Source organism: Scomber scombrus, chromosome 20 (genome assembly GCF_963691925.1).
Source record: "Scomber scombrus chromosome 20, fScoSco1.1, whole genome shotgun sequence".
Taxonomy (NCBI): domain Eukaryota; kingdom Metazoa; phylum Chordata; class Actinopteri; order Scombriformes; family Scombridae; genus Scomber; species Scomber scombrus.
Window position 1 is genome coordinate 9780158 of NC_084989.1, and position 144179 is coordinate 9924336.

The 144179-nt window shown below is 39.1% G+C and overlaps 8 protein-coding genes across 9 annotated transcripts; 6 read left to right on the plus strand and 2 right to left on the minus strand.

Moving 5' to 3' along the window:
• Positions 1-3021: 3021 nt before the first annotated feature.
• tmem14ca (transmembrane protein 14Ca) lies at positions 3022-4773 on the plus strand. Its single transcript, XM_062441257.1, has 5 exons — positions 3022-3097; positions 3559-3643; positions 4096-4197; positions 4325-4412; positions 4537-4773. Exons 2-5 carry the CDS (start codon positions 3568-3570, stop codon positions 4592-4594), a joined length of 324 nt encoding a protein of 107 aa, XP_062297241.1. The 5' UTR covers positions 3022-3097; positions 3559-3567; the 3' UTR covers positions 4595-4773.
• A 649-nt stretch (positions 4774-5422) lies between these two features.
• mak (male germ cell-associated kinase) lies at positions 5423-18165 on the minus strand. The gene is made up of 16 exons (XM_062441258.1): positions 18135-18165; positions 15131-15514; positions 14169-14223; positions 13727-13848; positions 12875-12957; positions 12537-12669; positions 12191-12362; positions 11185-11352; positions 10004-10288; positions 9642-9850; positions 9401-9540; positions 8769-8915; positions 7616-7702; positions 6329-6448; positions 5851-5946; positions 5423-5583 (listed from the first exon to the last, which is right to left on the minus strand). Exons 2-16 carry the CDS (start codon positions 15232-15234, stop codon positions 5423-5425), a joined length of 2082 nt encoding a protein of 693 aa, XP_062297242.1. The 5' UTR covers positions 15235-15514; positions 18135-18165.
• A 459-nt stretch (positions 18166-18624) lies between these two features.
• Positions 18625-24119, plus strand: plcxd2 (phosphatidylinositol-specific phospholipase C, X domain containing 2). The gene is made up of 8 exons (XM_062441755.1): positions 18625-18913; positions 19242-19378; positions 19557-19676; positions 20203-20256; positions 20348-20503; positions 22084-22194; positions 22580-22710; positions 23960-24119. Exons 1-8 carry the CDS (start codon positions 18811-18813, stop codon positions 24117-24119), a joined length of 972 nt encoding a protein of 323 aa, XP_062297739.1. The 5' UTR covers positions 18625-18810.
• A 6097-nt stretch (positions 24120-30216) lies between these two features.
• On the plus strand, positions 30217-71051 carry phldb2b (pleckstrin homology-like domain, family B, member 2b). Its single transcript, XM_062441643.1, has 26 exons — positions 30217-30303; positions 37887-37943; positions 38063-38186; positions 39839-39937; positions 40497-40580; positions 48570-48689; positions 50822-51006; positions 51426-52670; positions 56033-56410; positions 57333-57494; positions 57860-57997; positions 59395-59523; positions 60552-60707; positions 60987-61097; positions 61246-61320; positions 61417-61557; positions 62069-62203; positions 62352-62552; positions 62975-63118; positions 63382-63481; positions 64797-64947; positions 67561-67651; positions 67801-67947; positions 68332-68551; positions 68813-68898; positions 69040-71051. The coding sequence occupies exons 1-26, from the start codon at positions 30271-30273 to the stop codon at positions 69178-69180; spliced, it is 4653 nt and encodes a 1550-aa protein (XP_062297627.1). The 5' UTR covers positions 30217-30270; the 3' UTR covers positions 69181-71051.
• A 3312-nt stretch (positions 71052-74363) lies between these two features.
• Positions 74364-91478, plus strand: LOC134002111 (TLC domain-containing protein 4-B-like). Its single transcript, XM_062441392.1, has 7 exons — positions 74364-74747; positions 80686-80855; positions 82691-82780; positions 83176-83234; positions 83369-83463; positions 89263-89336; positions 89661-91478. Exons 2-7 carry the CDS (start codon positions 80701-80703, stop codon positions 89977-89979), a joined length of 792 nt encoding a protein of 263 aa, XP_062297376.1. The 5' UTR covers positions 74364-74747; positions 80686-80700; the 3' UTR covers positions 89980-91478.
• A 7198-nt stretch (positions 91479-98676) lies between these two features.
• bco1 (beta-carotene oxygenase 1) lies at positions 98677-104877 on the plus strand. Of its 2 annotated transcripts, none has more exons than XM_062441697.1 (11): positions 98677-98740; positions 98843-98971; positions 99810-99939; positions 100315-100462; positions 100553-100703; positions 101429-101649; positions 101785-102042; positions 102121-102226; positions 102331-102425; positions 104386-104497; positions 104646-104877. In XM_062441697.1, exons 1-11 carry the CDS (start codon positions 98677-98679, stop codon positions 104798-104800), a joined length of 1569 nt encoding a protein of 522 aa, XP_062297681.1. In that variant the 3' UTR covers positions 104801-104877. The 2 variants fall into 2 exon arrangements, with proteins under 2 accessions (XP_062297681.1, XP_062297682.1); XM_062441698.1 differs by having other exon boundaries at positions 101435-101649.
• Positions 104878-109046: 4169 nt separating this feature from the next.
• Positions 109047-110304, minus strand: pkia (cAMP-dependent protein kinase inhibitor alpha). The gene is made up of 2 exons (XM_062441952.1): positions 110154-110304; positions 109047-109123 (listed from the first exon to the last, which is right to left on the minus strand). Exons 1-2 carry the CDS (start codon positions 110302-110304, stop codon positions 109047-109049), a joined length of 228 nt encoding a protein of 75 aa, XP_062297936.1.
• An 8377-nt stretch (positions 110305-118681) lies between these two features.
• Positions 118682-125014, plus strand: zc2hc1a (zinc finger, C2HC-type containing 1A). The gene is made up of 7 exons (XM_062441754.1): positions 118682-118780; positions 120186-120327; positions 120558-120724; positions 122216-122321; positions 122453-122528; positions 123678-123782; positions 124353-125014. Exons 1-7 carry the CDS (start codon positions 118718-118720, stop codon positions 124486-124488), a joined length of 795 nt encoding a protein of 264 aa, XP_062297738.1. The 5' UTR covers positions 118682-118717; the 3' UTR covers positions 124489-125014.
• The last annotated feature ends 19165 nt before the right edge of the window (positions 125015-144179 follow it).

The following is a 144179-nucleotide window of genomic DNA, read 5'->3' on the forward strand; positions in this document are numbered from 1 at the left end:
TAATGAAAATTAAATAAGATAATAAAAAATTATTTAAAACAAATCTTTGCTTAATTTAATTATTTAAGGAAACTGTTACCCAATCGCAGTCACTGCTACAAAGATATTATTTATTTATAGTTGCAAGAAAGTGTCAATTGAAGACGTTTAACATAAAATCCACATTTGTAGTCATGATTTTTCTGCATGAGGAGAATTTACATATAAGATTTCTCTCATTTATGAAAACCGACCAAAGTGTACTGTGCACTTGCAAAGGCAGGTAAGCTGGCATGTGGGTTGAGCCATCTTTTCATTCCTGGTGTAAAAAAAAAAAGAAAGACAGATAATAATGAGTTATTAGAAATATGCCATAACTCATAAAATGAAGGAAAACGGAGCAAGACAAAAAAATACTGTAAATTATATATGTTACATGTCTGTTTTCAAGTGACATAAAAGTAAAAGGGGCACTTTTGTTACTCCTATGAACAAATTAACCTTTCCGCTCTTTTTTTCCCCTCACAGGTTTGTGTTGGTAAAAAACACGAATTCTCACTGCAAATGAAACTGTGTCAAGTTAAAGAAAACTTGAAGGTTAACTGCCAACATCATTACTTCTACACAGAAAGCTACCCTGCTATTGTCAGGGTCATTATTTATTTATCCACTGTTTATTTCTAATACATACTTATGTAGACCCCCCGGGCCAAGAGCGAATGAGCGCACACACGTACATGCACACAGAGAAGAGAGCAACACTTGCGCTCACATAGGTGATAATGGTCAAAGCTGTAGTCCAAAACACATTTTCTCCTTTTTTGAAGTTCCTGACCGAGCACACACATATGCAGGCTGACTGCAAACGGGACGCGCAGAGTTGCGGTGCACGTCGCTCATCCAGAAAGCAAAAAACCTCTGCATGGATGCCTCACACACTTAGATTCAACATAGTAATGTATGCACTGACAATACTGGACAAAGTTTTTACAGGTAAATATAAAATTGAGCATTTTCCCCCAATAAATCCTTTCTAGTTGTGTTTTTTTGCAATTGCATAATTCCACACAGAATCTATAGATTTTTGTGGTGTTAATATTTAAAACAAGCCTTCATGTTTGACTTCAAAGGCGAACACATTTTAACTGCACACACAATACCTGCAGCTATATAGACCTTACCAGACCTGGACAAAGAAGAGGGGGGTAAGAAGGGGGATCCGAAATATTGTTTGGGGCTCTGCGCACTAAGGGAGGAGTAAGTTTTAAAGCAGAGCTGTCTGAGAGTGGGTTACTCTCAGACAAGAGCGGGGTCCCTTTTGAATATCCAGCCTGTTTGTCTAGGGCTTGGTTTCAACCACTTCCACCATAGCACCGGGCCTCCGGCAACTTCCAGCATCCTAAAACTGCGAGCTGTGTTTAATAGGCGTCGGCAACGGCTGCACCTCAGGCACTTTGTATTAAGACACAAAACCTGTTTTCATTATTATTATTATTATTATTATTATTATTATTATTATTATTATTATTATTATTATTATTATTATTATTTACAGTTGCATTAGTTTTAGGTGGTAATGGTGAGTTTATCTCTGTGTGTGTTGGTTTGTCCGTGTCCTTGTTTACAAAAATCACTGAGTCACAAACCGATCTTCATGCGTAATTAACGCGTCCTCCTCAATGCCAAAACTATTATGAAACGTTATTTCCCCCCCCTCATTGTCTCTCCTCCTTCCCTCTTTGTTTTTGAAATACTGCTCGGCGTTGGGAGTCATTCCTAAACCTCAAGTTGTTTTGAAGTTGGAAAATCATCTTAGAAAAGATGCTATTTGGCCAGAGACACGCTCCAGCTGGACGTGCCTGAATGGTGAAGACAGTAAATATCCCGTCACCAGCACGCAGGGTACAAAAGCCTCAAGTACCTTCATGAAATTCATGAAATTGGTGTCTGTTGAGTGAGATGGTTTCAGGCCCATTGTGTAAAACACTGCTGCCCCAAGTAGATAAATTGTATTCTAGCGCCACCTTGCTACGGGAGAAGGGAAAGGACACGCCGTCACTCGATTTAAGACAATATTGCAGGTAATTGAAACCAAATGAGAATGTGTGCGCAGTGAGCATTCCAGTGGGCCTAAGTGTGACTGCCAAACCGATGCCAGTCAAAAAAGCAGATGGTCATAAGGATCATGTGCTAAATAAGTGAATTATAAAATAGCATATCAAAATTCGGGTCAAAATTTGGTCAAATGTGAGATTTGTTTAAAACTTGACCAAAACTTCAATAGACGCCGGTCTTAACGCTTGGTTAAAGCCCTCTTGTTGACCCAGATCCACCTGTCCTTCTTCATGAACTTTAGTCACACTTCTCGGACTAAACCTACTCACTTTCAAGGAAAACGTCCAATAAATACTGAAAAACACACATTCCGAGACGATGCACTGAGATGTGATATTTTGTGTGGCTTCTTCTTTTCTGAATGTAAATCAGAATAAATTTGAAATAGCGTTGAGAAAATAATTCAAGTCCTGTTTAAGCTTAAGGGATGTTGAGCTAGGTCATAATAACAACTTTAACTTATCCTTTGGTGCCATCTTGTGGTTGTAAAACATACAGCTGTCTGAAGACAATCAACTCGCCTTAAAGTGATGCAAGTAGGTGAATTTAACTGTTACTGTTATGTATGTCATAGCATTGGAGTTAACATACTGCCATGTAGCCTACTGTTTTAATTTGCTCATGATTGTTTGGGGGCTTTTTTATTTTTTTTTATTTTGAGCTAATACGTTTAAAAACAAGCACACATGTTTTGGTAAACCTACTGGATGATGATGCAAAGTTTTGAATAGATCCATCACAAAAATGAGTATTGGAAATATGAGTTACCTCTGAAATAAATCACACTGGACTGAAGCTGCCACCATGCTTGTGAAGTTTTGTAATAACGATTGCATTTTATCTCTTCAAATCCTGCCTGTTGTGAACGCAACACCTCGTTCCTATGAACTACATTTCCCATCTGGCACCTCGCGGCGTGTTATGTGTACCAATAAATTGTGGTCGGTGGAGAACGGGCTGCTGCTGTTTAGGCTACTGACAGAGGACAAACCGAAGAAGCAAGGTTGTACATATTTATGAGTTGCCCGTTTTTATATGAGACATTGGGGCCTAATGCTACTTTTAATTTCCACATGTTTCACTAGATTTAACATGAACCCTTTCTTTTAATACCCTGCATGTGTTATAAGCTCTCTGATGCTAGTCTATGCTTGTGGTGCCTCATGCTGGGCTCAGTGGAGCAGTTGGTCTTATCTGTAGAGCCAGACTCATAGATAGATAGAACTCTGTGGGGCCAAAATGCGACATTTAGTGTCAAAATCAGATGAGCGCTGCAGTGAAACTGCGAGAGAATGTTTCCATATCTTGTGTTGGCTCAGCTAGTTTGTTGCAACAGCTCTGTGTTGCAGCCTTCAGACAGCCCTTTTGGTTTTCTTGATGTAAGTCAACAGTGAGGTGTTTGAATTGAATAGAAACTGCACATTTAGTGTGTTACCTGACTGACCGTGCTGTGGCCCCTGACAGGTGTTCAACATGTCTGTGGACTGGGTAGGATATGGATACGCAGCCCTCGTCGCATCCGGGGGAGTGATGGGTTACGTGAAAGCAGGTAGGCCTATGTGTTGTATTAAACATCAATCAGCTCTACATGCCCCCTTAAAGTCCCTAAAACGATATCGATACAATATTGATATCCGTTTGCTTGTTTGACGCACTTACATCATTGTATCTGTGGTGGTTACAGCTGCACTTACCTCCATTACAAATCTTATATATATATTAGCAGCATTTCATTAGTATCTTATAATTTTTTTTAAATAAAAGTTGAGTTTACAATAAAGTTTATTGTTTAAATGTTAAATATTCTGTCTCCATTATATATATATTTTCACAAGTGTTTGATCACATTTGAGGACTTTTATTTATATAAAAGAATATTGACTGATGTATCAATATTTAATTTATATGTGTGTATATATATATTCAAAATCAAAAATCCAGTATCAGTTGGGCTTAAGTCCCAAATTCATGTATTGAACTGCTGTGTGTGGTTTCTTTCAGGCAGCGTCCCCTCCCTGGCTGCTGGTCTTCTCTTCGGGGGCCTCGCAGGTTTTGGTGCCTACCAGGTCTCCAATGACCCCAATAATATTTGGGTGTCCCTTGGTTAGTAAACTAAAATGTTTTTGGTGTGTACTGGGTAAGGAGTTTCTAAATTATAAAAGCATTTTGTATCTGTGGTTATAATACAACCATCATTTGCTAATATTTTATACTACATGGTATCTTCCAGGAACATCAGGCAGTCTGGCTGCCGTCATGGGAAAAAGATTCTATGGATCCAGGAAGTTTATGCCAGCTGGCTTGGTGGCTGGAGCAAGGTATCCATATAACAATTAGTAGATTTTCTTTCTGTCATTAAGAGTCTAGAAAACATCATTTCCAGCAGGGTAAGGATTCATTTTATACTCTGTGAATAAAGTCTAATGTATCCTTTTGTTTCAGTCTCCTGATGATTGGGAAGCTTAGTATGGCGTTGCTCCAGAAACCCCAGGAGTCATAATGAAGATATCAACACATGAAAAAATTGCAGTTTGCCTATTCTCTCATGTAGATTTCATCCTCTTTTTCAGGAGTGTCCTGTCAGGCATTTGTCCATTACTGCTGAACATCATTTTGTAAAAAAAGAAATAAAAAATGAAGTGTATATCTGAGGACGAAATATAGTTTACATAATACAAATGGTTGTCTTGTGTTTTTATGTAAACTTTTATATCTTTATTTGTATAAAATGTTTACAAAACACTCAGTTTATTCGTTGCATAATACAAAGGGGTATGCACTTATAGACAAGTAAGTAGTAACCACTCTGGCTGCTGTTACAGTGAAGATTTGTTTTGATGTAGCATGGTGAGTAAAAGTAGAGGGAATACAGTATTGCAAGAAATGTTAATGATTTCTCATGAGGATTAAAACAATACTTGACAATAAAATGGAGAGTCAAAAATAAAAACCTATCCTACATGTAAATCCTAGTCAGAATATCCCAGCACTAACATAATTGGCTCACACTGGGTCCTTCAGGAATACAGTGGAATTGTCTTGCAAGTTCAGCATCATGGCAACCATCATCTCCGATAGAGAAAAGTTTATCCTACATCTACTACGCTCATTGGAAATAATGATGCCAGTGTGGCATGGCCTTAATGAAAAAATATGGAATGTGTCATTATTTTACATCCTCTACCAGCTACCTCTATATTTGACTTTTGAAGATGATTTGATCTTCATTTCTTGGAGTAATTTGTGGTTTTGTTAAATTTGAGTATGGATTTAAAGATGTGTACCACCAAGCACAACAGGCAGTAGAGGCTGTGGCACCTTCGCTGAACTATCGATTCCCACCATACTTGGATGTCCAATCCACTCTGCCGTGGACAGGCTGAACGGCTGGAGCTCTGGTCAGGACATTTCCAGAGTTTTTCCCCAGAGCTGAGAAGCTGCCCCCTTTCATCTGAGTCCTATCTGTCCTCCTCCTCCAGCCCTCATAATCTGGAAGAATAACACAGTCAGTCAGTTTGTCTATCTCCAATATACACATTAGCTATATTAACAGCCTATGCATATGTAATGCAAGACACTTTCATGCTATTAACATGAATATGATAATTTTTAAGGAGCATCAAAAGTAAAGGTAAATCAGGTGTTGTAAGACTCAACAAAAACAATATTTTTTATCCTCTAAAAATTTTAACGAAATTCTTCAAGCAATACAATGACCAAAACGAAATGCTAATAGCTATTACAAAATGACAATACCTTCATTAGTTTCACTCAGAGATGAGTTGGATAAGGACTTGGGCTTTGCAGATTTTGGTTTGTCTTTTTTATAATCAGGAGAAGAAGAAGGATTGACTGAAAGCATGAAGGAAGAGGAAAAACATAGTCACAGTGAGTGAAAGTTTGGGTGTAAATAGTAAGAAGCAAGAAACTAGGAAGTCAAGAGAGAAGGAGTAGAACATGAGAATATCAGCTAGGAATGATCGGACAACAGAGCTTGTATGCACAAAGGCTTCGGTATTTATTTAATATTAGGATTTGGGATTTTTTATAAGGGGCAATGCTATGTTTTTAGCCACAGAACAACTGCATTGCAAGCAGTAAATCTTGACATTTGTACATTGTTTATCCTCTGAAAGTAGCAATTAATATTTTAAGTTTCAAGTAACACCTGACCACTGAATATACAATCCAATTGTCAGTTTGTTGGCTTTATATAAATGAAATAAGTCCTCACTTGTGTGCTGGCCAGCCAAAGGGGCAAGCTGGATTCTCTGTCCCACTGAGCCCACCTCTTTCTTTTGGAATGAAGGCATGTAGCCGCCAGAGAGGTTGTACTTTGCACTCACAAAGTTCCCTGAAAAGAAGGGGGAAAAACACATTAGCTAATCATCACTGTATTTCATTTTACTATACTGTCATATTATAAATTGGTTGAAATTGATTTAAAGTAATATTCATGGAAGATTTGAAGAAGTAACACAATGGTGAGGAAAGCCCTTGCATTTGCAGCATTATGAACTTGTTATTGGTGGCAACATTCCCGGAAAAAACTACACGACAAACCCGCTTGTTTAAGTTAATGCATAAGGAGTAAGATGGCTGGGTTTAGGTTAAGAACATCAGGGCAGATGTGTCATGTAGTGAAGTGAGTCGTCGAACTATGTAAAACTGCAAAATCACAAGCAACGCACAGATAGTGACACGTTTTCCACCACCTAGCAGCAGTTACAGTTAGGCCTACAGAGGGTATGTGGAACTAATGCAACATACTCATACTCATATTTTTCAACTGCCAACTGACTGAGGTCACACATTGGACACTGTTTGGATCTCTGGGAATTCATGTCCAAAAACACACCTGCAATTATTGCTTATCGCCACAGGTGCCTCCAAAGAAAACAAAACACAGATCTTTGAATTTGAATGTGAAATATACTAAATAACTCTCTAATAATTGTTCTCATACATGGTTTACTGATACGACTTATTTGTGTTAATGTGTGTGAAGTAGCTACTGCATATGTAACAGCTGCTGAGGATCCAAACAAACGACTACGGCCGGGTGATTGAAGTCATTCAAGTGACACCATGGATCTGCTTCACCAGCAGTCACAGATTCTTATCAGTGTAATTAGGCAAATGCCTCATTGTTCCCTTGTAAAGATGTTGTGGTTGTAGTGCAATTTACCATCTATTTAGCAACTGGAGTTCTTAGTTCTCAGTTACAACTGTGTATTTGTACCCTTGTCTCCTGCAGAGCTTTTACCAGCTCGTTTCTTTCACATGTTAAGTCACTGGCTGAATACCTGAAGCTCGCTGCATCAGCTGACATGCTATTTGTTAGTTTATCTCATTTTACCCTCAAGCTATTCTACTTACTAAAGCAATGTTTGAACACAGAAGAGTTTTTACATGTCAAATAACTCACAATAGAGAAGTTACAGATATTTAAGATGGCACCATTGCTTCAAACTGTAAAAATCTAGCAGACAGTTTGCATGTTGCCATCTCAATTAAGTACCTTTGGAGAGATCAATTTTCTCCAGTATTCTTTCTTTAACAACAGTTTTCTCTGGTGGGCTATCCACAGATTTAGGGGAATTCTCTTCTATCTCAGCAAAAAAGTAGAGTTGGAGAAGATACGCATGCAATCAGAGAGAAGGGAAAAGAAAATGGATAAGTAAACTGAGAGAGAAGAACAGATATACAGAGCACCAATGTTTATGTTGTGTGTCCATGTTAGCACTGATGAAGTTGCTCATTTCATCTCAGTTAAGAGAAACACAGAAAAGCAGGATCTTGATTTTAATGAAAAAATATATCCATGAGTAATCAGTGAGTAGAATTAAACAGACATTTGTGCATGTGTGTGTGTGTGAGTGTGTGAGTGGTCGGGGTGGGACAAATGAGCAGGGGTTGCAGTTGAGGACCATTTAAGGCACACATGATCTTACACCGACTGTCTTAATCTCATGAATAAGCAATTGATAGGGAGAGACAAGGTGAGCAGAAGAAGAGAGGGAAGAAGGGTGCACAGCAGGGACCCATATTGTGTGTCTGTCTACATGACAAATGAATTATAGAGATCTCCCATCTCTAAAGCCGCAGACACTTGGGCTCACTCGTAACACTGCTTTGTCAATGGCGGCATAACTACTGATCAGGAGGCATTAGCTGCATCATTAGCATTTAGGGCCTTTTTTGTCACAAAGAGGACGGTGTCAAGTTATGTAACAGTAGGTGACACTGACAGAAGCCAGGTTTCCACTGCCAGGCAAAATGAGGCAGCTTAGTCATTATTTATATCTCTGATTTGATACTTTTATCTTGTTTTGTTGCTAGATACAAGGTGTTAGCGGAGTCACAGATTCACATAAAGGTGAGATAAAACAAACTTTAAAGGAGTTATTGAAGAATCAGGACACAAAAATGTGTGAATGAGCAGAAAAAGACATTCATTTTTCTTGATTTTTGTGACTTCATCATCATTATATATTCTTTATGGGAGCTCTACAATACGTTCCATGCAATTTGTGTTCAGTGTTCACAAAAATATTTTGTTGGAAAATAATGGTCTTTAACATGTTAGTGAAATCTGGAAAAAAGAGCCCCCTCTGTTGCACACTCCACCAAACCTCTTAACAACCTCTTCATTAGACATCAGCAGTCCTTACCTGCGTTGGCTCTGGTGACAGATAATCCTGCTCCAATAGGAGCAAGTGGTTTATTTACAGTGTTTGAGGAGTTCTCCCACAAGTCCCGCAGCGTCATACCACTCAACTCCTTATCACCAGAGGAAGTCTGATTCTTGCCGATCAAGCCTTAAAGAGACAGAAATTACGTGATGAACAAGGACAGCGTGTATTCTACAACTGTTTCTTTCTTTTTCATGACACTGACTAGGTGCTTCTTTTATGTTAGATTGATTAGTTACTGTGTTGCTTGCATTACAAAGCACAATGCCTGTGATCTAATTCTGTATATTTTACTACTAAATAGTATTTAGTATAGATTTAAACCTTCAGTTTAGTTGATTTTTGTTTCTACAACCATTATTTATTAAGATTTGCAAACAAACTAATATCAGGAAATTTTCTACCTGGCTGTTTTTTTTAGACAATACGATCTACCAGTAGTTTAGCTTGACTACAAACCACAAGGCAAGACAAAACAAATACATTTCAGTGGTACTTAAAAGGGGGAAATGATCCAAAATAAAGAATGACATGCTGTATTACATAGCGTTACAGTGACCCTTTCACAAATACAAAGATGTCCTAACCAGCTGTTAGTCATGCAGTCTTACCAGGCAGGTATCGTGACTGGCTGAGATAATGCTGCCGTGCAGCAGATCCTGGGAGATTAGAGTCCATTTGGCCAATCTTAACATTGTTGGGTAACTTGGTGACTGTGCTGAAGGAATACAGAGGTTTCTGCTCCTTGGGCCTGAAAAACAGAAACCAGACACAAAAAAGTGCTGTATGTGTAGATCATACAATTGATGTCACAGTGACAATCCACTCCTGTTAAGACACTGTAGCACTTACTGTGGGTGGTGCTCTTTTGGGCTCCTCTCTTCTTCTTCAGTCCCCAAGCTGGGTTTCTTAGAGTTCGAGGCAGTGGTTTCTGACGGGTCAGAATCCTCCCAGCTGTCTGAGGTCTTGGCCACTGTTTGGCCCCAGCGACGTCTGCCGCTCTTCAGCACACCCATCCCACCACCAGTAACGTTGTTCTGACTGCCCATCAACGTTGCCTTCTGCACATTTGGATTTATATAATATGTCTTAATAATCCAACCCCCACTGTTTTTCTGCTTCTCTGCATTTCAATAATCTTGTTATCCACCAAAATGTTTTAAAAAACTAAACAAAACAATAAATACAACTCTGATTTGCACAGATATACTCACTGCATGGCTGGAGCCTTCTGATTTACTCTCAGCTTGGGGTAGGGGAATCTGCTGAAGAGGCTGATGGTGATGCGGCTGATGGTGGTGGTGATGGTGGTGGTGGTGATGAGGGTTTCTGGAGGATGATGTGGAGGCTTTGGACTCAGAGGAAGACTGGTGGGGATCAGTCTTGGATTCTGAGATCTGTTTCTGGGCCATCTGTCTGGCCTGGACCTTCTTGACTTCCTGACTCTGAGGACGAGGCCCTAAAATCTGACCAATCTGGAAGTATGGGTAACGTAGGGACTAGCCAGGGAGAGAAAGGAATACAGGTATTCTGTTATTCTAAATATTCTCCAAACATTGTCTTCTGGCACAATAAAGATGTATTCGACTATGTGTGAGGTGTGCTTTTAAACATAAGACATTCTGATAAACTACAACAAAGCTAAACAAATACAATAACTTGACAAAAAAAAGCAGGAGAATGTTGAAGGTTATGATGGATATGTAGTGTCGACTTTATTCCACACAAATAATGACTTGTTTGCTGACTAGGTTTAGCATGAATCATAATGGTTTTCTCATAATAAGCTAAAGTTAGACGTGATGCATCCGAACACAACCAAAACACCTGGGAGCCTTGTAAGCAGAGAATGGAAAAGCTTTGTCACTCCCTCTGGAAAGGTGTTACCTACTCAAGGTTGACGGAGTCATTTAACTGCCTCACTGGAGTGTAAATTATGTCCAACCACGTAATGACTACGTGTTGGAGATAATACACATAGATGACATGAATCAGCAGAGGTGGAACATTTTACATGGGCAGAGGGGATGAAGTATGGCTTTAGCACTACTTAAATTGACTGGGATTAGGATGCTAATGCAATGACAGTATTGGAACTACAGATAATCTGCATGTGGTGAGTGCTGCACTGTAATCACATTTCATTATCAGAGGACAGAGGTGGCTTTTTTGTCTCATCTAAAAGTTTGTTTAGAGTCCAGGCTATACTTAGTTTTAGAAAAATGACAATCAAAAGCACACCTTGAATAATTATCACTCCAGATGTTATATGTTAAAATACTTATAATATTTAATACTTTCACTCCCAATAATTGGGACTTGTGTTTGACAAACATGGAAACGAAAGCTTTGAAGTTTTATATCCAGACTTATAACCAAACATTAGTCCACCTACCTGTATAGCCGTAGGTCTTTTTTTGGGGTCCCACTGCAGAAAGTCTTTCATCAGGGCGATAGCCTCGTTGCTGGCATTTGGGATCAGGGTCTTAAGGTGGGTCGGCACACATTGGGGGAAACGGAAGTTCATAGCCGAAGCCAGTTGGAAGCCCTCTGGCCAATCAGACTAATGGAGAGGACAGTCAGATGATTACACATTATTGTATTTATTGATGAAGCGTTTAGAGGTTGAAGTAAGATGATTTTCTTTTGCTAGTATTTACATTTTAATCGCTCACATTTGGAAACATTTTAAACTTTTTAGAATCCATGGCATTGTGCTCCATTAGGTTTTCAAAAGGCACATGTATCATGTGAATGGTTACATGCAGGAAATATATGGGAGAAGCAAATAATTGAGTCTGGATTATTTATGCCTAGTAAGTTACAAGAAAATTGAATTTGAAAGATCATATTGTAGGTCTGCTTTAGATACCTGTGTGTCATTTTGCACTGTGAGTACATGACATGATGCAGATGAAATCCAGCACCAACTGAACACATCTGGTCAGTGCTAACAAGTGATTTAATGAAAGAGCCTCCAGTACAATTACACAATACATCATACAAAACATCCAGCCCTACACTAGACCCGTCTTGTGCGCTAATAAACCTTTTCAATCAGTGCACCCATCAACCCATGTGAAGCATACATGAGTGGCACTGAATGCCTGCCTTTGTTATGGAGGGTACAGACTCAATATCTGCTTAGCAATCAGTTAACATTAATGGATTTGTGGGAAAGCCTTTGAAATGAAGTGGCGTCCTGATCAGCATGGAGCACTCGTAACCTGCTTCACACTCGAGAGAGAAACACACTCATCCTAGCCTACTCAGCATTTATTTTTTTATATGGTAAACCTTTTTTTTTTTTTTCAATTACAGCATCTGATAAAAAAATATATTATTAAAACCCTGAATTACAGTGAAGCATTGTCACCTTTCTCAATTAAGTTTTGTCTAACCTTCTTGACAGTGCCTAGCACTTGGCAGATCTTAAAGATCTCGTCCACTTCACTGTTCCCTGGGAAAAGAGGTCTGAGAGTGTAGAGTTCAGCCATGATGCAGCCGACGGCCCACAGGTCAATGGGAGAGCTGTAGGTAGATGACCTGAGCAGAACCTCTGGAGCTCGGTACCTACAAAGAGAACATACTCAAATCAACAAGCGAATGACACAGACTGTATGGTAAATTTTATAAAGAGGAAGCTGTCTTTTGCTTTATTTACAAGTGCTCTACCACACTGTTCTCGATGTAATGGCTGCTTTTTTTTAATGCCCACTGATGACTAGAGAAGACAAGTGCTCTCACCATCTGGTTGATACGTAGTCAGTGTAAGGAGGTTTAGAGCGGATCTCTCTGGCCAGTCCAAAATCTGCTATTTTGACCAGTTCTGGACCCATGCACAACAGATTCTCTGGCTTCATGTCTCGGTGGAAGAAACCTGTCGAAGTTTTAATATCAATATTTTAGCCACCTTTTAAACCATACTTTGCATATAGAGTACTTAGCTTGTGGTTTTTAAAGGGTCAACCTAAATGACACAACTTTTTTACAACATCAAACACACCCAAACTAACAACAATATCAAACACACTCAGTCCACACTACTTTTTTGTAAAAGGCAGAGTGAAAGTAAAGCTTCTTACCATGCTTATGCACAAAAGCCAACCCAGATATCACCTGAAACATGATGTTCCTAATTTCATTCTCTGAGAACATCTTATTCTCTCTAACAGCAGACCAAGGAGACAGAGAAAGGGAGGAAAGAGGGGTAAAATATAAATGAAAGAAAAGCAGTTAAAAGAAAGAGAAAGCCAGAAAAGTACATGCAGTATTGGATGCGTGGATGCATGGCTGGTAGTGACTGTATGTGGCTGTTTGCATTTACACAACTTTGTATGACTCAGGATAAGTTTTCTACATGCATATGATGCATCCACACATCCATTCATATAGAACTCAGAGTTCAATAAGAATGTTAAGACGGTTATGGAGGGTTCACATGCTACATGATTTTCATTAATTAATCACAAATTTGACCATTGAACACTTGAAATAGTCCATATTTCATAACTTTATAGTTATGTCACTACTTTGATGGAGCGAATCTTGCAGTATGAAACCACTCTCATGCAATCGCAAGGTGTGAGGGGAACACGATACACCTACCATGTTTGTGAATAAATGACAGGCCTTGTAAAATCTGAAAGCTTATGTTTCTTATCACTGATTCGGGGAATAATTTTCTTCTGTAAACATAAAAGAATTCTCATAAACCTGCTGCTGTCAGAATCATCATAAACAGCAGTTTGATTGCTTTTGTACACACAAAATAATAAGTAAAAAATATGCTGAAAAGCAGAGCATACAGTATTATGCATTAAACAGACTAGGTGTAAAACATCTGTGGCTTCCTTGACTAGACCACTGTGATTTTACACCTTGTCCAAACACTTGCACTGAAAAATGGGGTAGATCCTTTTCTTGTTTTTAATTACCTGTCCTTCATAAGCTGGTAGAGGTTCTCCTTCATGTACTCAAAGACAAAGTAGAGGTGATCATTCTCTCTGATTACCTCCTTCAGCTTCACCACATTGGCGTGGTTCAGCTTCTTCAAAGACTGGTGTGACACATGAGAAGACAAGAAGAGTACTGATAATGTAATATGCATCTCATGACAGATTGACCTAATTTAATAACATGTTTATTACCAAAACGATATTTAACTTTTCAACATCATGACGAAACATTTTTGTAGTTACTATGACTTACGGTTACAGTATGAGGTATCTTTAATTTAGTTGCAGTCATTCATAACTGTATACTATTTGTTGAGTTATATTTAGATTTATAGTAATATTATATATCATCCTGGATCAACAATAAGTGAACTGAAGTATCATAACATTCTTAATCTTGACCACTCTTGACCATCCTTACCTTCACTTCTCTTAGGTTCATACATTCATCCCATGAATAAAACTTCCTCTTCATTCTATAAAACAAGTTAAAGTCGGCCATTAATTGACAGTATACACCAGGCATGCATCAACTGAGGAGTACACCACATTAAATTTGCAGGCCATATAAAATGCATCCAACATACAGTAGTGTCATTATCTTTACAAATTTCCTCAGCAAGTCTCCATTAATAATTCAGCTCATTAGAGGTGTCTCACATTTCAGCTCTTGGCATTTAATGGGCAAAATCTGCAAAGCTGTAGAATGTAAAATGATATAAACTGATATTCTAAACGCTGCAGGTTTTACTATAAATGATCTACTTTAATTAAGTCTACAAACACATCTTGACACAATTGTTGTCAGCATGTGTTGTTACGCTGAAATCCCTCAGCCAAACACCACCTGATACACAGCACACTTTTAACTTCTTTGAGTGGCTCCCTCCATCTAGAATTATGTAAGAGTTACAGAACATGCAGATATCTCTTCTTCCTACTGGGCACCTGCCAGTTTCGGTCGTCCCCTCCCACAATGTCAGCAACCTGACACACCCCCCTCTACTTTCACTCCTTTTCTCCATCAGCACATGTATTGTCTTGCATGGTAACCAAATGATCAACCAGTGGACGCATCTCCCAGTATCTCATCTATTATTGAATCCTGCTGCCATGCTGCAGAAACAAAGGCGTGGAAGCTAGTTTGTTTGCCCTGGTGATGGCAGGAAACACAAATTAGACCTAGACCTCACCTTGAACACTCTTGCTTTGTAAAAAAAAATAAAATAAAGAAAATAAAGGAAAAATGGGCTGGGGTGTACCTGCGCCTTGAAAATTACAAATAACAACAGGAAGGAGTCAAAATCCTGTGATCACTTTATTGATATGCAGGACAGTTTTGAAATCCTCAGGTCTAATAAATATAGTGATAAACATCCTCACCTTTTAATAGCCACCAGCTCTCCAGACTCATTGCTTCTCCCCATCAGCACGCTGCCGTAGGTGCCATCACCCAGCTGCTTCAGGGTGGTGTAGCGATTCATCATCTCTCAACGACACAAGTTTTGGCAGCAGAGTGTTGATTCATTGATCAGATCTCTATCCTGTTTGCTGTCCTTTTCTGCTGTAGAAATGATGTCTTTGTTTCACTGCGCTCTTCTCCAGAAGAGTTTGATTGTTCTTTCCCAGGAAGAAGGATTTTTAGTTACCCAATATGTCACAAAAGTCACTGTTTCTTGAAGCTCAAAACTCATCTTGCGTTAATTTATCCATCATTAGAAAATCTGTCGTAGGTCAGCCAATAGTTGACACTGTGCCTCTGGAAGCCTTTAGTGACAGTAAAGAAATGAACATGGTCAGCAGCATACAAACATGGGGACTACAAATATATAAATGACAAATGACACCTACAAGTCGTCTTAACCACACCTGAAAGTATACCAAACAAATTAAGGTTGTTAAGAGATGTGAGCACAAACACCAGCCAGGACCATTTCTTGTTTTTCTCTCAGTGAGGAGGATTAGGTGTATGTCACACTAGTAGACGGCTCCAACACTACCACCCAAGGGAGATGACATAGCCAGCCCTAGGCAGATTAGGCCAACAGGGATGTAAATAGGATGTTACATCACTATCATGCTTACCGGCATTCACCACCTTTCCCATGCGAACTGCCCAGCAAGAGGATTTGATTGACTCCCTACAGGCTACAGTGATCACACTGTTATGTTGTATTTCTATCTATTCTATTATAAAAAATTACAGAGGCAAAACTAAGCAGATCTTCTCCCTGCAACAGGTTGCCGTAATGTATTCTGTTTTGTTTTAGGTTGCAAAGTCCATACCGAAATGTGTTAGCATGTTGCTAACGTTAATGCCTTGGGATTATATCTACATATGTATTCTCATATTGACCTCATGTATAATAGACTACAAGGTATAGCGAGCAGCCTACCTGAATCCTTTTAAGCCTAGTTTATCCTCTTAAATGGGGGATTCAGGTTGGGTTGTGCAGTGGATGTTGTTCAAATTGAAGACCCATGTTCAGTCTAAACTTTTTGTGGTGCCAAAAACGTCCTTCATGATGCCCCAGCAACTCAACATAAATCTATGGGCTACAACATTCATGACATGATGCCACATGCATCCAGCACATGCACAGTTTCATAGGTTATACTGATTCGACAAGTGTGAATTAGTGTAACTGTAAGACTTGACAGAGAAAACAGCATATATAGTCTGTTAAAGAAAGGTAATAAAATGTCAGAAAGTCCGGTATTTCCTGGATAAATAAATGCTTATGGGTGTAACCTTGCTTACAAAAAATAATGAACTACATGCATGTTTTAAGCAATGGCTGAACAGGCTAAGATGAGTATTTTTGGTATTTTGGCTCACAGACTTACATCTTTGAGCTAATTGCATCTATCCTTGAATACTGATTCACCGTATGTGTGTTAATAAAGGAAATACAATTGTAGGTAAGCCAAGGACAGCTAAACAAAATGAGATTAGTGTTTATTTCATTGAATGGGGCCAGGAACTCCTATCCAAAGACAATCAGCAATTGGATCTGTGACTCTTGTTAGTTATTCAATGAATTAATCCTCACTTTAATTAACAATATGTCAAAGCACTGTGTTCATATGCTTAGGATTTGTCATTCTTGCATATTGCTTGTAAATGTTTACATTTCATATTTTCCATTGAAAATGTAGAAATGCTTGATATCCAATTGTCCCTGAGACAATATGCAATAAGACAAGAAGAGAGGCCAGCCAGAGGACTGCTGGCTAGCACTCAGCTTTCACATATGGCAATCTGTTGTGGGGGGATTTAAAGGGAATTAAGATGTATCCAGGTCACATGACATTAGGAAGCTATTCAAGGACAATAACAGGCTACTGAAAACACATGTGGACACTAACCTGACAGTGGAAAAGAAACCAAATTTGCATAGATTTTATCATGACTCAAGTGTGGCTACATTATTAAAAATCTACTTTGCTCTCACCAATCCATCGACTCTCATAAACTTCAACTTAACACACAGCAGGCTTATTAAACAGACTTAGGCTTATTAGCAGGCTTATTATAAAGACTTATTCTAAAAATGACAGTTTTGATGGACTAAATAAAACATATGATGTACTCTATCAGAATGAGAAGCAGAAAAAACATTTGTTGCTGACATGTCAGCTTTGACAGCTCTCTCGATCTTGGAACAGGCTTACTCTCCACTTTCCTCTTCTGCCTCTTGTGTGCTTAAACTCACCATGTATGGGTGTTGTTCCTTTGTCAGGCCGTTGTCTGGGCTAGCTGATTGCACCAAGTTTCTTCAGATAAAATTCACGTAGTATAAACTCAGCTCTACCGATAAGATGCGCGCGCGTGTGTGTGTTTGTGTGTGACTGCTCCCCATGGAAACGTACACACAAACGACAAGTCCGTGCGGCGCGCAATGCTTTGTGGGACTTGTTGTCCTTGAAGCGACAGCGTTCATTTAGGTCTGGGTTGATGAGAATGATAAATCCATGTAGAGACTGGCTGCAGTTCTTAAAATATGTATATTATGAATAAATAAATAGTATTATTAACCTCGCATTATTCTAAGGGGGGTGGGGTGTTGGATAAACTGTCGGGAATAGTGGCAGAGTATGAGCCCTGTCTTTCACTACTTCTCTGGGGTCAGTGGCTGTGTAAGTGCTGCACCAGTAGATGGGGCTGCAGGCATATGTTTCTGCAAAAACAGCTGTGAAGGCTAAATAAACAATGTAGGCTAAGTTTATTTTTAGATTTGAACATAATGATGTGGATCAGAAGTAACAAATTGACCAGCCCGAGTCAACACTGTTTCCAACACATCCCAGAGCTATGAATAGAATACTGAATTAAATCCCCCCCTCCCCCCCCCCCCCACAAAGAGAAACACCTGAATATATATACCTCTATCACAACAGCTCAGCACTCACACAAGAGATGATTCACATGAGCCGATGAATCCTTTAAGACTATTCACCTTTACAGCCAAGCACGTCATGATTGGCTGACTCTGGACCACAACAAATTCCAACTTAGACAAGAAGACATTCCCATGATCCCATCTGTCGCTTTTCTCTTTCCCTCTCTCTCTCTCTCTCTCTCTCTCTCTCTCTCTCTCTCTCTCTCTCTCTCTCTCTCTCTCTCTCTCTCTCTCTCTCTGTGTGTGTGTGTGTGTGTGTGTGTGTGAGAGAGAGAGAGAGAGAGAGAGAGAGAGAGAGAGAGAGAGAGAGAGAGAGAGAGAGAGAGAGAGCAGGTTAACAGGTTAAGAGGCAGGTGAGGGGGGCTGGGGAGTGGCGATAACAAGTGGAATTTCGCCCTAAGAGGATTATCACGGTCGTTAGGCAGCGTTCTAGTCAAGGGATGCCCGGTTGGCCGGTTGGGGGGAAAGCGCACTGGTGGCCTAACCTGGTCGGAGTCGGAGGACGTTTTGAACAGGTGGCATGTGTAGATTGATATTTCGAGATGATCCACAGTAGCTTTAACTTGTTGGGAGCCCACGGGGACCCGACACTGGGAGTGCAACTGCACCGGAGAGTGGTTTCTTGAGGACGGGTTTGCTGACAGACAGGCCGTTTCTGCCATGAAGACGCGACCTGTGGGGATCGGCATTGCCAATGCCGACTGGATGGCTTCGCTGCCCTCCACGCTCAGTGCCATGCCCCTCAAAAACCTCGCCGTGCCAGGTGAGCTCGCCGTGCGTAAAAGTCTACGGTTGGTCCTCTGCGTATTCATGTGTCCATCAGGTGGAAACTACTGTACTCTGTCGATAAAGCTACGAGTAGTAGGAATGTGATAGTACATTGTTGAAATGAGGTAATCAAAACAGACAATGGTGAGCAGCATGGTGTGAAACTTGTTTATGTAGATAATTATACGTAATAGTCCAACCTCTTTGGCTCAAAGAGTTCCTAATAAGAAAAGCAAGAAGTGAAGGTGTTCCATTGCAGCATCTTTACTCTGCACTTTTGTGTGTGTGGCTGCACCACATTTCATCCATCCTCTCTCCTCCAGGGTCTCATGATTCTTTTACCTACTGGGTGGATGTGCATGCTCCCGTGGGCCCCGATCAGAAGGCTTATGTGAAATACCTGGCCACCATGTTTAGTGTTTTAGCCAAGAAAGTCATGGTGAAGTGGTCCATGACCCAGGTACAGCCCTCGCATTAGTGACATTCACAAAACCAGCCACCTAGGGAGTCAGGTAGATTGTAGATAATATATAAAATTATGTACATATATTCTGGACAAACTTTGAAAGTATGTGCATTTTCAGTCTGTGTGCAGGGTTTGCAGTCAGTTGTAATATTTCTATCATTCTGGCTCTCAGAACCTGACATTTAAGGAGCAGCTGGATGCAGGAATTCGCTATTTTGATCTCAGGGTCTCCTCCAAACCAGGCGAGCCTGGAAATGAGATCTACTTCATCCACGGCCTTTTTGGACACATGGTCAGTATAGGAGAAAACATTCACTGTCAATTCATACACTGAAATAATCAAAATCACAGTTGAATGCAGCCTCAAAAATTTCAGCTACTTCAGATATCCATCTTCTATTTTGTGTCTTGTAATAGCATCAACAGCTGGTCTATTCTGCTTGTTTTGTGTTGCAGTGTCCAGCTGATGTTGTTGTTAGTAGGATTAAGATGGACTTGAATAAGGATCAAAGGTTGTGTGTTTAGTTGTAAACATCCCTCTCCTAAAATGGGTCAATATGACATATGCCTTTCCTGACATATGACACAGTTTCGCTACAAGCAGTGAATCATGAGATGGACCTGTGGACCTTATTAGATACAAATAAATGATCATATCAGCAGGGACAGCAACATCATGTGCTGTAAGAGTTTGGTATTACACCCCTGGAGTTGATATTTACCTTATTTTCCAATATCCTTCATTTTATGATGCAATGTCACAGATGTTTGGTTAGAGCAACACAACCCCCAACTCTTCACTCTCCTCTTCCCCGTAGGTGAAGGATGGCTTGGTAGAAATCAACTTATTCCTAAGCAAACACAGGAAAGAGGTGAGAGGTGGTTTGAATTACATTTTTTATGGAACATGAAATAACTGATAACAATTTGGATGATTAACTGATTGACGTTTGATCAATGTAGGTGGTATTCTTAGACTTCAACCACTACTATGCAATGGGACCAGAGCACCATGTGTACCTTATCAGCATGCTCCAGGAAGTGTTTGGCAGCAAGCTTTGTAACAACTGTGCTGTGGAGAGCATCACTCTGGATTTCCTGTGGGAGAAGAAATACCAGGTGAGATCAGGATGCCTAAATCGAAGCCCTTATCAATCTTTTCAACAAACATTTTCTAAACCAACGAGATATCTCAGTAGTGGTACACCAGTGATCTGTGGCAGATGAAAGTTGATTAATCATATAAAAAGAAGCAAAAAGGGCTAATTTGTGAACATCATGTGTTCTCGTTTTAAATTGCAAAAAAATGTATAACAAAATTTTAGTATGTTGCTTCCTAAATTTGTTGCGTCTTTACTTAGGAAGGGCTCTAAAGTGTCTCTCCAATAAGTAAAAGCAACAGGATTTTAAAGGAAAAGACACAATAAAAAAGTCTGTGGATTCTTTTCTCATACATACGGATATAAACACATACAGACATGCATGCATATGTGCACATACACATCATCTTTTGGCTCATCTGCCACCATTTAGGCACTAAAGTGTGAGTAAATACATGAAAATATATGTCATGTGTGCACATGTACAAGTAAAAGCAGTATGTAAGCATATGTATGTGCATGCATGTGTATAATGTAGGACACGCTTAACCCCTGTGGTCAGGTAATCCATGCCGCTTTGACTCTACTGCACAGGAATTAGTGAGCGTCATCCCATTAACACTTCCAACATCCAGCCCACCTTTCTTTTTCGTTGTATTCATCCTCTCTTCACACTCACTCTCTCTTTTTGGCTTTCCTACAGTCCTTCAACTTCTATTTCCCAGACTTACCTGCAGCTATATCTCACTCTCTCTCTCCTTTACCTTTCTTGTCATTTTTTTCTCATCTCACACAATCTTAATTTTACCCCACCTTCTGCCCACTCTTTTTAAATATGGTATACACACATATACATATATGGTGATAAGAGCAGGTAAACATGTACACGCATACGTCTGTGTCTTCTTGTTTTAGGTGCGTGCCTGTGTCTCAATGAGATACTATCAATTGAATTCCTGTTCCTAATCTGTGACTGACTTACTTGGCAAAGGAGAAGGAAAGTGAGAAAATGTGGAGCAGACAGAAAGAAAAAAAACAGTGAAGATAAAGGAGACAAGACGAAAGAAGAGATTTAAATAATTACCAGCTGCAGGTAGCAGCTTAACTGTCTTTCTTTTTAAGGTGTCCTTTGAGGCAACAACAAAAGAGATAGAGGTGGTTGATTCTCTGCTAAAATCCCTTTACCACAGTGATTTAGCAGTGAATCAAACACCTTGTTTACTGGAAATATCTCCTTGATTACATTTTCTTTCAAGCAGCTAAAAGTGCATTTACAATACTGTTAAGGTATGTAGATATCACTGTAAATACTGGGTTGTGAATAGTTGCACAGTAAGACTAGGGCTGCAGATTTGGTCAGGTTACAGCTAGACTGTGTGTAGATGCATGAAATAGACAATTTATAATCTCTCTCAGTAAGTGTCAGTGTGGGGCTAGCCAAGTGTTACCTCATGTTATACAAGGTAACACACTAGGTGCAATCTAGGGGTAATTTATGTATTGTATTACAAAGTCAACCCACAAAAATTAAACACTGCCTGTGAAGTCTTTCAAACTCCAGGTTTCAGCTCGCTTGCTTTCATTTTCTTCTTCCCACAGGTAATTGTGTTCTACCATCATCCTTCAGCTCAGGACATCCCTGTCATGTGGCCTGGCAACAAGATCCCTGCTCCCTGGGCGAACACCACTGAACCCAACAAGCTCATACAGGTCAGATGGCAGCATTTAAACCCTAGTTATATCTGATACTCTAGTTGCAATATCTACTGTTTCTGGAACCCTCTTTATGTCTGGTTCATCATCGGGATTGACCCCTGAACAGCTCTCTACTTTTTCATCTTCCTCTTCATGGCCCTCTTCATCTTCCTCCTTAGCATTCCTCATTTTTTCTACCTCCCTACTCACCACTTTCTACTGTGCTTAACTCAAAAACACAAATCCCCCCACTCATTTACTCAACATTTTATTTAAAATAAAGTTTTCATCCTTCTAAAATCTTTGGTTACACAAGCTACATCTCCCAAAATCTTACATTAAAGCACTCCTTCGAAGAGATTTGTTGTATTTAACCTCATGTTTGACATTTTCTTTGTAGTTCCTGGAAACCACACTAAAGGATAGGGCCAAGCAGGGCTCCTTTCATGTGTCCCAGGCCATCCTCACACCCAGGGTCAACACTGTGGCCAAGGGCCTGGTCTGGGGGCTACGCAACTACCTGGTGGAGAGGTCAGTGACCTGGGCTGGTTGTGTGATTCTGGATTGTGAATATGTGCAGCATGGAGACTTGTGTGTTTGTTTTGATACATAACTTAGAGTATCTTGTAGAGCTCTATAGGAATCAAGCCCATGTTCTCCATCTCCCAAAAAGTTATCTCAACTTTATTTATTATTTTAGTCTATGGCCAGTAGAGGTCAGTACAGTAGATGCTCCTAATTTGCTGCCTGGAACAAAGAGGCCAGCTTGTTAATTGTTCCCTAGGACCTATACACACTCTCCATCTGTAAGGATGTTAAGCAGGAATGGCTTGGTTTTTATCTTCTTCATTGATCTACAATAATCTGTCACTAGTTTCTCTACTGCGATTCAGTAATAATCCTCTCTATCCATTTAAAAACTATCGAGGATCAAACAGACACACATTTCATCTCACAGAGAAGAGATCTTATTTCCTAGGCAAGGACTGAATTATTTGCACACATTTCGTGATCTGGCTTTTTAAGCCTCAGATTTAAGTGGAAATGACAGCGGAAATCCTGACTTAGAGTCAGATGCCCACCATACCCGTAAATCTAACAGGAACAGCCAACTGATACTGGGGTATAAAACTCCTGAACGGACACTCTGGCGAGACAGGAGGTGGCCTAATTTTGCACTTCCGAGGAAATAGGATTGTTTATCGCCGCTGGCTAAACATTCTGACTTCCTGGTTTTGTTCTGCTGGTGACTGAAACATTGTGGAGAATTTAAGGGTGTTAAAAGTGTTACAGTACTGAGTCATGGCATGTGTGTGTTTGAGAGTGTATGTGTGTGGATACAAAGAACAAAAATGGAAAGTGTTAGTGTTTAGCAGTGATTTTCAGACCACTCTGATGACAAACCGACATAAACATTACTCACTTTAACATGTTTTTCCCGTCATGTCCATTTTCTCACACATTGTAAGATATCTTAAAACCTTATCAACCTTTCCTAAAGTTTAATGAATAAACATTCAGCAGAGGTACAACTGATTAGACTTTGGCAATGTTATAACCATAACTGTAGCACGTACAGAGACAGAAACTTGGCATTAAGTAATTTGAGTATGTTTGCAAGGTCACATTTCAGTTTAAATTGAAATTCAAGTGACAGGATGTTGATGGTAATAGAAATTGTTTTGTCTTCGAATACAGCTTTCCCCACACTTTTAACTGACCCGATCCACTATTATTTGACCTAATCTAATCTCTGTCTTTTTGTGGCTGTGTGAACCAGAAACCTACCGACCATCATCTCCTGGGTTGAGGCACAGAGGCCGGGGGTGGACGGGGTCAACATCATCACCTCTGACTTTGTGGACCTCACTGACTTTGCCAATATTGTCATCAAACTGAACAACCTACTGTTGAGTGAACAGGACCGCAAACCAAGATGACACGTTTGCCCGACAGGACAAAGGCGATTTGACCTGAAGTATGGTGGAGGTTGGCAGTCAGATGGCAGATTTTTCCACCACTGTTGAGTCATGGTTCATCGATAGTGCTGCAGTCCTGGGAACTTCTTATTAAAACAGTCTATAAAAAACAAGGACAAACTGATCTCGGTGACATTACTAGTTTTTATATTCATTACCTTTTTTGGGTCAGCTACAAAATAGCCCTTCATCTAGCTTAAATTGTTTAATTTTCTCTCTCAAAGGCATTTTAGCAGTAAGATACTTGCCCACACTATGAGAAGCAGGCCCTTCTTCCATAAAGAAAGTCTTAAAACCTTCCCAGAGCTCTTTAACACGTATTTGGTATTTTGAACGTCACAGTTTTGGTTGCATGAACTCCAAAAGAGGGAAAGATATCGTTGCCCAGATCAGAGAAAACCAGGCATGCCCAGTGGCATTTTTTTACCATCTTCATAAGGCTGACCAAATCCTGTCATACCACAGCTCTGGCTTCATTTGTGGATTCCTTTTCCTGCATTCCCTTTTGGGGGAAAACTGGAAACATATTACACTGCTACCATGAAACGAGACTGCAGCACAGGTCACCATACAGATTCACAGCTACTTGGACAATGACCATATTGACTCAGAGATTTACTTTTTATGGTTTCAACATCTTAAAGCAGCTTTAAATGTTTCTTTTTTTAAAGTCACAATTGATTAAAAATGCTGATATTGATATTAAAATAATAATGTTGTTCCTTTTTATTTTGAACTGCTCTGATAACACTACTGATCACATTACTGACTTTTTCCAATTACAGTGATAGCCAAGATAATATATTGCACATGCTTTTTGCTTTTTAAATGCTGTATTCAGACTGCAAATACACCAGAAAATGTATTTAATAAATAGAATCTATGGAAGCAAACGGAATGATGGACTTACATTATATCACAAACAGGCTAATAATTGTAAACACTTGTGTGCCTTTGAGCTAGAGCTGGCTTTTTAACTGTGCACTCTGTTTTTCCAATAATGAAATGAGCATGAGGCAAAAGTACAGGCTGCAGTTGTCCTCTGTATTTTTGTTGCAAAGACAAGTCATTCATTGTGAAAGAGCAACCCACTGTGCCAAAACCGTATCAACACAATATAGTTTGACAAGACATGCAAACAGTCTCACCTTCAGGGGAAAAAATGCAGATGGAAAGCCAAATATGTGTGGAACTTGTCCCACAAAACACATGCACCTATACATACACACACAGCTGTAAATGTTTATACTTACAGTATTTATGCTCAGTATTTTTTCCACTTCCATTGTGTAACAAGCGGTACAGAAATAGAAACAGTCTCCCGTTAAAAGTATGCTGGGGAAATGCGGAAGAGCCACTGTTTATGTATATAGCCGTTTACAGCACATGCCAAGTATACAGCAGGTTCATTATGATAGACACACACACTAATAGATGACATACTCAGGAACAATTAGCACTTTTGTGTAGAGCGTTGAGCATGTTCACTTGGGCAGAAATAGAAACGCACAAAATGTACTCTCACAGTAATCTGAAATGAAAAATCTTGGGTATCACGTGCAACTGAGTGTGTATCTGTGTCACTGTGTGTGTTGTTGTGTGTCTTGTGGGCCCAGTGATTACCATGCATCACATTGACAGTAGTGCTGTCACATTCCTGTGGTCTGAGACGGGAAAGAGAGAAAGGAGAGAGAGACAGCAGAAAAACACAAAAGTGAGTAACAAAGCTGGGACATTCAATGAGCAAGAAAAAGAGAAGGAAAGAAAGTAAGTGACTGCACAAAGGGGAGGAATTTATCAGGACAGAGCTACAGTTCAGCCTCACAGAAATTAGAGGAGGCAGAGAAGGATATCTGAGCAGCTGCTTTTTCCTTTAGCAGCCGCATCTAACAGGAAAGTAAAATGTTTTCTTTTCATATCAACTCTGCCTTTTGTTTTTCCTCTCTCCTTGACTCACTTGTGTGAAGTTGGCTGTTCTGTCCAAGCCACATTGTTGACACGGTTGTTGAGTGTGGTCACCAAGCACTGCTTGAGCACTACACACACACACACACAATCACAAGAACAGGCACTTTAATTGCGGAGTAATTACACATACCATGGCAGGCAAGTGGGAGAGCAGAGAGCAGCGGCTCTGACTGATGGAGAGCATTCCTCTGTTGTTTGGATTGGTCCCCTCTCTTTCGACTGTATCCCAGCTGGCTTCCTAGGTTTCAAAGGAGAAGACAACAAGTCAAGCATGATATTCCAGATGTTAATAAAGTAGTAAGGTAATGAAATTGCATTTGTTGCCTGTGGGCATTTTTTCGAGAGCAGAAATTATTTAGAGTCTACAAACATTTTCACAAAGCTCCTCAAAATATTTTTCCTCCTGCTGGGGGGAAAAACACCTCTGAGCACCACAGTCTCTGTTTGAGTAGATCTGCAACAAAACAACACTTCAGTTCGGTTTCTCGGAATTTAACATCCTACCACACCACATGCAAGTTTTCCCTTCCCAAATTCAACACTTGCTTACCTTCTGTCACCTTCCCATTTTCACCTCAAGCCATCGCAAACAGTCCAGTGGACAAGTTGTACCACAACTGTCAGAAGCTGACCTCACTTGGCTTCCTCAGAGCCAAACAGAGAACAGCAGTCTTTCATAATGGCAATAAAATCCTCACACTTATCCCTTGGTTGCTTAGTGTGTTTGTGTGAAATAGGTAGGTAAGGTGAGCAACTATTATAGGAAAGTGATTACTGGCAGCTCAAAATAGCTGTTGAACACCATTCTGAAAATAAACTGGTGAGTAAATTGAGTTTCAGTGCATTTAACCAACATTATCCTCTGGTGTTAAGTGATGTCAGTGACCAGAGCCAACCAGGTCAGTAACATCCATTACACACAGATTTGTTAGTGTTCTCTTTTAGACCATGATGACCATGGTATTGAAACGGCTGTCAAAATAGATGACACTGTATCTATGACTAGTAAAGAGAAAGAGTCAACAAAACATATTTAGAGGCACTACACCAGACCACTGCAAACTGATGTGCCACAGACAGTGTTAATTTCATCCAATTATATGTCATTAAGATGTTATTAAAGCATACGGATTGAAGAGTTATACCCAAACAAATCTTCAAAATCCCCTACATCAATGATAATTAAATGAGCTGTCAGCTAATCAAACCCACTTCCATTTGAAGTGGTTTCTATTTCCACAGACCTTGTCAACTGATAAATTGAAATGAGTTCAAAAGAAAAGGAATATAGGCATAACAGCCCATTAAAAACATAAGCTGGAGGATTTGTCTGAATGAAACTGCACCTCCTAACAATGGTTCAAATCCCTTCCCAAATACCCCCAGAGTTCCTGCTCAGCCCCATGGGATCACATGGGAATTGTGGAATTCACTTGGGAGTGCTGTCAAACGTTCAGCTGCCCTCTCCAAACCCCCGGGCTCTGCCTTCGTGTGGATGATGTCACTGGGAAAGTTTAGCAGCTCTCATGCTAGCAAGCAACCATGGAATCATAATGGGCTTAATAGCTTCTCGAAACACTTGACTTGAAAAGTTAAAAGGGGGTGCAAGACAATTCTCTACGGAGTATTATCCTGATAGAATGTAGCTGTTCCTTGTATAAGACTTTCAGCAAGTGTACGTCTTTTAATATTGAGTCAAAAACCTAAAATGACTGAAAAGCTGACATGACATGTTGTAAGAAGTAAAACCACAAGTAAATACTGCAGCAAATCCGGGATCTGTTGGTTGCATTGCTTGACAGTAATGACAAAAACTTGTCATGGAATAAAAGTTTCATAATGGAGAGGTTTATTTTTTCCTGGTACAGTTATTCCAATTATAGTCTGTCCAGTGACCAATATTGCATGTCAGTCGTGCCAAGTGAGTGTTTATCCTCATGATTGACAGAGTGCAGACAGTTGGGTTGGTAAACTTCACACAATTTGAAGATTCACACTTTGAGGGGTGAACTGACCCACCATTTGTGATTCTGTGGGGTTTGAAAATATATTTGGTTGTGAGTTGAAAACTTTTGCTGATTCCCTCTTGGCCAGTAAAGATATCTGCACATGCCAGGTGTCATGGAGAGCTGAGGAACAGTCCAGAAAGTGGAGCAGGACTTGCGAGCAAGAGCTGTCTTCCTGTTTACCCACGCAGAGATCCTCTCGGTGCTTGAGAGATAAGATAATCCTGCTGGTATGGATATGCCTGTGGGTGTATGTGTGTATATACAAACCCTCCTCTGCTTCAGTCTTAAAGAACCATTTTGAAAACTACATTTGTCAATTTTCCAACCACAAGAGCACATCATGCAATACACTTCAGATGTAGTTCATGTGCACAGTCTAAACAAAGCTTTGTATGACTTAGGTTGTATTGCAGTTCTCTATAATTCCTATTGCTGCTTTATGGAGCCTTTATACAACCTGTAGAGAATGCACTAACCTCTGCCAAATACAAGAATCTACGTCTGATACAGAACTGTTGGCATTTACTCACACCAGCATGATGTCTTCAGACTGATGCATGACTGAACATGTAGCTGTGATTTTTCAGATGGTGCACATAACTTATGCAAATAGCAACCTGCCAGCACCTTAGAAATATCCACAGTTCCCCATGTTCAAAATCAATCAAAATTTCAAATAAACGTAAATGCATGGTTTTTAAATAAAGTAAAGGAGGCAACACAGTTATGTTGGTAAAGACCTGGACATTTCTTTTCCTGCAAAATTTGAATGAATTTCTAAGAATCACTTATTTCTTTTCACCAAGCCAAGATTAACTGGAAAGCCAATAAACTTCACTGATCAACTGCACTCTTGGGCAGATCCGTGAGCTCTTCTCCCAGAGAAGATTCACATCTGGTCTGTCTTGCACCTGCAGCCTTGAGTTATGCTATAGGTCCCAATTATATAGCTCCTCTGGTAGCAATATAAAATGAATTAAAAGACAGATCAATTTCTTCTCCTTTAATTTTTTCCCCCAATCCCAACACAATGATATCTCTTTACAGCCTAATCTTTTTCACTCTTCTATAAGGGATTAACCTGCTCAAATCCATATTTATTTTACTGGTGTCATCATAAATTGGATCAAGACACTTTTACTGTTCCAATGTGACTTCAATTTCTGTAATAGGCCTCTATATATATACAGTATATTCTCTGAGCAGGATTATAGCCTTAAGTGGCCAGAGAAAGTTTGCACGCCAGTCTGGATCTCTTTCCATGAGAACAGAATAAATCTAAACCTACAGTATTTGAACTGTATTTTGTCCTGTGAAAGGAGACTAGTCTACATTCCTCTCGTAATATCATTAGCTAAACATGCTTCTTATCATGGTTTCTTATCATTGAGCCAAGTGAGTCTGAAAGAATGCCCTCTCTCTTTCTTTATCCCCACCTTTCTCTCTCTCTCTCTCTCTCTCTCTCTCTCTCTCTCTCTCTCTCTCTCTCTCTCTCTCTCTCTCTCTCTTTCTCTCTCTCTCTTTCTCTCTCTGCAGAGCTCCCCTGGACCCTCTCTTTCTTTGTGTCAGCCTGCAGGCTTCTCTCTTTGAACTGGTGAGAATGAGGGGTCAAGTCTAGGTGGTCTGTTAACACCTGCAAATTATGCTTTATGTGTGAGTGTCAGTCAGTGCAGTGTTTAAGTGTGTGTATGTAGAGAGAGACAGAGAGAAAGAGAGGGGGCAAGAGAGAGAGAGAGAGAGAGGTGGGAGAGAGAGAGAGAGAGATAGAGAGAGAGAGAGAGAGAGAGAGAGAGAGAGAGAGAGAGAGAGAGAGACTCCCTCCCCTTGTTCCCTCTCCAGCTCCACTTCCAGCTGTTGTTGCATTTCTCTACATGTCGCAATTGGCTGAGGCCGCCGGCTTTTTACGTTTGTGTATGTTTGGAGTGTGTGTATGCGTGTGCGTGTGACAGAGGATGAAAAGTTTTTCCTAGACATCCATAGGTTGCCCATGCTGCACAAGGAATGTATCCGCTGTCAAGAAACGGACTGTGATCACAACAAAGGGAGAACTGACACGGTACTTTTGGGATTTTTGCCCGGCAACATAAATCTGGACCGAAAGAGAGCAACCGTGTAATTGCGAACTTTTCTGCGCGATGACAGAAGTGGCCAGTCCAGTTTCATTTATGGTAAGGGAATTTATGTTTATATTATGTAATGGGAGGTAAATTGAATAGTGCCTTTTTACCATCCATTTACGTGTTTTAAATGAATTAGCTTAGAGCTTATTTTAATGTATTTCAGCAGTCATTAATGTTTAGTCCAGCCTGCAGCTCAGGGATTTACCTCATTTGTTTCTCAAGTGAGCTGTTTAACGATAAACCTAATCTCATCCGACTTTAATTTCAGATTTTGTTCTCAACAAACAAAATACAGGCTAAAAATATGTTTGTTCCTAGGCTACTTATTTAAAATCCCTGTAGCCTACTTTAGACAAAAGGAACTATTTAGTATAAAGAAACACAACTGCTGTGCTGAGTCTGGGATGACTACAATGCCTTTAAGAGGACAAATCTAGCAGTGTTTAGAATGTTCTGTATGAATGATTGTGTATGATGGTGTGTGGATAAGTTAAAGTCTCATCTAACATCTGACACAATATCTGATATTAGAGGATCAGTCCATGGGAAATTCAAATATGCTATAGTCTTGGTATTTCTATAAGTTTGGATCTCCATTTGTGGTTTCATCGCAAACATATTGTGATGAGAATGATAATTCAATGTTTAAACCAATATACCTGTCACACTGGCTCTGATCATGATGTCCAAACCAGAGGGATACCATTCTGCCATAAGTACTCAGCATACGTGCCAAAGTGAAAACATCTGGGTTGTGACATTTGTGCACACCGAAATTTAACTTTACTTGAACTTCATAGCGTTTGATTTAATTTAGCATTCTGTAAACCTATTTCAGCATTACCTCAAGACTAAGTGCTTGTTTACAAGGTATGGGTCATTTGGAAGGTAAAAGGAAATGGCTTGATTTCCACAGATGTACTAGGTCTTGAGATTGCACTGAGTTGGAGTCAAATAGCTTAAACATACAAGACAGTAATAACAAATATTTGGAGTTTAATGTGGATGTAAGACGGTGCAGAGGAGGATCACATTTTGTTTGGAGGCCAGTGGTGAAACATTTCGTTTTGCTCTACCATTAATCTCTTTCCCCTCATCTCTGGATTCTTTAGTCTAAGTTGTTTTTAAAAAAAAATCAATTTCCTTTTCTTTTGTTTCCCCAAAGTCCTCACACACATTCTTGGGTTTCTTTTGTTATCTCTAAGTCCATCTTTTTGTCTGCCTCTCTTCTATCCAGCAGTCACAGCATGTGAGCTATAATGCAAGTTGTGTCCCTCTACCAATTCACTGTCCCCTCTCGTCTCCCTGTCATATCCGGCCCCTTGGAAACCAAAACATTAGTTGATCCCCTGCATATGGCAGTTAAGGTAATCTGGGCTTTTCCATAGTTGCTACACCATCGATAGAAATTCAAATTGGATTTCCTCCTCCTTTGAGTCAGCTGCAATAACAATGAACTTTCTGTGAGGATTTTGTATTACGGTAAAAGACAGTACAAAAAAATGCTGGTGGGGAGTGTGAGAGATTTGGAGTTAGAGAACAATACTGGTGGATGTTTATTGTGTTTTAGCAGGGTTTCAAGGTCAAGTTGTGTTAATCAGCTTGCAGAGTTTTCACCAAAACACATACACACACACACACACACACACACACACACACACACACACACACACACACACACACACACACACACACACACACACACACACACACACACACACACAATACACATAATGAAGTGTTTCCTCTGCGTATCAGTGACAGAGAAGAACTTTTTTTTCTATATGCATGTGTTTGTGTGTGTGGTGTGTGTATGCATGAATGTTAACAAATATGTGAGTGATTGCAGTGAGGAGAAGGGAGGAAAATAACCCCATTTACCCCTATGAGTTGCACTATATGAGGAACACTGAGAGAGGGACTCCATATTAAACAGCATCTGTGATACAATGATGGCTTTGTCAGGTGGGAGGAGAGGGTGACACTGGAATGTAAGGGGAGGGGGGCTAGTGAGAGATAGAGGGATGGAGAAAGACAGATAAGATGGGGGAAGAGAGAGAGAAGAGTATAACTAGGAGAAGCAGAGAACCAAGGAAAACAACAATTAATGCAGCATAAGCCACTTAGATTCATATAAATGAAACTAAAGAAACAAAGTGACACTGAAAAATAGGAAATGAGATTCTTTGAAGAACAAATGACTGAATTTATACTCAACAATCATCTACCCCTAGCATCACAGAAGCTGACCTCTGAAACCAATGTTTGGAGAAACATTTCCACAACCAATTTTGAAAATCTATTTTGGTTTTCCAAACTGGCTATTTTGGTTTTCCAAAACCAATAGTTTCAGTGAAAATCAGTAAAAACAGAATCCTTAAAGCTGAAGTGTGGGACTTTTATCTCCCTCTTCTGGCAGTGAGATGGCCATAACCCATACACTGTAAGAAATATGGATGTAGTCAACGTGATATCACCTATTGGTTTGTGGACTAAAGTATTGAAGGCTTGAGTTTTGCAATTTGACCGTCGCCATCTTTGATTTTTGGAGCCAGAAGTGACCATATTTGGATGAGAGGATAGAGCCGACTATAGTGCTAGCTGATTGGTTTAGAAATGTGTATTTACAGTCTATGATTAAAAATGCTGCTGTTAATGCTGATTTTTGCTAGTGAAAAACAGGCCTAAAACTATTAAACAAAATCTATTTACCAGAAAAACTTAACTAAATATCCGACTCTTTAGAGGGTCCACAACCAAACACTTAACACTGACTTTTTTATGCAACCAAAATGTTACAATTAACTTTCATGTACTGTGAAAAAGTGGCAGCTATGGGTGAATTTGGGGGTTACACTTTGGTTATGTTACGTAATGAACGTCACTGTGGAAGCAATTTGTCAATCACAATGGATCCATGCCCTCAAGTTTACCCTACTTTATCATCTATTATACTCTAAATTGGATTATAATTTATAAAAATGAACATCATGCTGTATTGGAGTAGATTTGAAACTAGTGATTGAAGCCATAAACTCATTAGGAAACTGTTTATTGAGATAATAAGTTAAGTTGTGGCTGTAAAACGGTGGATAAATCACAAGTATCATTGTTTCTAACCTTACCCGCATCAGTGTGGTCAAGTTCATACCTCTCCTCTTGAGGGGCTGCCTGCTTTGAAACAGCCCTGTAGCCTCCAGCCAGTGTAAACTACTTCAATAAAACAGCCACATGCACTGAAGAAGCAGATGGCTTACACAGGATCTCTGCATTTAAAAAAGCATGAAACAACAATCGTACTGCATGTTGTGCTCCTGCTTTCATGCATTGTTGTTGATGTTGGTACCCTCATCTTGATAACCAAACCCAGCTTGCACCTCCAGATATTAATATCCCTGACATCTTTTCAAGCACTGCAAATGAGATGATTCTGGTGCACACATGCAGACAATAACATACTTAATGTGTTAAGGTAACCTACATTCATTTTAATCTTAAAACAGCCATATGTAAGATATGACTCAAGAGCTACTGCTAACTGTCCCAACTAGTACACTAAAAAATCTGTTCTGAATCAATGTCATCAGCAACTATTGGATTTGCCCTGAGCAGTGGTTATAAGAATGCAGACTGCAACTGAAACAGACAGAAACAATGAAGCAAAAATGTAACAGAAGCAGAGAGAAAAAGGAACAGATGGAAAGGAAATGCAAAAAGAGGAGGGAGAGAGGGATGAAAGCAGAGGATGAAGAAAATACAAGGATGGGATGAAACAGGAGATTGGTAGATATTTCCTTCTGGTTTTAAGAGTCCTCTCTCTCGCTATCTTCCAACTCTCTCTCTTTTTCCTTTACCCCATATTTCTGTCTCCCTCTCTATCTGTCTCCAGATGCAGGGCAAAGGGAGCATTTTGGGGATACTCAGCTGTTCTACAGATGGGATCAAAGGGATATTCTGTGTGCATGCACTGTCTTGTACTTGTGTCCCCGTGATTTAAAAACTACTGTGAGTTTACAAAGTAGTTTGAGCTGATCCTCGATTATTTAAAGGGCTAGTTCAGATGTACACCAGATTCTGGATTATTAATAAAAGTAGGTCAGGGCTGCCTTAAAGATATGTTCACATAAGTCAACTTTTCCATATCATTCCATTCCAAGAGTTAGTGTGGGAAGAAAGGTTGAATTTGACTCTGTTTGACGTTCTTTCTCTCAAGCGGCTTTCTATGTGACTAGTTGATTAGCCATACTTTCCAGAACATACATTTCCAGAATGCTTTGTGGCAGTACATGTGCTTTAACTTACTTACATTAGGCACTGTACGCAGTACAAGAGAGCATGACAGTTTTTCTATCTGTTTTTCCATTTGCATTACTTGTAGAAATAAATGAGTTGTGACAACATGTCAGGCTGCCAAAATGTGGCACTATCATACAATTCACATGCAAAACACAACACCAAATGCATGCAGGCCTGTGAATTTTAACTTTAAAAGGCAAACCATTTATTCTCTTGCACTAAGATGTATTGAATCAGTTTACACTTTTATCACTGCTATTATCATGTGTGCATTACGGGTCGGGGTGTGCACTATATATTATTACACAACATAACATGTTGCTTTGATGGCTTGTAGATTAGTTATCAGTTGTGGGCTTTACTACACATGCGCATTGTTCGCCATACTGCAAGTTAGCAAACTAGCGTATTGCAAGTTCATCAACTCTCTACCACTCTGTCTCAGCAACACAAAATACTTTTTATTCGCGTTATATAGCAAATGTATGTGCATTTGTTTAATTTCTGCTTAGTGTGAAAGTCTCTGCTGCATTTTGCAACATGTGCTATGACAACAGGATAGGGGATCTGTATCATTATCAGGATATGAAATGACCTATATCCAGATGTTTGATTTTGGTAATATCGCCCAGCCCTAATCATGGGCCATTGATATAAAATTGGATCTGGTTCTTCATGCTAACAGCTTGGTGTTGGCTATGCTGAGCAATCATATGCAACAATAGTATTGTTTTAAAAATAACTTAATTTAATTTACAATAAAACAAAACAACTAGTCACTTACTGTAAATATACAATCATTTAATTGTAGGTTTTTACCTTTTATACCTACAGTATGTCATACTGAAGCTCTCTACTCCAGAGGCCCTGATGGAATCAGGTTTGGTGTTTTTTGGAGATTGTGGAGAACCTCAGGATACCAGAGCTGTAATCTAGAAATCTAGAAGGGGGGTTAGGACACCTGACTGCTCGGATTTAACTAGAGCACAACAAGGCCAATGGCTTGTCTTGACCTGCCCAGATTTGGAGATCACCTGGAGAAAGAAGAAGCAGGGCTATAGAAAGAAAAGGAGCAAAGGGAGACAATGAATGCATGTATGTGAGGGAAGGGGAGAGGAGAAAGGAGATACAAGGACGGAGGAAGGGGGAGGAGAATGAAGATAGGGGGCGAAAAAATAGTACCGTCGCTGCTGAACTCCTTGAACTTTGAAATCTGACTCTGACCTCCATTTTTCATCTTCTCTGTGACAATGCATTTATCCAGCTTATGTTGCCATCATACACCATGTATTTGCTTTGTCTACAGCAGTGATGAAAAACATTGAGTGGAATGTGGAGCCCATATCTTCATGCAATAACGAAAAGAGCTGATGTGTGACACTATTTGTAGATGTTTGTGTGTATGCATAGGGGCTATGAGGGTGGAAGAATAGTGAGGAATTGCAAGTGTGCGCTTGGGTGTGTGTTTAAAAGCAGTGAGGGTGTCAAAGCAGCAAAGGAAGTGACTTCAGAAAGGAAGTCGGCGCTGAATTAGAGGAAGTGGTCTTGAGCTGACTTTGATTTGCGTTTCCTCAACTGGCGATCGCAGAAAAGAGAGGAAAAGAGAGTAGAGTGAGACTAAAATGGTAAAAAGGACAAGACATGAGGAAGAGATGACGGGAGGAAAGGGAGATAAGAGGTCAGGGGAGTTGGGAAAACAGTTTAAAGAAATAAAAGGGAGCACTTCAGTGAAAGGAAGGAAAAACAAAAAAGGTATAATCTTAAACTATGTGATGTGACTAATGTAGATTATTACAGGATAATCTGGAGGAAGGGGGGGATTCAAAGGAAAGAAAAAGAAGACAGGAAGGAAATGACAGAAGGTGGAATAGGAGATGTGGTTATGGTGGTTTCCAAATGCTGTAATCATCTCTGCTTTGGTGAGAAGCATTTCACTCATCCATCTGGGTGTGTATGTGCACCTTGGAATGTGTGTATATGCAAACACAAATAGAAACTAGTTTTGCTTTATTGGATTGTAGGGTACTGCAGGGGTTGTCCTTGGCACTGGATCTGAGTGTGTTTACACAAACATGTACAAATCTTTTAGGCAGTTTTGATTTTGTTTCCTTTCATCCCGCCCTGTTTTTATTCCTTTTTAGAGTTCATCGCTAGCTTCCTTTAATGGAAGTCTTATCCCATACAGGTATTGCAGCGTTTTCTAATTGTTTCCTACGTATTTCCACCCATAAAACATTTACACTTCATTTTTTTCTCTATCTTGAACTCCGCTGTCAGATAATGAATAAGAATAGCTACCAAAATAAAGCTCGGTCACTTCAAGCTCAAATGATTGTTAGACTCCATAATGTGCTTATGATCAGTTTGGTTGGTATGATTTTGCTATTCTTTTTGGCCTTAATTGGATGCTGAGGAAAAATGCAAACATCTGAAACATACTGTATGCGCATTTGATTTTGATATTTTGGCCATATGCTGGCACTAAAGAAAGGTCATTGAACCACCATAGTCATTAAGAATTATCCTTTGGGGACCATGATTAAGTACAGCATATCAATTTCAGCCCAATCTTGCCAGTAGCTTACAGTAGAAGTCAAGATATCTCTCTCTTGATCAAAGTGTTGGACATACAGGCCATGTAACCGATAGATATTCCTATCCTCAGGCCCTGTTGCCAGATGAGTGAGGAAGAAATAAAATCTGAAAAAATGACTCAAGGAACCAACATTTGGGACTAGTGAAAAAGATGACCTGTTTTAAAGTGACTTCAACACAATATTTAATTTAATTTAATATGAGATACTTTAATATCTTATACATTGTGGCAAAATTTAAACTAAAGAGTTTATTTAGTTTAAATTTTTGCTGTATGACATAACATGATATGTTTGTGTTGTAGGTCACACTTTACTCTCCTGTCACACACATTGTCCACATATGTATACAAACACACTCACCTCATGCACCACACACACACACTTAAAGCACCAGGCAGAGTAATGCCAGACTATAACAAACAAGTCGTGGGAACTTTGATTTAATGGAACATTTCTACCAGCTCTTCCCAATAAAAACCAGCCCGTGCGTGTTTTTTTCCTCTGAAGTGGTATTTTCCCCTTGGAATACTTTCACACCGAGTTCCTCATATGTGGAAGTTGGGCACACAAAATGCTGTTGTTTTTTTCTTTTGTGTGTGTAACTATGAGTGCTATCATCATCTGTTTAGATATGTACACTTTTTGTGTACCTGCACATTAGCATTTTCAGGATAGCGAGTTAATGTGTTTATTTATGTGGTCTGAACTGATTTGTCATTCTTTCATTCTATACTGCAGGACTCAGAGCTGATGTCCCAACCCGAGTCAGATCAGATGTCTCCAATTGAACCCAAAGTGAGCGAAAACACACATACAAACCCTTCATGAAGTTTCCTTAGTTATATGAGAATGAAATAAGAATTAACTTCATAAATAGTGAAATTGACCTTTGACATTCTGACTCATGCTTGTAGTCTCCACCCCTGGACCTGATTGATACTGGGAAGGGCCTGAAGGTCCAGACGGCCACGCCCCATCTGGTGAGCCTGGGCAGCGGGAGGCTGAGCGTGGCAATCACCGTGCTGCCACTGAAAGAAGGTAACACACAAATGTTTGATACACAACTAAGTCAAAACAAGGAGCCAGCACAACTTTCATCCACTGGAATCCTTCAGACTGGACACACATATATACATTCCAACAAACAGGCTGACACAAACCTTAACATGAGCACATTCATACACACACACACATTATGTTAAACCATCATTTGGTACAGTTGTTCATGAACCCCAAAATGTAAGTACTAACAATTTTATTATTATGTATTCACGATGAATAGAATAATCAGGGGCTCCAGGGACAAAAGTGATTTAACTTTTTTTTTTGCCTGACCAGCTATAAAATGATTAATCAAATAATTGCATGATTTCAAACCCCTCACAAATGGAAGCCTGCAAATGTTGGCACATATATTATACACAAATGTACATGCACAGAGGATGAGTAAAATCTACTGTTTGTGACATAATTTATAGTTATTTATAGTTTCCCTATCATTAGCAATCCACAAGTGCCTTGGTCTCTTTCTTTTCTAAAGTCACACACACCCGTCAGCTCAGCAAGCCACAGGTGCCATAGCTTCATTACTATTCCACTTAGCTGCCTGGCCAAACACACGACAGCAAAGAGATGAGAGCAGAGATAGAGAGATCTACGAGATAATAAACCGACAGATGCTTGTAAAACTAGCTGATTGCAATTCTATAGCCTGCAGATAGAGTGATAATACAGACTGACATTTTATCAATCATTAAGATAGCAAGCTTTAGGCCATAACAATGTTGTCTCATATGCTTCAGGAGATAACATGTCTTAAATGTATTTCAAAGCTCTCAGTCTATTCCTAATGTGGAGAGAGAATTTTTTTGTTTTGTCTTCTCTTAGCCATGAGAACAGGGCAGAGAAAATGTTTGTCGGCACTACAGTAGGGCTTACTATAAATGAATGGATTTGTTAACTTTCAAAACAAAGCTGCAATTGGTAGGACAAAATATAACCATATAAAGTCATATGTCCACACTAATGTAGATCTGCATACTGATAAGCTGGTTGCTTTCTCCACAGGGTTTAGTGTGACTTTAGCCACTTATGAGCAACACATTTAACAATAATACATTTTGGATGGTATTAAAGAAATACATACGCCTTGGGACAGATCTGTTTGTTTTTTTTTACCAACCAGTCCAAAACTGATTGTAATGGTCGAGTTGTGACATTTTAATGTCATATTACTTTTTTTAAAGCATGTATTCATTTTGCATACCTCTTGCCACATTGCCACACACTTTGCCCCAGCTTGGCGTGCCCTTCCATTTCAGTGAGGAATACCAACAATGTGAACAAGCCATTTTTGGAGAACTGAGCTTCTATTTATTTCCACAATATGTCTACTGAAGAAGGATACCCCTGATGTTCCACTTACAGTGGTTCACAGACCAACCTTATAGTTCGAAAAGGCATGTGTATTTAGGCATCACATTTACAAGGCATCACATTTACAAGTAGTAATTGTAAATATGCAGTCTTTTGTTGCTTTCTATTAGTTATGACATTGACCTTTAGAAATCCACACAATGACTAACACACTATCAAGCCTGATTATAATCCTATATTTTCTATATTTTCTACACTTTTTTTTTTTTTTTAAATACAGCTGATTATCACATGTGCATTGCTTGATGTTGCAGGGGTGACCCGCATAGGCCGAGAAGATGCCCCAATTCCTCAAGATATCACTGTTCAGGGGCCTGGCATCGAGGCAGAGCACTGTCTCATCATTAACGAAGGTTGGTATCAGTTAAGTGTATATAAAATGAATTCATAATATCTGCAGGGCTCTGAATTAACAAAGTTATACAGTTAATACAGTATACTATAGTTACACTGAGAAACACTTGACTCACAGAAATTCAGATTTAAACCCACTTTATATCTTGAATTATTAATTGTACCACAGACAATGATACCTCTCTTAATTAGCAAGGATTTTTATATAACGTACTGTAGAGTCTTAATGTATTACTTGTGAAAACACCTGTTAACAAGAGTTACAGTAAAATGTGATAATTGTTTTGGGATGGTATACTGAAACATTTGTGAAATTAAGTGATCTGGTTTAAGTAGATTCAGTAATTTAAAAAAAAATGAAGATAGTCTTATATTTTCTTTTAAAGGAGATTATAAGACAAAACTGTAACAGAAGAAAGATTGATTACATATGCAGTATTAAGTGTTGTTAAAAGAAAAAGATCTTTGAAGATACAGAACGAAGCTGAGATACTAATACATTTTTTGATGTAGAGGGCATACTAACCCGCAGTCTTCTCATCATTACCTATAATACAGGAGGGGTGGTGACGTTGGACCCCTGTGGTCACCTCTGCAGTCTGGATGGAGTACAGGTCACTGTTCCCACACCACTCACACAAGGTAATGTAGCATCTCTAGCTAGAACAATGGCCAATTCTCAGTGATGGTTCATGAAGCATATATTGCCAATTCACATAGTGTTGTATTCACGGACACATTGTAAGAGCAGAGTAGGAAAAGAAAAAATCTGTAATTTCCACACTCAGAAAAACAAAAGCCATAAACCTTTATAATAAACTGAAACAAAATCAGATAAAAAGTTTAAAAAATGTTCATAAGTTAGTGTACTAGTCTATTTGGCATACCATTAAAACATAAGAGATCAGATGTTCTTATCTCTTGAACATAGCCTTATAAAACTCATACCTTGTTTTTTCCCCCAGCTAGTTGCTAGAGATTTGCAATGAATGAACATTTTCACAACTAAACATTTGTATCGTTTTGCCCTTCCCTCCGCCAGTTCCCTCACGTCCGGTCTTTAAAAAGCAGTATCGGGAAACCTGTCCTTCAAAATAGAAGCACACACACAGATGTCAAAAATGAACAGAAAAACAGGAAATGATCAAACCTCAGATAAACAAATACTTAAAAAAAAAATAAAGTCGCAAAATAAACATTGCGACTTGACAGTCATTTTGAAGGGTCATTTAAAGGTAAGGTTTATACACTCACCTACAGTACCTTATAGTTCAGTTTCATTGTGCGTCCTACACCCTGGTCCTGTCCACTCCCTCTGCATTTGCATTCACACAGGTAGGGCACATCACAAGGGCCATTTAAAACCAGGTCGAACTCCATGGTGAAGTCCTAGTGATGAGCATCTGCTTTCAAAAAAGACCTAAATGTATCAGATGTTTCTTCTGCTCGATCACTCTAAGCACACATACATTTTGATATGTTGCCATCTACTGGACAACAATTTACAGCGCTTCAGTGTACAGAAGTTTACTTCATTGCAAGCAGTGTGCATACTTTCAGTATTTCATAACTCCTGTGGGTGTGTGTGTGTGTGTGTGTGTGTGTGTGTGTGTGTGTGTGTGTGTGTGTGTGTGTGTGTGTGTGTGTGTGTGTGTGTGTGTGTGTGTGTGTGTGTGTGTATGTGAAAGAAAGAGAGTGGTTCGTTTGTGGTTTGGTTCACTTGCATTCCTTTCAGTATGTGTATTTATGATATGGACAAAGTTAAATGGCAAAGTTCTGCTTGGAAACAACAGGGTATGCATGATAGTTGGTGTGTGTGTGTTTCTCTGCAGATAAATGTATAGCCCTATGTGTGTGTGTGTGTGTGTGTGTGTGTGTGTGTGTGTGTGTGTGTGTGTGTGTGTGTGTGTGTGTGTGTGTGTGTGTGTGTGTGTGTGTGTGTGAGAGCATTTCCATGTGTTTGTGTATGTGTTTTGAATGTGTGTGTGCGTGTGTATCTCTGGTTTGGTTTAATTCATGGTGGTTTGGAAGAGCTTGCAGCTACAATGAGTCACAGCTTCCAGCCACTGCAGAGCATACACGAGTAGACTGCCAAAATAATGGCAAAATACACAATTAAAAGAGTATTTTTTTTTGCTTATTGTCCTTTTTTTGCCCATGTGCCTGTGTTTGTGTTTTGTATCCTGATCTGTTTGTCTGTTCACTTGATATTCTCAGTTACAGAGCTCTCCGTCTTTCACTCTTTTTGCTTCCTGCAATGCACTTTCCACTCAGCTTTACTTCATTTTCTTTTTCTACTCTCATTTAAGAAAACATGCACTACCCTGACTTTCCCTACTCCTTGCACCCATCCTTTCTGTTGACACTTTTTTTCTTGTTGCTTCTCATTGAGTCCAGTGCCTGGCCATTTTCAGTTAAATATTGACAGGCCTATTTATCTTCCCGCTGTGCCTGGGTGATTCAAATATTGACATCATCTTGGTGTGTCTATACAAACGAGGCCAGGGCGTTGTAAAGTGGAAGGGGTGGAGAAAAGGATAGAAAGGGGTTAAAAAAGTCAAAAGGCCATGGTTTGGAAAATTATGGAGAGAAAGAAAGAGAGCAAACATCTTTCAGGAATATCCACTGGCCTGAGATGCTCTGGGTTGAGTTAGTGTAACCACATATACAAACACATGTGCACACACACACACACACACACACACACACACACACACACACACACACACACACACACACACACACACACACACACACACACACACACACACACACACACACACACACACACACACACACACACAAAATGCATGGCAGTCTGGAGTTGATTAGCTATGTTTAGGAAGTGATCTGTTCTGTATTTGGGACTTTGGAGCTTGACCTGGATTCACATCAGCTTTACTCCAAACTCACTTGAACAGCTGGAAGTCACTTGTAGAATATTGTCATACAGTATAATACAAGTAACCAGGACAATTAAAATCATCATGCACCAACGATGACAAACAAGCTGTAAAAATATGACTACAAATACTACTGCTACTGCTAATTTTAGCATCAGGCTACTGCAAAAACTATTAGTTAGTACATATTGTACCCATTTTTCACCTTGCAGTCATTTTTCCATTATGTTCTTTTCTTTCTGTTGAATCGAGGATTCACACCGGTTTGATTAAAATCCACCTACTGGTATAATTCTCACTCTCTCTCTCTCTCTCTCTCTCTCTCTCTCTCACACACACACAAAAACACACACACACACACACACACACACACACACACACACACACACACGCACACACACACACACACACACACACATAATCTGCACCTGATAAACGGAGACAAGAGCGTCTGTGTCAGTGGGTTCATGATATGTTTAAAATGCCTGAAGTTACTAAAGCATCTGAAACAAACAAGAATCACCTGGACTACTGTTGAATCAATTCAGGGGGCAAAGTGCTCTCTAAGAAAAAGTGAAGTGCTTTTGAACGTTATCTTTTCTTTCCAAAACTTTGCACTTTGTCTTTGGCCAGTCATTCTGTCTGACACACGCCTAGGTTTCTTTACAACCCCTTCACTGGTGTTGTTTGTCTCAGAAGTCATATTAATTTACCCTCAAATGAATTAGATCTTAAATGAATAGAATCAAAACACCACTTTTAGAAAGTTAAAGTCAGTGTCTGCAATCCTGTCGGTTTGGGTTACACTGATCCGAGGTATTTCAAAGAAAAAAGAAGAAAAATAGGTAGGTAGACAAAGAAAAGCTGAGGGGGCGTCTACCAAATACCTCACTGTCTAATAGCCTTCGAAACTACCAACTACAGATAGGGGTGGTGGCGTGTTACCCAGTTAGTTTACATATATTTTTCATCACTTTAAACGGTGTACTATTTCATGTCGTTGCCACTTTTAACACAAAACCTTCAGTAGCGATGTTGGGATTCTCAGCCGCATTTCAAATAGTTTGGTCTCGTAAACCAGCGCCTTGTTACGTCCCTTTCTATCCACAGTTGGTACAGTCCCGGGTTGAGCGTCGTAGATGGTAAATCAGTGAACTTTCTTGAGTGAAGACGGCGGAGGAGGCGTCACACCGTTGATGAGAGAGTCTAACAACAACAGACAGACCCGGCAGGAGTGTAGAAACACATTTATTTTTATATTTTACATCTCTAGAAGAAGTTCTTTTGAGTTACTGTAAGGATATTCTGATAGAGTTTAGAAAGAAGAACATTGTTTTTTCTTTTCTTTTCGTCATACGTGCTCACTGAATGGGACTCAAAAGGTAAAGAAGTATATTGTTATCGCTTTAACAAATGTAGGAAAATAGCGTTACATTTACTGAGGTACTGTTTCACACACTTGTAACCTTTTTTTTCTTACTTAATTTTATACCTTCTTACACTACTTCTGAATGAAATTGTAATTTGTACGTTGCCTATTTACAAAAGCTGTAGGCTAGTGTAACTCATTTCATTGGATTTTTTTTTTAGCATGATATCTATCTAGCAATCTATCCTCCTGTATTGATATGCTCATACTTTCTTGTTGCTTATGATGGCTTATTCATCTCCACACATGTATATTACACACTTGTGCACACTGTTTCAAACCAGTCTCACATGCTCCTTGAATAGGTTAGGGGCAATGTTCTCAGTTTGTAATTTTCAAGTTAACACCATCTGTTTTTGTTTTGTTTTGTTTTGTTACTTGAAACAGTTGTCTTTGTTGATGCTTACTTAAAATGAGCACAATAGGCTACTTCTACCAGTCAGGATAAACAGCATCTGCTCATCATCTGACATCATTGATTTTCTTTATTATTCAAAAGGCTTTCTAATTGGCTGCAATGAAAGCCACCAGAAATACCAATTACATCCCATCTGTCACTATAGGTCAATGGACTTATTAATACACTAAAATGACTGGACTGATGTGTGTCTGGTTTTTATGTTTGAACTCAGTGCTCTTTTTTTGTATTTGTTTGTTTGCTTGTGTGGCTTATATTCCTGCAGGGGTGAGGTGGTGAATCAGAGCCGCGGCTACTCAATACAATCCTGTCTACTGATAAGAAGCAGTTACATTCCTGATTTACAGCCAAATAATGGAAGTGTCCCCTCACATCTTTTTGTTTCTAAACCATTCCTTGCACCGTTTGATGAGAATAGCCTTAGTTTTCTTGTCTCTGGGTCATTCAATTTAGCTGGCAAGTTCACAGACTGGTGTGAGTGCATGTGACAAAGAGAACTAGCCCATGGCTATGTAGGCAGCGGTTGGGATACCTGACACCTGAAAACAAAGCCTGCCCTATTGTCCTGGAAGTTATTGTGTTCACAAATCATCCCCCCACCAGCCTCTAGTGCATACGGGCTCTCATCCTACTTTTGACCAGTTTGATAGGTGTGAGGTCTTTTTTTTCCTACACTGTGTCTCTGTTAATCTATAGGACCCGTGTTAGTTGGTTGTTAATACCTTATACTCAGGGTCATCCTCAGGCCAGCAACCCTTCTCTGAGTGGTTTGTGTCGATGGATGCTTTGTGGATGAGATTTGAGATAGAGAAAAGAGCAGATATCTATTCGCTCTCTTGTGAGGAGACAGATTGTGTGTGTGTGTGTGTGTGTGTGTGTGTGTGTGTGTGTGTGTGTGTGTGTGTGTGTGTGTGTGTGTGTGTGTGTGTGTGTGTGGAGAGAGAGAGAATGAATGCTGTGAATGAATGACTGACTAAATCTACAGTGACTCCCCTGAGAAAGACCAGTCTGTTTTTTTATGATGTTACCACTGGTCCTCTATTCCCCAGAGAGGGTTAATTTGTGGTTTTGAGGCCAATTTACACTCCCACTGTGACATGTGTGTATGTGTGTTCATCTTTTCATGAATGAATAAATCCAGCTTCAACTCAGTGCCATGCAGATGTTTAAGTCCATAGCAACATTTTGGAAGCAACAAGTATTTCAAGTAAGTGAATATGAGGATCATTTTTCAGACTGCACTTTTTTTCTTTCGAGTCTGATTACTTTGCACTTCAAATCTGACCAATTAGCAGGTAACTGAGTTTCCTCCAAGCACATGTCTGACATGGGATCTTTGTAATTGGTTTATTTTTCATTCGAACCTAATGGTCTCAATTTGGCCATTCATCCACTTATGTTAACTAAATAGAGAAACAGTTTTGAGTTTCTCCTCCCATAACATTGTGGTAACAGTGTAGTATGGTTCGCCCAGATCTACATGGGGACAGAAATTGGCTCCAGACGTGATACAACTCCTACATCTGGGTCCTCAAAGACTGAGGTCTGACTTTGTAGATCGCAAACTTTAAATTATCCTATAAATGTATATACAGACTAATTTCTAGTTCTGCTGTTGTTGGAGAGGGGTCTTTGCATAACTGTGGGCGTGTGTGTTGGGGGCCATATGCTTCGACATGGGAGGCAAACTCAATTTGCTTGTAAACACGTGAATGAGATTAAATGTGTTGGGGTTTGGACGGTGTGTGTGTGTGTGTGTGTGTGTAGAAGAGAGTGGGCATGTGTTTTTTAGTTAGTTATTTAGGACAGCAGACTTAAATTTAGTCTGTGTGCAAGCAGTTAAGATTGGAGTGTTTTGATTGGATGTAGGGGAAGCTGTAAGTTCCCTTGTACTTTTATTACTTTTATCACAGATGGGCATTTTAGTAGTAAGGGGTTAGGACAAGATTATATTGTTTTTTTTTCAGGAACCATAATAATAAATGAGATTGTGAGGAAACAGCAAGATACAATTAGATTTAACATCACAGAAGACAGATTCTGAATGTACTTGCCATCTGTTTCTTTCTCTCTGTCACATTCACACACGCGTATTGCTAGTATCTGTTTATCCCAAGGATGGGAAAGAGAAGAGGATTACTTATGTTTGTTTTCTAAGGAGTTGAGAGCAAATTAGGATATAAGGAAGGGTGGGGCTGTGAACAAATCAGGCAGACACACTTTTAAAGGTGGCACATGGCGAGGTTATTAAGGGTAGGAAATTAGATTTTTACAAGCGCTGACTGCTGGTAAAGTGTGTGTGTGTGTGTATGTGTGTGTGTGCATGCCTGTGTGTTAGCTGTTATGCTAAATACTGAGAGTTGCTGTGATTCATTAGGCAGACGCTGTTACAAGACTTGTTCTCACACAGATTGTCAGAGCATGCAAAAATATTTTGAAGACCTATTACTCATGTCTGGCAATGAAAAACATGTATTATTAGATCACACTAGTCACCTTGGTGTGTGAGTGTGTGTGTGTGTGTGTGTATGTGTGTAGGTGTGTGTGCTTGTGTAGGTGTGTGTGTGTGTGTGTGTGTGTTTCTTTCTTCTTTTCCTCACCAAGATATCTTTTGATCTCTCTGTCATGATGCCACTTCCTCACAGTTTGCGCCCAAACCTGAAAGATAGTGTTTACACCAGTACGTATGTGAGAAGTTCACAGGGCAGCTGTGTAGACTAAACATTTCTTGCGATGCTTTCGTGTGTGTGTGTGTGGGTGTGTGTGTGTATGTGTGTGGTGTTAGCTCCACTTCACCATGGCACTCCGGTCTCCCTCTGTGCTGAGAAATTACAGCTTTGAAGACAGAAATCTGCTCTCTAGGTACTAATGCAACGTCTAGACAGATATGACCTTTTCTAGCAGACCTACAACTTCTAAATAGTCTAATAACTGTTCAGCGGGGATGTTTGTGAATCCGGACAAAAGGTTGAGAGCGTGGGGGGGGGGGGGGGGGGGGGGGATGAGAGTTAGAGAAGGGAAAAGAAAGTAAACGGGATTTGATATTTTTCCATTCTGTCTTTTTCCATTCGCCCTCTCGCTATCCCCCTATTGCCTCAGTGGCTGCGTCTGACTTCAGGTCCAAGGAATCTGATGGGACTGTAATGGAGTTATTAAGGAGGTGCTTTTTTAGACTTTTACACACATGCTAACATTGTGGGGGTTTACTGTAATGCTTATCTGAGCCCTCTACCCTCAGGGATGGAGGACAAAAGAGAGAGCGAGAAAATGTGTTCTGTGCTGGAAAACATACTGGAGAAAGATAAACGAAACGAGAACTCTTTATTTTCTGCCCTCTTTTATCTAATCACTGTTTTATTTTCATTTCTTTTTTTCTGTCTTTTGACTTTTGTTATTTTCATTCTTCTTGCATGAGACCTCCTATGCGTGTGTGTGTCAGCAGCACTGCCGTCTCCCTCCCATCCCTTCTGAGGTATTTGGACAGCTGTGGCTGGCTGTGTGTATTACAGAGGTTGTGACCCTGACATCTTGTTTAATACCTGGCCCTTTCGGTCTAATTGATGGCCAGAGCAAACACTGTGGTCTGGAATGGGTGGCTGTGCAAGTGTGTGTCTAGCTGTGAAGAAATACTCCAGGCTCATTCAAATTTGAAGCTGTGCCACCTCTTCGTATATAGTGTGTGATGAATTTTGTAGTTTGTTTTGTGTTCTGCAAGATTCTGTTTGTGTTTTATTTGTGCCACACTATCCCAAATGCTAAGAAATAAAATACATGCTTACAATGACTTTTTCAATATTTAACTCTCTACACTCAATTCTGTCTCTGTAAATATGAGTTGTATTTTTAATTTTACCTTGTGTGTTAATTTGTTTTCTCTCCAGGTTACTCATTGTGTCTGGGTAAGAGCTATTTCTTCCGGTTCAACCATCCCGAGGAGGCAAGCAGAATGAAAAGCATGCTTCCACAAAAGAGCCCTGTGTCAGCTTTAGCCTACAATACAGGTAAACACACACACACACACACACACACACACACACACACACACACACACACACACACACACACACACACACACACACACACACACACACACACACACACACACACACGCACAGTCAACATTATACTTGACTGGCAAACCCTTTCACTGACCCCTGAACTGCACTTGATCCCTCTGCCTTTGTTCTGCCCTGTCACTTTCTCTTCTTTCACCCCCTTCCCTTTCTCAACCACTTTTCTTTTACCTATTCTCCAGTTTTAGACGTTAGTCACCTACTGTTGTTAATGCAACATCTGTATCCACAATATCCAAACTCATTGTCTCTGTCCCCTGACAGGCATGTCAGGGTACAGTTACAGGTAGAGACGACCTAGAAAGGTGTGTGAGATTGGGATGGTAATGTTGAATGTGTGTGTTAAAAATACTGAATGATAGGGTGGGGGCAGATATTTCTCTCAGCCCTCTCATATATCTTTTTTAAACACACACCTTCACTGTCACACATATGCAGAAACTTAAATTCAAAGCATATTGGAATGTTTTTGTCATCTGGTGCCCCTCCATTTCCATGGTGATACAGCTGGACTCTACTGTCTCTTCAGTGATTGATCGGGCTGTGAGCAAGGGGTGTGTGTGTGCACCTTAATCAGTGGAATCCTTGCTCTTTAAACTCCTTGACACAAGGAATGCTCTCTCCCCTGCTTCTCTGATGCTTTTTTAAAAATGACTTACAACTAACTCTCACACACACACACACGCATTCCCAGTAAAACTGTTATTATAGACAGCCAAAAGCTTTACCTTTCATCCTCCAGATTGCCAAGACTCACACTCTGACACGTGCTCAGAAAGGGAGGACTCCCACACCAAGCAAAGAGTGGCTTGGCATAGAAGAGAATAGTCACGATAGAAAAGAGTTGATGCACGCCAGACCTCCAGTATAAATCTGCCCATGTATGGACACAAACACCCCACTTGTGTGTGTGCGTGTGTGTGTTTCTAGATCTTATGATGTCTTTCATTTTCTGCCCCATTTCTCTCCACCATGTAAGGTTTGACATTTTCTCACACGGGCTTATATCCAGCCATGACGTTACCTAGCTTCTGTTGTAATAAAACCAAACTAAGCAATGGTAGTTGGATAGTCTTATTTCTGCTTAAATTCTTAAACACAAATGTACACATGGGATATACACATGTGTGTTTTTCGCTGGTGGAGCCACTGTTGTCAGTTGTAGGAAAGCTTTTTGTGGGTGTGTGTGGCAGTTAAACACTGGGTGGTCTAGAACATTGTAATAGTTCCTTTTCCACATAAAGCCACAGATGAAAAAAATGGGCAGGTTTCTCACTTTGCTTTCTATTACCTACATTTTTGATGACAGGATAATAATAATGGAGGCTTTCCTGTAACTCGCTTTTAGAATAGTGGAAATATACCTCTGCTGAGCTTGACCAAATAAGAAATAGTTTTTGGTAAAAGTGAAATTTAGCAGGAGGAAGGAAGTAAGAAAAAAAGGGCTTAGTTGAGGTTTGGAAAAAGACCCCTTCACTGCTGACACAATTTAAATAAGAGGTTTTAGGAAGGGCGGGGGGCCTCTTGAGGGTATTCCAGAATATTTTGTGGTCTCTCTTATTTCCCCAAATCCTATCCTAAGGAACCGAGTCAGAGTTAGAGTTAAACGGTTTGTCTTGTGCAGGTGTGTATGTGCATGCAGTGTGTGTATGCATGTGTGTATTCTGGGTGATTTGCTGCAAGTTGTGGGTAGTTTGGGGTGGGTTTGTTCTGCCTAGGACCCCATCTATGAATAGCTTCAGCTTCAGGTACACACACAAACTTTCTACCTCTCTTTCTCTCTTTCTGTCACTATCTATGACTCCCCCCCCCCCACCGGCCCTATTTTCCTTCTTCTCTGTAATGTTTTCCTGTTACTAATCATATCTCAACTTTCCATTAAATGAATAGGAAAACACTTGGATGAGACAGTGTGTGTTTACATATCTATATTGCATCTGTTCCCCTTCACTCTTCCTCCTCTTTACCTATATATTTCTCTTGTCCCCCAATGTTCACTTGCATTTTTGTATCTACGTCTTTCTGGTACTAAATCCATTTTTTGTCTCTCTCACTTCTAGACTACCTGAAGTTTAGCAGTGACTATAGCCATGCTGTGGTTGGTGGGACCAGCAGTGCGAGGGGCATGCGTTCAGCCTCCGAACTCCGGGATTTGATGGACACCCTGCAGCGTAAGAAGATTGCCCTGGAGAACAGCCTGAGAGCCAACGGGAATGCTAACCCCTCCTACTTCAGCATGACACAGGTCAGCCATCATTTAGCTCCACTACAGAGTTTATTATTCTGCTTTCTGCAAAATGCTGTAACAGGGCCCGTAGATTCCTTGTGGTTTGCATGGTTGTTTGTCTTGGGCTAAACAGAGTTAATGAGGGTTTACTCATTACCTACAAGTCAAGACATTGCTCACTAGGGCTTACCCATCATCCCAAGTTCTAATGCATTCTTCAAGTGATAACACAAGATTTACTTTCTATTACGAAGCTTGACCCGGCTAACAATCCTGGTTATTATCTAAAGCCTCACTATCATGTTTTCTGTATTTTTCTGTCTCTTCATTTACCTCTGCAATAGAAAAACAATTGTATATGCATTAGATATTACAATAAGAAAGCATATTTAAGCACTTCCAAAGGTTAATAATTTTTTCTCCTTTCTTTTCCTCAGTCTCCCCCCAGTACACCTATTGCATCACCTGGCACATCCTCATCAGCCTATCAAGAACAGGCAAGACGTTTCTATGGCACAGATCGTCCCCCCATGTCAATGAAATCCAATCCCCCTCTTTCCTCTTCCCGACGATCGGACCCTTCCTCTTCTATGGGCTCCCGCACGTCCATTGGTCGCAATCAGGACAACTTCGGCATCAGTGATAGCCGACGGCTGCACAACCCGGGCTCCACTCCTTTACTGTCCACATGGAATGGCGGAGGCTCCTCCACATCTGTTGCTGGTAGTGATAGCTTTCTCCTCTCTCTTCCTCCCCCATCCTCTTCATCCCGCACTCCATCAGCAGGAGGCGCAACTAGTATGCCTTCAAGCCCCCGTCTTGGACGCCGTAGCTTTGGCAATCCAGAGCCATCACCAAGCAGTCGAACCAGGAAATACTCGGCAGGCTCACTGAGTGGGATGATGTCAGGAGGACATAGCCGGTCACTGCCACGCCTCTGCCCCTCCCCATCTCCTCGTGACAACAACAATGGACTGTTGACCTTGTCAACGTTGCCACCGCGTCGGTCAGACATTTCTGGGTCTTACAAACATAGCAAAGACCATTATAACAACAACAGCCTAAATGCCAGCCCTGACATCAACCACAACTCCAGTAACTCTAGCCAGCAGTCCTCCAACAGGAATCAAATCCAGGCCACATCTCAGGGAGAAGGTGTTGTGTCTATCTCCCTCTCCTCTCCTAAGATAATGTCCTCCACCACCAACCCTATCTCCTCCACAACTGCCCCACCTGATGTGACTATCCCATCCAGGGCGGGGGGCTCCACTTCCCCTCGTGTGGCCAAAAAACTCAGCTTGACTTCCACAAGTTCAGTGGGCTCTATCAGCTCCACAAATTCCAGCCCTCCAGAACTGGAGAGGCTGGCCAGCCGTGGTTTCTCCACAGGAATGGAGCTGTCTTTTGGGGAGAGGGAGAGGCGTGAGGTAGGCCTTGAACTCACTGGTTCCTCAGGGCTTGGACTTGGAGAAAGGAGGTCTTCATTTGGGAAGGCAGGACTAGAATCTGGGATAGGCCTTGGGGAGAGAAGGCAGTCATTTGGAAAAGCTGGAGTGACCCCACCAGGGGGTTTCAGGGAAAGAAGGGGGAGTATCAGCTCGCTGAGTGGGAAGGAGGAACTGACTGACTACCACCATCGCCAAAAAGAGGAGAGACTCCGTGAGCAGGAGGTGGAGAGACTGGTGAGTTTGAGTTTGTTTGTTTATATGATCTCCCTGGTGTTGGCCAATGAATTCTTTGGAATCACAGCATTCAAATCAAATGTGTGGATAAAACTGATGCAGTTGAAGACATACACAATTGCACACAAGAAATGGAATGTGTAGGAATGCTTTTTCAAACTTGCCTCTTCCTTGTCCTTTGAAAGATACTCTCCCAGGGAGCTTAACACACACACACACACACACACACACACACACACACACACACACACACACACACACACACACACACACACACACACACACACACACACTGAGTGAGGTTCACCACCAGACAGATGCCTCTGGCCCTTAGCCCATGCTAACAGTACTATTCTTAACCCTGTGCTTGGATGTGTGCGTGCGTGCGTGCGTGCGCGTGTGTTGCATGTTTATGTCAGTCATCTGGAGGTCCGCCTGCCCAGTGTGGTTCAGACCACTGAAGAGCCAGAGAACACATCAGTCTGATGTGGGCTGGAGAAACCAAGAAGATTAGAGAGCAGAGTTATAGTGTAGCAGGTGGATAAACACACAGATGCTCAACGTATAATGACAAGTGAATTCAAAATCCCACTATGCTTCTCTCCTTAAATGGTACCTCTCTTTCACATAGCCATATTATGCTAAGTGAACTGTCCCTTTAACTGTGAGAAATAGTTTTGTGGATGCCACACAAACCAAACTGTGTTTCACAGGCTTCACAGTGGCTTTAAGCTGGTCTACAAGTCATTTTGAGTTATAGTTTTGAGGAAAATTAAATATTGTGGCGCTGCATTTCCCGCTCTGATTAGAGAGCCAATTTGCTCTAACCCAATATCAAGATGAAACATTTATTTAGATGTGTTGCATTTGATGTGGATTTTGATTTAAAACTAAGTCTTATTTTAATTTGACCCTAATGTAAAAGATAGGAGCCTCCTTTAAGGACATTAAATGATGCATTCACATTGGCCTAATCAGAGATTTATATCATTAACTGCTGCATTGTCACTCTTTTAAATATAATCATTTTGAATAGCAGGTTCTTAATATTAAATAATAACAATAGGTAACTGGTCTCAGACTTTTGGACCAAAAGTCTGAGACCAGTTTTTTTTTGGTTAGGCAATGATCTTTGTAAACAAGCCACCACCATCATCTGAGCATTGAAGGCTCAAACTCTGGGAAAAGCTTCTGTTGATTGCCTTAACTTACTCTGCCCTCTGGTGGTAGCTGAGGGAACATGCGCTCTATCCATGCAAATATTATTATTAGGTATGTTTGCATACTCCTCTATTTGAGGATGTTACCAACAACAATAAAAATGAAGAGAAACAGAAAAATCAACTCTATTGCTAGATCAACTCTTGCAAAACAAATTGTGAGGCATAAATACTTCTGTTAGGGTTTGGTTAAATTTGTATAATCCATCAACTGGCATTAAGCAAAGAAACTAAATTTAAGAAGCACTTTTCTCTGTAATGAAATGCGGCTAGGTGGTGTAAAGACAGACAGACTGATTTGGTATTGATACTAATAATAGCAGCGAAGAGTGACAATGAGGTGTAAAACAAGGCAGAGAGGGAAAAAGAAAGATTAAGAGGTAGAGTGAGATAAATGTGTACTGTGACTCAAGGGAAGGTTTCTCCATTACCATTGGAAAATACTTTATCCTTTTTTTATCACACCTGAAAAGCTCAGAGAGCTCAGCGAGTGGAATCATTTTATTGCAGTGCTCCTCTTTTAGTCCACTATGCAACCGGCAACCAAAGCACCAGCTCATATTTCCACAACATGTTTCCTCTCTTTTTCTTACCTCACACTCTCTCCCACTGTTTTCCTCCTGTCTTCAGCTTTGTCTCTGTCTTTTTGTTCTGTACTAGTCACTGCCATCCTGTCTCTCTCTCCTTCATCACATTCTTTTCTTCTGTCTTTCTTTAGTTGACAGCTGATTACTTTAAGAGCTCTACAGAGACTGTGTCTATTAGAATAGAACAAGGTGACAAACTGTCACAGGCTTGTTTTGCTGAAGCTCCTGGTTCACATTACATACTATAGATGGTTTATGTGTGTTTGTCGTTTCCTTTGTTAGTATGGTGAGCATTAAACATTTATATCGATTTGAGTTAACTACATTTTGCACACATTTTAAAGTAAGTTATATATGTATAATCTATCTAATAATGTTTCTCCTTAATATAATACCTCTTCAAAGATTTTTATAGTGCTAACTTCACCTGGATCAGATTCCTTCCTAGAGCATGATTCCCTGGAAAGTCTCTTGTTTCCTTAGAGGCAGTACACACAGTCACATTCCTGTGTTTAGAGTCACGGCTGGTTCTCGTGCACACTTCCGATTGTAGTTGACAGCTGTCCACTTTCTCATTAGCTCACTCTCACACACACACAAACATACACACACCTCTGTCCCACATTCCTTTTCTTTTAACATCCGTCTTTCCCTTTCTAATATTACTTGTGGCTTATGCTCTCCCTCTCCCAGCCCCTCATGTTGCTAAACCTACAGGGGGGTATTTTGACTCATTGCAGCCCCTGTAGCTTACACCCTGTATATGTGTGTTTGGAGCACAGAGAACTGTGGCAAGGATAGCTCATGCTCCAGGGATTCTCAGCAAGGGGAAATATACTCTCTGGAGTATGCAAATGATATACTAGACTAGATGGTATCGAGTGTGTTACCGACTAAACAACGACTTTTTTAACTAGAGGGACTGATTTCTGCAATGCTTCCACAGGTAATCAAAACATTGAAAACTTGATTTTTGATGGAAATGATGCTATTTTGCTCAGTTGTTGTGACTTGTCTTTTCTAATATGAAAAATGAATACAAAAGTTCATCTTTGTATTTTTTCGACCGGTTTAAAAATATGTTTGAAGAAATAAGAGGTCTTTAGCTGGGTGTTATAACTATGTCTGCTTTATTTAAGAACATAAGGTTACAGTTGCTCATACTGTAATGCTCAGGAAACTATTATTACATAACAATACCTACTATTGGCCATATTTCATGCAAGAAATAAAATATTGATGTTTAGGCTTGGTCACCTTTTATTTTCAAAAGTTTTAATCAAAATGTAATTTGTCATGCAACCACGTGGAGTGACAGGAGCTCAATATGCAACCAACAACCATTTATGCATCTCTTTTAGCTATCACAGTTTCTGCACTTTTAAAAAGAAAATGATCTATTTCAGCGTCTCTAATCTTTTCAATAATCCTCTTTTCTCGAATCACCTGGTAACTGAAGAAGTACCCCCTGGGTACATGTACCCCTTGTTGGGAATCACTGTTGTAACACATGCATGTGTGTGTTTCTGTATGTGTGTGTCTGTGCTCATTACAGGAACGACAGCGTCTAGAGACCATCTTGTCTTTGTGTACGGAGCTGGGCCGGACTGAGAGGGATGGAGGCGACATGACTACAAGTCCCACATCTGCTGTGGCGGACCTCCAAAAGATCAACCAGGAGCTTGAGAAACTCCAACTGAATGACGACGATGATGACACACCATCTGTCTTTTCTGACTCTTCAGTTCTTAATGGAATGACAGGAAATGGACACCTGACCTCACCTGGATCAGAGTATGGTTACTATGAAGACGATCTACAGGTACGACGGAGGCTCAGCAGCGGTACCCGAGACAACAGGGCAGAGTCACCTGCTGTCAGCCTGCGAAGCTTCGCCCCCTCACCTTCTCCACGTACACAGAGGACCAATGAGGTATAAGAAATAAGATGCTTATTGTGATGTCATTGTGCTGATACAGAATTAGTGCGCGCAGACAGTCCTTTGAATTCAATGACAATGTAAAATTGAGTTTAGAGTAGTCAGCTCATTACTTGCCTATTTCTCAGCAATAAACTTTTCAACCCTTTTCCTGATCTGTGCTCAACCTTGGTTAGATCCTGCTGCCCGCTGTTGATCAGGAATTTGAAATTTTAGTTTAATTTAATGTGATTGGCAAAATAATGAAAGAGAGCAAGAAAAATACCACACAATGCATGGGTAAATAAAAGGTAGTGAGCATGATAAGAGAAACTTAACTTTATGTATTAATGAGGTATGTGTCATTCTGTGATTTTGCAGTAGACTGGGGTTTCTGTCTCAGAGCTTATCTTAAGTGGGTAAAATATACATTCAACATAGTACACATCTCCTGTATGAAAGGAGTACAAGACAGCTAAAGTAGCACCTTTGGCTTTGCCAGCTTCTTGAAGATTAATAAGGCTTAATGTGGGAAGTGTTGATGCTCCCTCTTCTTTCTGGAAAACATGACAAGGATCACTCCTCTTAATACTTGGAAAGTATCGTCATATACATCTTTCATGCACACAGTTGGGGGGGATATTTACAGCCCATTTATTAGATTAGAGCAGGCTAAGTGTCACCGTTTAGAAGTGACAGCTGGTGTTAGTGTGTATGTGTGTGTGTTAGTGTATGCCCACATTTTTTGTTGTACAAAAACATACATTTTCATTCATTCAAAGAAGTGCTGTTTCAGCAAACCTATAAACCTGTAGTGAATAAAAACTTTATACATAAATTATGACAACATAAAAATCCCCCATATATTTTTTAGTTAATATTACAATATCTTAAGAACTGGTCAGTGAGTAACTTTGCTGTTGATTGTTGTCACTAGGCATTTGACGATGCAATTCGTCGCCACAGACAGGATGTGAGGCCTTCAGAGGAGGAAGTGAGGCGTGTGGAAGAGGACAGGATTCAGGTGCTAAACAACATGGAGGAGCTGGAGCAAAAGATTAAAGAGCTGGACAACCAAGTGGAGGAATCTGCCCGAGAGGTAGAGACAGGACTGAGGGAGAGGGAGGGAGGGAGGATGTGAAGTGAAAGATGTACTTTTTGTTAAGAAGTGAATAATTCCATGTCTTTAAAGTGAATGACATATCTTGTAAGTAAAAAATCGGATTGTGGTTGTATGTACATTGTGTTGTTCTGGTAAAAGGGAGAAAGTATAAACACCAGGGATGACAATGGATATATGTCCAGGATTCTGTCATGCTATCCCTGTCAAAGTCTGATATGTTGTCAATGAACCAAACCAAACTCAAAAGAGAGCTCTAAATCAGTTCAAGTACAAAAAACAAATAAACCTATGGCTCAGATTCACCAAAAGAGGCTAACTTACTGGTGTGTAATCTATCCAAGGTGGAGGTTGAGCGAGCTCTGGTGGATGCTGAGCAGGAGTCGGAGGTAGCTGCTCTCCAACAGGAAAAAGAAGCTCTGGAAGCACTTCACAGCAAGATAGCTGACCTAGAGACCAAGTCCAAGCAGGAAAAAGAAAAGGTATTTAATAATCTTTGCTTAATGTTAAAACTCTTGTGTAATGTGTGAGAGATACACTTCTCAGAGATGAATAATGGCCAACACACACACCTAGACCCAACAGGAGAAATGTAAAGGTACTGTAGAAGGAGTTCACACACTGTCGGATCAGTACTCAAAGATGATTGGACACTTGAGATGTGGTTCGTCTACACACTTAAGCATTTGATGGTGCATCCTCTGCAAATTCTTTGAATGTCTTCCTTGAGAGGCTAGTAAGTGATATTAGTAATCAGGCGGGGAGAGGAGAAACATACTGTAGCCAATGTCACAAGTGTTACAGGTGTGTATTCTCAAATCCTCCAAACAATATTATCTTCAAACATGTACACTAAACATGAAGCGTATGATATGAAACACATTAATTTCCCTTCCCAAGGTGTAAGTGTGCGATTGAAAATACATATGCTTCAGAGACTCTCATACATTCAGAGGTCATGTGACTAACTGGTAGGTGTTAATCCTTTTCATGCTGTCTCTGGTCCAAATATATATCTGCTAATACTGCCCAGGGTATAGCGGTCACCAAGCGATCCTATCCTAACACACACACACACACATACACACTGCTGCAGACGTGGTTGAGCTTGTATATGTGTGTCTACATTTATACAAATATATGGTATCACTGACAGAGTGGGAGGTATAAGTGGATAAATGGGTGGAATTTGTTGTGTGTCTGTACACATGTTTTAGTTTGGCATTAGGATCCTTCTCTGTAGGACTGATTCCAGGACTGATTCTGAAATTTCCATGGACTCACAGCCAGAGAGTGTTCATAATAAACTCCCATCATGATACTGAGTTGGACAAAGGGAGACAGAAGGATTAGACAGATGACTGTTGTTCTGTTGAAGAGTAGGTGAAGCTGAGTGCTTGTACAGATTTTGGGCGTCTGTGTATGTTGTAAAGAGAGGATCAACGATACGTTAGTTAACCCTCTACTGAACCATTCCATATCTCCCTCCTCTCCCTCATTCCACAAGTCTTTCCATTGCCCTCTTCAAACAAATAAAAAAGTTGGCAGGAGACTCATAATGCTTTTCATACCAACCTACCTGCCTTTCTTTTTTTTCCCAATTCAACCCCAGTTTTTTGTCCCTTGGTAGATTTTACTCATACAGCTTCTATCCTTCTTCCCCTTCATCTACGCTAATCTTGCTGACCTGATCACCGTAGTAACTAACTGTGGCTCCCCAGTCCCACTAACGCTGCCATCCTCTCTTTGTCCTGCGTGCGTGTCCATGCGTGTATGTGTGTGCGCGTGTGTGCCTCTGTGTTTCAATGTACATGTGTACAATGTGTACATGTATGTATGGGCATGTATGTGTACATACGTGTGCGTGTGTATGTGTCAGGCGTGTGAGTTGCTGCAAGCAGAAAGGGGCAGAGTAGAGAGGTTGGCTCAGATTGTGTGTGAGCAGCGCTCCCAGCTGGACAGCTGCCCTGAGGCCACCAAGGAGCCCCTGCAGGAGCAGCTAGCCAGGGTCAGTACACACACAAACACTTACACCTCACACACACATGCACAGAAAGATACTGTATGTACTTGCATGTGTAATCCCATTCATCCATACAGAGGTAAGGCAAGCATATAAGCAAGAATACTCAGCGTATGTGTGAAATGCAACAGCTGTGCATGCATGCACTCATAGAAGAAAGCCAGAACAAACAGCATAAGCATATTGACAGTCAGGACCTGCAGTACATGTGGACAGGTGTTCACATGAACAGACTTGTATAGAATGGCACACGTGATGTTTGCATACTTGAACTTGCATGTGAATATTTTCTTTCCTGAGCTATGTTGCTCTCTGCCCCACAGCCACCTTTGATCTTTACCTGGTTCATGTTCTCTCTTGTCATTGTCTAACTCTTTAGGTTTCCATGTCTACACATCACATCTCTGTATTCTATCAGAAGGGTTGAGACTGTAAGAGTGCAAAGTATCTCAAGAGTTAGGGTTGAAGATCTATTTGACTCTTATAGAAATACACCAACATTGTGTTTTGCACATGACAACACATTGTATAAAAATATTTCTTGGATAGACAGCATTTTTATATGATCAGTGTTTTTTGGGGAATGCGTATGCAACATGCTGCATGTTTGATCAGACACTGGTTATGCTTTGGTGTAGTATTCTGCATGAGTGTTGTGTTGACAAAACATCAGGGATTGTGGGTCTGGTTTGCTTTGTGTGTCTCAGTGTCTTGTGGTATGATGAAGTGATATGTACCTGCTTGCTGTTTGTCTCAATTTCATGTCAGAATTTTTACAATAAATATAAAATATGGCAAAAATAATTCTCATCACTAAAACCTTTAGGATGGCAATTTTTTAAATAGGATAAAGAGGATCAGGTCGTTTATGAACACTTGCATGAACACTTGATGTTTTCATTCTCATATGTATGTACTGTAAAAGTGTGTGTCTGTATATGTATACCGTATACATCCCTTTCTTAGTCTTGCCTGTTTATGTGCGTATTATTGTGGTATTGTTTGTTTACCAGGACTGTGAAGTACTCGAGGCAGAGACAAAGCGGTTTGAGGACTTGGAGTTCCAGCAGCTGGAGAGAGAGAGCCGGCAGGATGAAGAGAAGGAGACCCATACACAGCAGCTTCTTCGGGAGATTGCTGACTACCAGCGGAGCACTGTCACTCGCAAGGTAACAGCTGCATATGTTTGAGTCCAACTTGTGCCAAAAAACCATGTACCGTACACTATTGCATTTTTTTTTCTGTAAAAATCTGTATTTGCTAAGTGGCATTAATTCTTGATGAAACAAATCTTACTATATCTTTTGTTTTGGTTGAATCACTGTTGAAGTCGTTTAAAAGTATCCAACACATTTTGTTTTCAAGCACTGGCACAAGTGTTTGTATCATTCTCTAGCCATTATAGCTAGAGGAGCCTCTCAATATGCACATGTTGCATCTTTCTTTAGGAGCGACTGTTGACTCTGAAGAAGCAGGCAGCACAGATCACCCAGCAGGCTCATCGAGAGAAGGATAGCTTCTTGAAGGAGAGGGGCACCCTCGAAGCAATGATGCAAAGGGTAAAAGGATGTCCATGTTTGCATGTGTATCCATGTCACCATCCGTGAACTTGTGTATGAATGACAAAACCCCCCCAGCAAGAATAGAATTTTGTTTGGTTTGCTTTTTAAAAAAATGTCCTTTGTTTCCATTTCTGTCCTATTTAAGGAGAAAGAACAACTTGCCACACTGGAAAGAAAATATGCCGATCTCACTGGTGGCCGGGGCTTCACTCTAAGAGAGGTAGGTTTGATCAACTGCTGTTGAACACAAAAATGAGAACCATGCTCCTCTTTTAGCATCCTTCTAACTTGTGATGGGGTTTCCTTCTCTGCTTAGGATTCAGCCTCTCTGGCTGATGTGTGTCAGTCTTTTAGCAGTGGTTGCCGAGACACCATGTCTACCACAATTTCTCCTCCTCCAATCAACTTCTGCGCCCTTTCTTCCATCCTTTCCTCTGTTTTTCTCAAAAATGCTGAGGTACTCTGTCTTGTTTACTTATCTATTCATTTCTGTTCTCCTATTCGTCCAGATAGTTTGTTTAAATCCATATCCAGTGTTCTTCTTTTCCTTCTGGTTGCTTCTTTTCCCCTTTCTTTTGTTTCCTATTTTAACTACCAGTCACTGCAATGCAGGAAAGGAAGACGTTTCAGGGATTTGAACAGAGCCTTAATCCATTAATTATATGCACAGCGTATACTAATATAAATTAATACTGATATGATTAAGTATGAATGTCTGTTATCCTGTGTACTCCACTAATTTATTGTTAACAATACGTTGTCCAAGTGACTCGTTTCTTGTTCCTAAGACTGTTTTTTTGTTCTGTTTGTGCTTTGGAAATGCCAACAAATTCAGCATCATTTTACATTCTAAAACAACTAATTCTCATGTTTGTCTCACCAAAATAACATCTTAATATGGCTGACTCACCTCATGTTATGCCTCACCCTTTCTTTCTCCCCCATTTTGTCCACATCATACCTTCCAGGGCTATGTCACAGTCAGTGAAATCAATGAGCTTTACTCACAGCTTGGGGGAGACCCTAAACCCGCCAATGTCTCTACTGAATCCGATGCAAACCCCTCCAGGGACGACGACACCTGCAAACCAGCAGAGGATGAGGTGTGTGTAGTGGTGTGAACAGCTTCTGGCAGATCAGGCAGATCATGCAAAATGTGTTTGCTTGAGAATGCAGTCATTTCCCCCAGTTTCCCTCCTTCTTTTGCACTTTTCCAGTATTTCTGACAATTTTCATTTCTTCTTTTCAAAGCTCTGTCATTCTTCCTCACTTGCCGACTGTCACTACTCTTCCTCCACTTCTTCTTCATCCCATCTTAATTCCTGCCCCCTTCCCAAAACACCCTCTGTGCATTGGCCAGAGAACATGGTGACATATCGAGACCCTTCCCCCCTCCCTGACTCTCCCCCACCCCCCCTTCCTGTCAAAAAACACCATCACCGACACAGGCAGGTAACGTGTGTGTGTGTGTGTGTGTGTGTGTGTGTGTGTGTGTGTGTGTGTGTGTGTGTGTGTGTTTCCTTTGATTGGCTTGTCCACTGTTGATGATAACAAAAAGAAAAAGGTAATTGTCCATTTGATTTGTCATAGTGCATCATTAAAATGTGATTTTCAACAATTGTTTCTATGGTTTTCAGCAACACCAAAAATGCACACTCTTTGATAGTACCACTAGATGGCATCAAAGTGTGAAATTTTAAATTCTACACATCAGGACTTTAAGCATTACATTTTCCTTAAAGATGTGGGACAGTCTTATATGATTAAAAATGAAAATGTATCATTTTGATTTTAAACCTAAATCATGAATACTCAGTATTCAATTAACAGCGTACATCCTTTCCCTGTCTTGTGTGTCTTGTGTGTTTGATCAGCATTTCCGTTTGCTGGAGGAGAGGAGGAGGTCTGAGAAAGAAGGTGGATGCCATCTAAGTGACACTTTACCCAGGAAGAAAACCACACCCACCATGACCCCCCAGTTCACATGTGCAACACTTGGACGCAGCTTCCCTTCCAAGGTATACACACATATAAAGATGGTCATGTAAACATGTATATCATGAAACACACAATGCAAATCATGTGATGCCTATGTATTGGTTTACCTGTACCCTTTTCATCTCTGGCATTCAATTGTATTTTTATATACATATATACATACATATACACAATTGAATGCCAAACATGACGTATGTTGTACAAGTTTCAACATGGAATATTTTGAATATCAGAGTGTGGTAATAGAAATTTGACACTGTGGGATTTTTTTGGTAATTCACAGTCTCATCAGCCCTTGGTACAGAGCACAAGTTGTGGCAGCATTCTTCCCAGAATTTTCTCCTTATCCAGCAAGGAAACAGAAACTCGACGTCTGTATAAAGGTAAGAATTCATACACCCATCAGCTTACACATCCACAAACGTAGTTGCTTAGACATTGTAAATACAGATAAAGAGAGTGTGTGTAGGTGCACATGAATACACATGAAGAATATAACTTTGCTCACAAAGACTCTTTATCTGTCGTTTCTCTCTTATTTTTTGCCTCCTTCACATGTAACATGCAAATACACCTAGTATGGTAACATCAACTCTTGTTACAAGGTATTCTGTGTGTTTGTGTGCACTTTATTGTGTTTTGTTTGATTACACAATTTATTTTTTGTTATCAGTCAGTGGAGATAGTGTAAGAATGTAAGTGGAGGAGAGCAGCTCTATCAAATAAAGTGTGTGACTCTTCACTTTAGTCTTATAAACTGAAAACATTTAATTTATGGACTGGATTGAATGTTAACAACTGTTAAATCAGTTAATGAAAATGTTTCATGTGACTTCACAATGTAAAAAAACTTAAAAGTAGATCTCTTTTACATCTACTTCCTACCACAAACATGCAACAGCCATTTCCCATCATTAGGAAAAATCTGCTGTTCACTCACCACAAAGTATAATCCTTTTGCCTTCTGTTTGGAATGTTTTCTGATACATGGTTTTGAACATACATTTAGCTGAATCAGCTATCTTTCATAGGTAACTGTTGCTTCACTGCCCTTCTACAAGACACATATAACATAAGTTTAAAAAAAATATATTTATTGTGTTGAAATGGTACAGCTGTTTTTTCCGGGCTGTGGCACATGAATCTGATCCCTCAGTCCCTTTGGTCCCTTGATCTGGCTCATCAGATGGGCGGGTCTGCTGCAAGGGCCAGATGGTATCAGGTTGTGTGTTTGTGTTTTCACGTATGTGTGTGCATTCTTCTTGTATCTACACCATAATTTTGTCATCATTGCTCCTTCTACTTCTGAGAATGTCTCATTTTCTTTTCCAAACATCTTTGAGCTGCCTAAACTACTTTTAGGACTATTGTACTGCCTGTATTCATTTCTAGCTCTTTTCCGAGACACGTGTTACACACAGTATTTTTGTGAGCTCTACTATTTGGACACATTTTTACTGGACGTAGTTACACCATAAAGGTGTGGAACATTTTTGACGGGACATATTAGAGAGTGTGTCACAGTGGCGGGACACTGTGATTTAAAATTGAAGCCAGCTGGGCTAGTTGTTGTCCCAGAGGGGGTGACACAGACAGGTACAGCAACCGTGTGCATGCATACATGAGAAGCGTCAGTAATGTTTGTATTCAAGTCACACTACTGAGGCTGATGTTCTTTTCTTATGTGTCTGTGTTCAGGTCAGTCTAGCTCCCGAGCGGCTTCCCAGACCAATGTCTACCTCGATGCCTTCGGGTACCGTGACAACCAGGCCTTTGACACAATGAGTGTGGATAGTACGGACTCCATTGAAACCAGCATCTCTGCATGCTCTCCTGACAATGTTTCCAGGTAAGCGTCTGTATTGTGTTTCATTTAATTAGCCTAAATATTTCTATGTCAACCACACGCTGATGTATATAACTCTTTGCAACATTCACATATTTTAAAACAGTGCTGAGAGAAAACTTACAGATCAAGAACTGAATGACAGAAAGGTTGAAAAGTTGAAATACAACAAAAGACAGACAGAAAATTCAATTCAAAAATGCCCCTTTGTGTTCATAATATGAAACAGGTTTCCCGCCTTTCATGGTCGCTCCTTGGAGAATAGATGTGTGGAAGTGAGAGTTAAGGGGGACTCTTGATTAGTCTTACAGAGGTCAAGTTACGGAAGACGGAAAACATGAAGTCTTGCACTAGTGTGTGTGTGTGCTCACAGTCAAACCCCCAAAGGTTCAGATGAACCGAGCGAACCAGTATGAGTGTGGAGGTACAATTGGGGGTACAGCCCCCCGTCTGGACTAAAACCATGTGTGCCTGCTTTCCTTCTCTCCTTTTTCATAGTGGTTGCATCTGTCTTTTGTCTCCCCTCCTCTTATTTCTCTGAATGGTATGGTCTTGTTTCAGCAGATAGATCTTTGCAGTCCTAAAACATTTGCAGATTGACCTCCCCACATTGTAAGTTTTCCTGGAACAAGCTGCCTTTGTGATCCTCAGTATGGCTCCAGTTGGACTGCGCTGTACTTGCTTAGGTTGGATTGGAAGGAATGTGTGGTGGAACCTGGAACAGTGCAAATGAGTAGTTTGATGATACATGTGAAGAATGTGATTTGTGTCTTCATGCTAGTGATGTGTCTCGTTTTTCTGGAGATCCAAGTACTGGAGTAAGATAAATAAGGTTTTCTGAATTACTCCATTTAGTAAATAGGTTTGAACTAGGCAGCTCTACAATGACTATGAGTGCGATTCCCTCTCATCGACTGAGGTAAGAGAATGGCAATGGGATGGAATGAAAAGGGGAAGGGAGGGAGTAGAGGATGGAGAATGAGTTGGAGATAGATTTCATAAATGTTAATGTGAGTAATAACAGATAAATAGGACTTTTGTGTGCTGCATAATGAGTTTGGAGAAGTCAAAATGCAAATAGTTGCAGTTTATGAACTTACTTACTGTACTTAATGTCCATTCATTCATTAATATGTCATATTAGAATATTTAGTTTCACAGCAAAACAATAATGTTTGATTAGACAAAATTGTATAACTTAACTCTAGTGTTTAAAAAAATACAGTTTTCAGTTATGTTCTAATTTTTCAGGAGATTACTAGACTGAAATATAGCATGTACACACGCAATGACACTGTATTATTCAAGTGCCTGTCACATTGGCTAGGTTGGAAGTGAAGGATGATTAACCAGCTGGCTACCTGCAAAAGTGTATAACAGTAATAGACTGTATTCATATCCAAAATTGACTAATGTGTGTATCAGTCAGTATTCAGTTGAAACTAAGGCAGAATATAGGGTGAGGGTTGCGGGATTGATTCCACACCTGGAAACTGTTGAAACTGTCGATACCATGACGCACTTTTCTACTAAAAATAAAGGAGAACAGGAAAGTATTTCCTTTTCTTCACTTGCTCTTGTTTTTTCTGCATCTCTTCATTTCCTCCCTCCTGTCTTTCTAATTTCAGTGACTTGGGGTGCCCTACTTCCCTCCCTCTCTATCCCTTCCTGATTTGTTTAGACTAAGTTTAATGTGTACCATTCGTCTTAACAATGTTATGACATCATCAAACATCAACACTGGGTATCCATTCCCTTTGGCTCCGGATAAGAGAGAATTTTGTATTTTGTGTGTGTGTGTATGAGTGACAGATGGAGAGAGAGGGGGAGTGGGAAATTGAGCAAGAAAATGAGAGAGAGAGAAAAATATTGTTTAACATGACAAAGCCTCACACAGTCAAACATACACACATATTCCGTCCTTGTGTTGTCAGTCAAGAATGTCATGTGTAGACCATCTGCAGTTTGTAAAATCTAGAGCTTAGCTTGGTCTGCCGCTCTAAACTGAAGACAGATAATGACAGCAGAGTCAGAAAGACCTAAGGGAGATGGTCAGATTTTTAGATTGCCTTGACATCCAGGCTTCCTTTCCTGACTGATTTCCTCTTTGATCCAGGACACACACACACACACACATACATAAACACTGATTAATCAGGAGTATTCTCATGAGAGTGTGGCCTTTGGGTTGGAATGCTAAACAAAAAGCTTTAAGCCATGACTGTGTACATGTGTTATATGTGTGTTGTGTCTCAAACATGGATTATGCTTAATTTGAAAGACAAACAATACACTCCATCACAGGCTCAGTGGATAATTTAGTACAAAGTTTAGTATTGTATATCCTCAGTCGACCCAGAGATTCTCAGAAAACACACCTGAAATAACAGATAGAAAAGACTGAATGGATTTAGTTCGTCACACTTGATGCTGGTGTAGCAGGTTTAATTAATTGACTTGGCAGCTAATCAGTTTCATTCAATTTTCCATGTATTTCAAGTTCACGTACGGACGTGCACATAGGTTGATTTTGTTTTTCTCACAGCATTATGCCAAATGGTTGATTGTAAATAACTTTTTCTCCCTTTTTTTCTTTGTTGTGTTTGTGTGGTTCAGTGCCAGTACTTCCAATGCGGCCAAGCTTGAAGAGATGGAGCGTCTACTTAGAGAAGCCCAAATGGAGAAGAGTCGGCTCCTTGAAAACAAGGTGACAACCAGAATCACAATCTTAACTTAAAGACAGAGTCATTACTCATAAATCTCTTGTGTCATTTTGATAAAACACACAATTTTTCACATACAGTAGTTTCTATGAATGTATGCGTTTTGTGAAGCATTGTAACAATTACTCTTCAGGAGCAAGAGATGGAAATACGAAAGCAGGCGCTGGAGGAAGAGAAGAAAAGAAGGGAGGATCTGGAGAAAAGGCTACAAGAGGAGACCAGCAGACGCCAGAAACTCATCGACCGTGAGGTGAAACTACGAGAGAAACAGAGGGCACAGGTGAGAGAGAGATGGGACAGGAACATGGATTTGTCTTCATCTCTAAAACGTTCATTCTTGATTGTAGTAGTGTCAGTGTTTCACAATATATGTATATGCTGTGGTACAACTTAGCTTCTTTTTTTTAACCTGTAGACCCATACAGGTCTTATATTTTCCTTTTTCTGTATGGTTTCAATCATATCCATGCAAACAGTTCTCGGTACATGCTCCATCAATCATCTTTTCTTTTCTTTCATGGATAATTAACATTTGGCAGCAGAAGAAAGAATCTCACTCCTGAATTTATGTTTACACATGACATACATCTGCATGATTCATTTGAGTCGTATAAACACAAAAGCAAAATAGAAATACATCATTGTGATTACTCTTTTTTTCTAGTCCCGGCCACTTACACGATACCTACCCGTGCGCAAGGATGACTTTGACCTACGGGCTCACATTGAGTCGGCAGGCCACAGCACAGACACATGCTTCCACTTGTCCATCTCTGAAAAGACCTGCAGAGGCTACCTGATCAAGATGGGAGGCAAGATCAAAACCTGGAAGAAGCGCTGGTTCGTCTTTGACCGCAACCGACGCACACTCTCGTATTATGCAGGTACGACAGAAGAGAAGCATACAGACACAAATGGAACCAGAGAAATACATACAAAACTGAGAATGTGTGTAATCAACTGATTGACACAATGGAGTTTTACATACATGTCTATTTGTTTATTATTTTGTACTTGCTATATTTTAAACATGCAGTTAAGATATTCATCAATTAATATAAATAAGACTGAACATGCCACAGTACATTTACATGGATTTATATGTACATTTTATTTATATGATGACCGTTTTTTTATTTGTGTAGACAAGCATGAAGCCAAGCTGAAAGGAGTGATCTACTTCCAAGCTATTGAAGAAGTGTATTACGACCATTTGAAGAATGCACATAAGGTATGTGGGGAAAAGTGATGCATTCCATTAACTCCCATCTTAAAGTATTATTCAGTATCCTATTTTAATATACACACCTGTATTCATCATTCAAAATCTTCCTTATTTTCTTCCCTGCATTCTTATTTTTCTCCCCCTCAGAGCCCAAACCCCTGCCTGACCTTCAGTGTGAAGACTCACGACAGGGTCTACTACATGGTTGCTCCCTCTCCTGAGGCCATGAGGATCTGGATGGATGTAATCGTCACAGGTGCTGAGGGATACACACAGTTTATGGTGTAGTGAAAGGGTGGTGGTTGCAGGATTTGCTAGCGTGCAGCGGCTGCCAGGATAAGACTCCGATCCTGTCTTTGTGGCTTTAAAGACTGAGTTATATTGTTTTGTTTTTTGTTTTTTAATCCTTGGATTTCTGTGTCTGGATGGATAAATATACATGGTGAAGGATTAAAACATGTTCAGTTGTGGAGAGACAGCAGCCTTGAATTACTCACTGTCATTCTTAAACATTTGACCTGCTTCATTTGCAAAATGGACAGGGTTTACAATCTTATGTGCAACATTTCATGTGAAATTGATGGCAGATACAATATAATAATTTTAGCATTTTTAGGAAATTTGGTCCCAGAATAGTCTTAAGTGAGCTGTGGTCTGCTGTTGTGCCTTGAGATGAGCTCAGGTGTATTTCTAGGTTTTGCTGAAGTGTACAGGACATAAATGTTTCATAGATGCTTACCTGACTTTACTCTAAGTACTTTAGTAGTTTATTACAAGTGCAACCTGTGACTCAACAGCTCCTTTTTAGCCATGCAATGCTTTTTACAATAGATTTTTTTTATCTGAGATACCATTGAAAGATAATGTAGAGTCAACCAGTTTGAGTTCTATATTGTGTTATTGTCAACATCATCATCTAGGAAAACATAGTGAAACAGTAGTTATGTTAAGAAGTCCCATACGAGCCTTAACGACTCTAGTGTGTAATTCATGAACTTGACATCAATTTCACCATATGTTTAATCAATTTAAGACCATTTTAAAGTGTGTTTTAGTCATTTTTAGAACTTTTTACATGTACATAAATAATGCGTATTGATTTATTAAAACATAGTTAAGCACATGTATTTTAATTTCCAACTTTATTTGAATCATGATTTAATTTCATGTTCCTCAGGTCTTAACAGAGTGCATGAATGTTCATGCATGCACTATGTGTTAATTTATACACATGTGCTCAGAAGTGCCTCTTTCGTGTGTGTATTGTATGTACACCGATTACAGTGTGAGCTTGTAATGTAGCTCCAAGGTGCTATTATTAAATATTGAATGACAGTAATATTTCAAGCCACACTGTCACATAAAAGATTTAAATTGGGGTGAAATATATACTCCACATGTTTATCATCATATTGCTTGAAAGTAGTGTCACCACAGGCTCAGAAAATAAAGCTCAACCAGCTGTTTGAACTAAAGTGTCAGGCCACTTGTTCTCATGTAAAAGGATGGGCGAAAGGAATAATGACTGTTACTGAGGCACACGATTGTGATATTTGTACATTTTGTTTCAAAGTTGTAGTTAATTATAAAATACAAATTTATAGTCCATTGTCAACTTCAGAATCCTCTTTGTGCCTTTTTTATTATCATAACTGTGTGACAGTATTTTGACATGCATATTATATATATTTGTAAGAGCTATATGTATCTCTATACTCACAGCCAATCTAATGTGGAAATATGTTCCTGTGTAGTTTTGTATGAAAGACCAGTAGTGTTAAATGGTCTTTTAAGATGTCAGGTTGGCACACTATGGTACATTTACACATTTAACAGGCATTTAGACATTAAAACAGACTGATTATTGTGCTGCTGATTATTATATTTTAGTCCAATAGCTTTCATTGCATTGCTATTATTACCACAAGTGTAGTGTTTTACTATTCCACATTGATCACTAAATTATATTATATTGAATATCATACTCCATAATACATAATAATATTTCAGCCCACTGATCTTGTCTCTTGGAATTGCTTTTTGTTTTGTTGTATTGACCAAAGTACATGTACATGTGTTTCAATGTATATGTGGTTTATTTGCTTTGATTTCTTTTTGCTGAATAAAATAAGATCAAAATGATGTGTTTCTACATGACATAGGGCTTAGTTGTTCCTGTATTTTGTTTTCTATTTTTTGTTTTTGAAAACTTAATTTTTATGTTGATCCTACTCTATTTATGCCATTACCAGTGCATGTACCTTGATTTTGTATTTCCATATGAATAATAAAAATGATATATTTTACTTTTTATTGGGTTTATGTTTCAATAAATCAGGTTCTGTATAATGTTGCCAAATAAACTACAATGCTGCTATGGCTTTGACATCCAGATTACCAACATCATCATACATTTTTAAATGCTATTTCTGAGAATGACATGAGAAATGTAAAAGAATGCCAAAGTAATTTTATTTAATCCAAAACTGCAAACATCAGGTGCTTCATTGTGAGGTGGTTGTTACATTTTAACTAGTGTGTGTAACTTTAACACTAGATGACAGTCAACATCCTTGAGTAACAGACATTGAAAATAACTTAAAACTATTACAAATAGTAACAACGTTAAGCGTGTCAAACACAATATTATGGAAAACTGAACAAAGAAAGAAAGTGTATTTTCCCCTTTATGAAAATGTTGTAGTAATATTGCACCACTGTGTGGCAGAAGTCGGTACTGTCAAGAGCCCCCTCACATGCCTAATATTACATCTACTGTACATAGTGTTAAATGTCGAATGTAATAATAGACTACTATAATAAGAATTACTGCTGGTCGAGCTCATATGTTTTGCGCATTGAACTATTTATTTTGGGAGGGAGTGATGGTTATATCCACATAAACTATTCTTTAAAGCCAACTTTACTATTTGCTATTTGTCTTAGGTGTTTTTCCACGACACAATTTAAACAACCGTATACTTATTATACATACAAAAATGAATACCCGCCATACCCTCCTGTAGCCTACTACTTAACAACCGCGACATCTCGCTGCTGCCTCTGTCATAATGGGAAGCCTCCTTACCACTGCTTTAGTCATGTATTCATGCGCTTACTTTTGGTTACTTTTACCACTTACTGCTTATACTTACTTATATGTATTTACACACGGTTCTTTACTTAAACTCACATTTCTTTTTGCTCTGCGATGTTAAATTGTATGTAAGTGACGCAGGGGGGTTTCTACCCGGAAGTTATTGTAAACAAACATTGTGATTGGTTATATTCTGACATGCGCAGTTGCATGTTTACCCAGATGGCTCTGCGATTGAAAATGTTGAGATTGACTTTATAAACATTTGCAAATCAAAGTGGATTCATGTTTGGGGGAATTTTGCTACGTATGTAATAACTGTGAATCCTGTACGTAATATTAAAAAGTAGCATAAATACAAACACCCTAACTTAGCATTGTTTGTTGACAGTGATATCTATAAAGCGTGTGGTTTTGCATGTATCATTCGGTTGGTCCGATGGCAGTGCGCTTACAAATGAATGCTACAGTCAGTTGCAGATAACCTGTTTCTCCTCCCTCTCTCGCTCACTGCCGGCCTCGACTAGCCTTTTATTGTCAAATTTCTTGGACATTATTCATTACTCATGTTGTGCTTGTAACCTACCCTGTGTTTTATCCCTGAAATGTAAGGTGCAGTACCAACCAATGAGCTTTGTAAAGTGTCCATAGTGTTTTTTATGCCTGGTGCAAATCAAATCAGTTATTCTTTAAGTATCTCTACCTCCTCTTCTTAAAAAAAATGCATTAGAATTATAACTAAACCTGTGCTTTAGCTTTTTGGACATGTCAACTCAACAATTAATTTAAATGTATGTGATATTGTGACATGTCGTTTGTGCTTTTATTACAAAGTTTTGACCCAAAACCAAATGTAGAGATTGTTTACTGTGTATTTCATTTTATTATATTTTATCTTATTTTATCATTTTCACCATTATGCTGCTACTTTTCTGCCACTGTACTGCTGTGTCAATTTGAATTTCTCCCAAGGGGCCATTTTTTCTTCTTCTTAATCTCATTTAACGCCAGTGCTGCCAGTAAATTAGCCTAAATGAGGATGAGGTTATTGAGGTTTCTTTTGGGTCATTCCTCCACGCCATGAGACTACTGTATTGTCAACATATGAGAAATGTTTGTTTCTAACGTGAAGAGGCTCTTTTTCTGACATCTCTCTCAGATGGGTTGACTCATTACATTGCCTCAAGGCCTCTACCTGACAAACCTGTTGCAAACAGCCAAAACATAACTGATGATATGTTGTCAACAATATGTTTGTACAGTAAAAACATTTGTGCTGTCGTTAGCCCAGCAGATGTTTGTTGAATCTGTTAAATATGCAGTTATTAGAATATTTGTTTACTCATGCTTGCTACAACTTTTACAATTAAAGAAAAAGCTATTTGTTAATTACAATTTTTCATTTTGATAAGGGACAATTTTCTCATTTACAGTCGTGAGTGTTCAACTGATTGTGTAATGAGACCGAGACCAATAAGGGGCTGGTTGACTCATGTCATGCATATAACCAAATGACGCCTTAAACCATTAGCCCACAGTGATTTATATCAGGACCAAACCACATCCCAGTGCTGTAAATACATCAGCCTTGTTCATTCAATTTACAGGCTGTGTAATTTTTTGGACCCACTGGTCATTTAATCTGTCATCTGACCTCTGGTAATGTGTTTACACCACACTATGGCTGACATCTGAGGAAAGACAGGGGGCCATAACATCAGCGGCTCGATAAGACATTTTCTAATACTCCCTCATGTCCAGCCTATCATCTGTCCTGATTTTCTTTTTATTTCCCCTTATGGCCTCTTAAAATAATCTACTGATAGTGAGCCAGCCATATTTACATACAGCCACTGTTCCCTTTTCACTCATTTTTATTTATTTAACATACAGCAGGGATGACATACATCTTCCTCTGGGCCACTTGTGAAGCCTTGGTATTATGAATTGTTCATTGTGTTTGCTAAATAAGATGTTGCATATGGCAAAATTAGACTAATGTATAGGGATTGCTAGTCCAATTAGTGGAGCATGGCTGCACTTTGCTATACCAGCTATCTTTTCTGATTTAGCCTGGATCAGTTCAACAAGCCTTGGCTATAAATAGACACAGTGAGTGTTCATGGGCAGACCACTGTGGATGTGTGTGTGTGTGTGTGTGTGTGTGTGTGTGTGTGTGTGTGTGTGTGTGTGTGTGTGTGTGTGTGTGTGTGTGTGTGTGCCTGTGTGTCTTTAAGGATTCAGCTGTAATTTGAGCACTATAGGAGAGAAAGAGAGAGGGGGAGAGAGAGTTACCCCACTCCTCTCCGCCTCCACCACCACCACCACCACCACAACACCTCCCTCACCCCCATCATTTCTGTAATCGAGCGTCGAGCTGCATGATCTATTCTGCACCTCTGCAATTATGCACGTTTCCAGTTGGATGGGATTGTCAGCAAACACCGCAAAACTGACACAGGCACAGACCAGCTCCAGCGGCTCTGCAGCATCCCGCACAAGTTGTTAAAGCGTGCGTGCGTGCGAGAGAGAGAGAGAGAGAGAGAGAGAGAGAGAGAGAGAGAGAGAGAGAGAGAGAGAGAGAGAGAGAGAGAGAGAGAGACTGTGTGTGTGAGGAGCAGGAGGCGGGCTGTGTTGTTTATCAAAAATGAGTCGACATGGCTGTGGCTTTCTCTCCACACACGGCGTTGCGAGCGACCCTGGAAAACATAATCAGCTGAAAGAGTGAGAAGGAAATCATCTTCATGAGAGTCATCAGGTAAGTCCGTCCGGGATCTTCTATTTCAACAGTTTTTTTTCCTACACAAAAACAACAGCAGGCCAGTGTTATTTCTCAGCAACAGCAGCTGACCGAACGATGCAGCGTGAATTGGCCTTGTGTGTGTGCTCTTGTGTTGTCTTGTTTGGAAAAGAAAACACCAATAAGCGATGCTTCGTTTGTAACACGTTTGCTTCAACTCAGCATCTCCCTAAATGCGATCCGGGGATGCGCATAGCGAAGTTATTTTCGTGGGGGGGCTATCATTTCCTCGTTAAAAAAAAGGTCCACCCGTCTTACGCAAGCGCATTTTAACCCCAACGTGCCAGTCTTAATAGGTATACATTAAGAGCTTGCAAAGTGCTCAGTAGAGAGGAGAACCTGTTTCAGATCTGCATAGTTGAAAATAGACACCACTTACATTTTGGCCTATCTTTTTGGGCCCTAACATGCATTCTCCATCCAAACCAGTGGATGGGGTTTGGATAACTCATATAGGTGATGGAAGTAGTTAGGGTTAATTCCTCCAAACTCATTCTTTCCACATTGTTAACAGCTGCTTTTATGACTTAAGAACACAGTGTGTTGTAAGGGGCAAAGGGGAAATGTGTTAAATGAAATGACCTGCATGATGTCTTATATGACTCTTTATCAGAGATCATATCTTCAGCCATCTTTTATATTTATCATTATCTGTTGAAGTAAGGGTAATTAAAAGTCAATCCTCTGGCAAATAAAACAGATCTGCCAGGAAGTAGACTATTTGTCAGCAGCTTGGTTTCTTTTCCCTTCTCTTGTTGCCATAATCACAATCTCCTCTTCATTTAGACCTTTCCAGATCTCAACAACTATAGGAAATGCACTGCTGTGTGGGGTGTAAATGAATGAATGTTTACAAAAGAAACACACAAGACTGTAAAAAGCAGATTGTACAAGAGGCTGTACACTAGTAAAGCTTTGTTCACGCATGGTCGCTTTCTTTCTGTGTCTATACGTTGACCCGTAACCTATTTGTCCTTGGCAACACGATCCTTCATGGGACTCACAGGAGGAAAACATGTAGCCTGTGTGTGTGTACCTACAACAGCACATGTATAGTCCCCGCCTCCATCCTTTGTGAGCATGGCTGAAGGTAGCCATACTTAATGTAGATATCCAGTCATTTCAGTCAAAATCACCCTATGGTCCTTTAAGTGTCCATCTAATAACACAAGGTCTCTCTGCCCTGCAGCTTACAACATGAAAGTAGTGGTACTCACTGCCCACTAATGCATTACAGGCAGGCAAAAGGAGAGGACTCTGTGGAATTGGCTTTTTAGTTCCCTGGTGACTTTTTCTTGGCTTCAGTGTTTCAGAGAAGCACAGTGTTTGTCCTCAAGCATTTCTTTGGCGTAACGCAGGAACAAAGGCAGGTATAAAATCACCAAGGCCAGTGCTCCAGGGAGAGGGAGTGTGTTTCTCTTGTGTTGCTATGCTGGAACAAACCCTGATCTATCACTTGGGAAATGTAAATATATCTTTACATTTAACTGGCTTGCCAGTCTTAACCAAGACTGGCAAAGTCAAATCAGCCCATATGCAAATAGTCCAGTGCAATACTCATAAAACAGTTCAGCAGTCTGGCTGCAGTGGACCTTTGTCACTGACATACATTGACTGGCTGCAAGCCAGCGTGCATTTGGAGCTGCTAATTTTGGATCTTTGTTGTTTTATGGAGAACACTCACTCTTGATCCAAATATAGATATGAGAAATAGATTTTTGGGGTCCATCTGTGCCTTTAGAACATGCTGCAGGGTACTACTACGCATCATATTACTGCAAGGCAGAGATTTGAATGATGAATCAAATTATGTTTAAATATGAAATGGATTTTATTGAACCATCCCATGCTGATCACTCTTTACACCATGTGCCCATGTTCCACAACATCCATTCAACACAGGGCTGCCACATGTTCATTTGGGATGCTCTTAAAGCAAAGTTGCAACACTGGTTTCCCATAGTGCCCTTCAGGGGAACATGTCATGCACGCTTCCAAGTCTATATTTATATCCTGGGGCTCCACTGGAATGTCTTTGCTTAAATTAGAGTTTAAAAATCTCCTTATTTATCCTATACTGACCCTTTACCCAACCCCTTCATTCGGCCTCTGTCTGAAACAGGCCGTTTAGTTCCTGTCTCTTTATGGCCCCCCTGCTGATGAGCCCACTCTGTTCTGATTGGCTAGCTTCTGGAATTTGCATCTCAGCCAACATCAAGAAACTTCTTTTTTTTGTTCTTAGCAACCTTAGCAACAAAGGCTAAGGAATGGTATGGATGTCAAATAATATTCTAAATGACATGTTGAAATAAATACACCTATATAAGTAGTTATGTCTCTTGTTGTATTGGTTTGCCTCGTTATGGACATAACGTGCAAAAATCAATCAATCAATCAAATGGTCCCAAACTGTGTGTTTTTGTAGAAGGAATAATGGAATGTTATTTTTGGCCAGTTGTGACAGCCTTATGGAATATCTTTGGGCAAGCATGAACGAGTTGATGTCAGTTTGATGGGGAAGTGGAGGTAACATTGCAAACAAAGCAGTTAGAGCAGGTTTATCCTGCATCTTGACTTTTAGGGAACATTTCATATATGTTCACTTCAACATTTTGGACCTTCTAACCCTAACCCTAACATGTTTAACATAGGCATATAACATTATGACTGTACAGAAAATAACAAAATCACAAAAAGAATGAAGTTTTCTCTTTATAATTGAAAAAGTAACAGAGCTATTAGCCCTTAATGAAGCTGTGTGACAGTGTAATGTTGATATTTAAGATATCAGAAAGATTTCCACCTGCTCTTCATCATCATCATCAAAGTGGTCTTTGTTTGTAAATGTCCTATAAAAGCACCAGGAAGCAATCCAAACATATTGTCACATTAAATTAATATTGGTGTCATTGTATTTGGTCAAGTACAGTATGATACAGCATTTTGCATTCATCAGCCAGCCTTAACCTGTGGTATTAAATCACACGCAATCTGCACCAATATAACAGGAGTGGGCCTATTTATTTTGTTTCTGTCAAATTTCCGTCTGTACATTGCAGGATTAATGCAATCCAAATAATGGAGCGGCTTTAGTAAGGCTCTGAGTAATGATGAGTAAAATCACATTTTTCATGCAGGCCCACTATAAGCCAAGTATCTCACACAGCCTGGAGGGGTGGAGTGCACAACATGAGTTGTACATGTTTGTAAGCGATGGTAAGAGGTGTACCCGACCAGGTACTGAGACTCAAAACACAAGAGAATCCTCAAGCTTGTTAATCAGCAAAGCAAGCAGGATCTTGTCAAGGCAGACTGCTAAATACACCAGAGATTCACCATGACTCTGGCCTCATAAGCAGGTGTATGCTGTTGAAAGAGCACACACGTGAATGGCATAGTATTGCTGCTTTGGCTAAGTTACTCTTGTGATTTATAGTAGTTATTTCCGCTTACTCGCCAGTGAGAATTCCTAGTGAGAGCGCTGGAACACCTCTTGAATACTACTCATAACATGTCCAGGTGCACAGTCTGGTCAACATATGTCAGCCAGATACACTGAGTGACCTCTTTTACACACAAACTTGATCTCGAATTGGGTCAACTGGTTGGTAGATATGAGTCAACCCTTTTACGTGGGAGAGCATGCTGTTAGAGGGGGAATTTCAAAATCTCTCAATCTGTTACAGTACAAAAACTGAGAAGCTTATTTCGACATGCCAGTTGACTGTGAGCTCATCATCATCTTCATTCATGCAAAGTATCAGTGAGCTGTTATTCCAAGAGGCCACTATGTCCTTCACTTAAGGATACATGAAAATAGGTTTTTATCTCCCAGCCGTAGTGAAGTGCACATAGTTCAACACCTGTAACTGTAACTTATTTTCAGTCAGGTTCATTCAAATAATGTATCAAGTGATGTCACAATCAAAATCAGTGCATTGATACTAAATAATGTATCTAATCAGTGCATATGTGGCCATATCTGTGCTATGTGAAGTGGAAAAAAGAAAATATATTACATGTAGCTAAGTGGGAATTTGCTTGCCATGCAGCAATTTGAATACATGGTGACAACATTTAATATCCAAGTGAAACTGATACATGTCTCATACGATAATGATATCTCTACACTTTATAATGTGACCCTGATATGAGAAATCAAAAGAGCAGGATTGCATGTCTTCTGACTCACTGTTGAGACCTACATGCACTTGAGTTTTCGCCTCTAGACATGTCCTGCTTTCACTGCGTGTTGAGGTGATTATTCACAATGAGAGTCCCTGACAGTGACTCAGTGGTATTCACAGTCACAGACGCTGATAAGTGAATGAGACCACATTGAGGAGAAGAATATCAACAGCAGGGGCAAGTGGATCTTTCACAACAGTTTGCTTACGTGTTGTGTAAAAGCCATATGCGAATACAAGATAGGCTGTATTTGATGTATGTCTGTCCAGTGCATACACTATCCTTTCCCCCACATCAGCCCATCTGTGGCGCATCATCAGTGTTTTCTCATAGCCGTCACAGAATCATAAAGCAGAGAACTAATGTTTTAAAAGTTTTTTCTTGACGTTTGTACATTTGGTACTAAAATTTTCAAATGTTTCGGCTGCATACCACAGAACTCAATAGGCCTTCATTTATTGAAGGTCCAATGAATGAGCCGTAAAACACATGTTCCCTGGACAACATTACAGCAACGGAAAATATGCAGTATTCAAATGAACCTGTCTCACATTAAATCTTTTTTTAGCTCAAAATTGTAGTTATTTCTCACAGTGTAACAGTGTGTAGTCATATTTGTGGTTTATGTGCCAGATGTTCTTTAGGAGTATCTCTGAAAAAGTCACAGTAGTAACTTTGAGGTGTGCAAACTGTTAGATTTGCACTTGCCCTGCAATGCATGAAAGGGAAACCCCAGGGTTTTGTGTCACTCAGTGTGTAGTTGCAGTACAGTTGTGGTTGCACATAGCTGCAGTGCACATGTAGCTTTGGATTGTAACAGAACATTTTTTTGGAGTGTTTATTTTGAAGATAAGTCTCGTCCACGTGTTCATGTTTTTCCTTAGCAAACAAAAAAAAAGCAAATATATGCATGTTGAGTTCACTGGGTCACTGCATCTGGTAAAAGAGCGTACAGTAGAAATAGATTAAACATTTTGTACAATTTGTCGGCTGTTAGTGAAGCAGGATATCGCCTCTTAAGTTGGTTGGTAATCCATGTTAAACACATGTCCATTTTATCATACATCTGTGTGTCTGTGTGTGTGTGCATGTGGTTTTGGAGACGTGTGCAAAAACCACGTTCACTGGTTTTAGAATATCGAAAGCATCTCAGAATACGTTTTGACTCGGAAAGTAATGCATTAACTTGTCATTTAAGGTAGGCAAAACTGTTCATGTGCTTAATTTTGCAAGCTTTTAGACATATACACATTATAAGGGACTTATTGCATATATTGGGTGCCACACTTAAACTTTTAAGCTAGTTGTAATAGTGGGTAATTTGCCCACATGGTGCTCATGAGGTTTAATGAATGTTTACTGCTTAAGGCCAGTGGTAGCACTCTTGCTGGAGCTGGGTTAAAAATTGACTGGGCTCCTACTGCCATGTGTGATTTTTCTGATAGCTGTCAAAGGTCTCCAAGTACACCCGCTGTTGTGGTTTGACTGGCCAGAAAGAATCAAGTGGTAACAAAGAAAGAATTACTAATGGCCACAGATTTTTTTTTGTGGGATACATTTTTGTTTTATGAAAGTCTGAACTCTGAACATTTTTCAGACGAATCACCCTCAGTAATGTTCAGCTGATCTTTAAAAATGAAACAGCTGAGCATGGCTAACATTCTCTTCTTTCTTCATCTTTTCTCCATTTCTCTCTTTCCTCTCACAGCGGGGTTGGGTGGCCATGGACCCATTCAGCCAGCTTATCCTCACCATCTCGGTGACCAGTTTCCTCACCTTCCAGTGGCTCTTCCACAAAGTCAGCCCCTGGATGTCGATACGCATCAGCCCAGGCTTCCTCGGCCTCAGCGACAAGCAGAAGGTGGAATGGAACTCAAGGTTAGCTGACATAAACTCATGAAGTCTTAATATCCACCTGCCATGTACAGTAGAGTGTGATGCTGCTGTCAGCTCTGTTATTGACCACAGTGGTTTGTTTTTGCTGGGTCTGCTGAACCGTCAACAGTGGCTTGTTTCCTATGTCACTAGCATCTGACTCACTAGTCAGACATTTTGTGTATTTGTTAGTCTTTACTCTGTTAGCCACTGCTCCTAGGTTCCAGCAGGATGGTATAAACAAACTTTACTGTTTGTCACCGTTTCTGACTGATATACTGAATCATGATTAGTTTGCACAGATTTTACAGTGTAAACAATCCAAATTAATCAATAAAAAAGGATTCCCCTGTATTTTTTCCTTTCTTCACGGAAAGCTTATGTGCTGCTTTTACAATCCTTAATATCTTGCTCACCAACTTGAGTGTTGACATTTTAGTATTAGCATTAATACTGATACTCAACAAATCTAGAGCCCCAAGATTATCCTGTCATATTTTTATAGCAGTAGTTATTGAATGTATTTGCTTTCTGTAAAAAAGACAAAACAAGCAATAATGTGTTCGTCTCCACTGTTTGTGGTATGAAAGATTCCAATTAATATAAAAATTAGGAGGTAGGATGCATGCATACACCTTCCTGCACACGTCAAGTGCAACTATTATTTCAGTTTGAAAGGGAATTCCCAAACTGCCCAAACCACCCTCTGTAAAGGTCATTTAAAGTTTTAATAGATTATTTTATAACAAATTATAATGGCCATTCTGGTAATTCTCACTTTTGTTTTAATTTCAAAATCTGTAGTTTAGAAAATCTATTAAAACTGCAAATTGATCCCTGCTTGACAATTTGTTTAAAGCTCATCTAATGATCTAACTACTTATGCACACGCCACTAATGGACTTCCTGTGCAGTGTTGCCACATCCATCAGATGGAAACAATACTTGAATTGATTTGCTGCATATAAACCATGATCGTCCTTTAAATAGCCAGATCATTGCAGTTATATTTACCTTATGTGATTTATTTTGCAGTTGATTTGTCCAAATGACAAATAAGTACAAATGCTTCAGAGACACAGTGTCATCTGTTGTCATGCTGCTGTTTTATTGACTTTATTATAACATGCAGATATGGATAGAACATCTGTTTTGCAATGAAAAGATGGACTTTGTTTTCTGTCGTGTGTGAGCCTGACAGGCGACTGTGATCTTTAAGCATTATGAGAGCGGTTAAAACTGTGCAGTAGATTGAAGGCCAGTCGATGTCCAGCGGGAAAGAGTGTTCGGGGGGATCCGGCCTTGCATGAATCACTCATTTTCATTTTCTCTCATACTCAGTTTTATTACTCATGAGAGCACTTGTGAAATTGAAATGGTCACATGGTTTATGAGCAAATGAAAATTAATGATTCGTGGGGATGGATCCAGTCTATGGGGATCCCTGTATAGACACCATGACTTTACAGTCTTACAGTAAATGTAGCTATCACTCTGTCTTGCTGACTGATTGCTGAGAACTGTTGGGCTGTCTCACTGCTTGAATGACTGACTGGGACTGTGTGCCGCTCTGCCTGACCCTTTAGCAGTGTTTAATCTTTTAGTCTAATTGGTCTGAATCTGTGTGCAGCCCTGACAGGCAATCAGCTGATTCACTGTACTAAAAATTCAGAGCCTCAAACCCTCAGAGCAGCTCCAGAGCACTTTTCATGAGTAAAGATAAATTATGCACTGCTTCTTGTCTTCCTTATTGAACAGAGAATATCAGCTGTCAGTGTTAGCCCTCGTCAGAGAGGAGCAGATCATCATTTCTGTGTGTGTTTTGGTTTTTATTTCAGGACGGTATCAACATTTCATGCACTGTTGGTGGGAATCTTCTGTCTCTACATTTTGTTCTTTGATGATGCCGTCAATGAAGATCCAGTCTGGTGAGAGTTTGGCTGTGAATCACATTTTCTATTACCTTCGCTCTACTGTTAACCTTTACTCTCCTTACTAATGGTTAATATTTAACAGCGTGTCATTCTTTTTCCCTTTTGCTGAACCCTTCCACTGAACAGCGATTGGCCAATTAAAGTTTAGTTTGATGAGTTTAGCGATTGGTGTCTGCTTTTCATTGTCTTTCCAACACCAAAAACACAAAGCAAACGTTTAAGGAATGGATTGAGCAGTGAGTTTGTCTGCTATAACATAAGCTATAAACATTAGCATGTCCAGCTTATTAGCTGCAGTAACCTAGACCTGATTACTTCAGGTGATCAGTATATCATGGGCTAAATTTTATCGCACAAACCCAGTCAAATGGAATCTGCTTCTCCAATAGGGGAGATCCTACACTGGTGAAGACTAACGTTGCCATCACAACAGGCTACCTCATATCTGGTAAGAGAAAGTTATCCAAGGCAATGTTGTTAAAGTGAGACACTTTGGAAATCAATTATTGTGTGTTTACTTTTTTGAAAATGTTCCACTTTTAACAATGACATCTTTCTTTCCCCTGTACCTCTGTTTTCCAGATCTGCTGCTAATATTTTACTACTGGAAGGCGATAGGCGACAAGTTTTTTGTAGTTCACCATCTGGCAGCGTTGTATGCTTACTACTATGTACTGGTGAGTGCCCTATTGTCCAATAGCAGAACGTGCAGGCAAGATGGGAAGGAGACAACAAAGGGTGAACAGCTGTGTCCTGTCAAGCTGGGTGTTTAAACTGGTTTAAGAAACCATTCAGTGAGTTCACAAGTGTCCCCACAAAACCATGCAGCTCATGTAGGTTAGTCAAATATGCCCAAGGCAAAGTCAGCATAGTCAACTGTGCAAGTGATGCACAAACACATCAGAGAAGAAAAACATATGGATTATTTTGGACTTCTTTTTTGGATCTCTTATGAATATATAAAGTAATGAACTCTCACTAGTTGGTGGGACGGTGTACAGTTGTAACACCTTTGTGCATGAGAGATACAGTGCTAGCCAAAAGTTTGATGCACTTTGCCATTCCCTTGAATGAGAAAGTATGCCTAAACTTTTGACTATTACTGAGGTTTGCAGTAAGGGTCATTGTTTGCTTGCACTGTGTTACAGTACAGCCTTCCTTTTTAGGTTACCCGGAAATTACCAACAGAACCACAATGATAATGACGTACAAGGATTTGGCATTTCACTCAGGTGTAGTTACCGCCAGAGTTAGACAGTTAAAGTTGTCTTACCAAGCAACATGATGGTCAACCCCCATAATTTCCCATTATAGTTATTTAATGTCAAAGGCATATTGGGGTCATTCGGTATCATCAATGTAAATGCAAGCATGGGTTCTGACATGAGCTTGATGATATTTTCACAACTTTATTATATACTTAAGTACAAATTAGTGACTCATTTGTTATTGCGATACTGCATGTACACAGGTGGCTCTTATCTAGATGTGGAGATAGATGAGATGTACCCAGCATTTCAGGGCAGTGCTGTTCACTCTTGGTTCAATCTGAAACCCTCTAGGTCGCCAGGATCTGTCGCATAATTATTATGGAAATGAATGACTATGGTATTTTTTGCATGGAATGCTCAACAATGGTACTGGCTGATGCCCCCTCCCCTCCCCGCTCACCTTGCCCTTACAATTTCTGTGCTTTCTGTTTGTTTTACTGACTTTCTTTATTGTTGTGTGAATCTGACGTAAGCTTAACTTTTCTGAGCTTAGCGCAGCTTGAATGCTGAACTGTAACCCATGTGTGCATGCTGACAGCTCTGAAGCGCTCTACAGTGGCAGGGTTCCTTTCTTGCTACTGTGCATGCCAACCAACAGCATTTAGTGGTCTCTTTTATTTACATGCTTATGTACAGAACCTTCCGCCTGTGTGTTTTTGTGCCATAGCCTAGTCCTGCCTCCTTTTTTCTTCCTCACACTTCTCCTGAGACTCCCTTTTGAGGGAAAACTGTCAAAATAATGTCATTCACATGACAAATTATAGTAAAGTGCATTGTCCGATAGCCTGGCCCTTTTTCTAATGCCATGCTGTATGTATTCTGTCAGCTGTACTCTGAGTTTGAAACAATTACTTGTTAATGCTTTTAAAAGGGTGTTTTCCTTCCCCCCTCTCCCACCCAACAACCAATGTTCTGTATTTTCTATACAGAAAATACACACAGCGAACACACAGTGTGTATGCTCTGCCTCTGAGTCATACATAATAAACTATTCTTGGGTAAAATGATAGCTATAAAAGCTTTACACTGCTTAGTGGTACACTTTTTGGTTCACATTGCCATTGGCAAATGATTATAACATCTAAAAAGCAGTAAAACACTATTCTGTTATGTGGAACGGAGCAGGTGGACCCAAATGTAGGAGACTGCAGGCTGAAGAAACGTCTTTATTAAAGACTTGTGTAGGCAAAACAAGGCTGGCAGATCAGGGCACAGCAGAATGTAGAGCGAACAAAGATGAACAAAACTGAGCAAAGTATCCAACAAAACGGAAATGAAAACCAGGACTTAAATACAAACGGAACTAATGAAACAACAAGGAACAGGTAGCAAGAAACAAGGGCAGGCTGCTGATTGGCTGATTGGCTGGTAAAGACGCAGGGAGCAGGGCTAAAGAGACTGAATGCAGGGCAGGTGTGAAGGGAAAAAGCAGGAGGAGGAGTACATGAACACAGGAGAAAAACACAAGGCAAACAGAAAACCAAAACCCAGAAACACAATGAATACAGTCTAACTAATAGAGGCAACTTAACAGATATCATGCCAGAAGTCTTTAAACTCAAAAACAGCTTTTTTTTCAGTCAGCCCAGTCCAAATGAAAAGGGAGAAAAGGATGAGGGCCTCTGGAGGGCTGGTGGAGAATGGCACCTAGAGACACAGAGTCAGACTGCAAACAGAACCATAACATGGACTTTTGGTTTCATACCACACGTTTAGTGTAAACCCTAGTCACTGGCTGGATTTACAGGTTTGGTTTTCTTCTTTAATGTGACACACATCATATTTTCATCCATGTGTTTGTCCGTCTCCATTGCTTTATTAATGAGCAATGTTATTTTTCTCATTTCTGTGTTTAAACGATAATACCAAAATGAAAACAGTGTCACATAGTTGGAATAAAATGATTTCTTCAGAATCGTAACTGACTGTAAATCCAGTCTTTCATTTGGAGAAACAGAGCAAGCACCTGTGTCTCAAACATTTAGTTAAATAAAATGATGTAGGCCATACTGTTACTGGACAATCATGACTGTTTCCTTGGATCCCATCTGAAATTCATGTGGGATAACAGAATGAATGTTCCGCATAAGTCAGTTGTGGTAGAAAAAACCCGCATTGAGAGTTGTGTAACTGCAGTCATATTATATTTGCCATATATTTTTAAAAACTATAAAATTGGCTCACCCTTGATGTCTTTTTTATTTGATTTAGTTTTGTTACCCAGTCAAATTTGTCATATGTTGTCAAAGTTTTATTATTAGTTAATGTCTTGAATGTGTTTATGTGGACGTTTCCATGTCAAATACACAATGAATTCTACCTACTCAACGTGAACGTTAAATCCTGAATCCGAATTAAGACGTTGAGTAGGAAAAAAATGTTAAGAGACTTCAATATCAGCTTAATTTCATGAGCATGTTGATATGTTTTGATTATTAATCAGTCTGTCAGTAATGTTTTGATGAAAACAGTGTTCAAGTCATTTTATGGTTTGTTCTTTTAATAGCACTGTAATTTGTCTTTGTGTTGGTTTTAACAGTCAAGTATAGTTTAACTAAACACATGGAAACCTAATATTATTACTGCTGTGTAAATACTAGATGCATGCTTTCTTCTCAGTGTTTGTGTTGAAGTGTTGCTTCTTATTTGCTTCCAATTGTGGTGGCATCTAATTTTTAAAAATTTCCTTCTAATATATCTGTCTGTCTGTCTCTGTGTCTTCCGCTGACTTTAACATAAAAAAGCCCTTTTTCAAACCCTACATGCAAAAACTACCAATATCAAGTCGGGTTGTGTCATCCCCCGTTCATGCAAAAACTACCAAAAGGGTTGTTTGTCATTGAGAAACGCAGAGCAGGTCTTGGTCTAGATTGGGACTTCCTTTATTCCTGTCTTGTCTGCTGTTATTGCTGTTTTGTTGCACTGAGCAGATATGATGCCCAGTCACAGTATGGACTTACCAGTTCCTAGAGGTACTAGCATCTCGATTCCTCATGCTTGGTTGAAAGTTCACATCATATGACACATAAACTGAAACACAGATGTACCTTGTTTGTATCACATAGTAAGTATGTTTTAATGATCAGCTTTTGTTTCAGCACTCACGGTAAGTCTTCTTTTACATGCTACGGAAGTCGGGCCACTAGCCAAATAACCTTAATTATGTTCTTTGTTTTAAATGATATTAAATATTGTGATTTTTATTTTCATTTAGAATTTGACTTATGCTTTAAATGTGAATTCAGGGCTTAAACACAAAATTGCCGAACGTTAAAGTCAACCTACTTTAATCTAACTTGGCAGCACTTAGTTTCGCTGATGCACTTTTTTCAGTCAAAACACAAACTTATTTGACTAATGCACAACCTTAACATGGTTATTGTGATCTGTGTGCTTGATTCTTCCTGATTAAACTAGGCCAGATCAACAGTGTTTAAAACTGGTTGTCCTGAAAGCATATTGGTTTTAAGATCATCTTCCTTCAATTTGAAATGTGTGTGATTGTTCAAAGAATAATAGCTGTGTAAGCTTATGGTTTAGTTAGATCTCTAAAGGGCTTTTTAAAATCTCTGTCTTGTGCGTTTTAGAAAACCAACCAGATATTATCACAGATATTGCTAGTTTTGGGAATCAGCATTTATAACTGAGCTTTGAGCTCAGCTACAAGGTGGTTAAAACCTGCTGAAGATGATCTCCTTCCATAAGGAAATGTGGAACTCTGATCTTCTAAACAGTGACATGATTGGAAGTGAAATATATTGCTTTTTACTCTGCATGGCTATTGATTGCTCCCTCAAGTAGTGGCTGGCTGAATGTATGTATGTATGTATGGTTATAAAAGCCTGTGCTGTTAATATTTGCTCAATACCTTTTTTTTAATGTTGACTGTTAGATGTCATTCCAATGTCATTGAACTGTCTCGCTATGTGGTCTTAATGTTTTTCTGCTGTGTGGGTCAAATGACGTAAACTGTGAGCAAGAAAATGTTGGCATAAAGTGTGTCGTGAGGACGCATTAGTGTTTATTTCTTTAGTAAATACAAAAATGCTTCATTTGGGGCATTTTTGGCTTTGTTTAAGGTTGGTTAGGATTGTTAGCTGTGATGTTTAAGTACTTTATATGATTCAAAAATCTTTTTTGCCTGACTAGTCTAGTCTGTTCAGTGCTTTCGCAGCTACTGGCCAGATGTGATCCAATGATTCCCAATAACTTGGGTCATTGCCTAATCAGCACTACAATGAGTTCAGCATTTTTAGTTAACCAACACTTCTCCAACAAGTTATCTCAAATCAAAAGTTTGATTTCCATGAAGTTTTCTGTGGATATTCAGGATCTCCAGAGGATGAATCCTACAGATTTAAGTGACAGATGTGACATGTTTTTAGCTCCACTATCAAAACAAAATTTTCACTTGGACTCAAGAAATGTCATAATCTAATCAGCAAATTGCAATCAAATCCATTGAGCACATTTCTGCCCCCATTTTCTTTTTGGTCACTTGATGAGCTTTCTAGTGCCATAATCCGCAAAATTAATAACATACAAAATTAATTTGACTTTTTGAAAAATTGTGGCTTTGTCTACCATCATCAGGGCAAACCTTTTTTTAAACTTTTGACATTTGTATATTCTAATTTTCTATAAATATAATGTCTCCATTTCTTTTTGGCAAACAGAGGTAATTGTAGTGTCGGATGAGTTTTTCTTTCACAGTGTAGGATGAGTTTATTCTCACAATAAATGAGGATAATTAATCATTAGGAAGTTAAATTAGAGAGTACAGTCTAATTTTGGCCTGCAAAACTTGAAGGAATAATTTTGTGCCCTGAAGGAGAAGACTCTTTTGTTAGATCTGCCAAATGGGGGGTTATATTTGGTGAGGACATCATCTAATTTTAGACCTGAGTTCCCTATACCTTACAATTATTTCTAAAGTGTTTGAACTGCTTGATATAATCTGACATATCACAGTTATGTTCTAGTGATCCTTGGAATTAAAGACATACTTCAATTGTGATGACTTGTTCAAACCTTGATCAATGTGAACTACTGTTGTTCTTCTGTGGTTATGATATAAAGTGATGTTCATCATGTTACTCTGAGGAGCAGGCATCAGCAAAATGCCTGCTGATCCAAATGACTTGGTGTCTTGTTTTTGTCCCTTTCATGTTTCGTTGTCTTCCTGTTCTTACCTTGTTCTTCCAGGGCCAAGGAATGTTGCCTTATTTTGCTAACTTCCGTCTACTTGCTGAGTTTTCTACCCCGTGTGTGAATCAGCGGTACGTACCTGCATAGCCTACTAACGTACCTATAGTCCTATTTTTAGGATCAACATTTCTGACAGTTAATTGTTAGTAATTAAATGTAGGTAATCCAATGCTGGTACATGTTCTCTTTGTATTCAGGTGCTTGTTTGAGAGTATTTGATTTTTCCAAATCCGTTTTAAACCACTCATCTGGATACAGCTGACATCATATCAAACATGCTTTAGGCAATCCTGTAACTTTTTGTTAGGTTACTCATGATTTTCACAAACATGCATTTTCATAGTTACGTATTCTTCCTGCTAGACACTGTTTTTTAACTATGCGTTGTGTTTCAGCTGGTTCTTTGAGGTACTAGGTTATCCCAAGTCCTCCCGGCCCAACATGGCGAATGGTGTTGCCATGGCCGTAGTCTTTTTCATGGTCCGCATCGCTGTCATGCCAGTCTACTACAGTCGTATGTATGCGGTATACGGCACTGAGGCCTTCTACCTGGTGCCCTGGGGTGGCCGTGTAGCCTGGATCTGCTCAAGTATCTGTTTGGACATCATGAACGTTATGTGGATGCATAAGATTGCCCGCGGCTGCTACAGGGTGCTGCGCTCGGCACGCCGGAGTAAAGCCGTCACACCTCAGGAGAATGGGAAGTCGGATTAAGGGAACCAAGGTTTCAGTTTTGAGGAAACACTGCAACAAAGACAAAATGACCTCACTCTCAGTGCGTTGGAGAGCAGAAACTTGGACCCTTACCTGTCAGGCGGCTTTGGTAGCAGCACACCTGGGACTTGTGACATCACAGGACCGATGGAATGTAAAGAAGGAAATGGAGATTTATTGGAAAGTGGGCACAGTCACTGAGATGTGAACCGATGGACCATTTAACTGGCCATCTCTAAGCCATGAAATGACCTCTTAGCAATACTCTGTGTGCATGGCCAATTATTTTTGTCTTGAACAATTTACCCCTACACAATAGAGGTCGTCCTGACACAATGGACTTTTAGCCCAAACGTAAATTGTCAAAAAGTTTACCGTTCTTTACATACTTACTTAGTGCTCAACAAAACACTTTAAATATGTTTCATTTTGTATTAATACTGCTGCCTGAGTCCCAGAATTGAAATATTGACAGTGATTAAGCAAAGATTTGAGAAAACCTTGAAAACATTCAGGGATTCCTCATCAATGGTTAGTGCCATAAAATCCTTGAGAAAAGAAGGGTCAAATACCTTTCTTTTTTTTTCTCCGTAAATGTTTTCATTAGTAAATAGAAATTCTCTGGGGACACAATTGGATTACATCAAGTGCAATCACAGAGAAGAATAAGTATGAATAATCACTCACCCGCTATCATTCAATTTCGAGGTTAATTTACAAAACCAGCCTTTGAGAAGTTTATTGGAATAATGTGAATCATCGTTGCATTTGCATTTGAATGGTTAGCGTATATAATGTAAGTTGACCAGGCATCAATACACTCTATGTAGTCTTATTTCTTTTGTCTCGCTGGGGTCGAAGCAAATGGGTTTTTAAAGACACAAACGTAAAAGAAATGTAATGAAAAGGAAACCAATGTACAGAGTACCTTTAGAAATGGTGAAAGGGAAACTGAATGTTTGTAAACTGATATTAAGCAATGCACAAATACTAGGCAACAGTTAATATCAGATTTGAAAATCCATATGATTTAAAGTGTATACAAGCTGATATGTCACATAATGACAAAAACAAATCACACCTCATAAACAATATGTTATTGACAGTGTTGTTGGGAGTCTGCATTATATTTATTACACATTGTGCAATGCATGTTCAGGGGCGAAACTGATTTAGAGTGCTGATATGGAATCAGTGTCACAGACAAACTTGAAGAAAAATGGTTAATTTATGCTAAGAAGTTTGGTGGATGCTAGCTGGATTCAGACTCTATTTCTGTATCCATCATCCAGTGTTGACCTAAGGTTTATATAATATTCACATTCTCTATTTATGATATCTTTTGGGCTCACACTGTTACTTTTACCCCATGGGCAACATTTGCCAATAAGCTGCATGCTGCTGTGCGTGTTTTCCACAAATGAAATTCAACTCCGTACATGCATTTGAAAAGGGAATGGGAGTTTACTTTTATTTTAAGTAAAATCAAAGACAACACAGAGCAAAGTGTTTCTGATGGTAAAAGTTCTGTGTGCATCAAAAAACATTTTGTAATTTTATTTGCCAAATTGTGATATTAATAGCTTTTGCCTCATGTTAAAAAATATGTCCAATTGGCTGTTAAACATAATGCGCACTTCTGTATTTATTAAACAGATGGATACAAGAATTGCATGGTTTTATCAAGTGGAAAATACTGAGGACTTCCAGGACTTCCGTTATAATTGTTTTGATAAGCATCATTCTACTGTTTCAGCAGTTTTGTGTTAATCCTCATACAACACTGAACACAAGAACTATTATGTTCAAATGTTTTTAATAACCAAGTAACTTGTTCAAATTAAGTCACAATTCTTCTATGATTTAAGAAACATGCACTTGAATTTTCATTGTTAACGTATCTTTATATAAGCTGTAGATCAAAAGCTTCTGTCAGATGTTTTGTGAAACAGCAACAGGGATTGCTCATTTTTAGAGTACGCCTTGATATGTTCAGCATTTGATTTTGTTGCCTTTTTCAAACAACTTCTGATTGCACAGTGAATATTTTTGTTACATCCAACTCCTCACGAATACTGAAAAACGTATTGTTTTTCAGTTACTTACTTGTGTGTTTTCCGTGTCTGATGCCTGTCTTATGTGATTGTTTGGCCTTTTGTATTAGACCATTTTCCAATGTAAAACAAAGAGGGTTGTCAAGGCTGGTTGTTTTTAGTGCTTTGGTTTTTGTTATGGTTTTAGAAATTCAAAGATTTATGTATTCGTGCCAGTGCTGAAGCCATTACTACTCCACGGTGAAGACATCTTGTATGGTATGATGCTATTTCCTTTGTTTTGTTTTGTTTTTGTTTGTTTTTTTAAATCCATGAGCATTTTCATACAACAGTGCCAACTTGCAGCCATGATTCAGTGGTTCAGATGAATTCTGTTCACATGACCATCTCTGCACGCTGTGGTCAGTCATAGTATGATGAGGCTCAGTTTAGTTCAGCACGGTATAACAATGTGAAGCAGTCCACCGTTAATAATAGGCAGTGTGTTTGGAACTTAATAAACTTGACACCTTGTTATGGGTGGATGTCACTATCTCACATCTTAAAAAAAAAAAAAAAAAAAAGAGTCAGGGTATCCGTCAATATTTCCATGGAACAAAATGGAAATTCTTTGAGGAGTTTCAGGACAGCGGAGCACTTCTGGTAGAATCAGGGGTGGCTCTGTATGCAAGGTCATGCATGGTCAATATGGTCTTCTTCTTCATGCACTCTCTATAACTGCATGTGGTATTGCATGGGGATTGCACTATAAACAAAATTGCATATACATTTGAAAGACAACTTTTGTCCTTTGTTTTCTTTTTCTTTTTTTGTACATGTACATAATGTTTACTTAAATGTTATTCTTGTACTGTGCCACATAATGTAATCCACAGATGATGATGATGATGTGATGAGAACATCCCAAAGCAGATATTTAATGTAATATCCAGCACAGAAATAATCGGTAAGGGAATACTTGAATACTAATCAGTACAGTTTATAACAATTTGGGCAGTGCAAATAAACATGAATCCTATACAAATCTTGCACTTGTGTGTACCATTTTCTTTAATTTATTAATCCAAGAAAAGTGGACATAAAACAAAGCAGATACCGTGGTCACAGTGCACATACTGCCATCAGGTGGCCAAGCTGGTGTTTTTTGTTCTGAATGTTGTACAGAGGAGAGACGTGAGTAGGTGGAGTGTTTAGTGACATTCTATGAATGTATTAGAGAAGAGAAAAAATATTTGTCATTTACATTTTCATTTGTTCTTTACAATAAATACCAAATTAACTGATGTGATGTGTATCATTTGAAAAACAAGATTTTTAGAAACCTTTAGAAACAATGTTGTGTTCAATTTGCAGTGGTGTAAAGTAACTAAGTATATTTACTCAAGTAGTGTACTTAAGTACAAATTTGAGTTACTTTGCCACATAATACAGTTTAATATTCTTCATGTTGTTTAAAATTGGCTTCCCTTTTTTATTTATTTTATAAATTGTATATTGCATTATAAAAAACATATGATACATTCTACAATATGATGCACTACTATTTCTATGAATCTACCCAAAGTATCTAAAATTTGGTCCATGTGAATGAACTGTTAATGATAAAAACAAACAATAATATATAGTGTAGTAATATGAGAGGCCAGTCTGCCTAATGAGTACTTTTACATGTAATACTTTACGTACGTTTTGCTGTCCATACTTCTGTACTTTTACTTAAGTAACATTTAGTATTTGGGGCTTTGGAGGATTTTTATATAACAGTATTTGTACGTTTACTTAAATCTGAACACTTGTTCCACCACTATCAGTATGAATTTCAGTATGCTGCCAGGGTTGCTGGCTTTTTCCTGGCAGTTATTACAGTCCATAGTTGGAAACAATGTGTTATATTCCAAGGCCTCCACATCACTTTTGTATGTGATGGTTGCTGTATAAAAATGTATTTGCTTTTTTGTTTTGTTTTGTTTACTTTAGAGTGCTAGCATCTCTTATGTTAGCTCATTACAATTTATATTAATGCCCACCATTTTAACATACATTGACATTTAAGACAACAAAATAAATACCACTTTATTTGGTATTAAAGACATTTTGTTACATGTTCTCACAAATTCATTAAAAAAAGGTTGACCTGAAAAATGTTAACCCTAAAAGGTTTCTGGTATAAGAAAAGCAAGATCTTGCTTAACATTGACACGTTAATTGCAGTTAGCTCCTCTATTTAATTTGAGTAAGGCAATGCATATGTGGTTTTGGGTTCTTGGCAGCAACGTGCCAAGAAATTATTGGTTTACATCATACTCCAAAATATCTGACAGCACTGAATAACAATGATTTTATCTTCATCTTAATCAATGATATATATAATCAACAACATTTTGTTGAGAAGCTTCGTTATCTCAACAGCTACCATCTTAGGTGGGCCACTAGAGGACAGTTTTGTTCTGAATTTCACTTCTCTGTGGCTTCATTTGAGAAGTCTGTAGGCACTGACTGGGTCTATGGTGCAGATCTATGTTTTCCATCATCATCAATGAAAAGTCTAAATCGAATGATATACAATGTTTACTATAGTCTGACATTTTTGTTCTACTGCAGGTTTCCCTGACCTAGCACATGCCACACACTAACATGGTTTTACTACACAGTAGATCACATTTGATGAAGCTTGTTTAGCTTTTACCAATACTGAACACTGTTAAGGTCTTATGGTGACAATGAAGTGATACCTAAAGCTTTGAAATGCATTGCGTGTCTTCCCTCAACCCACTTATCCTCATAGATGGGACTAAATTGGGTTGGTGGGATTAACAGTTTTAGATATAATGTTAGGAAAAATAAAGTGTTTCAGAGGTAGAACTGGGAAAAGGACCTTGAACAAGTTTTATGGCTGTAGCCACTTCACCAACAACCTGGCTACCAATGAGGGACTTGCTTGAGAAACCATAACAGGTGTTGAATTAATCCAACACAATTAAAGATGCCGTGTGTCAGATTTAGTGGCATCTAGTGGTGAAGTTACAGATTGCAATCAATTTAATGCCACTCTCCTCTCCCTCTTATTCTTATTTTGATTATACATTAATTAAGACATTCTTGTTTCTACAACTTGCCACTAAATTCTACGCGCTTATTCAAATAACTTTATTTCAATAAATAGGCAAAATTAATAGATTACCTTAAGCATATACACTGGGTTACACATCTGCTCAAACACCATGTTCAAGCATAAGTGTCCCTCGGGGAGTCCTGTGGGGGGTTCTCCGGGAGTACGGGGTATCGTATCGCATAAATCAGGCTTAAGGCTGCTGCCCCCGCGACCCGACCCCAGATAAGCGGAAGAAGACAAGACGAGACAAGATTATTATTATTATTACCTTACGTTTGTCTATTTATATTCTTCTGTGTTGCATTTTTTGGGAGCAACCATCAAGACACATTCTTTGTATGCTTGCATTGCCTAATAAAATAGATGCTGGTTATGATTGAATGAGCTATTAGGCTAACATAAAAAGCCAAAACCAAGAATCATAAAGATACAAATCTCCATTGTTGTAAATAGTAGCCTATGCATGTGTCGGTATTTGACAAACTGGGAATAAAAACAGATTGGTCTTCTCAGCCCTAACCCTAATCCAGTCACTTCAGGCCTTCCTCCAAGCCTCTTTGTCCTACATTGGCAGCAATGTTGTCATCTCTGAACAAACAAACAAACAAACAAACAAACAAACAAACAAACAAACAAACAAAAAGCTTAATTTTCTATATTGGGCCTTTGAAAGTGCTCTCTGAAACTATTGCATTTTCCATTGAGAATAAAATTAATGTAAAACGCATGTCAGGATTTTTATCTCTCACGGATCCTTCATGATGTTACAATTTAATTATTAGCTCTGCAGGGTTATGCTTAGCCCTTTTCTGTTTGTCTCCTTTGTGTTTGTTTGCAGAATTACTCAAAAAAGTTGTCAGCAGACATTCCAGGCAACTTCAGATTTAGGCTGATTGTTGAGCAAGGCAGGACCAAGCAATTTTTCAATGAGCCAAATAAGGACAAGGTAATGACAATGATTTAAACAGTCTGAGATAAACTCAGCCCTGAACAAACAAGCTACTGCATGTCTCAGGTCCATATTCTTTCGATGAAAAGCTGACAAATATTGTATCTTGTTAACTGAGTTGGTGAAGGTGTTAATTCTATAAAGTGTCATCTAGTTGGTACAGTGTTTAAAGTACATTTGGAATTTGAATTACCTTTCTGAGAAAAGTGAATAATCACTGCAGCAATGTAAGAATAGAGTATAGATAAGAGGTATGACATGACCCTACCATTCTGCTAATTGCCTCTGGTCAATTCAGGTAAACTTAAGTCAAGTGCAAGCTTTTCTTGGAAAGAAATAGACAAACACCATAAAAGAATAAATATTTTATTCACCAGCAGATATGGGTTTGGACTCAAAGGTAAAGCTGTAGTATATCACCGATTTGAGTTCTGAGACAACCATCAAATACTGCAAGTTCACCCCCAAATTGCATGATGTAGTATTAATACTTTTATTATGAATACTACTTTTGTTTGTTTGTTCAGAAATGACAACACTGCTGCCAATGTAGGGCGTAACTACAGGCTTGGAGGAAGGCCTGAAATGACTGGGTTAGGGCTAGGACTGAGAATACCAATCTGTTTTCATTCCCAGTTTGGCAAATACTGACACATGCATAGGCTACTATTTACAACCCTGGGGATTTGTATCTTTATGATTCTTTTTTTCCCCATCATAATCAGCATCTGTTTTATTAGGCAATGCAAGCATGTGTCTTGATGTTTGCTCCCAAAAAATAGAATAAAAATAGACAAACGTAAGGTAGTAATAATCATAATAATAATGATATAAACAATAATATTAAAATGAAATTGGAATTTTACAGAATGACATAGTAAAAGTTTTAAAATTTGATTAAAAAAAACTTAAAATGAAATATTGACTGTACAAAGGAAATATGGACAGTGCTATGGACAAAGAAATGAAGTTTATGAAACATGTGAAAGTGAAAGAGAAAAAATTAAATGTGACGTAAAAATAAATTATACAACGATGGAGGTTGGATGCAATCCATGTCATATCAAACCAATGGTCAATAAAATCTTTATCATTATACGGTATTTGTCTATTTCTTTCCAAGAAAAAACAGCTGGTTGCCTTAACTTTAACTGTCCTGAATTGCCCAGAGGCAATTAGCAGAGGTCATGTCATGCTTTTTATCTATATCCTATTCCTACTTGGCTGCAGAGATGATCCAATTTTCTCAGAAAGGTCATTCAAACTGTATTTTAAAGTGTACTTTAAACTCTGTGCTTGTGTGTTTGTGAAAGGGATTGTCCCACTGTCCAATTTTGCATTTCCCACTGAGAATAAAAGGAAGGTCAGTCATTTAGTTTGTTTTCACTGCAATGAAAGAAACTAAGGTTGGTATTACACGTTTTGATGTGAGACTGGGGACACATTTGCTCTCCACAGATGTTTAATGGGAAGGACTGGGGCATCACTTGCACACAAAAATGCACTTTGGTGTATACACTGCAGGCAAGCTGAACGTATCAAGTAATGTTATTTGTATGCAGATTGAAGAGACAGGGTTTATGGCTATAGTTGTGGTTATATCTCCTGTCTCGATTCTATTTTTATTTATTATATTCTAATTTGTTATATTTAGTTATTGTATAAATTTTGCCTTTAATTAGCCTACATTACTTTCTTAGACCTCACTGCTTTTGTATCTTGATTTATGTCAAGGGGTTGCTGTAATTTCCCTTTTGTATAAAAAAAGTTCTCTATTTAGCTATGTATCTAGCTATATATAGGATTACAGCCCTGCAGTTGATAGGGGTTCACTAACTGGGACTGTGATTCCATGAATTAAAATTACGCAGAAAAAACACAGTATGCGATAGTGCAGGATACAAAGGCGTGGAGTAATAGTTCAAAATGCAATCCAGTGACATAAGACCATAAAGCAATATTACAACCTGTTACAAAAGCAGATAAAAGAAGTTGCTTAAGATCTGACTGAATTCCCAGTATAACTCCCTGTTGGAATATTACAGATTGTTTTATGGGCTCAGTTACACAAATCTATGTGTTTTTACATGTTAATTACAATTTGAAAATGCTCACAATCTAATTCAACAAACTAAATAAAAATATAGGTCAATGAAAATTACACATGCTCCTAGAGAATTAAAGTGGATTTCAGATAATGAAATCTAGTCAGAGACGCCAAAGTTAACGCAATACCAAACTATTGTGTAAATGCACCTTTCTTTAATCTCAAGGAAAAAGATATTCGTGATAAAGCGCCGTTTAAACCAAAAAGCATAACAATGACAATCAATAGTCAATCAGTAAATGACCCATATACGATCAAATCAGAGTCTCTTCTCTGGAGCGCGTTTCGCCGAACAGAGCTACACCTTTCTATTGAAATAACCAAAGAGCACTGTCATCAGCGCTCACACAGATAAGATAATTCATTATTTGCCAAACCCCTGGCCAAGAAAGACGAGGGAGGGGTTTGCACTGTTCTCCCGCTACAGTATTTATTCTGACACCTCCGTGCGTTCCTCACAACACTGCCAGCAGACATGTCTACAGACTTTTCCAAGAACGTGGAGGAGAGGCCCGAGCCTTTTCAGGCAGAAGTGAAAGGTAGGTGGAGTGTTTACACTGTTAGATGAACAGATGGGATGAGATGAGGTTTGAGTTCATGTATGACTGAGGTATTTCTCTTCTGTGTTTCTTCTCGTTTAGGAAGTATCCCCAGCTGGCTGCAAGGCACCCTCTTGCGCAATGGCCCAGGCATTTTTTCTGTTGGGGAGACCAGCTACGAACACTGGTTAGATGGGATGTCAATCATGCAGAGCTTCGCCTTTAAAAACGGTTAGTCTGGCAATTCTTACCTGACATAGGGGAGAACGGGGTTGGTCGTCACATTCATCAGATCTCGTTTTGGAAAGAAAGTTTCAGAATTTAGATGAGATGTTACTTCCAAGGTCTGGAGTAAACTGCTTGACATGGAGGTGAGAGGATGTTTTTCATGTGAAAATGTAAATATCCAACTCTTCAGTATTTCTTTTCAAGGCTTTTACACAATGAGTTTATAATAAAACTAAAACTATTACCATTAATAACTATGAAGAGAGAGTGATAGGTAGGTAGGTTTTTTTCTTAGCTACACCAAACCATGTGGTTGTTAGCTTTTCTGTTTATGTTCTCTTGGTGCATGAGATGTGTTAGGTTGTTGTATTTCAATGAACCTAATCATTTTAAATAATTGTTTAAGTTTTTCTACATTTTTTTTTAATTTTTCTCCATTAAAATAACACAGGGACAACCATCCCCACAGTGTGTGACAACTATCCCCATTGTGGGGTTGGTTGTCACAAGTGCACAAGACATATTTGACGGCCAATATCTTTTGAACAGAAGCAGCTGAAGGAGAGTAAGACCACTCTATCCGTACCTGACACTTTAGTATTTCATTACAAATCAAAAGGGAATTTATTCAGTTTATGGTTTATGAGGAATTCAAAGGAAAGTAAAAAGTGTGACTACCAACCCTGTTCTCCCCTACGGAAGTAATTAATGAAATACTGTAACAAAGATCCCCAAACCCTGGCTCGCTTTGAATTTATTTATCTGTGAATATCTGATACAACCATTGTATGTGAGTGTGAGGAGCAGCTGCACTTACAAAGACATTTTTTCCATCTTCCAGGTGAAGTGATCTACAGAAGCAGATACCTTAGAAGTGATTCCTACAAAGCAAACATGGCTGCAAACAGAATTGTTGTGTCTGAAATGGGAACAATGGCCTATCCAGACCCAAGCAAGAACTTCATTTTCAAGTAAGCATGTACTTTATTAAATTTTATTATATTGATTTATTTTATAGTATTTTTTATTCCAATTTAAACTTGTTCCATTGTTTACAACAGTGCAACATTAACGTTCAGTGTGAATATATACATTTCCAGACTAGGTGTGATTAATCGTTAACACCTCCAATACCTTTAGCAGGTAACAGTTTGGTAAATGGGGGTTTACGGTGCAAGGGTTTTCTAAAGGATCTGTGACATCAACATAAGTCTATTGTGTCAGTCTGTTGTGTTAGAGGAGCCTCCTGCTGCTTCTCTTTCCCTCTCCAATTCTACATGACCCCCTACCGCCTCTTTGTCATTATAAGGTGAGAGTCTCTTTAAAAATGTACCCTTACTTTTCAGAGCAATTACCTTTCTCAACCACACGGTGCCCGACTTCACTGACAACAGTGCAAGCAATTTCATTAAATATGGGAATGATTATTATGCCGCCTCTGAAACCAACTACATCCGCAAGATTGATCCTGTGACCCTGGAAACCCAGGATAAGGTAATGTCATCAACTGATCTGTTAACACACAGTACATCTGACCAAAGCTTTTGGTTCCAGGCTCATGAATTGCTAAACTGTTTCACACAGGTGGACTACATGAAGTTCCTGCCTGTAAACCTGGCTTGTTCCCATCCACACTACGACAAAGAGGGCAACGCTTACAACATTGGGACTTCAATAGCAGAGAAGGGAAAGACAAAATACATGGTGTTCAAAGTCCCTGCTGCCTCAGAGAAAAGTATATAAACCTGCTCTACTTTGTCTTTACACCTCAGTGTTATGTCTTCCTATCAGCTGTACTTTGTAGAAGGTGAAGAAAGTTAAAATACAAGACACTGTAATGCAAATACAGGATATCACAGGGGAGGTGCATGAAGAACAGTCAGGGCTAACTACTGTATGTCTCTTGACATTGGCTCCTAATATGGATTCTAATGAAGGGCAGTATGCACACTTAAACACACTGAAATAGCTGTGACCATAGCTGTAGTCTTGCAATTTGTAAATCTTTCCTTCTATTGTGCACTTGCTATACAATATTCAGTTCATTTAACACTATAGTAATACTAATGTAGTGTTGAAAGTCTGATTCCTACATTGATTGATTATCACAAGTTTATTCACACTGTATATTATTGTTTTTATTTGCAATGTGTACACATACAAGCTACATGCAATTAAAATGATTTCAAGGTCAGTGTTACCTGTTAGATAAGATAAGGTAATATGAGATAGACCTTATTGTCCTTGTGTGCAGTATAAAATCCCAGCAACAATAATATAACAATAACAATAAAAAAGGGATATATTTATCAATCATCACATGGCCATATGCAATAGAAAAAGTGTGATAAATAACAGTAATTATAAAAGAAGAAAGACAGCTATGGCATATACATTATTTCTTGCACTCTTGCCTTCTATTTTTGTTTATTTCTTCTAAAATTTCTTGTTAACTTTCAGACAAAGGCAAGAATGTCCCTGCACTGAAGAATGTGGAGGTGATCAGCACGATTCCCTGTCGCTCCCTCCTTACGCCCAGTTTCTACCACAGCTTCGGCATGACGGACAACTACTTGGTCTTCATTGAGCAGCCTTTCAAACTGGACATCATCAAGATGGCTACTGCATACATGAGGGGAGTCAACTGGGCAAGCTGCATGAAGTTCTGCCCCGAGGAAAATGTAAGTGGTCACTCTGAAACTCATGCCATGCCTTCTATTCACACCACTGGCAAGAGGGTCTGAATTAGCGTGGGTGTGCATTCTAGACGTTAAACATTACTTCACTGTTTTTCTGTCTGTTTATTCTTTCAACAGACTCTGATCCACCTGATAGACAGAAAGACCGGCAAAGAGGTAGAGACTAAGTACTACACTGGAGCAATGATCGTCTACCATCACGTCAACGCTTTCGAGGACAACGGTCATGTCATCTTCGATGTCATCGCCTACAGTGATAGCAGCCTTTATGACATGTTTTACCTCAGTAAGCTGAAGCAAAATGCCGAATTCCACGATGATTCCTACTCAAAACCAGGCTATAAGAGATTTGCGCTTCCTGTCCAGTCAGACAAGGTGGGATTAGGAAAAGCTGATTTTATTTACTAAAACATAGAGATGTTCTTTAAATAACTGAATCTGTTTGGTCTACAGGGCGCTGCGGTTGGAGAGGATCTGGTGAAACTCAAATACACAACAGCCAGTGCTGTGAAGGAAAAAGAAGGCAAACTAATGTGTCAGGCAGAGGTGCTTTGTCAAGGTGAATCAAGCTGTTGAAGTATTCTAACTATTCTGTCTGCCCGGTCTTGATGAGTTATTGATTTGTTCATACAAATACAAAAACTGTCATTTTATTTCTATCAGGTTTGGATTTACCCAGAATAAATTATGACATCAATGGCGAGAAGCACCAGTTCGTCTACGGAAACTGTGTTGAGGAATCTGCACATTCAAAACAGGTAACATTTGCTATTGTTTTTAATTTGGCTATTGCTGTCAAATGCTGGTGGGAACATCCTTGTTCGTGATTTTTTTATGGTCTCTTAAGTGTTATTTTCCAAGAGAGACCTGAAACTTGCAGACTCGTGAAGAATAGAGATTGTAAATGCAAGGCCATTGGGAAACATATTGTTCCTGACAACATTGTTTTTTTCCAGAGGTAGAAAGCAATTTGCAGAAGTAAGAGTAACCGGTTGATGTAACAGTGACAGCTGAAGTGCGAATTACCAATTCCCCCAACAAAGACCAAACTACTTAAAAACCCTTGTTGTAATACCCACACGTCCTTTCCATTGGGTGCACTTGCAAATCAAGGTACCAGTGACAATGGAAAGAAGTCAAGTCACTAAGGCTTTAAAGGTCTGAGTTACAGAGCTCTTATACTTTGGATGAGAGAGTTTCCCCTCTCTGTCACCCTGTGCCCACAGTTGAGGTCTAATGGCGGGAAAGGGAAATAAGTAAAAGGAAACATCTTCATTTACACAATTGGATCTTTTTATTGTTTTCCTCTCTTGCGGGAAGTGACGCAGTTCAGATGACATCAATATACATTTTATATTAGGAGGTGGCGGGTTGGGCGGATGGCTAGATAGATAAATGGCCAAAAGTGGATTTAGCTGCGGGACTCCATTGGAGTTTCCTGTTTCCAACTGAGAGTGTCAAGTTTCCAACCACAATTGAGGACAGTTTTCTAAAAACCCTAACTTCTATTGTCATGGTATTTACTGTTGCAATGATGATGATGGCTTGATAACTTTAAGTAAGTAACTTTAACCCACACCATGTTTCAAGTGATCATTTTAACCCAAACCATGATCCTTCCCTAACCACACCAAGTGGTTTATGTACCTAAACCTAACCAGACCCCAACCCCAGCTTTGTCACACCATGAAACTTTTTTTTGTTGTTGTTGTTACGATTACTGCAGCATATTAGAAAATGCTAATGAAGCTCGCTCTGGAATACAGGTACAATTGGCCTATGTGGTCATTTCATTAAGAGGATATGTTGTATAAGTGTCCCCCTATTTTGTCATACCTCACTTACATAATGGATCAATTTGCAGCCAGTATGGACTGGAGGCCAAATACAACAACCAAAAATGGTTTCAGTGTACATGTGGGCTACCTGAGTCTTGTTTTGAGAGAGATTTGAAAAAAATGTGAAACTATAATTTAATTTTCTCATTTCACAACTATGTTTTCAGTAATAAGCTCTATTGTCTTACTAAAAGAAACACTGTATTCTAGTGTAAAACAATAACATAGTTACAGGTCATTATTTTATTTTGCATTAATGAAACAGCTTCTTACTCTGTAGTACAGTCTTGGTACGTAACTGATGTCCATGAAACATTTCCAAATGATCTTGACAATGACGGAAGTCTACCCTGCTAATACTAGGAAAATAGTTTATGTTACTAATGTGCCTTATGCCATTACTAAACAACCTTTATAGCTCTTTTCCAGGTATATGGCTTGTAGTTGGGACAAAGTTCTGCATGGGCTTGTCAACAAGATAAGCTTTTTATACATCTCTTTATGTAAGCTAAAGAAAGACTAAGACCAGTAATCAAAAATGATTCAGCAGTTTCTTAAATGAATCGGCCTAAAAACTTAGTATGTCCAAAGGACATATCCATGCTTATTGAAAATCTGCTTGTTATGGAATTTATGTGATTCTCTTTTCAACATCGCTGCAAAAACGTATTTAACATATATTTTTATTATTAAGTGGCCATACTGTCCTCTACCATCTCTACTGTAAAATCACGCTATCAGGACCTTTCTGAGTATTATCAGTTACAACTTGAGGAAATCAGTGTTAGTTTATATTGCTTTGAGATTAACTGTATGTGCAGATTTTTGTAGAGTAAAAGTGTGTCTTTAATTTTTTTCTTAATCTATTCACTTACTGTAGATTGGAAAGTTTGACACAGAAACCAAGAAAATGGTTTACTGGGGCGAAGACAACTGCTGGCCATCAGAACCAGTATTCATCCCCAGACCAAATGGAGAATCAGAGGATGATGGTAAGAGTGCTGTGTGGTGTTGTGGTGTGCACGCACAATATATAGTTAACAGTATATATGACACCATTTTTTACTATGTAAAAAATTCCTTAAATGTTTCATATTCTGCTCTGCACTCATTCAGCAACCTCTTCCTTCCCTTTTTCAGGAGTGGTCTTAACATCAGTTATCAACACCAATCCAGGCCAGAATGGTTTCATTCTGGTTCTTGATGGCAAAACATTCAAGGAGGCAGGTCGCGCATACGTGAACAGTCCACTCCACAAGGATATGCATGGATTTTTTGTCCCAGATGGAAATTAGTACATGTATGTAAATGCCTTTGGCCAACTTCCAAAACTATATCGGTGTCAAAAAATATGGGGCACAGGAATATGTGTGAACACTACTGAATTGGCTTTTAGACAGATGTGCAATGGGGATTCATGAACGTGCTGGTCCATGGACTATCCCGTCTCTGTTTAAGTATAGAGATTGTATTAAAACTTTTTTTTTCTTTTTGTATTTTTATTAAAAATAATGCACATTAATTGATTTCATCTGGATGACAATGTTGCCTAAGCATGTATATACCACTGTTTATTATGTAATCCATTTTATTCTATTGTACTGCTGTGATTGTTATAGTACCTGAGCACATTAAAGAGCTTTCTGAGATGAATTAGCACTCTTTAGTTTGACAATATCAAAAAAATAAATCCAACAGTCTAAACAAGTAATTCTCAATCACCTAACTCCTAACCTAATTATCTGTGAGAAGTTAAGTCACAAGTAAAGTCCATTTAGTTCACTCCTGGATTTTAGGCAGAGAGCAGTAAATATTATGCCTTTAAATGTAAAAGTTGCCTTGTTGTCTTCACAGCTTAACACATTTTGTCATGAAATGTTATATGTAGGTGTATTATAGATGTATAGTGTTATAAAGGAGAAAGTTGAATTAAACAAGAAACTATATTTGCAAGCTCTTGAAGATAAAACTATTACATTGTTTTGAATATAATGAAGGCAAATAATAGAGCACAGTGTACAGTATGTCAACAAGATGTGACTGGTCTTGTAGTAGCCTATGGAACAATGAACAGAAACTAGAGAAAAATGTATTAAGGTTTTCTATCCTGCCAAAATATAAAAAAACATAAAACTATTAGCTATAAACTATTAAAATACCCTATGTAGTCTGCATCTTGCATCTTACCTGATAAGACTCCAGGAAAATCAAACACTGGGTATTGGAGAAGCGCTGACAAGTTCTGGAACACAAATCTGTTTTCAGCTTTTGGAATTTTTCTCTAATCTTTGATTTTTTGTAAAATATTGGAAGATATGAACATTTTTTGAAATTATACAATGTGAAAAGTTTAGAAGGAAAAATCACTATTTGGTGGAGCTGTGAACAACTTATAAATATCTGAAATGTGAGCCCGACTACACACTGCTATTTGTTATAAGTCAGAAGCCAAAAAGGTTGGAAACCACGTGTTTCATCTTCAACAATGTGTTGCATTTTAAAAGTTTGTTATTTATCCATTGTGTACAGTACCTGAGAAAAAATGTACACTTACTCTCTAACAATGCAGAGACCCAAAATAACATATCCCAGAAACCTATGATCTACTGAATCACATAGACCTACAGGGTATCTATCGAATGACTAGCTATCCATATTAGTGTGATATAATATGATGCATTTATCAGTATTCATTTTGAACATTAAAATAAACTTTTAAAATGTGAAAATCATACTATAAAGATAACTGCACTGAACAATTTGTAAAACTCTTTGTAAGTATTACATAAAACAAGAAATGTTTATTTACTTATCACCATAATTTGCATGTTATGGGTAAATTATTAACGGTATTATTTCCTTACACAGGTGTAGTCACTATCTAATCAAAAACACAGGCATAATCACTGTCTTTTGTATTACATAGGTTGACAGTTATAGAGCAGCAATTCAGTCACATGGGCCAACAATCACAGAATATATCCCATCACAGCGACACAAAATCACAGTATAGGGCATCGCAAAGAACTATAATAAAAGTATTTTGTAAATCATTACAAATTGAAATTGACGAGTGACATGGCTTTCCTGGGGCGAAGGTTGGCTACTAGAGGGAGACAATGACCTTGTTTAATCAATCCTCTCAACTGTTTGTAGGACATCAGCTGAATCTGTCTCAACAAAGAAATAAGAAATAAGAACAAAGATACAAACACAAAAAGCAATAAAAAGTCACTAAAATATTGTCTTTAGATAATATCCTGCTGTTTTTTTATATGTTACAGTGTGCACTGCTACATTGTTTTATTTGGAATTACTGACAGCCACACCAATATCATATGACTTGGGCATTTAATCTTTCACCAGTGAGATTAGACGTCAAAACTAACAAAGTCGACAACAAAGTCAAATATGAGTACAGTCATTGACAAGACAGTGAAATGACTCATGAATGAGATGAAGAAAATATAGAAAAAAAACAATATGGAAAATACAACATAGGGGCCATTGTACTGGTCATTAAATCACATCAATGTAGACGTTATCCTCCTAAGAAGTCATTTAATTTGAGATTTAATGTTAAAATGTTGTATGATTCCAAGATAAACATTCATGGACAGCATATCTACATATTTGATTGGTGTGACATTAACCATAACTGGGATAGGAAATGCAAAATCCACAGATAGTCTGCACAATCACTATAATAATAATTCAAACAGATACCCTTATACCCTTTATATAACTTACAGGAATATATGGACTTGAAATAACACACTAGTGTACTTGAGTGCAATCTGTATTGTACCTTTTCTAATACCCAGCAGCAAATAAATTATTTGTCTCAATATTCACTGTAAACTAAATCATATTTGAAGACACACACACCCACCCTCAGACACACACACACACACACACACACACACACACACACACACACACACACACACACACACACACACACACACACACACACACACACACGGATTATGGTGAGTGGCAGTGTGTTAATATGGTTAACCAAGTTACAGCAATATTATGGACAGTTTAATATGTAGCCGATTCAGTTTTATACAACTTGTACGTCAGAAAAGAATGCCAAACTCCAGCATCCATCACGACTGCATGCTACAAAACACAAGAGAGTATAAATATGATCAACTGCTAGAATGCATTTTTAAAGTTGAAACATGAAAGTTAATGGCTCAATGAATATAAAGTTACAAAATGTTCTCATAGCCAATCATAAAACTGGTTGCGCTTTTAAAATACAGAATACCACAAAATCATTTCCTATGTATATATAAAGATTTAGAATGAAAGTTTCAAATATATAAAAATCAGAAACTGCAGTGTAGCTAATAAATATCACCTGCTATGGCAAAAAAAAAGAAAAGAAAAAATAATAAAAAATAAAATGCTGTACTTGGGGAGATAAATATGTATTATCTAGAAGTACGAGCTGGCAGTGGACACAAGGTTTGTGAACATTTGCTCAAACTCAGCTCAGGTTATGGGTCAGTGTGAGCGAATAAAAGGGGCAGTGAAGCCACCCAGTGAAACAAAATGGATTCAGCATTTTGCTTTTATCACTATGACAGTGAAAAAGCAGATCAATATTGCTCCAAATTTGAACGCAGTCCAACATCAGTACCAAATGCTGCATGTCCCAGTGCTTTGTCCCGATTTCAAAGTGATATTTCAATGGCAGAATGCAACATTATTTACCCTAATTTCTTCAAAATTGAATCAGTAGTATTTGAGATATTACAGATGACATGGATAAACAAATCAACACAAAATAAGATACACTGCCTCTCTGTTCTGGGCTGTTCAGTTTATCTGGAGTGCAGTTGTGAGATAATGTCCAGCAAGCTCTCCAAAATTCAATAAACGGACAGAGCAATATCCGTGGTCACTCCAAATTAAACAAACAAAAAAAACGATTGCATGGAGGGGAAGAAAACAACGAGCACTGATAGAAGGAGCGCATGTGTGCAGGCATTGATGCAAGAAAAGCAGAGGAAGAGTAGGTGTCCAATCACAATCTTGGGTTCCTTGGAAATGCAGCCACATCAGTGGTGATTCAAGTCGAGGGGGAGGAGGGAAGACAACATTTTAATTCTGCAGCTACACTTGGGCTTACCCCAAACACCTTAAATGGCCTCTGTTCCCTTCACTCCTTTCCTCTCCGGACCACTGACACTTGAACAAGGCTGGATTTTGGTGGCTGACGTGATGCTGTATTCGCTGGGCATCACATCTGATCCCGGATCAGTAACCCCGAAGAAAAGGCAGCAAGGAAAGGAGGCTTTTTAAGGAATTTGGAGCTCACCCAAATGCAAAAAGGGAGACTGCGCTGTGGTTGCCATAGCGATGACTTGCTAATTGTGGGATGGTGGCAGTAGAGGATTTTGCTGTGTCTTTTCATAGTCATAAAATGCAACTGGCCAGCTCCAGTCAGGGGTCTAGCACTCAGGGATTAGGTAGACAAGAAATAGTGGCTGTTTGAGTTCACAAATGTGTGCAGCTCTTTGCCGCTCAGCTGTCCTCAGCTTGAGTCTCCTCTTCTTTAGCTGAAGAGCTCTTGTTTTTCTCAGTGTCTTCTCCCTCATCACCTGACAGACAGAGAAAGAATGATTGGGGTAGTCAGTTTCATGCATAAGTTACTACTTGTGAAGTCAGTGATGCGAATGAGGTTGGTTGAATCAGCAAGTAAGTCACAATGAAATCAGCGGGAAGAGACATCAACAAAGTAGAACCAGGACTGATCATCAGTATAGTGTGTGTCAAACTGTGTAAAACCAGATACCAGATGGTAATCAAGCAGTCTGTGATTGACAGCAACATGGTTATTAAACACGTACTTGCTGAACCCAGAAGGAGGAGGACTTTGGATAGGGGTCAATACTATTCTTGGCACATGCTGGATCTTTGATCTGATGGACTTACTCAGTGAAGCACTTCCATACTGAACTGAATAATCACTGAACTTGATTTACTCAACACTCTGTTCATCGTATCTGTGACTTAAGTCTTATACATGTGCTTTTTTTTCTTTGTAAATTGTGGACTTTGTTTGAAAAGAGGAAGAGAAGTGAATGTTTGCACGTTGGCACTGGTTGCACTTTATTGCTGGATATATTGTATTTGTATTTCCTTAATAAAGATCCTCTTAAAAGGAAAAAAAAACCTGTCTGAAAAGCCTGTGCTAAGCCACAGACTCTCTCCTCACGTGCTCAAGTTCCCAGTCAGCTGTGTTCACAGGCTGCTGCGCAAAAGCATTAAAAAAAGAAAAAAAACTCAACTCATAACAGCTCATAAAAAATGAAGACCAAAGTTCAGAGTCCTCTAACTACCAAACATCCAACATTTGAGATGATAATGTATATGTTGAGGTGTGCTCCTTATGTATATTGACAGATGGTCTGTTGATAGTAAAAGCCTAAATCAGCTGCAACCTTATGTGAAGCAGAATCTGAACAAAAGTCAAAGATCTCTGGGTACACGGTTACATACACAGGTACATTACTATTACCTAGAAACAAGCAGGTTTAATAAAGAGATAAGACTTTGTTATGTGATTTTGGTCCTTTCTAGGTCCTTAAGTATTTGTGTATTGCCATTATGACTTCTGATGTTTCTCACCTGACTTGTTGATGTTGAGCTGTGCCAGACTCTGCGACAGGTCAGCGGGTCCCTGCTCTCCAGAAGCTGCTGGGAGGTCATGGATGGCGTTCCTGCGGCCGGACCGCCGAGAGGCGATGAAGTCCTCATAGGTTGCCTCCACATCCGTCATTGCTGACACACCTCACCATAGCAGGGCCTGACACATGCGGGCGACACACACTTTACCAGAAGCGAAGGTACATGTGGACACGGTACATCGTTTGTGAAAATGATGAAGATGATTTGTGCAATTTGTCCTAAATAGCTTCAGACAATTTGAACCATCCGCAGTTTATGTTGGCAAGAAGAAGGTGACACTGGTTTCCCTATTCACTCAGTCAATGCATCGCTCCCTCCTCTTATTTTATGACCTAATCCAGATTAATCTATTTTAATCTCAGTGTAGGGTACGGGCTATACCAGTAACACAAAGGAGATAAATTCTGCACAAGAAATAGGCTACTGGACAGTGGAATGGAAACAAAAATGAGTTCATGAACTGATGCTGTACAGCAACAACAACAAAAAAACACACACACACACAAAGACGTAATAATGTCATGAGGAGGACAGCATTATATTCAAATGTCATCTCACTTAGAATAAGCATGAGGCACTACCGAAGCTGGGTTGCCACGAAGATTTAGGTTAAACCCCTCTGTTGATATTCAAACGCTCTGTATCAATCTGTCCCAGTGAGGCTGCTCTTCAGCATGGAGTAGGTTCTGGCTTCCCTGCCCCATTTTCACTAATTAAAACATGTCAGTCTGACATTTTTTTTTTTATCTTCATTGATTTTAAATATACACACTTACAAGAGAAAGACTTGCAGAAAGAGAACCAAGCTTCTCTGAGACCTTACATACATTAAGGTTTTCATCCAGTATAAATATTAGGTTTTAAAGTAAGAGGGGAATTGCAAAAATGACCTCAGCTCCCACATCCATTTGTAGCTATTTTCAGTGCCGGCCCAAGCTGTGATTGACCGTGGCTATTTTTGGATGCCTCTTCTGTCACCATCTGAGCACACTCACACTCAGCTGTCATTCTCAAAATGGTGTCAAGATGGGCAAGACCCAACAGATTTTTATCCATGTACAACTGTCAGTCTCGACATGTGAAACAAGAGACACAAGATGATTATTCTCCAAGTATCTGCTCGGACTCAAACATGATTCTGAGTCGCTTGTTGTTTTTTTTAAGATCTGAATGATGAGGTCTTTATTTTACCTTTCCATGTGTGTTTTATACAGCAGCTACTCTCTTTGTAAAATAATGAATGCTGATAATAAAATAAATGGATAATCTGCAGCTGTTAACATCTGCATTAGTCTGAAAAACAGTCAAATGAGGAACACACTTCTTGGTGTAACTCCAAATCTTTTATCTGTAGATATTTTAGACTCGAGATTCTTGGCATGTGTTTCAAATGCTCATATGCTATGAAATATTAATTGACAGTTTACATTATTTAATCACATGACATAGAATGTCAGTAGTGTAGCAATGTGTGTGTGTGTGTGTGTGTGTGTGTGTGTGTGTGTGTGTGTGTGTGTGTGTGTGTGTGTGTGTGTGTGTGTGTGTGTCGCTCATGCTCCCATGTGGGAACTTGAGCTCAGCTGTCCAGGACAACAATGTATCGAGCACAGGCACCAAACAAATGATCAAATAACTGGATAATACAACAGGCCAGTATAATCTGTCCTCTCTGTCGCTGTCTTAAAAAATGAAAAAAACAAAAACAAAACTTGGCTGCTCCTGCTCTGCAACCATTTGATTTGCTGGACTGCCAAACAGAAAATTAGCAGTGAGTGTGGTAGTGAAGAAGACAGTAAAATAAATGGAGTCTCACAAATGTATGCCAATGTTATTCTAGGTGACCTGGGAATAACTGGGACTGATACCCAACACTCTCTCCCTTTCCCTCTCATGCACACACACAAAGACACACTATACAGTCCTGCACTGCAAAGAAAAGTAAACATGTTATACCTAACTATAAAATCACACATATCTCAATACCTTTTCAATACGAGATTGCAAAGTATTTCAGTGTTATTTCTACATCCTGTTACATCTATAGATTATATGACTATGACAGGATTAGCTAAGTAATTAATCAAATGCCCTTCCCATTATTCCGTATGAGCTGTGATTAGTCCATTGAAAACATTTGACATAGTTTGATATAAATAGGCTAATTGATGTCAGCATTTATCATCTATTAAGTGTTAAGAGGAGGCGCTACAGCTTAGTCTTGCTCAATGGGGTCCAAATAAATAACATGCATTGTTTACAAAATAAAGACCTAATCTTCACACACAGACATGTCATTAATGGTGCAGGAGGATCACAATACGCTCAAACTGATTTCTATAACAGATCAACAGCCATTTGTTTTTCTCTGATGACAAAGACCCCCACAGTGGTGCCAGTGCATGCAAATCAACGTTACACATGGAATAATCATGCAACATGCTGCAGTCTGCTCCTACAGTAAATATTATTATTATCAGCGGGGTACCTGTTTGGGTTAAAGGGCTTCGGAATATTCGCAGGGGTCAATCACATCAGTTGAACGGCACTTCGGTATTCCCCGGTGCGCTCCCGAATGAGGATTTACCCATGTCAAGCTGACGCCAGCCAAGACACAAATACTTCCGGGTACGCATATCAAAATAAAGCCTTTTTCCTGGAGCACATTCGGGGATTGAAATAAATGTATTTGCGTCACCACTGTAACTCAGAATTTCCACGTATGTGTGCGACCTATATATTAATGTATTTACTTTGATAGTATAAATCAGAGTAGTGCTTCCATCCATGCAACATATTCATCAGTAAGAAATAAAAGAATGAGACTAATATGATAAATGTATATCACAGTGGTGTCCAATCAGTCACTTGCATTTAGGGCCAAAACATTAATTGTAACAGTGATAATAACTGAAACAATCAACCAAGTAACGTCTTCAGGGACAAACATATGAGGGATCTCAGACCATCCCAAACACCACCTGCTACATCTGTACAAAATTGAACGGGAAGTAAAATAAATGAATACATCAAATAACATAATATTGAAGTATTGAGTCTATTTATAAGCTAAAATAAGGGTAAAAACAATCAAAAGCAAGAACAAGAATATGTAAGGTAAACAAGGAAAAAGTATTAGTAAGTAAGTAAGGCAAATTATTCCTGTCTGATGGAGCTTAAATAGGTGTGTATATATTATATATCAACCAATAACATTTTTAAAAAGAAAAACAGGAATTACTGTTGCTTACTGTGCAAGAAGTGTACAAGTGGTTTGTGTTGTCCAAACATGAACCCAGAAGGACCACTTCTCAAATACAAGGTCAGATGTCAGACCAGACAGGGCAGTTATTGTATATGTCTAGTGTGTGTGTGTGTGTGTGTGTGTGTGTGTGTGTGTGTGTGTGTGTGTGTGTGTGTGTGTGTGTGTGTGTGTGTGTGTGTGTGTGTGTGTGTGTGTGTGTGACAGAGAGAAAGAGAAAAGAGAGAGAATCACCACAGAGAGTCAGTGTGAGAACAGCGATCTTGTTGTGACGAAGGAACAGAGACCATAGCCATTCATCAGTAAACATGTGTACTGTGGCCCCCTAGCATCTGGCTGTGAATTACTCCATTCACAAGACACATGTGCTCAATATGCCAAACAGAGAACTTCCGAGTGTTGCTTTAGCCAAGTATTTGAGCTAACAAAGGCAAGGGTAGGCTAGGAATGGGGGAACATGGTTGTGCCCAACAAATGCAAATGCCATACAAGTTGATGTCTATGTGCTTCTTACACATAGACAGAGGTGGGGATGTGTGTGTGGGGGTGGGGGGCCCCATTCTAGTATTTATTAGAAAAGTTTTTGTTGATGTGTAAAGGTGAATAAACTAAGATAATATTTGGAAGACATTATGTCATGTTTTAATGAAAGGACAGAAAATCTATGAGCTTATTTGCTGTTAGTGAAACCTACACTAACTACAAAATATAGAAATGTTGAGAAAAATATTTTAAATAAGCATTGCTTTTAGAAAAAAGATCTTTACAGAAAAGACTAACCCTCTTCAAAAACGAGGAGCTACTTTAATGCCATATTTGGAAAAACAATGTAAACTTGGGAATGGGGGTTGCCTCCCACGCCCCACCTACTGGTCAAAGTACTCACTGCATTAACACAAAGCGTGCAGCAACAACCAATCAAATGCATTGATGTTAGCACGTGGAGTGGCATCAGACAGGCCAGTTGCTATTGGTTGCCAAAGATCACTAACGTCAAGATAGTTAATTTTCACTCGTTTCCAAATTATACCTGCAACTGATTACAAACCACCTCACCATTTGATATTATTATCCTTATGATTCAGCCTGCTTTCTATTGTTTTTATTAGGCCTATATGTGAATTGTCTTGTTTGCTTTTATTATTAATTTTGGCTTCTGTCTATGTACTCTGTAAAGTAGAGCACGTTTCAACATTTACCTTTCCATATCCCAAGAAGGTCCGAGGCTGGGGATAGAAGATTAATTATTATCTATAACCATATAACTGAAGATAATCCACGTTTTATAACCCACTACTGTCAGACATAGCCACGCTTTGCACATATATGAGAAAAAACCTGTTCATTATGTTGTGAAGTTGTCACAACATAATTACGCTACCACTACCACAATATTGATACAAGACGATTTAATGCAATGTATCCAGGGAGAAAGGTAAAGCCACGTATATTTGGTATTTTTTGTGAGTAAAGCCTATGATTTGAGACTGTTTCCTTTGTGTTTGAACGAAGTCGGAAGTGTTGGTGGGGGGAACTCTCTCACTTCTCCGGCTGCTTTCTGGTTATTTGTAACAGCAGCAGCATCAGACAAGGGATAACCTAATGATGGAAGAATTTGAAGGTGAGTGAAATTGCGGTGCAGGTGTTTTGTTTTTTTAGTAGTTTTGTGGAAGAGTCGTACCCCCAACTTCCCGGTTGAATGCTTCCCATTTTGGGATTCACCATTGCTTCAGCTGGCCGGTTTTTGACTGCGACCTCCTTTTTGTTTTGGGATTTAGCCCAAGTAATGCTAGGTAACGTTCAGGCCAAAGATGAGGCTAGCTGCTGGCTGTGTCTGTGCCTGGGTGTGTTCCCTACATTAGCTGTACGAACCACCCGTCCGTGCTATCAGGCTGCTAACTCATGAACCTTGAACTGAATGTAAGCATTGTATTGTAACTAGGCACAGTCAGAAATGGTTTGTATTGAATGGTAGCTACCGTTTGACACATAACTGAAGCGTTTGTTCGACGGTTCATATTTTGTAAGGTTAGCTTCGGTTTCAGCATGTCTAATTTAGCCATTTTGTTAACATTTTTTAAATATTGGTGGAGTCCCTGTTAAATAAATCAAAGGCAGACATTGGTCATGTTGTGGTTGTATTATTGTGCCAACAACAATAACCGAATCAGAATGTGTGAGGCTAAAAGTAGCCATTTACCATGTATCATAACAAACTCAATGTTTTTGGTTCTCAGAGTGGGGTGAGGACCCCCGGGGTCCCTTGAGGATGTTCCAGGGGATCTCCATCAAAAAGGGGGATCATTTATTTTCACTGAAATACCACTCCTAAGGTATACAGTGCAAGAATGTATGACTATTGAAGTCATGGGTTTCATACACTTTCTGTACTAAAACATCTAAAAGCAAAAATCTTATCAGATGGGGGACCCTGGGACAACATCTTGTCAAATGGGGATCCATGGTCCAATTTGTGTCAGTTTAGGGGTCCTTGATGTGACATAGTTTGAGGACCACTGATCTAATCAGCATGACAAATGATGGCCATCTGTGGACTATTTCTGTTCTTCATGTCATGTAACCTCCTTCACTACATTCATAATGTAATCTGTTATCCTTGCAGATGGCGAAGCTCCTCCTATTGGGGATCTGGCTCAATGTAACACCTGTAAACGATCCTTCAACCGTAAAGTCCTGGTAAAAATAAGCACTCCTTCATCACTGCTTTAATACAGAAAAGTCACAAAGTGTAATAGTCAGAAGACTGAGCAGCAGACAAACGTTAATGATGGTGCACTAGGTTCAGTTCAGTCAAAATGTAAGAATATATGGTTATTCATTTGTGATAAAATAGAAAATATTTATTGTGTTGAGCATGTGCCAAGACATGCCAAACTTGCTGTGTTGGCAGTATTTTCCACAGTGATTATCAGCTGACAGTGTATCAGCTGTTTAGCCAATAGTGTATTATTGGCCACAATCCACGCAGCCAGTAGGGCTTTCTGAAGAGCTCTTTGTAGGGAAAGTGAGAATCCCTGCAGTAAAACTATGCAGTATAACACAAGTGTAACACTTTTAGCTTCATGATTGAGTTACAGCTTGTTGACCTGCTGTTGTGCTAAAATGTTTATTGTAAATCTAGTAGTGCAGACTAGATCGTAGTCACCATGTAATGGAATTTGTTAAAAAGGCATCAGACTAAAAACAAATGCAATATCTGTATGAAACCATTTTAAAAGGCCATCCTTTCACAGTGAGATTAAATGACGATTGGTCATAGAACACTTTATTTCTGTGTAAGGATGTTAGGATGCATATTTTTATTACCAACACTCTGTTTGCTGCCATCATCGCTTACCACACATGACTTAAACATAATGTAGGCTTACGTTGTAGCAGATGAAAACTCAAAATGATTTCAATAATTTAAAGGAACATATTGTTTGTCATTAGAGGAAATACACACAAACACTCACACAGGCTTCATTAACTGATGGTGCATTAGTACATTACTATAGGCATAGTGTGTGTATTTATCTAGGGATATGCACACATGTCTAGGCATGGGGCGATCTGAACATTTCATGTTACAATTATCCTGGCCAAAGTAATTGCAATGAATCATATTATCCTTATAATCATCAAAATATGCTTAAAAATGCACTAAAACATAGTGGAATCATGTTACCTTACATTTGATTAAGAAACAAATATTTTTATAGCATCATAGTACATGTACCTTTTTTTTGTGCACATCTTTTTGAGGGAAAAACAAACAAGGACAGAGTCTGACACATTCTCAGACTCTGGCCAACACCCAGCAGCCACAATGAGAGAAAAAAAAATCCATTAATAAAAAGAGTGTAGCTATCAACCTGAGTCAAGCATTCCCATTCCAGCCTTCTGCAATGGTGACGAAAAATGACTGGAAAGGTGCAGGCTCCCCCTTGTGGCAAACAGCAATTAAAATTAAATCAGGAAATAAAAAGGACTGTATGTTAGACAGCTTTTTCAAATCACTAGTTAGGATTTTCACGATTATCCTGATAATGAGTATTCAACACTATTAAATCACTTTCAGGGTTTTTTTCAATATAAGATAAAATCTTATGCCCTCCCATCACTAGACATTTCAACATTACAAATTTACAGGATTAGGAAAAACTGGATGCCACTAGAGTTGCAACAATTAGTTGATAAAGTGATTCATTGATCAAAAGACAATTAATCAGCAATTACATTGATTATTGATAAATTGGTTTTAGTCATTTTTTAAAAGAAACAATGCTAACTAATGTGAACTAGGTATCTTTGCGGTTTCGATTGTTCTTTAGGCAAATCAGGACAACTGAAGATGTCACCTTGTGTCAAGAGAAATTGTGATGAGTATTTTTTACTATTTTCAGACCAAACTATTATTCTCATACTTCACATGAGATAACATTGGCAGAATAAATGGCAATGAAAATAGCACAGCCAACATTAAATTTGTTGAATTTCTCAAGTTACATTTAAAAAAAAAGGTTTGGTTAGTAATTTGAAGACATCCGCTTTTGCTTTGGAATAAACATTTTTTCTCTTTTTCCTGACATTTTGTAGACCAAATAACTAACTGATTAATCTAGAAAATAAAATGTTTAACTGCAGCTGTAGATGCAACATTCAGATTAATGACTCTCCTGGTCTGGTGTCTTTTAAATGTTACACAAGCATCTTTGTTAATAAGATTTTGTGTAAACAAGGTTAATCTTATTAACAAAGATGCTTGTGTTTGCTTTTATTTGCTTATCGTTTTTTCTCTCTACAGGAGAAGCATGCTAAAATCTGTCAAAAGTCAGCGGCTAAAAGGAGGAAGGTTTTTGACTCCAGTAGACAGAGAGCTGAAGGCACAGACATCCCTGTACTCAAACCCATCAAACCAAAGGTAAGACTACACCTGAGATGGTAATGGAAATCCAGTCTAACCCAAATTTAAGTTTACTTTGATGATTTCCAAGAGGAAGAAAGTGTTTAACTATGTACATTCAAGTCAGAAAAACAATTTTGACTGAATTTCACACGCTGTTGAAATCATTGATTTCATAACACTGTCATGTACACATTTATCTTTTGAGGATCCTGTTTATCTAGTCTCATTGTAAAAAATGTACCACAGTTTCTTTAACATTCACTATTAATACCAAGAGTCATGTCTTGGACAGTTCTAGCTTAGATATTGATATCACAAGTCAGGAAGTTGTAGATTATGTTCAAATGTAAACCACTTTCAATTGTATTTCAGTCACAAAGTTCATCTTCTTCTGGGAAAGTAAGTTGATTTGATTTTTAATTTGTCAGTTCTTTCTATATGTATGATTTTTAGTGGCACAGATTATCCACTGAAGCCCAGAAGGCTTTCACTCACTGTTACTTGCTTTATAGATTCTGATTTCCTTTCTTTTTTTTATAGTGTCTTGAACAATCTGGGGGTGTGTCCACTCTATCATAGTGTTAATAGTTTAAAAAGCAAAATCTGTGTTTTCCTTTCCTACCCACAGTCTATGACTGACTGTGATTAAATGTATCCCCTTATATTTTTATTTTCTTGAACCACTGCTGTCTTAATCTTTTCTGGCTGCACTACATCCATTGAAACTATCATAGACTCATATTACTGTTTGATAAACCACCTTAAAACAACAGAGCTGAGTTTAAAGCACTGAAGATCCCTTCAGTAACTAGGCTGATTGATTTTTCTGCCCAGTTAGAAGTCTATGCCTTGTTAGGTTTTCAACTCAAAAAAGTAAACAATGTTGTCTTGGCTTCAGTTAACTGCTGCAGACTCGCTCCAACCTGTCTTTGCTGAAATAACAATACCCTCAGTTTAGTGGCATGAGCATCTAGTTGGTATGTGATTGTGTCCATAGCAAATTGTTACTGCTGGAATTTTGACAACCAGTCTGGAATGACTCATTAAGTTGTCAGATTATAAAATTACATATGATGCAGTCAAATAAAGTGTGTAAAAAATATTCTGTGAATATTGAATGCTCAGAGGGAATAAAGGGAAATTTCTCTGTGTTTGTCAGAGAAACGCACTTAATGAACTTGAGAACTGTAATCGGATAGGAGGAAACAGGAAGCCAGTAAGGCTATCATGCTGCCACAAAAGGCAGCTCAGAAGACGTGAACTACTTCTGTCAGAAATAATTAGCTTTACAGGAGACAGAGATTGCCACTATGCAAAGAAAAAGGACTCTGTGATTTTCCTGTTTGTTTGTCTGTTCAGCCTTGACGTGGAAAATAACAAAATTAATTAGTGGTGAGAATGAAAGGCATGATCCCCGACTACTGAAAACAAAATTGAGAATTCAGTAAAACCAGGTTATAAAGACAGGGATTTCCAGGTTGAGAAGGATTTGAATAAATATGGAATAGCATAAGCTAAGCCAAGAAAACGCTGCAGGTTATAACTGGCTTCCTGGTGGTTCAGTAACATTTTATTATTTGTTTGTTTAAGTTGAGAGTAATTAGAGAGACTTAGAGAGAGAGCAAGAGAGAGAGGGTTGACCTCCTTTCCAAACCATGCAGTTGTCAGTCAGCTCATCAATAATGTGGCGACACATTCAGTTGAATTCCTGATTGCACATCAGAATGACAGTAATGAGGTTTATCATCAATAGCCGTCAATGGCTGGTGTAAGAGAGCTTCTCCTCAATGTTTCCTCCTGCCAGGCAGAGCCCCCTAAGAAGCCGTCCAACTGGCGCAAGAAACATGACGACTTCATCGCTACCATCCGAGCTGCTAAGGCCGTCACTCAGGTCATGAAGGATGGGGGACCTTTACCCCCACCTCCTCCTCCTACTTACGACCCAGGTAATGTGCATCTCTACAGTAAATAGCTTTACCCAAGAAATAAACAAACAGAAAATATTGATCACAGGCAGACACATCTTCAGAGAAAAACTTATAGAGCATCAAGTAACTTACATGTTTATGTTCACCAAGCAAAAATTATTGTCTCGATATACAGGATTTATCTTATTGTACTAGATTTACAATAGATACAGATAGGTATGTTTTCTTACCACTTGCTTTGTCTTTAGACTATATCCAGTGTCCTTACTGTCAGCGGAGGTTCAACCAGGGTGCAGCTGACAGACACATTAAGTTCTGCCAGGAGCAGCATGCCCGTATGCCCACCAAGAGCAAGACAGGAGACACAAAGAAACCTCCTGCTCGTGCACAGACTGCACAGACTGCACAGCTCGGCGTATGTATATACAGAGAGATTATGTTTTTTGTTTTATTTGGGTTTATTTTACTTGATTTGTCGTCTTTGAGCCAATCAAATTTTCTAGATTTGGAGGATGAAAGTGCACCGTAACATACAGCATTCATTTACATTGTGACTCTGTTTGTAAACAGACCTTTTTCACATGCACTAACTGTAAATTTAGTAATATAAAAAAGTATTGATGATACAGTGAATACTTTAAATTCACACATAGGTAATTTGTTGCTTACAGCTTTCTTTTTGTGATTTAAAAAAACAGCTTTGATTAATAATAGCAAGTATAATCATTCACACACACATATTATTGAATGAGGCCCATTGTGCATGTGTGGAAAGATTCATAAAGCCATAACCAAATATTTGGTCAGGCAATTCTCAATTCTGCATAGCTGCCAAATGTTTGTAGTTAAGAAGTGTTGTTGGTAAATGCATAACAAGTTGTCATCTGTTATTACCATGGCAGTGCACCCACTTTGCAGAAGTAGTAGAATTACCAGTAGAGTAACTTAGCAACAGCTAAGCACATGACTGAGGAGTTAACTCTGCAGGCAATAAAAACAGCAGGTTTTTTAATAGGTCAATTATATTTGCTGTGAATTTACTGTGTAGTTCAGTCAATTGAGTCAGCTCCCACAGATATTCCTCACAGTATTTTAAATCATCATAATATATCAGTTTTTTAAAGCCAAACCCTCGCACATGTTGTTGTATCTGAAGGTTCCTCAGTGCAACAAGGCCCAATTACACACCAGGGTATAACGTGACTGCAGTTATGATCCATTTTCAGATGTCACTACAGCTTTAAACAAGACATAATAGGACATTAACAGGAAGAGACTACACTCATGCAGTTATTGGCTCCTCGTGCACTGGACCGGGAGTGGTGAGCTAGAAATCTTATGATAGCAAGGAAGGAAAGTGTTTTCTCTCAGGCTGCATCTCTGATTAAGCTTTTCAGTTTTTATTCATTTAAGTTTTATTTATATAGCGTCAAATCACAACAAAGTTCAAGTTCAGTTGAAGACAGTATTCTTTAATTTAATTTTCTCTTTAAGACATGATGGTGCATAGACATTAAGGGCTTTGTATTTGAGGAGAGGGATTTTAAATTCTATTCTGGATTTTACATGAAGCCCACTGGCAGTGAAGCTAAGTTGGGAGAAATATGGTTTATTTTCTTTGTTTTTGATTTGATATGTTGAATCATCAATTCTTATCAATTAAGTTATAAAATGGCAAACTCTGCTTCCTGTCATTATAAAATTACAAAGACTGAATGGCAGGGTGCTCTTTAGTAGCTATACTACTACGTACTGTATTACTGTACTGTGTGCTTACTGTGTCATTTCTGTGTCCAAGGACAGAGACTCTTTGTGTTCTCCAGCCAATGACCTCCATAGCTCATGTTTTATATAATATTACTTATTACAACCCTAGTTATTTACCATTGTGCCTCTCTTTCTTCAGTACAAGCCTCCTGCTCCTGTAAAGAAGGCCAACTCTCCTGCTGTGTCAACCATCCCTTCAGCCTCGTCCCGTTTACCTCAGAGATCAGGCTCTGGACAGTCCACCGGTAAGAGCGCAGCTCTGGTGATGATAGACTTTCAAGTTTCTCTTTAGTTACATCAAAGTTATTACATTGACTACAGTAACACACACATTGCCTTGTTCTCCTCTCTCATTATTTTTTCTCTCCCTTTCAAGGAATCCCTTCCAGTAAGGTCTCCTCTGCAGGTTCATTGAGGAGTAATCCCTCCGGCCTCACAAGCCCCCCGTCTGGGTCAGTACACACATGTGCAACACATACAGCCACACATACTCCTTTTCAACAAAGGCAGTTGGAGGGCTGGTTCGGAGCCTGTGACTAATCTTAAACCAGTTCTTTGTGTTTTAACAGCCAAAGAACTGTCTGGCAACAAGGAAAACTGGTTCCAGAGCAGCACCAATACTTTGCTGGTCCAGGAAAGATAACTGGTGGATTATCATGGCCAACCAAAACCAAATTTATTGCATCCAGTAACCACGTAGATTCCCACATGTGGTCTGTCCTGTGTGGAAATTTGCTGCAATGCTTTTTGGAGACATGAGGGAGCCACTGGCTGGTGTTACACCATATTTAGTTACCCATCAGATTCTGTGACCTGTAGTGATGGAAGAAATTCTCAATTCCTTTAGCTACTAATGTAAAAGAATCTGATATATTAATACATTTAACAAAGTACATCATTAATACTGATGAGTCAATGCCTAAGCAGTCATTACGAGCGGTTTGCTCATAATAGCATACTTAATCGTTCATTTCGTAGGCAATACATACAAGGGAAAGTAAAGCTGTGATGTGATGTCTGCCATTGTTGTTGTCCTTAAAAGTTCTTCTTTTTTTCTATTTTATGATCGTTGGCAACCAATGTAGCAGTGAATTACCACCACCTACTATGTTGGAGTGTGAAGCGCTTGAACTTGGTGTTAGTATTGCTGGGAAACCAGAGGCGTGTACAATGACATAATAATTTGGTTTTCTTATCTATGGAAAAACAAGCCAGTTCTTACCCAGATAAAAGCTTTGCTAGTTGAACCAAACTGCAATCTGGCACCAGTACTGGGTTCCAGATGGTGAAAAGGGGATAACAGACAACTGTTCTTTACTAGAGTACAATATACTGATGTTATTATTCCTCAGCTATTTTGTGCTTTCTGCTAACGATAGTATCCTTCATGGACAAATGTGTTGATATATTATCAACACTGACAATTACAATAATATGCACTGTAATTGCTCTTACAGCAAGTCAGTAGCAGATCAAATGCATGTTTAGAATTGCCCTTTTAAACATGTGATCCTACTGCGCAAAAAACAACCCCTGAAGTGGTTTTCACGTGACACAACCATGTTTCTCTTCCCTTTGTTTTTCTCTGTTCTTTGTGTTAGTGTGGGAAGTAAGACCCGAGCAGTGGGCCCTGGCTACGGCCCTCCGAGGAACACTCAGTCTGGAATAGGACTCAACAAAAAGAAAGTAGACCACTACATAGCTAGGTGAGCCAGTTCGTACAGTCATTTGGTCAGCAGAAAGTTGTGTGAGAATGATTAAAAGAGCGCAACAATAGAGACACCATACATGGTAAATGGACTGTACTTGTATAGCGCTTTTCTATTCTTTATGACCACTTAAAGCACATACAGTCTTTCTAAACTATGCTGACCTCTTGTGGTTTGGTGATGTATTGCATACAGCTGTAGCGTCTGTTGCCATTCCTTAACTTGTTTGTATACACACACTCTTGTAAGAATGCATGTCTGTACTTTGACTTACAGATGCTGTAAGCTGTTAAATTTAAATTTTTTCAGATCTGCTTTGTTATGACTGATTCTAATTTGCATATTCTAGCAAAATGGTGTCTTACACAAAATCAACAACGCTATTATTTACTTCATTTTCTTGGGGTTTGAAGTTATATTTTGAGTTTCTTATCACAACACAGTGTACCTCAATATTGATTCAATTGATACTTATAATATATTTTTGTATGTTATTCAAGATTAACATTATTTAAACCTCTAGACATATATTACATGTTACTCTGCCATCTTTGTTCAATTTCTCAGACATGACATCGACGGTGAGAATGAAGTGGGCAATGATGGAATGAAGAGTAAGTTCTGTCACTCTTGTGGAACCAAGTATCCCGTTGAATCCGCCAAATTCTGCTGCGAGTGTGGGATCAGGAGGATGTGTATGTGATGGAGGTCAGGAGGAGGAGAAAGCAGAAGAAAGTAGGGATGGACTGGTACGCAAAATACCAACAGAGGGTTTCACCAAAGCTCCTAAGAATTTAAAAGTTCATATACGTCTGTATTTTCAAAATTCAGTCTAGTTTCACGGCAGCAAAATGGTGTAATTGATCAATAACCTTACGGCGCTGTGTTTTGTTTTATAATTGTTGTTCAGCCTTCATATTAAGGCTGAGGGTTATCATTGGTGAGTACTATTATCTGCCCCTTTCATGACACAACATACAGTAATAGCCATAGTTTATCCTAAATGCTGCATTTAGTAACCCTTTTTTTTTTTTGGAGGATGATGGATCTTAGTGGTGAACTAAAGTTTGGTGAAAGTGCGATAAAGATCATGATATGATATTAGAAGCTGACATGGCTGAAACGGGCGCATAATGCAGCTCATTTTTCAAAATGACCTTAACTCTTACCGCTGGCTTCGTCCACATCTCTGCTGTTACACATGACCATTACTGCTGTGAAACTAGAGGTTACAGGGATTAACAATTTGTAATGAAGATAACTATTAATTAATAGTAACTCCTTCAGTCATGAGACCTTAAGGTCTAAAAATGAATTTTATTGTCACCGGTCAATAATGAAGAGTTATGTAGAGCAGAGTCAGTATCAGCAATTGAAAGCTGTTGGTGCATCCTTAGAAGAGGAGAAAGGAGAGAGAGAAGTAAGAGTAGATAAAAGCAAGGGGTGGGGTGGTAAAATGTGAAAAGGGAGATTAAGTAATAGTGTTGGGTGAGTCATTAGAGGTGGGTGTGATTGCCCTTGTATCTCGAGCCCCAGTCAACCGTGGTCTGAAATGCACCCCTTAATCCCATCTGCCTCTGCTCCCTCACAAACAGAATATGTTCCTATTGATGTGCAATACAATTGACTACTGAAGAAAACAATGTGGGTTTTTTTGTAATTCATTTTGGAAAGATATCACCTTTTATTGACAGGGACCAGTCCAAAACTGAACAAACTGTTGAAGGTCAGTGCTCCCTTTTAAGGTCACTTTACAGGCATAGGTTGTTTCCAGTTCCTGTCATGTTACCATTGCAGGCCTGACTTGTCTGAATAAATGTAGCATTTACCCTTTTATTCCCTCTCATTTTATACAATGAAAGTAGGTATTTATTTTGTTATTCCCTTTTCATTTTTACTGAATGAAAAATGGCTGCATTGTTTTTGTTAATGTTCTACACAATTAAAATGTGTTTTTAATTGAATTTGTATGAAACCTAAATTCACATAGATGTGTTGCAGGTTTTTCCTTTGCAGTGTTTCTGGTAAGTCAGTATTCAGTGCATTAAGGTATTTAGGATCAATAGTGCAATAACACTACAGTCATTTTAAATGCTTTGAATGGGTGGAATATGGTAATGAATTAAGACAAGCATGTCTGCTGTGGTACTATTCAGAGGATGTTAGGCACACATTTTGTCAAATATTTGGCTACTAGGAATTTAAATAAAAATTCAGTCACTTGTTAAAGGTATCCCTGTATGGTACTGAAAGTGAGGTCTGATTTGGGCCCTTCCTTCACACAGTAAGTACAGTATACTGCATTTCCGTAGACTTTCAATCTGTACCACTGGCATTACAGTAACTCTGTGGTCTAAGGCTCATGAAACATACAGGGTGATCAGATTAGAGGCTTCCACAGGTACTAGAGCTAGTTGCTCTCACTTGACATGCTGATTGATGACATCTCTCCCAAACATTGAAGTAACGACAGTGCACAGATATTATCATACCCATCCAAAGTAACAGACACGGTTTATGACTCAACACTAAGAAAAACTAAGAGGCAAAGGCGTCTTTTTGATGGCCATAGATAAGACGTTTGCCAAGTAATGAGCATTATCATTTAACAGTGATTTAAGTGAAGTATGATAACCTTTGAGAAGTTATTGTTACCAGAAGCAAGTGCTCTTCATGTCACATGACAGGAAATGTTTGAAATAGTCCAGACAGGTGTGTTTTCCTGTACTGATTACAATGGTTGATAGCCTGGATACAGTTGTGCACGTAATACAATGTATATTCACCTTCAATAAACGTTCATGAAGACAGCTGTGATTAAATTGTGGCAGTGTCTGTTGAAGAGAGAGGAAGTAGAAAAACATTGTGTTGTATGGTCAGAAAGGGTAATACTGTAAGTACAGAGTAACACATACAGTAAGCTTTTTGTTGTTTAGATATAAATATATTTGGAATACATATGCCAGGTCATATACAATATAAGTTGCTATACGCATTAAAAACAAATATACATTTTACAAAAAGAGAGTAGCTGCATGATATGTTATGCATTGTTCCTGACAGGAAGAGAAAATAGCTGCTGCACCAAAACTGATAGCTGAAACTAGGGGCAAAGGCTGAGCACTTAAAATGGTTTTGCTTTTTGGCATTTCTGATACACGAACCAACAAATTGTATTTTTTTAAAAATGATTTTCTTTTTTTTTAAACTGTAATTTTAAAAAAATGACTGAAATGCTTACTAGTGTTGTGAGAAGCATTGTATCTGAGGGGTCAGGATCACTGTTTCCCCTGCCAAATTAAACATGCCAATTAAATGTATTATTATTATTATTACTATTAATGACGGTTATAACTGTGTGAGTTCTGTTATACTTCCAACAGCTCCAGCAACAGATATGATGTGTGCACGATCTGTCTGTATAGTCAGGATGTATAATTAGGTATTAAGTGAAAACATTTCCTTGTTACACAATGGGTTGGTTGTTTTTGTCACTGTATGAAGTGTGGGGATTCTCTGTGAATGGTAAGCCTTCTTCTTCTTCTATGTCAACAACAAATGTGTCAGTGGAGTTTTGCTCTCCTAAGCTACTACTGATACGGTTTTGTTTTCAGTTAAACAGGTACCATCAATCAAAGTACTAAGTGACTGTGACAGGAAAGTTTGTAAGACGTATCCCGGGTCTGTGTACTGAACTCAGCCATCTATGGCAAAATGGGCTTTTAAAATATCAATCACGCTCAATGAATAATCAACAGTTTCATCTTAAGGAGACAGCCAATGTCTTGACATAGAGCCTAAAACAACTCCCCACACAAAAAGAAACACCCAGAGGAGTTTCAGATAACACAGATTTGCCAGGACTAGTCATTATAATCCAAAGTGAAAGCAAAACTGTATCTGAGCACCTTAATTTTCCCTGGTCATGCTTGAGCAGTCATTATTAAGTGCAAGTAAATGTCAGAGCATGTTCTTTACAATCTGATTGCTTTTTAATAATAATAAAAAAGGAATTTTTAGCTGCACAAGGGCAGTGGCACCTTTTTAAAATAGTCTCACAAACTAGTTTCCCTTTTAAACAGACTTTCTGCCATCTAAGAGCTTCATGCACAATGTATCCTGCACCTTTTGTGGACTCCATAAGACATTCTTGTGAATTCTGCATGCAGGTTGCTAGTATATGCAGTACACAGTTAGCCTTAAGCACTGTGTATGTGTTGGACGGCCTTGGAACTTTTTTCTTTTTTACACATGCCTTAATAGCTGGTTTCTGTGTAGCTTGGAAACATATGTTAAGAGTCAGTAGTCATACAACACCCAAAAGAGCTGCAAGAGAGATATACGGGTCTACTTGACAGGATAGCTTAAATAAAGGGGAAGCTTCCTCTTTCAGAATCCGATGAAGGACTGCATAGTACAGAAGCAGGGCGTGAGTTTTTTGTTTGTTTTTTGCTTCACAGTGTACTTGGGTTTGATCTCAGGTGCCCATTAACATGGTATTCAATATTGTGTAGCATTCAGTCATGGAAGACAGGATTTCATTAGCTTTGCAAAGTTTTTTAGTCTTCCTCCGGTTTTGCCTCTGCTCATTCCTCCTTTTTCTTGTTGCTGTCCTCCTCTTCTTCGACTTCACGTTGGGTTCTTTAGTCTAGTCAAGAGAATTTAAAAAACACTGCTTATCAGTTTAGTTTCTACATTTTGATTGATTTCATAAACATCAGTTAGGCATAGTGATAAAACTAGAAGGTGTCTTTCATTCATGTGCACTGTCATAGCAATATACACTTTGTGGATGCATATTAATACAATATTAAAGAACAATTCTTACCCCAAATCCAAATAAAAAGTTTGATCTCTTGCAACCATTAATACAAAACTTAAAACGTTAATAATCAAAAACAAAGAAATAAAAAAAACGTTACAGTGAAAGCCAGTTTTTGGCTAGACTGCAGGGGCTAGCTTTGTCAAGACTGTCCCTGTCTGACTGATGAATCCTAGGTATTGACCTATGTCAAACTCCTGAGGCCTGAGGCTAAAGAGTCTCTGATTTGCTCTGCTGTATGACTCAGACTTGAACTATGAGCCTGAATCATAACATTTGGATTTAGTCATCCAACGGTTCATCAAAATCAAGTACTTGTACATAGCAGAAAGATTCTATCAGAATACAGTTACATTGAGTAGAAAGTAGTTCATTACATTCTGACTTGTTTTATTTGAATTGCAGCGTATGTAACTAACAACATAAAGGTGAGGATTCAAAACAGTTCTGAAAGCAGTGTGACTCAGAAATATAATTGAATACTTTTTCTAGATATCTACTGCACAAACACCCTTCTTCCCTCTGCTTGGTGCTAACTATCAGAGACAAATATGCTTGTGTTTGTATACTGTCACAACTGACTGTAGCCTTCAAGTGAGTCACCAAGTATGTGGCAGAATGCAACACTTGAGTCTGCCGACGGCCCCCAGTTTTTGTCTAACACAATGCCAAGAGAGACTGTGAGTACTGCATTTACTGAAAAATGCACATCTACAGCACCAGTCAAAAGTTTGGACACACCATCCCATTGGAGGATGTGTCCAAACGTGTGACTGGTACTGTAGCTGTGCACTCAAATTTAACCTATTAAGACTTACCGGTTTCTCAGGACAGGGGCAACGTATCGATTGCAGGACAGACATGGATAGCTGCTCTGTACGGGAAAGCCTTAGATTCATCATTTTGCAGGTTAAGTTGTGCAAGGTGCTCACAACATCCTGCAGAACAAAGGTATATGAATCTTTTGCAACATATTAAACAATTACATTCTGAGTAACCACAAAAATGTTGATCCAATTTCAGTAGCATAGCTGACCACCTTTGGTCTTGATAGGAGCTTCAATGCATCATGATTATGCAACAATGACTCTGCATGAAGTCTGTGCTTTGCATAATTAGGTCAAAGGTTGGTGGATGCTGCTTTCCAGTGATGCTGATATAAGCACATTCATCACAAACATTTTGAATGAGAGTGACATCTGGTTTCCTGGTAGCCTGAATGTGATTTTAACATGAATGATCATCAACATTTCTTTTACTATATTACTGTTGCATGCAGCTGTGTATGCACTAATCATATGTAAATTAAGAGCAGGGTCTCTATTTTTATGGTCACTCTATGTACATTTTGTTATGCCAAAAATTAAAAAATCATGCACAAAGCAATTAAAAATACAATGTAGAATACAATTTTAAACAGCAAAATGAAAAAGCCCAGCTAATGAGTGAAAGATAAATGTAACATCACCATGCATTTGAGTTGACAACCACAGAATGATCATTACTCACTGTGTTGTCTGATGTACAGTGATACCTGCGTTTCAGTTCTGCACAGGATGCGTTTTGCAGCAAGGATGCGATATTTGTGGTCTAATGGATGAAAACATGACAGTGGTAAATATATCACTTTATCTGTGTAATTCATGTTGTACAGTCAATCCAATCTGTACTCAAAGATGAACATGCATTTATTCTATATTAAATCGGGTTGATCCCATGAGCTTAGCTGTAAAAGCTTGCTTAGTGCTGAATGACAATAAAAGTCCATGAGTGCAGAGTGGTAAAACATATGTTTAAAGAATGTACAGTATAATATATGAAGAGCATGTGTGTCTGTCTTACTGCGTCGTTGAGATTAGTTTGCACCACTGCCATGTAATCGTCTCTGATTTCTGTAGGAGGCCTTTTGCTGCCACAGGACAGGGATAGAGAGTGAGGTAGAAGCACAAGAGCAAAGAGACTGATGCAGAGAAGAGGCTGAGAGTTTGTGGCAAGAGTGTGAGGGAGACAGGGAGATATGCAGAGAGGTCAGTCCACCAATCAAACTCATGCTTGGATCTAATACAGTTACAGTAGGAACCCCACTATCTGTTTATTTTAGTACAGATCTAGTGAGAACTTGCACCTCATTTTAGAAATCCACTCTATCCAAATATCACAGCAAACAACAATACATCACTGACAGTGTAACTGTCAAGTTTAATGGAAAGTGACTGAATAGATTTACAGTAGTTTACTTTAGTATTCCCACTCTTTGCTACTTTTTATTTGACAGCTAGACTAATTAAAATGTTGCATGATATATTTTGATATCTTACAACATGTTAATGCATCAGCAAAAATAAATCAATAAATAATCCAGTAACAACATTCTGCATAATTCTGAATACTGATTATTTGAATACTGTCTATTTTTAAGTGTACCTTGTTTTTTTTTTACTACATCAACATTAAGTGGAGTCTACTTATTCCTGTGAAACAGACGCAATTCCTATAAATCCTCAACTAAATTCAGTTTCCATATGACTGACAGGGAATTTCACAAGGAATTCCCCTCATTTAGAAAGTCCTTTCAGTCTCCTACAGTATATAAGCCAGTCACTCGGCGAGGACGGCAAGGGGACGGATGCGCGTGTCGTCGGCTCCCGGTAAGTTGGAAAACGACATACTACTCTGCTTCACACACGTTGTGTTGTAGCCTATGCTCCCAGCACTAACACACACCTGGCCTTGAATCAACTCGAGTTTTGAGGGTGTAATGTCAGTTTAATTCAGTGCGTCACCAGTTTAGGCCACTTCAGGTGACGCATATATCCAGTGCGCGGTCTGTACTTACCATTGGTCATTCTTCATTCATCGTGTTTCTTCATTGCTGCTCAGATACTCAGTTTGCCCGGCTTTACACAGTGGGATATAATCGCAGACAGTCGTCCTCTAACTTTTTCCCAGGGTGGTGGTGACGTTTGAGCGCAGGGATGGTCCTTTCCCACGTCCTGCGCAACACAGCTCTCTGCAACCACAGCTCTCTGCAACCACAGCATGTGATTTTACTTCCGTCCTCACAGGCATAGGTTTCACTTTACTCTCGGATGAATTAACGTGAACAACGTCAGTCCCAGTGCTTTTGTTTGCATGTGATGGATGCAGACGAATTGAGTTCATTTGCACGCTGTTTTGTGCCATGAAAAATGTTTCAGAAAGTGTCACAAACAGCTGCAGGACACAAAGACTGATAGACTGATCGTTTGAACCATTCATTCATTAGTCAGGAGCGCTCCTTTCTAGGGAAACCGTGCACATGCCACATGCAGGTGAGCATAGTCACATTGGGGGCTGTTGGTATAAAACCAACTAGGACAGCAATGGTGTTGTCAGAAATTGAGTGCCTTGCTCAATTCCTGAGGTGCGAGTGTTAGTCATTCCCTTCCCCACTCCGACTTTTTGCACGGGTCTGAGGTTGAGTCATTTTATCACACAAAACTTCCCACATTATTTCATAGACAGATTTATGTCACATTAATTAAGACTCACCATTCCATTCATGTGATTAGTAACTGTTTTTTTTTTTTTTTTTTATCTCTAATTGCTTCATAGCTTAATCAGTAGTGGATCATAAGCTACAGCTGTGTTTCTGATGTTTGTAAATTGCTGCCATGTTATCAAACCCGGTCAGAATGATCCCTTTGCTTTTTTCTGTGAATGCTAGGAATTGTCAAGCGAGCTTCCACAGGAGCATTCTCATAAAAGTGTCTAACTCCCACAATCATTCCCTACTAACTAAAATATGGGTCACTTCCAAGGTCACCAAGGTGTGAATACCACTAATATGTATTTCTTAAGGTAAATGCTATCCGCCTTTCTGTTTGTAAGTGCAAAAGCTCAGTCACCTTTAGCCTTTAATTTGTCCTTTGGAGCAATTAAAATAAATTTGTTTGCCAACCTAGAGCTACAACTATGCACCAATGAAGATAACAGCCATGAAGAGTAAACTAAAGCAATAAATGTCTACAGGGAGCAGCCGGTAAATCGTCTTTATGGCAGAGGCTTAGGTGGATGCATGGAGGCTACTGGCATCAACAAGTACAATTGTATCAACCAATGAAAGGTAAATATAATGGTCAAGCTGATCAAGCAGAGACATTTAGGACTAGGGTCATAAATCCACATGCATCTGCAGGGAAAGATAATTACAAGGGCTTAAAATGGAATGATAAAAACCAGATCTTTCAGGGTCAGTTATCAATGTACAGAGGTAGAGTCAACCTGCTATACATGTCAGCCGTTCACATAACTACATCGACCACAGTTGGAATGTGAACATGGCAATTAGGATCACAGCCAGTAAGCAATTAAACATTTGGAGATAAGATTCTTTAGTAGTTTTGAAAATAAAAAACATCAAAGCATTCCTAAATATCCATTAGAGATCTATGTTTGGGAGGACTATATTTTGGCATCTGAAATATGATCAAGAAAGTGATCAAGAAAGGGCTAAATTGTTAAGTTGTACTTTGTATCTGACATCTTTGCCATTGCCATGTGAGCGAGTGCCTGGCACATTACCTTTCATCATGACATGACTTAAGCATGACATCTTAACATCTGGGACATAACAGGCATGAATTAGAAATAGCAGGTTAATTATATAATTTCTCATCTGGACTGGACATTACTGATGGTTCACTGCTACTACTCTACCACCAGACTCTAAGATATAATCTTCCATTCTAAAAACAGGTGGGAAGAAGCTGCAACATCTGCACAAAGGTTGTCACACAAACAGTTTAAAGATCGGACAGATTTGACCTTACATTGATATTTCCCACTCATTTTCTAATGACATATTGAAGAACTGAGCAAATAATGGTGTCATTCTCATTATCAGTGCTAATGCCAGATAACATGATATCAGCATGGAAGGTAATCTTTTCTGCCAGCTGTTTACATCACACACATGAACCCTGCCTCCTCGCTGCATGTTATGACTGCTGTGCACATAAACAATTTAATTAAATATAACATTGTTATAGTTTTTTTTAAAAGGCTGCCAATCTACATGTCTCTGCTCAATTTTGGCAGATATTTTGGCACAGTAGGAAAATGACAGGTGTAAATATTAAAGTGGCTTAATTCCAATTAGCTGCTGGGTCCTGGTATTGTGCGTGCTGTCATTCTGTTTTACTTAATGGGACAGTTGAATGAACTAGAGTCATCATTAATGTTATTACAAACATCTTTGCTTCTCCTATAGTGACAGCTCAAAAAATTATGTGGGAAAACCCTATTGCCACAAGAGAGCTGCTGCTTTTATTGTATTTAAGAGCAGAATATAAGTGTCTTTTTGGATGTGGGCTGTGTTTTTGAGGAAGATAACAACATTATTTGCAAGCCTCTGCTCTGTGTCTGTTGTTATTAGGTGTGTCTTTAATCATTTGTATAGAGCAGAGTCTTCATTGTTTAACGTGTGTATGTATGTGTGTGCACTACAGTGCTGTAGTCTGCTGTAATTAAAGACATCCATCAGATTATGACAGTGGTGCCTGGAAGCATTGCATCGCGGGACCCAGAATGTGACCATGGTTACCATGACAATGGCAATCAAACCCGCAGATGATGTCCCTCGGCAAGATTCCTCTGGTTTGCTGGTGCGTTGTGATTCACTCTCAAACTATGTGTGTCATTTGTGAGTTCATGTTCAACTTTCCCTCTTTTTTTCAGGTGTTTTTTTCAGGTGTTTTCTCTCCATTTTACGTATCTTTTGGCAATGTTTAGGTTACAGATCAAATCATGGAGTGAGAGCATTTAGCCCTCTTTGCTATGTCATCCTCTTCATATAGTACTCTGTGTCTTCCTCATAAATATGCTATTTATGGCACCTAAGAGATAGACCAAACAAACTGTAACACATTTTCAAAGACGCATATGCTTAAAAAAAGCTTTGGTATATATTGTAGCCTTTAGCACCTGCGCCTTTGCACATACTTCCAGTTAGTTTGGTCTATTTTATGATCTTGGACATATTATGTATCAACTTAAACAGGTCCCTTTACCTTCGATCTTTTATGAAAAGATTAGACAAAATACTTTCAAGAGCAGGAAAGAAATCCAGACAAAAATATAATGAAAAAAGATTAGAAAAAAAACTATACAATGCCAGTTTTGCTGGTCTCACAGCCAAGACACACTAGGTGAACTCAAGTGAGCCTCAGAGGAGGAAGGAAAGCAGATTCACTACACAGGAATTATGACTTGTTTCAAGTGAAAGTAGCTACTCTCTATTTTTTTCTAGTTACTCAATTTTAGGCTAGCCTTTTAGATAAAGTAAAGTTAGTTGCAGAAGCTAGTGACAGATAAATTGGATAAACAGGAATGGGCAGCTTGAAACTTTCATGCATATACATGTCTACTGTGTGTCAATATTCTGAAAGTCAGGGTCATTTACTGGTTGCTGCTGCTGCAAAAAAACAACACTGATTTTCTCAGGCAAGACATTACTCTGTGTTGGGTGCTAATGGGTAAGTGTCTGATATTCTTTTTTACTCTAGACTGAGATAAAATGCTTTAAAAGGCTGTGTTCAATATTCTCAGGTTGCATTTTGGCTCCCGGTCATTAATTACCTTGAGCAGAGCGATCACTGTGCTGGAAAATGCTTCAAATATGAACAGAAATGTCTCTGAAAGTACTATAGCTGGTTGTAATGAGTTTTAGGAATGGTGTTTTTTCTGAGGACAAAGGAAGTTGGTTTGGGTTTTCTTTTTTTCTTGAATCAGACGTAAAGCAGAGTGAGAGAGCTGTTGATGGCAGCTGTAGATGTCAAACAGGTCTTTCAAAAAAAAAAAACATCTGTGGGAATGGTGGCAGGCTGAGAAAAACAGACACCTCTTTAATAGACTAGGTTAAAAGTCAAACACACAATAACTGATCACAACTCCTTCATTAAACCATATCCAATTTGTGATTTGTTGGCTTGTTTCTGTTTCTCTCTTTTAGATCATTAAATGCTTGTTTCAGCACATTTACTGTAACATGCTTTGGTTTGGAAAGTTCCTCTAAGGAGATGCAATATTAAAGCCTTCAGATTTAAACAGCAGCCTTCATGACTCTGACCAGGTGCAGCAAAGAGTGGAGTGACTAACAAATAATTTTCCATCTGTAGGGCAAAGAATAATTTAGGATTTTAGTTTCAACATTGTATACCAGCTGTAGTGACTAAACTCTGTAAAAGTATATTCATTATGATATTTACAACCCAGCTAACTACTGTGTCATCCGCTATGTTTTCTGACAGCATTCAGTCAGTCAAAGCATAATTTCTGGTCAGCAGAGCAAGCGTCACAGCTTTCACATACAGTAAACGCAACTGATATCTGGCCAAGTAGGAGGCTGATATGTAGTCATTTGTTCATCATTGCTTGTACATTTGAAATTAGTTGTGTTTGCAGCATGCACACATACACACATGTACACGTCCCGCATGCAGCTTTGCAGAATGACAGACATGGGGGTGTGACATCCTGGAATAGGTTGTTGCTTAATATCCTTTAGTGAAAACTACATAACTGAGACCGTTTCCCATAAACTGTTGCAAAACATTTTCTGAATGGGAAGCTTTTGACCAATGTTTTGCGGTGTCGATTCAAGGAAACGAACCAAAAAACGGAATTTGCGTGTGCTTGTGTAATATCACACATCCATGGTTGGATATAATGTGGCAATGATTTTATCAGCCTCCACTCAGGCCGTTATACTAGCAGATTCATGCTGATTAATGGTTTTGGAATGAGCTATTTTTGACCTTTTTGTGTGCCCGTGTGCTATATATGCCTTATCCTGACCGTTTGCTGTAAAATTATCCTTTGGATTTTTTCCTTGTAGTTTGGAGCATCATGTTCATTATCAAATGAAACAATGCCTGTGAGCCAACTCATGGCAATGCATCACCATCTCTGGCAATAAATATTTCCCACTGAAGACAACTCCCTCTTTATAAGTCATCTCATGTGGATCCCTGTCCAATACATGCACATTCTGCTCTTTAGTCTATAGATTCAGCTTTCTCGCTCTCACTCTGTTGCTGTTTTGGCTTCACACTATTCTGCTACACTGAATGCATTTTGTTTGTACTGTCCACTGTAGTCTCTAATTATTGATAAGTATTTCGTTGTTCAAAAAATGTTGATGTTTTGATTATCATAAGCACTTAATAGTCAATCAACAAATACCCTTATATCAAATACAACCTTATACATTGTTAATAACTATCCTCAAAAATTATACTCCACACCACCTCTGCAGCTTCCACCTGTGGGTTCTTTTCTTCCAATCCCTGAGGGGAGATTGGTAGTGATTTCTCCCTGAGGGCTCATCTGCTGCTCAGTATGTTTCACAGAAGTTTTAGAAGACACTGAGCCCAGATGGGAAAAACCAAATTGCATTCTCCTTTTCTGAAACTGTCCTGTTTCCACAGTATACAGTAAGCGCTACTCCTCTCTAACAGTCCACTTGATGAAAACTTGCTAGCTGTCTTTTTGCTACGGTTATTGTGTCAATAAAAACAGAAACATACTGTGACTTGTTTTGTCTATTTTCACAAAGTGTACAATTGAATGCAAGTCTCTCTCTGTCTCTCTCTCTGTCTCTCTCTCTCTCTCTCTCTCTCTCTCCCTCCCTCCCTCCCTCCCTCTCTCTCTCCTTCTGTTTGTGTGTGTGTTTGAGAGTGAACAAGTGAGTAATGACTCTTTTTTTCCTCAAAGTCGCAAAAATGGTGTAGTGACACATATTCCATAAACATAGGGGGGGAAAACAGAACTTTAACCAAAGATTTCCACCAGTTAAATGGACTTTACCTAACATTTATTTTACATTGTAGGATTATCCTGATGGAGAGAATTGTTCCATTTTCCTAAAGTGACCATTAAAACAGCGTCACATGTTCACATGTTTAATTTTTTTCATTTGGCTTTAGTTTTTAAAAAAGAGTTACAGGCATGCCATTGAAGTGAGTCAGTAATGCAGCTGGGGCTGCAGTCTTCCATTTGTTACAGCATGGAGTAAATACTTGTAAGAATCTACTCACAACCGCTTTTTATAGCATGACCTCCAAATCTGCATTCTCACACACATATTCACACATACAGTACATGTACATTCAAGACTAAGGAGTGATAAGAAACATGCCAACAGCATTCCAGACGTTGGTGGATGTACACTACTACAGTGGCATTTTTAACTGGGCTCTGAAGGAGAAAAAAAAACATCTGTTAATGAGAGCCAATAATTCCTGATTACAGTAGGTCATGCCAAGTATTTTGAGGAGGAATGAGGAGGATTGTTAATGACAAACATATATATGATATAAATAAGCTGATATGTTTATATGTATGTTGAAATATCTCATTGTGGAACGAAAGTAATATTTTGTCAGTTTCTGTGATTTCTACATTTGAGATGCTTTGGAGAAACGAGGCCCTGCATGACAAGTCGTAGCCCGAGCTAGTGGCGCCACCTAGTGATTATTCTGCAAACATGTAAGTGCACACAAACACACCTTCACACACATCACATCTACAGAGAGCAGTAGAAAGATACTTACTACCTTATTATAATAAATATAAAGCCATGAAGTGCACAAGTTAAATCTTATTGAACTTTTCTCCTCAACCTGTAAGAAATATGTTCCCAGTCCATCAACAGCAGGCTGAGAAGCAAATGAATAAACAAACAATATTTGTTTGCAATATGGGAGAGATTTGTATTATTTACTTTTCAAATGTCCTTCTGCTCTTGCAATATGGGATGACAGAATAATGAAGTAAAATATGTCTGTTTTGTCCATATGCGCAGGATGAATATAACAAACACAAACATTTCTATATTGGCATGACATTACAGAACAGGGAAACAAAGAGAAAAGATACGATTCAAACAGGCAGTGAAAGCAGACTGCGAGACCAACCTGCTGCAGTAAATTAATGAAACTGAAACAAGCATGGAAGGCGATAATGAGATTCTTGATTGCTATCCTAGTTCGCCACAGTGTCAGCAGTCCTCTGGCTTTAGTGACTGGCCGATGGCTTCAAAATCCACAAAGTTCTCAATGACTGCTGTTCTACCGAGTGCTTTTACAATGAAGTATTACACCTATAATCAAGACTTTGTTCATGCCATATCAGAAATAATGTAAAAACACCTAAAGTATTTTATATTTCATTACAATTAATTCAATCTGCTTTAATTTTGTGAGTAAACTATTATTCTTACTTTCTACAAGTTCAGTGTACTAAACTAGTTTCAACAGCTAGGCTTTTTATATCATGACAAGTCAGCACATTACTGTTAACTTGGTAAAGTCTTTGTTAGACTAAGGCACATCAGCTCTCTGACATAGCTGTAAGATGAAGATAATGAAAGGTGAGTCAGGGATTTTAAAAGGGGGTTTTGTTGTTGTAGTTAGATATTCCAAGCTGAATGTTGATTTAAAGTATTCATAAAACAATTTTTGTCTAAGACTGAGTCAACCTTTTGTCGAGAATGCTTACATTTCATCTGCATTATTAAATGCATCATTGGCTTTGCATAAGAGACTGATAGAATGAAATCCGCTCAGGTATGACTGTTAAATCACATTACAACAACTGTTCATTCATTTAATGGAGATGACATTTTTGAAGGTGTGTTTTCATACATCTTATTTCTTTCCAAATATATACCTGTATGTGCAGTTTTAATGATGTAATGTACACTGCTGATAATTGACAAATACCAGTGTTGTATATGACAGTATAAACGGTACAAGTGGCATAGCAGAATAAAAAGAGCGGAAATTTGTCTGATATCGGTGGATGTGACACAGCGAAACTCTGATTAAAAACGTCTCATTTTAAACCCTCATTTGTGAAATTTCCTCCTCCGTGATTGATTCTTTTCCAGCTTCCTCTCCCAACATTTCCCATCTGTATGAAAATGAATATTTAAGCTCCACAGTGTCTGGTTGCATTCATTATTATCATTATTTGTTTTTTGTTTCACCTCGGCAGGATTTCTTCTATCCCACCACTGTAGTAACGTCTTATCTAACGCAAACTACATTTGGGTAATTAAATGTGCAATTTTCTACTGTTCAGATTTAAATGCAAGCTGTACAACAACTGTTGGGGAAAACAGAACATTAATCAAACGTGGTGGTTACATACTCGAGAGGCTTTTATTAAAGAAGATAACTTAAACATATTTCAGGAACATTTCAAAAACAAAAAGTCGTTTTATGGCACAAAACAATCATTGCTGTTTTTAGAAATGACACATTTATATACAAAAAATCACCTTGCAAGCGACAGACAATTAAAAAGGAGAGAACAGAGACAGAATATAGCAGAGACACAGCCAAAAGCCATAACTCAACATAATGAAGATGCCTTAGTGCTCTTAAAGACAGCCAAATTTGAATTATGAGAAAGAAAGAGAGAAAGAAAGAAAGAAAGAAAGAAATAAAGCACTGACTGCGCAGAACACATGATGTAGCCAGTAACACCAGGCTATATGAAATACTCAGCACTCCTCGACCTTGGGAAACTGTGTGTGTGTGTGTGTGTGTGTGTGTGTGTGTGTGTGTGTGTGTGTGTGTGTGTGTGTGTGTGTGTGTGTGTGTGTGTGTGTGTGTGTGTGTGTGTGTGCGCGCGCGCGCGCGCGCGTGTGTGTGAAAAGGGAAGGAGGCGGAGAGCTGGAGATAGAGTGCAGGTCAGGTGACATCATCATCATCATCATAACCCCACAGGGATCTGGTCTGGTTGCCATGGAGTGTGTATGTTTGCAGAGGGGTATACGCCAACATGGGTGGGGGTGAGGTAAACCACATTAAACTGGAAGGTTAAGGCATGAATTGAATGCTTAAGGTGAGCTGTGGGGTTAGGTATATAGTGGTCATGGTTAAGGTCAGGGATTTGGATTTGAGTGCACGTGTAGGGGTTTTTACTAGAGACAATTGATTCCATTGATTACTCTTTTCAAACGCTTCCTCAGTTGTATGATTGGGAAACATGTAAGGCACTGAGGGTGCAACATGCCTCCCAGGCTTCCCAGTGGAGCTTCACTGACACTCCCTCAGTGCTCTGTCAAAAAAAAAAGAAGAAAAATCCCACTCTGCACATATGTCACACATTAAATAGATGAGGCAACTCCCAACATCTTCCAACCACTTTCCCCCTGAAGATGGCGCTCCATATCCTCGTATGACAGCGATCCTGCAGCGTGCGTGCGCGGCTGTGATTGTGTGTGAGTACGAGAGCGAGACAGAGAGCTGCTGTCTGCCTCCTTTTTGGTGGTGTTGCCTTCCCATCGCTGCAGTGCTTTGCCTGCCTCTCTCTCTCTCTCTCTCTCTCTCTCTCTCTCTCTCTCTCTCTCTCTCTCTCTCTCTCTCTCTCTCTCCCTCTGTCTCTCTCTCTTTCTTTCTCTCTCGCTTTCGTACCCAGCGCCTCGCTTCATCCTCCTCCATCTCCTCCACCTTCCTTCTCCTTCTCCCTGCGGATGCCTCAGCCTTGCACCCCCGGCCCAGCATCCCGGCAAATGCTCGCTCCATCCTTGGCAACTCTGGACGCAGGACGCAGCGAGAAGGCGCACTGCTCCGTTCTGATCTGATCTGAGCACACTGCGGATTGACTTGAAAGAGAGGCGGACCAGGGGCAAAAGGGAAACAAGGAGACGCCGGTCGCTGACAGTGGCCAGGATCTCATTTTGGTAAGTCATTGCGTTATTTTCTCCTGCTGTAGACTTAATATGATCTGACAGTGAGGGAAAGGGTGACAAGTCTTCAAACGCCCGTGCTTTTTAGTCTCTTATCATTCATCAGAATAAGACATGGTGTTGCAGTTTGGAGATACGCAGGAAATCTGAACATGGTTAAGACTTCTGGATCGTGCATGCTGGGTGATTTCTAGAAACTATTAGTTTAAACATGATGCCTCGCTTTTGATAACAAGCTTGCTGGGAAGCTCATCTCAGAAACAAGCGTCCGACTGTTCTTAGATCACCCAGCACACAACAGATATTCCAGCTGACTGCTGACCCAAATTCACCAATGGTTGTGCGTAAAAGTGCTCTCAAGGTGCGAAAAGCCCCTTGTAAACAAAGAAGTAGGGTTGCTCTTCCACGCTAGATGACTAATTATTTTGTTTTCACAACTCCATTCACAACCAGAAGTTAAGCTGTTGTTATTTCCTTAAAAATGTGACACTTGGACATGTTGTGGTATGGCATGGTGCCTGACTTATAACTGGACCATATTCTGTTATGAACAGTTTGGCTTTGTGGCACAGTATGTTACTAATAAACCAAATTACCTAGGGATACCCATCAAGCGTTACATTGCTTTTTTCACTTTGAGGTTCAGTAGCATGAGTCCAAGAGGTGACACAGGGATAAGAGTATGGGTAAGACTCCGTACCTTTCCCACAGCCACTACTTGTATTTTGATCAATAGACATTTGCAGGAGGGGGATTGCGTGCTGGCAGTTTGTCAAGGGCGTACAATATATCCCGCAGATGATGTGGAGGAGAAGAGGAGAAGGAGGAGGAGGAGGGCTGGGCTGCTGTTAGGCACGCTGTAGGTACTTGCACAGCCTGCTGCATGTCAGCACTTTGGCAGGTGCATGATGGACAGCAGAGGCACAGTTGTACAGAGAGGGAAAGGGTATGCTTAGGCTTATATTACATTAAACCCTTTGTCTTTGTGCTGCTTCCCTACAAAAAAACTTAACAGGTTAGGCAGCTTCCTCTGTGGCCAGGTAAGCAATCGAGTAACAAGGAGAATCCAATCGCCTCTAATTCTCCTCAAACTGACCTCTGGTGCAGGAATATGGGGATATAGATTTTTGTTCCTCCCTCCCATATCCCTCCATGGACATCCACTCCTCAGTCTGTTTCAACCAGTATGTTATCCACTTTTCCAGTTCTTTAAGTGATGACAGTACAACACTCTCCTTGCCCACGAGCCACACATCTTCAAGAGCTTCAACAGATTTTTTTTATTGTTGAAGGATAAGCAGCATTACTAAAGACCTATCACTGTGGGAACTGTCTAAACTATTCTTGTGCATTCTCTCTCTCACACACATATGTGCACACACCCTCCATCTCTTCTCTAAATTTCCTAAAGATTAGCTTCTTTTATGTCCAGTGAATGTCTCCAGTGGGCATGAAAAGCCTCGTCCTTCATCGCGGACACAGATTAAGCTAATTCACACAGCAGCGCAGGCCTAATGCCTAATCACTATGCTGTGCCGGCAGAACAGAACAGTCTTTATACTGTGGTAGCTGGGAGAGAGGGAGGGAAAGACAAGGAGAGAGAGCAAAGGGGGAAAGCTAGCCGCCGGTGCCTATTGATCTGACGGAGGGGCTACTGGCAGGCGTCCACAGGATGGAGTGCTGACGACAGTCCAAAGAGCTGCCGGGATGAGCTGGTCCCGCAGTTGCCTTATAGAGTAATGCCGATGAGAAGGGAAGAGTTTGCATTATAGTTATTCTCCTTGTAGCAGAGCAGGATCAGGGAGGAACAAGAAAATACAGTTGTTTTTTTTAAATCAATGAAAGTGGGGTAAGATTTAGTTTGTGTGTCAAACAAGTTGTAACAGATCAAATACCTTTCTGTTGCCAGCTTTGAAGTTTGGATATTTGGTCCATTGTGTGGTGAGAGAATTGGCATGAAAATCATCTTTCTTTGCTACACAGTGGCTTCATCCAGTGTATGATGAAGCTTGTAGTCTATACACTTTGAGCCTTGTAGAATTTTGATGTCTGCAGTGAAATTTAATCTCCTTTAATTAGATTTTTTCTTTGACTTGATAACAAGACAGAAATCTTTCAGTGGTATGAGACTACCTCAATCCTTTCCACTTCACAATAAGACAGTGTAGAGAGCAGCAAGATTGTCCTCTAGCAGCAGTACTGGGAACACCTGTCAATGAGGACCTATAGGCAGGCGTGCTGTTCTACTCTCCCCATTAAAGGCCAAACAGTTCTTCCCTACAGTGCCACACTGCACATTTACTATTTCAACACAGACACAAGATACATCCCACATCTCCTAAATACTGAAACAAGTGAGAGTATCATCCTTGACAGCGGATTCTACCAGTCTGAATTTAAGAAGTTAAGTATCTGATTAGATGATTACAGAAAATGCACAAATAGCCTTTCTCCAGATGAGCTATGACACCTGGTAGCAAATGTGCTACTTCTGTGAGGCGTGACACAAGCCCAGAGGCAACATGTGACGTTTAAAAGCAGTCTAATTACTTGTGATTTGAAATGTACTCCTTATGACCCTTTCTCCTTGAACAATGAAAGATGTCTAGTTTCTGTTATAAGGAAGTATTGGTCTGTAGGTCAACATGCAGTTATGCTACAGTAGATTGTACATGCTTCCTATCTACATTTATTACATGACTGAAAGAAATAAAAAAAAAAACAGACAGGAGACAGCTGTAGAACATGAAACACCATCAAGATGAAAAAGGGAATGTACTGTAGAACAAATGCTTTGATTTAACACTTTACTGTCCTCGAGCAGTTATCTGCT

Bases quoted from the DNA above. Each gene is read 5' to 3' on its own strand.
- tmem14ca (XM_062441257.1), top strand. From the start codon at position 3,568: ATGTCTGTGGACTGGGTAGGATATGGATACGCAGCCCTCGTCGCATCC. The intron at 4,198-4,324 runs GTTAGTAAACTA...GGTATCTTCCAG, and splicing joins TAATATTTGGGTGTCCCTTG to GAACATCAGGCAGTCTGGCT. The intron at 4,413-4,536 runs GTATCCATATAA...CTTTTGTTTCAG, and splicing joins GGCTTGGTGGCTGGAGCAAG to TCTCCTGATGATTGGGAAGC.
- mak (XM_062441258.1), bottom strand. From the start codon at position 15,234: ATGATGAATCGCTACACCACCCTGAAGCAGCTGGGTGATGGCACCTAC. The intron at 14,224-15,130 runs GTGAGGATGTTT...CTTGTTTTATAG, and splicing joins GAGCTGGTGGCTATTAAAAG to AATGAAGAGGAAGTTTTATT. The intron at 9,541-9,641 runs GTAAGTGCTACA...TCTGTTTTTCAG, and splicing joins CCAAAAGAGCACCACCCACA to GCCCAAGGAGCAGAAACCTC.
- plcxd2 (XM_062441755.1), top strand. From the start codon at position 18,811: ATGAAGACGCGACCTGTGGGGATCGGCATTGCCAATGCCGACTGGATG. The intron at 19,379-19,556 runs GTACAGCCCTCG...TCTGGCTCTCAG, and splicing joins TGAAGTGGTCCATGACCCAG to AACCTGACATTTAAGGAGCA. The intron at 20,257-20,347 runs GTGAGAGGTGGT...TGATCAATGTAG, and splicing joins TAAGCAAACACAGGAAAGAG to GTGGTATTCTTAGACTTCAA.
- phldb2b (XM_062441643.1), top strand. From the start codon at position 30,271: ATGACAGAAGTGGCCAGTCCAGTTTCATTTATG. The intron at 37,944-38,062 runs GTGAGCGAAAAC...TCATGCTTGTAG, and splicing joins TGTCTCCAATTGAACCCAAA to TCTCCACCCCTGGACCTGAT. The intron at 62,204-62,351 runs GTGTGTGTAGTG...TTCTTTTCAAAG, and splicing joins GCAAACCAGCAGAGGATGAG to CTCTGTCATTCTTCCTCACT.
- LOC134002111 (XM_062441392.1), top strand. From the start codon at position 80,701: ATGGACCCATTCAGCCAGCTTATCCTCACCATCTCGGTGACCAGTTTC. The intron at 82,781-83,175 runs GTGAGAGTTTGG...CTTCTCCAATAG, and splicing joins GTCAATGAAGATCCAGTCTG to GGGAGATCCTACACTGGTGA. The intron at 83,464-89,262 runs GTGAGTGCCCTA...TTGTTCTTCCAG, and splicing joins ATGCTTACTACTATGTACTG to GGCCAAGGAATGTTGCCTTA.
- bco1 (XM_062441697.1), top strand. From the start codon at position 98,677: ATGTCTACAGACTTTTCCAAGAACGTGGAGGAGAGGCCCGAGCCTTTT. The intron at 99,940-100,314 runs GTAAGCATGTAC...CTTACTTTTCAG, and splicing joins AGCAAGAACTTCATTTTCAA to AGCAATTACCTTTCTCAACC. The intron at 102,043-102,120 runs GTGGGATTAGGA...TTTGGTCTACAG, and splicing joins TTCCTGTCCAGTCAGACAAG to GGCGCTGCGGTTGGAGAGGA.
- pkia (XM_062441952.1), bottom strand. From the start codon at position 110,304: ATGACGGATGTGGAGGCAACCTATGAGGACTTCATCGCCTCTCGGCGG. The intron at 109,124-110,153 runs GTGAGAAACATC...TCTGTCTGTCAG, and splicing joins GCTCAACATCAACAAGTCAG to GTGATGAGGGAGAAGACACT.
- zc2hc1a (XM_062441754.1), top strand. From the start codon at position 118,718: ATGTTCAAATGTAAACCACTTTCAATTGTATTTCAGTCACAAAGTTCA. The intron at 118,781-120,185 runs GTAAGTTGATTT...TCCTCCTGCCAG, and splicing joins GTTCATCTTCTTCTGGGAAA to GCAGAGCCCCCTAAGAAGCC. The intron at 123,783-124,352 runs GTGAGCCAGTTC...TCAATTTCTCAG, and splicing joins GTAGACCACTACATAGCTAG to ACATGACATCGACGGTGAGA.